Genomic DNA, 122,472 nt, shown 5'->3' on the forward strand with positions numbered 1-122,472 from the left:
AGAACCGTTTTAAGGGAGGCGGTCCTCTCGGGGCGATGATGGCTGCCCTTCGAAGGACCCCCCTGCCCCCCAGCCGCCGAGGGACCAGCCCGAAGGACCAGCTAGGATTTCTTCTCCGAGGACCAGCCCTTCGGAGCGGACGGAGCCCCTGGGAGGAACCAAAGGGCCAGCAAATAGAAGGGGGTGCAGTTGGCCCCCCCTGCACCCCCTTTTTCAGAAGGGGAAGCTGGGTTTGATAAGCCAGGAGCGCGGCCTTTAGAAGCGGCCGTTCGCAGCCCAGCCCTTGGGCTGCAACTGCGGGTCCCTTTCGGATGTCTGCGTGCTTCCCCCAGGGCCTCCCAGGAGGCTGTTCTGTGCCCCCTCCCCCCGGGGGGGCGGGGCAAGGGGGCTCCCAGTCCCGCTCGGAGTGGGGGACCCTTGGCTGGGGTTCTGGAGTCCGGGGGCCTGGGCTCCGGTCACTCCTGCCAGGCCCGGGGGCCCGCTCCGGGGGGAGGGAGCCCGGCTCGCTGAACTCGCAATGGCCGTTGCCCGTCCAAGCCGGCCAGGTGGGTGCGGGGGGGGGGAGGGGGGGGGGGGCCGTCCTCCCGGTGGGCCGGGGTCTTCTGCGGCCAAGCGCGGGCGTCTCTCCGCTGCAGCCGCGCCTCCTTCCCGCCTCCCCGGGCCCTGGTGCTGGTCAGCGCCTGCCCCCGCCGAGGGCTCCCGGCCTAGCCCAGGGCCCGGGATACAGCAGGCGCCTAATAATTGCCTTTACGGCGGCGGTCCCGTTCGGTTTGCGGCGGGAGCGCCCCGCGGCGCGCGCACACGCGGAAGCCCACGGCCTCAGGGACTTGCTCCCGGGCCTCGCTGGGACGCGAGTGGGACTTGAACTCCAGCCCTCCGGGTCCCTCGGGCCGGCCGCGGGGGAAGGAGGGGCCGGAGGGGGCGGGGCCGGCCCCGGGGCCTCGGGCAAGGGCGGGAGGAGGGGCCAGGCAGAGCGCGCGGCCGAGGGCCCCGCCCCCACGCCCACTCGTGCCTCATCCCTGCGCGGCCCCCGTGTCCGGGCAACTCCACGGCTGCGAGCGGAGGGAAGGAGGGCCAGGTAAAGGCCACGGGCTTGGTGCCGTGGCGGGGCGTGCGGGGGGGCCTGGGCCTCGGAGATCCCGCTCGGGGCCCCGGGGCAGCCAGGGACTGAACTGGGGGGTAGGTGGGGCCTGCAGCCCCCTCGGCTGGGACCCCCCAGTGGGGCCGGGCCCGGACGGGGGTGGGGGGAGGGAGGAGACACCCTTAGGAAGTCGGAGAAGTTAGTTTGTCAATCACCTCCCCTTGCTCCTCCCCTTTCTTCCTCCCCCTCCCCCTCCCCCCTCTCTTTTTCTCTCCTCCCTTAGCCCCCCTTCCTTCTCTTTCCCTCCCCTTCTTTTCCCTCCTCCCCCTTCCTCTCCTCCTCCTCCTTTCTTACCCCTCCTCCCCTTCTCTTCTCTTCCCCCTCCTCCTCTTTTCTCTTTTTCCTCCTTCCCCTCTCCCTCCCCTTTTCTCCTCTTCCCTTTTCCCTCCCCTCCTTTCTCTTCCTCCCCTCCCTCCTTCCTCTCTCCCTCCCTTCTTTGCTTCTCTCCTTCCCCCTCCTCCCCTTCCTCTTTCCCTTGTTCCCCTTCAGTATATCTGTCTCTCATCTGTCTATTTATTCCTGTCTAAAATGACTCAGTTTCCCACATGTTCCCTTCCTGCCCTGGAAGCCTGCAGTATCTGCTCTAAGGCCCCTCCCAGCTCTGAAATTTTCTGTCCTAATGTCAGTCAGCAAACCTTGATCAATATCTTCTCTGAAAAGCACAGATTAAGCACCTACTGTGTGCCAGGTGCTGTGTTTGGTACTGGGGATATCAAGAGAGTGAGAGGGAGGGAGGCTGGGGTGGGGGCAAGGAAAGGGTTAAGCAGATTGGGATCTACCTTATAAACAAGAACAAGAGTGGAGGAAGCTACAGGGGAGAGAGACTGGAGGCAGGGGGACCCCAGCAGCTATACTAGTGGTGAGGGTCCGCACCAGGCTTGGGGTGGAGTTAGGAGAGGGGGACAGGGTCGGGAGACAAGATGAAGGCAGAATCCCAAACCTTGGGCTATGAGAGAATGGGGCTGGACTTGTCTGTAACATGGACATTCAGAAAAGGGGAGGGTTTGAGGGGGAAGGATAATGAGTTCAGTTGTGGATGCATTAAGTGGAAGATGTCTGCTAGACATCCCCATCAAGATAGCCAATAGAATTGGAGTTTGAAAAGTCAAGGTCAAGGTCAAGGAGAGATGTTATCTGGAGAGAGAGAATGAGAGAATATCAAGGTGAGGTCCCCATTAAATCGTAAAATCCTCGCAGGCCAGGGCATCAAGCCCAGCACATAGGGGAGGTGCTTCATTTATTAGCTGATTGATTTGCCAAGATGATAATTAATCTGTTGGAGCTGAAGAGGACATCAAAGAAAATATGTCTTGGGACAGTCCTGGGAAAGTTAGTGGAAGTGGTTAATGGACTGGACTTGGATTAAGATCCAGGAAAGAAACCCAAGTCCTCTGCAGAAAGGAGAAGCACATAGCAGCCGACTGAAACCAGAGTGTGACTGTCAAAGGCTGAAGAGAGGTCGAGAAGAATGGGGTTGAGAAGTGGGATTTGGCCCTTAAATGATCCCGCATAAGTGTGGAGAGGCTAGTTTGGTTGAATGATGGAGGGTTAAGGAGGGTTAAGAAGAGAATGAGAGGAAGAAGTGGCAACCTTGAGTGTAGATGGTCTTCCCTAAGAATCTACCCATGAAAGGAAGAAGAGATAGAGGACAATAGCAAGATGGTTTGGGTAGAGCAAGTTAGGATTTTTTAAGGATGAGCATTGGAATTAGACTTTTATTTTCTGCAAAATGGGGAGATGAATAGGAAGTACCTACCTGGTGGAGTAGGGGCAGCTGAGTGGTACAGGTGGATGGAGTGCTGGGCCCAAAGTCAAAAAAACTCATCTTCCTTCATGAGTTCAAATATGGCTTCGGACACTAGTTAGCTGTGTGACCCTGGGAAGTCACTTCATTCTGTTTGCCTTAGTTTCCTCATCTGTAAAATGAGATAAAGAAGGAAATGACCAACACTCCAGTATCTCTGCCAAGAATGGACACAACTGAAAATGACTTCACCTGATTGAGTGGTATATGAGGATCCAGTTGGATAATATATGAATACTACTTTGTCAGCCTTAAAGGCTGTATATTATTGTCATTATTGAAGATGAGGAATCCATGGCCTGTGAAGTATTTGTCAAAAGTCAGTGGAGGCAGGACTTGAACCCAGGATCTCCTGTTCCAGAACCATGCTACCTGCGGATCCTGCTGCACAGCCTGGTTACTGTCTCTGTCCCTCCGTAACAGATTGCCAGACCCAGGCCCCTGCGGTCCACAATGCCTACCGACGTGGAGCCCTCAGTTCTGGCCAAGACCCTCCACCTCGTCTTCCTCTCGACCTTCTGGGGGATGCAGATTTGGGTCACTTTCATTTCAGGTGGGTCTTGGGAGGGCTTTTACCCGGTCATGGTGATGGACATTTATCCATCTAAGGACTAAGTGGGGGATGCAGATATTCCATTCGTCAGGTATGTTTTAGGTGCCCTTTGTGTGCCAGGCACTGAGTGGGGGCACAGAGGATGCAGACAAAAACAGCATAGTCCCTGTCCTCAAGGAGCTTCATTCTGTTGCTGAAGATACATCCTGCAGGGACTGAGTGCACATACCCACATGAATGGGACCTAGCTCAGCCCTTAGGGACCTCCAGGCTTTACCTCTCTTACTGCCTTGTCCCTCATGACAGCCCTGGGAAGTAGGTTCTTATACCCATTTTAGAGATGAGGACACAGAGGCTGGGGGCAGTTAGGTGACTTGGGCAGGGTCACACAGCCAGTAAGTGAACGAGGCAGGTTCCAGGCTCTATCCATTATTCCCTGCCTTTCCCCTTCCAGCCCCATTTTGCCATTTTCCAGTCCCTTTTCTCCTCCCTCCTCCCTTTTGTATGGGCCGCCTGGAACTCCTCAGCCATTCAAACTCCCCATGAATTGCTCCCCCGGTTGCGCCTGGGGTCTAAGGTGAATGGGGAAGGTTGGGTCCCTGTCTAGGTGCTTTGTGATGACACGGGTCACCGGGCTAGTGGTCCTTGGCAGCCTGTGTGCTTTTGTGAGTGGGGGAAATAAAGGCCGTCCCCTTCCTCAGAAAATGAGCTCTCGGCCCTCTCCTTTTCACCCTTTTCCCTCATCTGGAGATCTCCTGGCAGCCCCTGCCTCTTCCCCAAGGACTTCTGACCAACCCCTATTAAAACCTATTAAGGTTTTAATTTTTAAAACCTTAACTTTATCTGTTTAATGTAGGTTTCTGCTTCCTTTCCCCGCCCGCCCGTGTCTCCACCTTTGGCCTTCTCCGGACCCACAACCCCCCAGCCCGGCCTTTCCTCCCTCCCATGGGCTCCGGTCCCTCCCGCCTTTGGGCCACACACGTGTTTCCAAAGCTCCCGGGGGCGCTCGCGGTGTCAGTTTCTGACCCAGGGGTCCCCGGGGGGGGGGGGGGAAGGGAGGGGGCAGAACCACAGCAGATGGTGGGCACCACATGGGGGATTCTGGGAACCTCGGAAAGCCCCACAGGACTAGGCCCAGTGAGTCTTTGTAGCGCAGTTTTGCTTGGTTGTCGTGTCTTATGGGGAGGGACGCGCGCCTGGGGAACGGAAAACACGGGTATTTGTAAAACTGCAGGCGGTGTGACAGCCCGGGTGGCGGGCCAGGCGCGCTTTAGCAGATGGGCAGCTCCTCGAGGGCGGGCGGGCTTCCCCTAGCTCTGGGAGCAGCCCGGAGGGCACGTGCTGCTCCCCTTCACCCCCTCTCTCCCCCCCTCCCCCGCACGGAATCTCTGTGTCCGGCCTCCTCCCCCCTCCCTGGCTGTGTCTCGCAGGCTTCGTGATGGGCGGGAACCTCCCGCACCACACGCTGGGCTTCATCCAGAGCAGGCTTTTCCCGTATTATTTCCACATCGGCTCGGCCTGCGCCTTCTTCAACCTGATCATCTTCGCCATGTGCCACCCCCGGGAGCTGCTGAACGACGAAGAGACCACCCAGGTAGGAACCGCCCCCCTTGTGGCCAGGCCCCAGCCCCTCCCCCCCAGGGGTCTGGGCAAGCCCGCCGGGGTCACCGACAGGTGCCCGTGTGCCCAGCGCCTGGCACTCCGGAACTAGATGGCTGGTTCCCCGAGCTGTTTCTGGCGGCTGTTCTGCGGCCTGGAAGTTGTAGAAGTAGAGGGATGGGGTCCCACGCCAAGGCTGACGCAGGGCAGAGATGGGAATCAGATTCCTCGCTCTTCTCATTGTAGTCCCTCCTCCCCGAGCCTCCTTCATCCCTTCTTCAAAATAGGCAGAGCAAACAATTGCCCTTTTCAAGGTGCCTATGAGTCAACAAGCATTTATTAAGTGCTTACTGTATACCAGATCAGAAAGAAAAGGCAGAAATGTCCCCGGCTTCAAGCTTACACTCCAAAGGGGAGACAACATGGGGATGATCAGGTATGTTTAGCACCTGAGGATGAAGGCCTACAGCCATGGGGGGCAGTCACAGGAGAGCAGGGTGAGCACTGACATCAGCTTCCTGCCATGACTGTGTAACAGTCTCTTCCCTTTCTTTGTGTCCCCACTGCTTGGCACAGAGGCTGGCACACAGTAGGTGTTTAATAAATGTTGGTCGCTTTCTGGCTAGTCCACGGGCCGTGCTCACATGGCAGTCCCCCCCGGGGGGGCACCTTTGTGAAGTGGGCAGCAATGCTGCCCCGGGTCCCAGGTTGGGGGCCCTCGAGGCCTGCTGGTGGCCTCCATACGTGTTGCTCCTCCACCACAGCTCATCGTTTTCTTCGTGTGCGTCATTGTGTCCGCGCTGAACGCCCAGTGGTTCGGCCAGATGACCTCCGACATCATGACCGACATGCACCTCCTGGAGCAGAGCTACGGGCTGGGCCAGGACATCGGCCTCTTCTCCCGCAAGTCCTACACACAGCTGCGCGAGTCCAATCCCAAGTACCAGCAGCTGTCCGGCCAGCTCAACCGCTATCGCCTCCTCTCCTCCCTCTGCAACGTGGGCTGCCTGGCCTGTAACGGCTTCAGCCTCTACCATATGGCCACTCACCTCTCCACCTTGTGACAGAGGGGGCTGGGCGGGGCCGGCACCGAGGTCAGCCCTTGGGGGGGAGGGGGACCAAGGCGGGGGAACAGCAAATAGTGAGAGGGCTTGGGGTCATGGAGCAAGGGATTCAAGTCCTCCCTCTCTGACACTAGCCCTGTGTTCTAGGGCAACAGATGGATGATGAATGGATGAACAAATGGACAGATGGATGGATGAATGAACAAACAGATGGATGGATGAATAAATGGACAGATGAACGTGTAGGTGAGTTAGATGGATGGATGAATTAGTGGATAGATGATGGATAGAGGGATGAGTGGATAGTTAAAGGATGGATGGATGGATGAGTAGGTATCCATCTAATGGACAGGTTGATGGATAAATGAATGGGTGGATGAATGAGTAGCCAGATGGATAGCTGAGTAAGTGGAGAGATGATGGATAGATGGACGAGTGCATAGTTGAAGGATGGATGGATGAGTGGGTATCCATCTAATGGATTGGTAGATGAGTGTGTAGGTGGGTTGATGGATGGATAAATGGATGGATGAATGGACAGAGGAATGGGTAGGTGAATAGGGGGATGGATAGATAAGTAAAAGAATAAATGGACAGATGAGTTGCTGGATAGATAATAGATGAATGAATGGCTAGATGAGTAGATAGTCAAAGGATAGATGAGTAGCTATCCACCTAATGGATATCGGTGGAATGGATGGATTGATGGACAAACGGATGGGTGGTTGGATGGGCAAGTAGGCGGATGGATGGCTGGTTGTGTACACTGAGTGCGTAAGGAGGATGACCAGAACGAGGACCACTGGCAGCTCAGTTCCCAGTGGTTAAGGGAAGCTTTTCCTGTGGATGACACACCTTCTGGCCCTTATTCCCCACTAACGATCACACTGTGTGCAGACCTGAGAGGACGCATGGCAGGCCTGAGTCTCAGGAAGACCTGGGTCCCTTCCCCATCCAGACACCACCTGGCTGTGTGAGCCTGACCAACCATGGTCCTCTGCCCCATTTCTTCATCTGTGAGAGGAGGAGCTCGGAGCTGAGGGTACATCTAAGACTCGGCCATGTTTGCACTGCCCCGAATCACTTCCTCCCTCCAGGTCAAGGGTCATAGCGTCCCTTGGCTACGTGCCATATAGCATATAGCATATGGCTCTATGGTAGACATAGTGCCCAGTCTGTGTGATCCAGATCACCACCAGGTCCAACAGGAGCTAAAGAGTTTAGGGGTGACCTTGAAAACTTCCCGAAGGGCCTGAAATAGCTGCTGACCCGAGTCCTCCCTCCCTTTCCCGGCTGCACAACCAGCCTTTCTTCAGCCTTCCTGCCCTGCCTTAGGGAGCCCTAACTAAGCACCTACTGTGTGCCTGGCACTTTACAAGGCAGTAGTTCTTGGACCTCCTGGGCCCCTTCCCCATCCAGCCCCACAGCCAACCTGTGCCTTGTGTTGCTGAAGGGCCAGAGCCCCCTTCCCCATCTGTTAATCCATCTTCCCAATAACCTGCAATGCCTGCTGCTGTTCTCGGGCCCAACCAGGGGGACCCATAAGCATTCCTGGATGCAAAGCTGGCTCATTTCTCCTGGGGGGCTGAAAGGATCCCTTGGGAGGAGTCTCCCAACAACAGGACCCTTGGGGGCACAGTGGCTCCCAGCCAGACAGGAGGAGGGGGCGTAACACAGGATTTTGTTGCTCTGACCCTTCAGAAGCTGAAAGCTGAAGTGGTTCGGGGTTTGCAGCTGCAAGGGCAGTTTATTGTTTTGTTCTCATGGAGACAGTTATTAAATTGGTAATAAAATTATTTTAAAAATAATTATCCCGGAGTACAGTAAAGGGGAGGGATCCGGATTGCAGCAGGGGGTGGGCCCCCTTCCCTGGCTGTCGTCCACCTGCTTCTATGTGGGGGCCGGGCGGTACCCCCATCTTCCTCCTGCTCACAGCAGGTCTGGGCCAGTGTCGGGGGTGAGGCCGGGCTCTGGGCAATGCTGGGGGACAAGGCTGGTGTCCCCGTTACTTCAGCCGATGGACTTTTCTGCCCCGGAGGAAACTCTTAGAAAAAGGAGACTCTTTCACCAAGACCAGGAAGGCCGGAGTCCAAGCTTTGACCAAGTACCTGGGGGTGACAAGGGGAAGCCTCTGGCTTAGCTCCCAGCCCCCTCCCTCCTCCCCCCCCCGGGGTCTTTCCCCCAGCTTCTGAGGCCATTCTTCTGCTGGGAAGGCCCCACATGAAGATGGGAGTCCTCCCTCTGGCCTCCCCTGCAGGGGTTGGAACACCCCCGGTTCTCAATGCTCCTGTGACCTGTGCCCCATGACCCGGCCTGCAACTAAGACAGTCCTTGGCTCTCTTGGTGGTGGAGGGAGGCTCCACACAGGGAGCTTCTTGGCATCTGAGGCACTACTTTACACTCTGGTTCCTGGTTTGTACCAGGCTCTCCTCAAGTAACCTAGGTGTTCTAAGCATCCTGCACCCATTCTGCAGGTGAGAATACTGAGGCCCATTGAGGCTGGGGGCCTCCTCCAGCCAGTGAGGGAAAGTCTGGTCCCTTCGGGGCCCCCTCCAGAGCAGCCCTTGGCTTGGAGCCCTGCGCCCTCCGGCCACATCCCTGCCCTGAGTAGAAGCTGAGTATGGGCGGGGCCTCCTTTGTGTTAGGGGCTTAGTAAGTGCTTGTAAATGAATGCATTCAGCCCCCTAGGAGAGGGGACAAGCCCTTGTGTCTTGGACACTCTGGGGCACCCTCTCCCCGGGGGGCCATGACAGCAGCCTCCCCATTGTGTCCCCACCAGCCCCCAAGCTCCCCCTCCTGCCCCCAGCATTCTGAGCTCACACTGGGGGACCGACCCCCCACCCCCAGCTGGGACCTAGAGGTGGGAGGAGGGGCTGCACTTTCCTTTTCATTGTAGCCAGGAAAGGGCTAGGCCTGAGGCCGGGACCCAGGGGCGAAGACAATATCAGAGACTGTCTGCTCAAAACGGCCTGGCCCGGCCCATTGTCAGGAAGGCTCCATCAGGTGGGCACACAGAAGGCGCTTAATAAGTGCTTCCGGGCCCCCCTGGGATGTGCAATCCTGACCTGGCGGGGTGGCTGAGAGATCAGACTCTCGAGGCTCATGTGCTGAGGCCATGGGGGGCTGAGGAACGGGGCTCTCTGAGAGGACCCCAAACCTTCCCCTCACCCGCCCCGGGGCTCCCGCTCACCTGGGGTGCTGCAGGGCCTGCAGCAAGGTGCTCTCCGGGCCCAGCTGGTGCACCTCCTGCTGTGCTTCCTCCTCAAAGTAGAGCTGGGCAAAGGTGGGGGAGGTGAGGGGGGTGTCCTTGCCCCAGGTCCCTGCCCCCCCAGGCCCTGGGCTCCTCAGCCCCCCCCCCCCCCCCCCCCCCCCCCCCCCCCCCCCCCCATCCCTCCTCTCCCCAGGGCCCTGGCAGGAGAACCCGAGCAGGGTCAGGCCAAAGGTCTCACCTCCAGGTGCGCCGGGCGGTACTTGCGCTCCAGGTCCCACGGAGGCGGCTCCTCAAACATGACCATGAAGTGGTCCATGAACCTGTGGGCCCAGAGCTCTCATGGGGGGGGAGCATTGAGGGGAGAGGGGAGGCTGTCAAAGGGCAGGGAGGGGCTGTCCTAGGGAAGAGGCGAGGGGGGCTCTACAGGGGACAGAAGAGGAAGGCTCAGCCCCGCAGCACCTCCAGGGGCAGACAAGGCCCAGGCCTCCCCCTCCCCCCATTCCCTGGGCAGCAGAAGGTACCGCGAGTCCTCGTGGAAGGCCGAGATGAAGTCGGTCTGGCCGTACTCGGGGTACAGCAGCAGGGTGGGCCAGCTGAGCCGCCCGCCCTCATCCAGAGACACCTTGGCCCCTATGGCGTTCTCGGAGCCCAGACCCCCCTGGGGGGTTGTGGGCTCCTCCTCGTCTTCCTCCTCCTCCTCCTTTCTGGGGGCCCGGGGCTCCAGCCGGATGTTTCTCGCCTGGTGTCCAAACAGAGCCCTCACAGGCCGCTCCAGGGGGCCATTCGGCCCCTCCCCCCCTCGCCACCTCTCAGGATGCTGGGTTTCCTTCAGGTCCCTCTCCCCAGAGTCCCGACCCCCCCCACATGACCTCTGGCTTTGGAGGGGCCAGTGCAGGAGGGGGGGAGAAGGGGGAGGTGGGGGCGGGGCAATCACGGTCAAGTCTGCAAAGCGCTTCAGTGTCAGCCACCCCGGGAGGGAGGCGCAGTATCCCCATTGTACAGATGGGGCAACTGAGGAAGGGCGAGCAACAGTTGCCTCCCCGAGGGGGGAGAACCTCAGAGGGCCGGGAGTGTGTCCCAGGACCCAGCAGGGGCTCAATCAGTAACGACCACCCTAGTCTTTGCAGGACACAGATCTGGACCTCCTGGCGGGGAGCGGCAGCGTTTGCTGGGTCCCCCCTGCAGACCGGAGCCCCCCCGTGCCCCAGGAGCCGCCCCAAGCCACCTCCTGCCTTTTAGATCCTGCCCGGTTTGCGGTTTCACCAGCTCCGGGGGAAGACCCGCCCCTCATCAAGGGCCCTCCCTTAGCAGCCTCTGGCCTCGCAGAGGGCGCTGGGACCCTGCGCAGTCAGGGCAGCCCCAGATGGCACCGGAGCGCGGGCCCTCAGGGAGGGCCGGTCCCCAACCTGTCTGAGGCCAGGCCCCACCCCGGGGCGCTGGGGCCGGAGCTGCTGACTCCCCCCCCCTCCCCCCGCCATCGGGAGCCCGCACCTGGATGGCGCGCAGCAGCGCCTCCTTCTGGGCTTCCGCCTTCCTCTGGCTCATCTTCGCCTTCCGGATGTCCCGCTGCTCAGCCCGCTGAAAGTGAGAGCGCACATCAGTCCCGCCCCCAGTCTCAGGTGGACCCTGGCCCGCCTGCCTGGGGGCGTCAGGGATGAGGGCTGCCATCCTGCGGCATCATCCACATCCTCCACCTGCCCCGGGGTCTGCAGCGGGACATTCCCCTAAACGCTGAGCCAAAGTGAGGTTGCACGGCCGGCAGTCTCCGTCCTGCCCCCCTCCCCGGCAGCCTCCGTTCTGCACCCCTCGGCCCAAAATGCAGCCATGATACAGGGGACGAGCATCTTGCTTCTCCTCACATTCCCTCTGTGAACGTTTCAAGTGCTCAGAGGCTTCTCGGAGCCCCAGATTCAGAGCCGAAGATGTGGTTTAAGTCCCCGCAAATACTGAGCAGGGCCCAAGGTCTGCAGTGCTTTGGGGGGCGCCCCTTTGGTCCCCCGGGGGGACTCTGGGAGGTCAGCCCTGTTGCGTGCGGAGGATTAATAACAACAGATAACACCGACATGCCCCGCTCTGGGCCAGACGCTCTGCCGAGTGCTTTCTAATTATTCCATCATTGGGCTGCCCCTGGGAGGCCGAGGCTGCTGCTATTCTCACCATTTTCCAGGTGGTAAACTGAGCATTTTGCAGAAGTACATTTATAAATGTACTTCTTATAAACGTGCTTCACGCCAAGTACAAACAAAATACAGAGAGGTGGGCGGAGATAACATAACAGAGAGAAGGTGCCAGTATTAAAGGGGACTGGGGCCTGGTGTCAGGAGGGGGGACTCGTGCGCCCCTCACAGCTCTCGACCTGGGTTCCTAAGATCGTTTTTGGTTGATTTTTTTCCTTTTTTGGCAGATCGCCTCCATCTCTGCCCGCGGCCTGAGGCTGCCCAGGGCACTCAAAGGGGCAGGCCCATCAGTCTGGGTCAGGGGCTGGGACAGGCAGTCGGCTCGTTCCGTCCCCTCGGTCCCCTTGTCTCAGGTCGGGGCAGGCTCTCCCTACCCGTGTGACTACTGACCTTCAGCTTGTCCGCCTTGGCTCTCGTGTCCAGAAGCTTCTTCTCCTTGGAGTCCAGCCTCAGGCCCTCGTCACACCAGCTCATGGCCTCTGAGAAGTTCTTCAGTTCTAGGTGACAGATCGCGCCTGGGGGGACCCCGGGGCTTTAGAACCCATGACCGAGCTACCCAGAAAGAGCTTGTCCCTTTGGAGCGAGAGCCCTAAACCAGGGGCCCTAATGCGGGAAGAAGGACGAGACAAGGCCGCAGCCCCAGCACACCCCTGCCCCCACAGACAGCTGAGACTGAACATGAGGCTCAGGTCACAGAAAGCTTTTAATAAATGTGTTTTTATTTGTTCATTTGGGAATCTGTCCATTCATCCATCCATTCATTCATTCATCTCAGCTAAATAAATGTCTACAGACTTTAACTGTGTTTGCTGAAAGCAGAACAAGATCAGGGACAGAACTGGCCACAGACTCAGAAGAACTGGGCTAAAATAATTCCCGATACTCATAAACCTAACCCTGTGGGCTTTGGCTTTCTCATCTGTAAAGTCCCAGTTGCCAAGGGTACAAGACCCTCTGGATCCTCAGCCTCTCTGGTCTGTGCCCAGGTCCCCCAACCCCTACAAGGACACAAGAGAGCATGGTGGTGACATGGCAAGAGCCCTCATCCTGGAGGCCCTGGGTGCTAATCCCACCATGTCGTTGCTAGTGTCTGAGCCCAGTAAATGAGGGGCTTGGACTCCAAGGCCCAGACTCCTCCTAAGTCTAGGAGCTTCGCGATGACAATCACCCCCCAAAACCAAGGCCCCCCTTTGGTGCCCAAGCTCCCCAACAGCTTCTGGACTCTGTGTGTGTGTGTCTGTTTGCATGTGTGGTATGTATCCAAGCACGTGTGAGTACACATGTACAGTGTGTGTGTGTGTGTGCACCATGTGGTGCATGTGTGTGCATGTGTGTCTGTATATGTGGTGCATTTACGTGTGCAGCATATGCATGCATGTATTGCATGCTATGTGGTGGGTGCATGCACATGTGTGTCTGTATATGTGGCATGCACACACATTTACAGTGTATGCATGTGTGTGTGGTGTTCCATGTATGTACAATGTGCAGTGCATGCATCTTATAGACATATGTGTGGTGTGCACATGTGTGTCTGCATGTGACACATGCACACAGTGTGAAGCATGTGTGTGCACATGTGCGGTACGTGTGTGCGCACACGCGTGTGCAGGCGGGCCTACATGCTGCTGCACAGCGGGAGACCCACCTCTGATGATGGCCTTGAGATGGTCCGGTTTGAGCTTGCGGGCGGCCGTGACGTCATTCAGAGCAGAGCGCAGGTTGCCTAACAAACGAGGAGAAGAGGGCCTGTCAGTCCCAAATGAGGCAGAAGGCAGCAAGCCGGCCTAGGGGAGGACAGAGCAGGTGCTCTCTGGTAAGAGCCAGGGCCTAGTGATGGATCCCTGGGAGAGGAGGGCCGCCTCGAGCCCTGGCCTCTGGGACAAGCCGTGCCATAAGTGGGCCCCTGGAGCCTTCGTGTGTCCCAGCCTCAGCCCTGGGCCCCCAGACTCCTGGGAAACAAGCAACGGGTGAAGGAGCAGCCCTGGGGCTGGGGAGGGCGGGCCGGCCCAGAGTGGATGCTCTGTGGCACCTCGCGCCCCTCTGTGCCCACCCCACGGAGCTGAGGGCGGCTTACCCAGGTGAAAGTGGGCCGCCGCGCGGTTGGTGAGCAGCACGGCGTTGAGGCCGGGCTCGGAGCACTTCTTCTTCAGCCCCTCTGTGTAGGAAGCCACGGCCCGCTTATAATCTTTGTCTTTGAAGTAATCGTTGCCCTCGTCCTTGTAGGTCCTGGCTTGCTCTGTGGAAGCACAAAGGTCTGTCCCACCATCCCTCCCAAAAGCTCCCTGGGCCTGGCAGCAAGCGGACCCTCGAAGGCTGGGCCGCTTTAGTGCCAGCTCCGGCAGGTCTCTCTCATTTTTCATTTCCAAACACCTACTGTGCGCCAAAGACAAAGACAGTGGTCTCTATTTTAAAATAAATTCTAGATACCTCAACCAATCCATAAACATTAATTAAGCTCTTACTGTATGTCAGCATGGTGCTAGGCTGAAGATACAAAACAAATGGTCCCAATTAGGGAACAGCTGATATTCTGGATGGGGGCGTGGTGGGGAGATGTATCATATCATCAATCAGCCAATAATTACAAGTATCACGTACTGCTGTTCCTAGTATCATCAGGACCAAAGCTTCTTAAACTTTGGGTTGTGATTCCCCCCCACCCCCCGGGGGTCCTGTAACTGAAAGGGGGGGGGGGTCACGAAAAACTTGGCAACAGTAAAAAGCATCAAACATTCCACCAAGATTTACTTCTTTATGTAAAAATAAACAGACACATCCATCTCTTCAATATGCAAATTTGCTTTTGTCATGAATAGATGATAAAATTACATGTATCCCAGAGAATTCTTTTAAAATACATTTTTGTGTCTGATTCATCATCAGTAAATGTTTGGTTTGTACACCTGGTTTCTATTCCTATGGACTTAGGGACGTGTAAAATCTTGGGCTAAAAGAGGTCACAAGTGGAAAAAGTTTATGAAGCCCCAGATCACTCCTGGGGAGCCATGATTTCCTGCAATCGAGCCAAGTGATGATTCTCTAGTAACAGGGACACGTGATACCCATGATTTCTCATTTTCCTGAAATACTTTCTCGTAAGAAAGTGTTTTGACTTAGATTCCAGAATTATAGATTTCGAGCCGGGAGGCACGTTGCCCAATCATTCACTGGACAGCTGAGGAAACTGAGGTGCAGAGAGAGGAATCGGGTAGAGGGGAGACAGAACCCAGGTCCTCCATGTCCCCATCCATCACCCCACAGTGTGTGGAGAGCTCCCAAACGGCCTGCTGACACAAATTGTACCAAGCCTATGGCTTTTAACAGATCAGAAACAAGGGCACAAAAGTGCGGACCCATCCGGGCCCCTCGGCCTTGCTCCCCTGCCAGCCGCCCCATTTCCGGCACCTTCGGGAGGTCTCTCGTCGTCGAAAATGAGGGACTGCAGACAAGCCAACTCGGGATTCTCTTGGGGGTTGATTTCTGACGGGGCCTTTTTCATGAACATCGGGATCTTATCCAACTCCTGGAAGAGATCAAGGAAGGGAAGTCAGTTTTGAAATTCAAAGTCCTCCTCTCAGAGCTTTGTTCCAACCAAAAATAACCCTGTTTTCAGAGGCTTCCTCTATGTGGCGGCCAGTCTGACCACAAGCGCGGGCCCAGTGCCGGACGCACACGGGTGGGCCGAGACCTCTGGGGGGACCAAAGAAGGCTCCTGGCAGACTCGTAGTCAGTGGGCAGATGTTCAGGGTCCCTCCTGCCTCTGGGACGCCGTGGCAAGTGTCAACGAGAGTCTGGCCAGCGCCAAAGAGAACCACCAGAACTTCTGACCCGATTGGACTGAAAATCAGAAATCTACAACCCATCCATGCAGGCCCCAGAGCAAGAGGCCAAGACTCGGCGTTTCCCAGAGCGGGGGCTGCTGGAGGACGCTGGGAGCGGCTCCAGCGGGATGTTTATCCCTGGGAATTCTGCAGCCGCTACAAAGCAGGGCTTCGTTTATTGTTTCGTTATTGGTCTAAACTCGAGAAAGGGATGGAGAAAATCTCCATAGTGCAGGTTAAACTTGAAATGTGAGGGGTTTGGGAGAGCGGGTTGTTAAACATGGGGTTTGGGAGAGCGGGTTGTTAAACATGGGGTTTGGGAGAGCAAGTTGTTAAACATGGGGTTTGGGAGGGCAGGTTGTTAAACAAACATGGGGTTTGGGAGAGCGGGTTGTTAAACATGGGGTTTGGGAGAGCAAGTTGTTAAACATGGGGTTTGGGAGAGCGGGTTGTTAAACATGGGGTTTGGGAGAGCGGGTTGTTAAACATGGGGTTTGGGAGAGCAAGTTGTTAAACATGGGGTTTGGGAGAGCGGGTTGTTAAACATGGGGTTTGGGAGAGCGGGTTGTTAAACATGGGGTTTGGGAGAGCAAGTTGTTAAACATGGGGTTTGGGAGGGCAGGTTGTTAAACAAACATGGGGTTTGGGAGAGCAGGTTGTTAAACATGGACCCCCAGCTGCGCCAGGGGCAGAGGGAGCGTGGTGGGGGCTCGGGGCCCTCGCGCCCACACGCTGTCTCCACAACCGGCCTGAGCCGCCGTTCCAGGCAGTCCGGGGCGCCTCGGAGGGGCCTGGGCTGGGTCCTGGGTCCCCGGCGGCTCAGCAAACACAAGGCGGGCTTCTTGGGGACCAGGAGAAACGGGCGCTAATAGCGATGTTTACGAGGGGCCGAGCGCCAAGTGCTTACACGCGTTCCCTCCTCCGAGCCTCACCGCCCTGTGCAGGAGGAGCCGTCATTATCTGGGGAAACCGAGGCAGGCCCAGCTATCAGTGAGTGCCCGGGCAGGATTCGCACTACGCTCTTCCGGCCCAGCCGCAGCGGCCGCTAGGGGGCGGGGCGAGCCCTGCGGAGCGCTTCGTTCCCATAAGGACAAAGGGCTCGGGACGGCGCAGGGTCGCAGGAAAACCTGGGGCCTGGCATCTATCTTCTGGGGGTCCCGGACGGGGGCTCGGACCCGCTCCGTCACCTGGCGCTGTCTCAGCTTCCTCTTCCAAATGGGGGCCCGGCAGCCCCTCCCCCTCCCCGGGGAATCGCCTGCCTCGGCTTCCCCGTCCCACAGATGGGCGGGAGGAGCCAGGCCCGGACATGCGCAGTGAGGAGCTCGGGGGTAAACTGAGGCCGGGGCCGCACCTGCTCCCACGTGTCCTCGTGCAGGCGGCCGCGGTACGGCTGGCTGCGGAACTTGTCCAGGAAGGCGTCCATGGCGTCCTCCTCTTCCTGCTGCTGCTGCTGCGCCTGCTCTCGGGGCCCGGGCTCGCCCCGGTCCGGGGTCTGTGGCGGCGCCTCCATCGGCTCCCGCTCCGCTGCCCACGCCGGCCTGCCCGACTTCCGCCCTCACTCGGCCGGTCCGTCTCGACTTCCGTCCCCACTTCCGGCGGTGAGCGGCGCCGTGGCCCCGCCCTCGAGTTCCGCCCACAGTGAGGTAAGCGTGGGCCGGAGGCGGCTGCCAGAGTCCGGACTAAGACCCGGAATGGAGAGTGGGCGACTGCAAAGCGCGGGGAGCCCTGACCCGGCCCTGCGTCAGATCCGGCCTCTTCCACTTAGCCCTGTGGCCCTGGGCAAGCGCTTCGTTTGCCTGAGCCTCAGTTTCCCCTTCTGTGACACGAGAACCTGGGTGTAGATCGGGGCTTCCCAAACTTTTCCCACTCCTGACCCTTTCGGCCAGAGAAAGTCTTACTTGCTCCCGGGCATGTGGTGTGTAAAATGGGTAAATCAAACATTCTCGGAGAATAAATCATTCCGGGATTCCCCTTTGGTTAGGAGACCCCGAGTGGGAGCACAAAGCACAGAGTAAGGAGGGGGAGCCAGCTGGCTCCTTCCAGCCCCAGAACACTCGGAACCCCCAGGCCAGCTAGTCCGAGCCTCTCATCTTCCAGAGGGGGAAACTGAGGCACAGGGAGCACTCACAGCCCTGTGGCGTCGGGCTTGCCTGGGACCTCTATGCTCCCGTGCACGCCATCGCTCCCCCGGAGTGTCCCCGCTTTTCCCAAAGGCACCGATTTACTTCAAGGCCCGATGCCTTTCCTGATGCAGCCCCCAGCCCCCCGCTGTTAGGGACCCCTCCTCCAAATTACTTTGTGCTTACTTCGCGTCGTTTTAACGTTTCCTTTTATGAATCCATCCATCCTTCCCCCGGAGAATGTACGCTCGGGTCTATGGCCCCGGGGACCCAAGAAACCACAAGAACACGCCGACACAAAGTAACCACTCTAGCCGGGGCCCCAAGAAACCGCACAAGGACACGCCGACACAAAGTAACCACTCTAGCCGGGGCCCCAAGAAACCGCGCAAGGACACGCCGACACAAAGTAACCAATCTAGCATTTATAGGCCAGTAGGCAGGCTGGGCAGCTGCGGGTTGCTACTTTAAAGTCTTCTTCCAGACCCTCAGCGACTCCAAGATCCAGGATCTGCGGTGGTGGGAAACGGGGAGGTTCTCTTTGCTGGAGTTCCATCGGTGGTTGGAGGCCGGGTCACAGACCCAAGAGTCCCCTCGAGGAAGGGGCCAGGAGTTCCGCCAGCAGCTGGCTAAAATGTGATCCTGGGCTTGGGCCGCGAAGATGCACACTGAAGCTTCTGGGTCGTGTCTCAGGGCCTCCAGGGCTGTCAGGAAGGGGGAAGGGAAGTCGGAGGAAAAAGAGGTAGGGGGTTATCCCAGGGCTCGGAGCCACCCTGAGGGAGCTTCCCCGACTCCTTCCCACACTTTCTGGTCTGTAAGTCGACAGGGGCTCCCCATTAAATTCAAGGTCTCTCCCTGGCCTGGCATTGAAAGCCCTGACCCTTGACCCATCGGTCTCTTCTTGTCTCATACTACTTCCCTGAACATAGTTTTAATATGTTCATCATTACTGTCGTTTCAAATTCTCATATATTTACTTATCAGTATACACATCACCCCATTAAAAAGAAGAAAAAGTGAGGGTACAGTGTGTGCTTACTCTGAGATCTGCACGGAGGTTACAGGATTTTTGAGTTGGACAGGACCTCAGATGCGGTCTAGTCCAACCCGAATTTAAAAAAGAATCCCCATCACGATGCATACAAGTGGTCACAGCCTTCTTTTGAAGACTTCAGGAAGAGCCCGGACCTTCGGAGGCTCCCTATGTCACTACTGGACAGTTTTCCTTGTTGGAAGCTTTTTCCTAACACCTAACCCACACCGGCCTCTCCAGGACATCTTCCCATCACTTCCACCAAACTAACCAACCCCGGCGCTCTCCCACACGAGCGCCCTCCAAGTCTGGAAAACAGATCTTATTAAATGAGTTTTCTCTTCTCCAGCTGAAATATCCTTAGTTCCTGCAACCTTGGATAAAGTGAGAGAAACTGAAGATGGAGGAAACCTCAGGAGAAAAGTGATGGTCATTGAGAGGGTGAAGGAGGAGATCTCTCAAGGTTGTGCTTTCAGCTTGTAAGAGCACGTCCACTTTGCTGAAGAAGCTGGTAGACCAGATGGCCCGGCTATTGAGCCAGAAGAGGTAGTAAAACAAAAGTTGTGGAGAAAGATAGCGAGAGGAGAAAAGAGAGAGGGAAACAGGCAAGGGAGAGAGAAGGAGAGCATGAGAGAGGAGAAGAGAAAACAAGAGAGAAAGAAAATGAAAGAGAAGGGAATGAAAGAGGTAGGGGAAAGAAAGAATATTAGAAAAAAAAGAATGAGAGAGGAGAAAGAATAAGAAAGAGAAAGAAAATGAGAGGAGGAGAGAATGAAAGAGGTAGAAGAGAAAATGATAGGGAAAAAAAGAAGAGAGGAGAAAGAGAATAAGAAAGAGAAAATGAAAGAAAATGGGAGAAACAGAAAGACATTGAGAGGAAAGAGAAAAATAATTGTAAAAAGGAGAAATAATGAGAGAGGAGAAAGAATAAAAGGTACAGAAAGAAAATGAATGAGAGGAGAGAATGAAAGAGAGGTAGAATGATAGGGAAAAGAGGAGAAAGTGAAAGGGGAAAGAGAATAAGAGATAGAGAGAAAATATGAAAGAAGGGAATGGGAGGAAAGAATGAAAGATAGAAGAGACAGAAAAAGATTAAGAGGAAAAAGAAAGAATGATAGAAAAAAGGGAGAAAGAATGAGGAGAAAGAATAGGAGATAAAGAGAAAGAATATGAAAGAAGGGAATGAGAGAAAAGAATGAAAGATAAGAGGAAAAGAGAGACAGAGAGAGATAGAGAGACAAACACACATAGAGAGAGAAAGACAGAGAATGATAGGAGAAAGAGAGAGGAAAAAGAGAATGAGAAGCGCAGGAGACCATTTCACTTACCCGTCTTTACTTCATTTAGCAGTTCCTCAGTCAGCATGCCTTCCATGCAGGGTACAAGGGACCCTTCAAGAAGAATTCCAAAAGGTAACTCAGTCAGCTTCTACATCTCTCCTCTCCCTCTCCTCCAAACAAGCCCCAAGACCTCAGCTCACAGCTCAGCCCCGCTCACCCTCACCCATTTCACCCCAATCCTCCAACCGTGGAAATATAAAAAGATGTGCAAAGGAAGGGGATCTCTGGGGGCTTAGGGATCTCTTCCTCTGTAACAACAAAGGACAAACACCTCTTGCCAATCCTCCACAAAAGGTACAAGAGAAGAGATGTAGCTAAGAGCAAAGAAGCCCCTGACTTGGACTTTAGGAGAGCTGGATGAGTCCCAACTTCCTTGACAACTTCAATTTCCTCTTCTGTAAAATGGGATAATAACCCATTGCTCTGCTTTTATCCCACTGGGGAGTGTGAGGATCAGCAAGAGGAGAAATCTAAATGAAAACTCTTTGTAACCCTTGTGTAAGGGTAAAGGATTTGGGTCTGGGGTTTCCCTGGTATGAGGGGGAACTCCACCCCCAGAGGTCTGCAATGAAGAGTTTCGAAGAGCTTCCCAGAGCAACAAATGACACTGTGACTTGTGCAGTCACACAGCCAGCGTGGGTCAGAGGACATACATCATCCAGGTCTTCCTGGCTCCCAGGCCAGCTCTCTATTGAATATATTATGCTGGGCTCAAGATTGTTTTCTGGCCTCTCCAAGGAATTGGTCTATTGTAGGAGAGATGTTGTAATGTCTCTTGCCCTTCTAGGGATTGTGGAAATCAAGTTTGAAGGGAATCGGAGGAAACTGAGACCCAGGGAGACTGATCGAGGTACAAGTTAGTATAGTAAGTGTCTGAAGTGAGGTATTTCCCAGCATCCTATGGGGAAGCTAAGGGAGGAGAAGGAAAGTATCTACTTCTAGACCAGTTGTAGGTTACCCGGGAAATCAGGAAGTGAAGTAATGTTGATGGAACACAGGGTCCTCACCCTCAGCCTCCTGGGTAGGCCCCATTCAATCCCACTGGAACCCAGCTCCACCCCAGCCCCAGACACCCAGGGATCAGCTTTACCTATAAAAGTGACTGCACTCCTCCGGAGGGCAGCCCGAGGGCTTTTGGTATATTCCAAGCTCTGGGTCAGGAACACTAGGGCACTGTCTCGGTGGGTGTTCACCTAGGCCAAAAGCCCCCAGTGTAAGGTGGGAAATGGCCCCGTGCAATCCTTTGCAAACCCCACCCAGATTTTTAAACAGTTACTACCCACTGCCCTAACATCTGGAAGAAAGCTGACTCTATATTATCCTCTGTGATGTCCTATAAAGTAATAGCAACAGAGCTACCGCTTAGCCAAGCCTCGGTCTTCCGCTTCCCAGAATAGGGACAAACTTATTCTAGATCACTTATTCTAACAGTCACCCATGCTTTACAGCACCCAGTGAGAAAGTGTGAGGTGTTATTATGGGAAGGCCCAGAAACAAAGCCTGCTCAGAACTGAACTGGTGGCAGATCTGGAGCTCTGATGCTGGGAAGTGGGGCATCCAATCAGCAGCGGGCCAGACACAGAGCCTTGGAAGGAAGCAGGCTAAAATTTGGGATGTCTGAGTGGGGGCATCCTTGGCTAATGGAATATCTAGCATTTACCCAGCATAGGAAGGTCTACAAAGGGCTCTATGTGTTATCTCACTGGATCCTTCTGACCCCCACGGAGGTAGGTGCTGCGGTTAATCATTATTTTTGGCAGAGATCGGCTCGCTTAGGGTCATACAGCTATTGTCCGAGATCAAATTTGAACTTGGGTTTCCCTGACTCAATGCTCTCCATCCACTTGTGCATCAGAAGAGAGAATGTCAGAGGTAAAAGGAACCTTTCAAATAGAATTATCACAACTAGGATGAACCACAGTTTTCATCTAATTCTCCTTAGCTGAAAGAAAATATGGTGAAGTTGGATTTAGATCTGTCACTGAAAACAACAGAATTTTCCAGCTGATTGATAGAGGCAGAGACCAGCAGCATCTACTGTTACTCCAACCTAGAGGTGGGGGACTTGCAGATCAGACTGCCTCGATCACACCATCTTGGGAGCTCTGAAAGCTTACAGTTCCCCAGCCTGAGCTGTCTCTGCCATGCTGGAACAATACAACACACAATACCACAAGAAAGTAGCAGCAGGACTAGTCCAGACACAAAGCTCTGCACCAAAATAAAATCTGTAGTCATAAAGTAGAGTAAGCAAGCAAATAAATAACCCCATCATAAAAAGCAAAACTATTATAGTAACAGATATATTCAATATACAGGCCTAGATGAAGAGAATGACTCCAGAGCATTTATGAGCAAAGCCTCAAATTAAAACACAGCTTGGGCTTGTGCCCAAATAGAATTCCTGAAGAAATGAAGCAAGGATTTTAAAAAAGAATTTTTTTCAGTTTATACATTAAGAGCATGAGAGGAAAATTAGAAAATAAATGAGAACTATGGAAGAAAGGGAATTAAGAACTTGTACAGCAGGGACAAAATATTGTCCAGGAAATAAACTCCCTGAATATTAGAATGGACTAAATAGAAGTCAATGATTCCATGAGAAAATATGAAATATTAAAATAAAATCAAAAGACTGACGAAAAGAAAAACATATAAAGTAACTCACTGCTAAAAACAAAAAGACTGGAAATAGATCAAAGAGAAAAAAATATAAGAAAAGAAAGCTATAACAGCCCTCCCCAAAAAAAAGCCGAGATTACCCATCCTATTTCAAGAAACTATAAAAGAAAACCACCCAGATCTCTTAGAACCAGCAAGCAAAGTGGAAATCGAAAAAATCCATCCATCACCTCCTGAAAGAAACTTCCAAATGAAAACTCCAAGGAACATCATAGCCAAATCTGGAGTTCTTAGGTCAAATAAAAAATTCTGCAAGCTGGCAGAAAGAAAGACTTCAAGTACTGAGGAGCCACACACAGTCAAGATTACACACAATTTAACAACCACCTCATAAAAGAATGAAGAGCTTGGAATATGGTATTTCAAAAGGCAAAGGCTGTAACAAAAATAATTCATCCAGCAAAATTGGGCCTATCCTACAAGAGGAAAAATGAACTTTTAATGAAATAAGAGGCCTTGCAAGCATTCCTGACAAAAATGTTAGAATTATGTAGCTCCAAAACATAAAAGTCAAATGGAAACATAAAAAAGTAGAAATAAATGAATAATCATAAGAGGCTAAATAAGAATAAGTTGTTTATATTCAAATATGAGGAGATTAAGCATGTCTCCCCTTTGAACAATATCATCATCAGAAGTGACAAAGAATTTAATTAGACAGTAAGTCCAGGAGTGGTTCTGTTAGGTATTGGAGATCCTGAATAGAATGGATAGATAGGGAAAGAGGAATAGGCTAATGAGGAAGGGAGAGGAAAGTCAAAATTATATAACAAAGTACGTATACATATACATATGCATGTCTACATATATGTGTATGCATATGAACATGTATATATGTTTGGATATGGCCAACATGGAAATCTGGTTTGCTTGACTATACATATTTATGACAGAAGTTTGTCTTTTCTTTTATTCTCAATAGAGGAATGGGAGATGGAGGACTGGGGGCAGGGGTGGCAAATTTTTGCTGATTGAAAAAATTAAGATTTAGTTACTTAACTAAAATAAGATTTAAGAAATAAATTATGCAATTGTATTAAATGCTTTCCAAGGTCTCTTCTAGGTAGTTCTTACATTGTAGTATTTTCAGTCTCTTTTCTTATCAGGGCTTCAGTTTCCTGTTCTAGAAAATGAGACAGCTAAACTAGGTCCTTTTTGATCCCTGCCAGTAGGCAGTGACCCTTTCCCTCTCTGCCCTCGGGTAGCACATTTGCCCTTCTCCAATGCACTTACCATATAATATTGTATGTTACAGTGCCATTTAAAGCTTTTACAAGTATAAAGTGCATCAAGACTTTTGGGACACCCTGCATTTATATTAATATTTTATTGGAGTTGTTTCATGACTACGATTTATGGAACATCATAATCTCTGAAGAATTAAAAGGGAGGATCCCTCAAAGGATCAAATGAGATAATATCTGTAAAGCACTTAGCTCAGTGCTTGATACATGATGGGCACTTAAAAATGCTTATTCTCTTCTTTTTCCCTCTTCCCAGAGGGCAATGGGGAGGTTCATGATGTGCAGCTGCAACACTTAATAAGAAAAGAATTTGGACATCAAGGCGTCATTGGGGATTTCATTCTATAAATGTGTGGCTGTCCCTTTCTGGTTTTATTTCCTATTATTTCCCTGTATGAACTCTCCCTTGCAATCATACTCACCTACCTAAGATTCCTGCACATCTAGAACTGGGAGGGGCATTTGAGGTCCTATTGTCCAGCCTCTTCATTTATAGGTGAGACTCAAAAGAGAAGAGGTGACTTCCCTTTGAAGCCTGAAGTCCCATTTCCCACCCCTGTCTCTTTATACAGATGTTCTATCATGTCTAGGGAATTTCCTTCTCTCCTTTGCCTCATGTAATCCTTGCCTTCTCACAAGGCACAGTGCAAATTCCTGGTGTTGGACCTCATTAATACTCTCTCCCTGTTGAAATTACTTTGCATAATTTTGTATCTGTTATTTAATTTTCTGTGTCTGGGTTATTTCCACTCCTTGAAAGCAGGGACTTTTACCTTTGTATTCCAGCACCCAACCTAGAGCTTGGAGATATAAGAGATGATTAATTAGGCTTTACTGGGTTCCAGTGCATTTGTTCCCCAGATCATAGGACTCACCAAGTACTTGCAAATCTTAGTCACGGTCTGCTGACTGATGTCCCATGGCTTTTTGCTGTACATCATTTTTGGCAGGCCCCAAGCCATGTGGTAGCAGCAATAGGTCAAGGTCTTCTTACATTTCTGCAGGTGGTTTGGAAGGGAGTGGGACCAAGAGAAAAATGGCCTGTATTTTTATAGGGCACTTTATTAAAGCAACCCTATGAGGCAGGAGGGAAGAGCATATATCTTTATCCTCTGCTTTAAAAATGAGGAAACAGAGGTAAAGAGAAAGGAGATGGCTTCCCCAAAGGCATTCACTAGTAAGTGGCAAGGACAGGTGCTTGGACTCCATGCTCCTGCTGTAGCCAAACTGAGAGCAGACCTAAGGGGACATGGACAGGAAGGTAATTTTTTCCCTCCCAGCAGCACTCTTTCATGGATAGGTTTTCCTCCAGCTGGCATCGGGAGGGCCACTTGGTGAAGAAACTCCCTTGGAACTTAAGAGATTTCTGTGCTAGAGCAGATTTGTAAAAGGGAGGTACAACTTCATCTCCCGCCGCCCTCCCCTTACACCTTTCTGGGGCGCCGCTCCAACCGAACAATGATTGGACTCGCCTTCCCCACGATGGGGTTCCCCTCCTGAAGCTGCAGGATCAGAGGGACCAGGCAGTTGACCAGCTGCTGCTCCGTGAGAGGCATGCAGGGGCTCCGCAGCAGCCGGACCACCTTCCCGAAAAGGGTGATGGCCGCCGAACGCACTTCTTCCCTGTTCTGAAGTAGGAACCATCAGGTCATGGGGTGTTTGGGTTGGGGGGGGTGGGATGGGGTGGCTGGCAACCTTAGAACAGATAATGCCCAAGCTCAAAAGAACTTTAGAAATCATCAAGTCCCATCTGTTCATTTTACAAATAAGGAACCTGAAGCCCACAAACAGAATATCACCCAGAGAGCTAGAAGCTAGGTCCTGGTCCCCATCCCAAGGTTCTTTCTCCCTCTCCCCCGCTTTCTTCCTTACAAATGTGGCTTCCCTGCCATCACCAAGTATCTCACTTAGTGTATCTCACTAAATCTTTCCCAGAGGCTTGTGGCCCTGTCTAACCAGACAAGATTATTAGAAAACTAAACTCAAGGAACTGTGTTTGGAGATCTCTACTGAAGGGTCCCAGGGACTCAGTCCTTTGTCCACAAGGTTTACAGAGGCAGATTTTAACCTGACATGGAGACAGATTTCTTAGAAATAGCAGCTGTCCCCCAATGGAATGGGCTGTATTGGGAGGTCATGTTCCCTCAATACTGGGAGGCTTTAAGAGAAGGTTGGAGTACTTGTCAGACATATCTTAGAGGGTTTTTGTTTAGATTTGTCCTATATCACCCTCTGAGGTTACCTCCAAGTTGTAAGATTTTTGTAGTAGTAGCCCCTGGGAAATTACCCCCAAATACCCGCTAACCCTGGCTCGAGTTCCTATGGATCACGTCCACTCAAATAAGGGTTCCCAGGTTCCCACTGATATGTTGATTTTTTCTCTAGTCAATGGGGACACAATTGATGCAAAGCAGAATTAGTTATGTAATGAATAACATAGAAAGTGAAATGGAGATGCTGTCCATAAACCCAAGGCATTTCGAGGTATCTTGGGACAGTTAGGGGCCTCACGATGCACAGAGGCCTAGGAAAGCCTGAATTCAAATCTAGCCTCAGATATTTACTGGCTGTGTTAGCACTTAAAGTCTGTCTGCCTCAGTTTCCTGAACTGTAAAATGGGGATAATAATAAGATCTACTTCCAACAGTCATACTGAGGATTCAATGAGATCTCTGCCAGTCATTCAGCTCAGTGTCTGACACAAATGGGAGCTTAATAAAGGCTTTTTCTCTTCTTAAGGCTCCAGAAACCTGCACATAGATTCTCTCATTTGATTTTCACCAACTCAACAAGAGCAGGGACGACTACATGTACATCTAAGTCAACTGAGGCTTGGAGTCATTAAGAGACTCCTTCAGAGATTGGGGTACCTAAAGGCCTCCCCTGACTCCTGGTTTCCCTTTGCATAGGCTGTAGTCCCTTGGATCTACCATGTTCTCCCTCCTTACTTTTGCTTTCCAAAATTCTTGACTTTCTTCAAGGTTCATTTCAGATGTAACTTACTATGGGAAATCTTTGCTGTTCCCCCCAGTCTCCTAAAGCCTTTTCCCTCTCTCCAAATTATCCTGTTTACCCTAAAGTACTTCCCATTGTATCTCCTACCCCAGGGAAGAATGGAAGCTCTTTGTGGGCAGGGACTGTTTTTTATCTTGTCACTGCTTAATTAAGCCCTTGGATTGTTATGTTGGGTTGGGTTGTGAGGGAAGAGAAGACTAAGTCACTTTCAGGTCCCGCCACAGCGCCCTAGGTAGACACGACACTCAGAAGAAGTCTATTGACCTGCTCAACCAAAGGTTCTCTGTCTGTAGCCTCTTGGCCAGTTCCACGGGCCAGGGTCTCCCCCCCAAATCCATCCATCCCCCCCCTTGCCCTTACATCATTGAAGTGGGGCTGGAGAACCTGCAGGATTTCCAGATAAATGGTAATGTCCCCTGACTTCTTATCCTGGCACTTCAGAATGGTCTTGACATTGCTGACTGCCTCCACCGCCAGCAAGCCATCCACCCACTGCAGGCCCTTCATCATGGAGGGCAGAAGGGCCTGGATTTTGGCACTCTGTGGGGAAGAAGGGAGAGACGTGAGCCTTCGCCTGGACGTCCGAGCACCTGGGCCGGAATGCCCCTTCTCCCTCTGCACGTTGCTAATTCCTACCCTTCTCTACGGTCCTTTCTCCAGCCCTCAGTTTCCCCATTTGTAAACTGAAAGGGAATCAGACCAGACGGTCTCTGAGGTTGCCTCCAGATCTAAGTCTAGCCCCGGCTTTCCTGGCCACTTGAACCACGCCAGCCCTTGCCCTCCTAAATTTCCGTGGCACATACACTATGGAGGGCTAGCCCACCCCTGGCATAGTCTTGTATTGACTTCCTATCTCTCTCAATCCCCAACCAGACTCTAAGCCCCTTGAAGGGCAGAGACCACCTCCGACACCTCCCGCATCCCACAACCAAGCCCAGAGTCTCACACATAATTGGTCCGTGTTTTGTCTTGAAGATGTTGATGAGGAAGAAAATTTAATCTCTTTCCTCACCTGGAAAAGAGATATGAAAGTCCTTGCCTGGCCCGCCGCCCAGGGCCTCCCTACCAGTGTAAGGCACTTTGTATTGCCAGCTAGGCCAGGAGCCATTGAGGGAAGAGTTCCCAGGGGCCATGGGCTACCCATTTTACATGGAAGTTCCAAACAGGGAAAGGGACCGGGCTCAAGGTCACGGGAAGGAATGGGGACCGCAGCAAAAAGAACCGGAACCCTTCACCCAGGACCCTGAATCCTGAAGTTACCCCGCCCTTTGGCTCTCCCTTTTTGACCTAGGGCCGGATGACCAGGCCCCGATACAGGCTTTTCATGATGGGGTTCTTGGTCCCTCAATCCACCAGGGAGTATTCGGAATCCTCCCACCGCCATCCGAGGGGCTGGGAGAACTGGACAAACTGAAGGGCTGGGGGAGGAAGGGGAGGAAGAAAGGAAGAGGAGGGAGGGAAGGGAAGGAGAAAGAAAGAAAGGGAGAGAAGAGGGTGAGGGAAGGAGAAAAAAAGAGGGACAAGAGAAGAGGGGGTAGGAGAGGGAAAGAGGTGGGAACAGGAAGCCCCCTGCCCACTCATTAGCACCACTGACATCACCAAAAAGTTGCATGATGATGAAGAAGATGAAGAAGATGAAAACTATGGTAGTATAAGGTTTACAATGGCTTCTCCTTACAACATATCAGTGAGATAAGAAATGCAAGTAGTTTTATTCCTATTTTACAGATGAAAAGTCTGAGGCTCCAAAAGTAAAATGACTCCTTCAGGTTCACCCACCGGTCAGAACTGGATCCCCGCCCCTCACTCAGGCTCCCCAAGGGCTCAGGGCCCTTCCTGCTACATGAGTGCTTTGGGTCTGAACAACTGAACCTGTAGCCCTGAGCATGCCCGAGTCCCCAATGCAGTCACTTCCTGTTAGGGTCTTTTTTCCTTTGGGAGACCTTGAAAGAGCCAGGTCGCAGTTTTCCTGCAGAGCCAATAATTAAACATGTATTATTTATTAACAGAGCGTCAGCTACTTGCCAGGCCCTGGGTAAGCAGCCCAGGGCCGTGGAGCCCTTGTTGGGTCCCGCCCAGTGTGTCCACTAGAGACACAAGTACTACAGCAAAGGGATCTACTTGTCCGATGGCCGTGGAGCATGTGGAGGGGAACTCAGGACAGACAGACAGACACTCTGTAAAAGACAGGACAGACAGACACTCTGCAGAAACTGCTCTGAGTTTGGGCCCTCTCTTGCCCAGGACCAAAATGGCATCGGGGAGAATGCGCTCCCTTGTGGGGGGCAGGCCGAATGTTTTTCCTCGGTACCTTTCTGGCAAGCATCCCTTTCTAAAATGGAATTAATGACAACTGGTTAAATCGATACTGAGGTGTTAATCATAGAGTTAATCAATGACACAGGAGAAATGCTAACCATAACGGGTGTTTGATATTGGGGGCCCAAGCCAATGGCAGCCTCAGAGGCCCGAGAAACAGATGTAATCAGCCGCACTCTGGAGCCTATATTATTATTGTTATCATTATCATTATCATTATTATTACATATATATTACTATATGTGTGTGTGGATCCAGAGCTAATAGAGGCTGCGGGTTTTCTGAGGTCCCATCTCTTTCCGATTTTCAACATTCTAATAACTGTGGATCATGGATATTTTGGCTGCCCCAGGCCATCTTCACCAATTTCCTCATTTCCAGCCATGTGACTCAGAAGTTAAATTTCTGAATAAGTGACTTAAATACTTATTCATGCCACGGCTTAATTCCTACTGGCAACTGGTTTAAAATGAGGCCATTAGTGGGTTCCCTAAATCTAAATGGATCGACTTACTTTACCCACCATTTCTGATGGAACCCCTGCCTGATCCTTCCATCCCAGCTGAACATCCTTAGCCCTTCTGCCTTTCTGGCTGAACTCTATCTTTCCTCTCCCTCTCTTCCAGCCCCTTCATTCCACCCAAACTTCTCTGACCAAAGTTTCCAAGGAGCTCTCAGGTGTCTGATTTTCTCCAGCTTCCTCCCCGACCTCTCGGCAGCCTGTGGCCCTCCTCCCGGATACTCTTCTCTCTCGATTTTGGCCTTCTACCCTTAGACTATCCTCAGCCAGGTCATGTCCTCCAGGAGCTACCCACAGAGCTCTTCCCTGGACCTTGTCTTCTCCCTTCGTGACCTCACCAGCTCCATCATTCAGTTATCATTCCCTATCCCCCTCAGCTGTTAAGTTCTTGCCCAAGGTCGGAGAGCTGGCTAGTAAGTATCAAGATCAAATTCTCACTCCTGATTCTAGGTCTCATTTTTGAAAGAGGGAAAATGAGGCTGAAATAGGAAAGCTACTTCACCAAGGTCACCTCAATTTAGAAATAGATTCCAAACAAGAATCCAGGTCTCAGGAAGCTAGACTGTTTAGTGGCTAAAATGCTACAGGACCTGAGTTCAAACAAGACCTCTGATAGTTGTGAGCTGTGTGACTTTGGAGCTAGCAACTGTCTGCCTCCCTTTCCCCAGATCAAAAGCAACTATCATTGTTATGAAGATAAAATGAGATATTTGTAAAGTGCTAAGCACAGTGTCTGACATGTAGTAGATATTTAACAAATGTTCTCTCTTCCTTTTAAAAAGGAAGAAAGGAAAGAACAAAGAGAACAGAAATGAATAAGGATGCAAGAAAATAAGGAAGAAAGGAGGAGAGAGGAAAGGAAGGAGGAAGGAATTTAGGCAAGTCTTTTCTAAGTCCTTTTCCTCTCTAAAATGGATTAGATAATCTAGATAGTCCTTTTATAATCTGCACTTAATAAGCCTTAAAGTACTGTAGATACTCAATGATTAAATCCTATTATTTCTCTGAGCCTCAATCTCTTCATTCATTCATTCATTCAAACATTTATTAAGTACCTACTGTGTACTTAACACAAAGTTTAGATAAGATGCAGTCCCTGCCTTCATGGAATTTATAGCCTAATAAGAGGAAAGGATGCAAACACAAATTAGGATATTACCAGACACTGTCTCAATTTAAAGTGTCCCCAAACAAACAAACAAAAATCCCCATTTTCCAAGTATGAAAGGCGTGGTTTGGAAGGGTCTGAGAATCATGAGACTGGAAATTTTTTCATCTGGACATATAGGGAGCTCCCAGGTAAGGAAACTCCCTCTGTCAAAGTCAACACCTTTTATCACTTGGGGTCTTACAGCTTTGTAGGTGTCGGTGGAAGATTGGATCTCTGTCCACTAAGCCATGCTGACTCTCACATAGATGTGTGTATAAGTAGTAAGTAGAAAGGTAGGTGTATGGGTAGATGGATGGAAGAAGGAGGAAAGGGAAGACAAATGGATGGAGAGAGAGGGATGTATGGATGGATAGCTAGATGGATGGATGGGGGGATGATTAGTTGGATGGATGGATGGGTAGATGGATGGATGGATGCATGGATGGATAGATATAGATAAAGGGATGTGTCAATAATAGATGGAGAGATGTATTATGGATAGATCAATGAGCAGGTAAATGGATGTATCAATGATAGATGAATGATAGATGGAGGGATATAGAAAAAGGTAACTGGATGAATTGGTGGATGATGGGTAAATAGATATATACATACATAGGGTGAGAGGTAGATGGATAAATGGTAGCTGGATGGATAAATGGATAAGAGAGATTGAGATAGAAATAGATCTAGAGATACACATCTCAGCGTTCTGGCTAATGGGCACACTGTGGGGATACAGCTCCACTGGCAGGTTCTCTGTTTCATGTGTAAAACTCGTGTGACTATATATAGATGAAGAATCACATTTATAATTATATAAATTCTACATGACACATATGTGTGTGTGTGAGGGAGCATAGCATTTGTAAAACTCATCTATATTTGTAACTACCAATCTCTCTCTCTCTCTGTCTCTGTCTCTGTTTTTGTCTCTCTCTCTCTCTCTGTCTCTATTTCTCTGTCTGTCTCTGTCTCTCTCTCTGTCTCTCTCTCTCTCTCTCTCTCTCTCTCACACACACACACACACACACACACACACACACACGAGACAATGTAGATTAACAGATCTCTAACCAGCTTGATCTTGGGGCCAGGAGGGCCAGGGGACCACCTTGCTCTATACTGGCTGTTTGAGCCTGGACAAGTCACTTATATGAAGAATTCTAGGAAGTTTTCCAAGAGCCTGTATTCAGAAAAGGGGTTCACCTGCACTTGGGAAGGCACTTTCTCACTGAAGAATTCCCTCCCCCCATGAAATTGGAGGTTCTTGTTTCTCTATAATTACTGGAAGCATTATGCAAGGACGGGATTGGGCTATTGCTGTTCCTCAGAGTCCAGCCTCCCCCTGGTGCTGTCAGCCCCGTGAGTCATTACACTGAGTCCTTGAGCACAGGGCCGCTGTCGCCTTTCTTTGCATGTCCAGCCCCTAGGTCGGTGCCCTGGCACACAGTAGGTGCTGATAAATAGCTTCTGTCTCTTAGAGCCCAGGCCCAGGTTTACCTCCACAAAGAAGGCAGTGGCGGTGATCTTGTGTTTCTCATCCCCTCTTTCCAGGAGTGGAATCAGCAGATAGAGCACCCGGCAGAGTTCTTGGCAGGAATAATGCACCATGGCCCTGGGGAGTGAAAGTGGGGGACACAGTGGGGGGGCTGCCTCAGTTGGTGGGAGGGGGTGAAGCTAGGCCAGGGCCCTCCTCATTAAGTGGTGATTTCTCCATCTGTAAAATGGAGGACTCTTTCTAAGTCTGATGCTTCCATGACCTTATAACCCTGTGGTTTTCCAGCCCCCATCTTTCGCTAAATAAGATCTGGGAACAACTCAAACACCATCTCCTCCAGGAAGCCCTCAGTGGTTTCTGATTCTCTAAAATCTGGCTGTCCATCACCTGCCATTTATCATGTGCCCTCAGTTGAGATTCTCTAATTATCACCAAGAATCTCCAAGCTGGAATGGACTCTGAGGTCCCACGGGACCCTTTCTTCTGCTACGAGAATGGGAAAAGAGTCAGAGGGCCTGGGTTCAGATCCTGGCTTGGCCATTTACTATTTTTGTGACTTGACATCTACAGGCTCATCTGTAAAGTGAGTGAGGGGTTCCCAGATCCCTGGAGCATGGAAACTCGCAATTCTACCTTAATGTCCTTAACAGAAGGCATCAGACATTAGCTTGGGGGGCTCCCAAGAGCACTGACTCATTCACGAAGCTCTAATTGTTAAGAAGTGTTCATGGAATTGAGCTGAAATCCGCTTCTCTACCCTCCTCTTCCCCACAAATCGTTTCTGATTCTGCCCTCAGGGGCCCAACACAATGGGAGAGAGAAGAGACATGACTGGTCTGTTCAAGGATCTGAAGGACTGTTGGGTCTGAAAGGGACCAGCCTTCTCCTGCTTGGCACAAAAAGCACAAATGGGGGGAAGCTGCAGAAATGCAGATCGAGTCAATCAATCAATAAGCATTTATTAAGGTCCTACTATGCACCAAGAGTCAAAGAATGAAACCATCTTTCCACTCAATTAGTAGAATAAGACTTCTAGGTAACGAACACTGTCCAAAGTGGACCAGGCTGCTTCCAGAACTCTAGTGAGCTCTCCAACAAGAGTCTTTAAGGGAAGGGGAGAATGATTGGGTGATACTCTTGTTCCTCTTCTGGGAGCCTCCTTTGAATTCTTGGTGTAGGGAGTGGGGGAGATTCTAGCATTCTGTCGGCCTCAACCACGGCCCTTCCTCCCAGCCTGGGCTCTATCTACTGAACCACAGTGAAGCTTGCCCTCTTAATGGCCACAGCCATAGTCCAGGGCGCACAGGATGCACAGAAAGGTGATGTCCACCTCATGGAATAAGCCCGCAGGCCCAGGGAAGAGCTCTCATTGTTCTAAGATTTTTTTTCTTTCCATCCAACCCAAAGTTGACTCTTTGAAGGTCATCCACTGCCTAGGAATAGAGCCAAGCAGAAGAAATCTAATCCTGTTTTCATATAAAAATCCTTCAAACGGTCGAGTCCATCAATCAGCACGGATTGATTAGCCTTCTACTCCATGACCAGGGACAGAGGGAGCGACGGACAAGAAAGACAAAGCAAACAATGTCCTCCTAGAACTTATATTCAATGCTAAAAATAGGTTTCCTGTTTCCCCCACTCTCCTTTCTCCAGACTAAATACTCCTCAATTCTTTCAACTGATTCTCCAGTGGCTCCATCCTCGGTCCCCTCCTGCCCTGCGGCAGCCAGCTTCAGAGAGACCCACAACCCCTGGCAATGACCTGTAGCTTGGATAGTGGGGAGGGCTCTGGTCTAGAACTCAGGAGACCCATGACATGACACCTCCCCAAGACCCAGTTTCCTCCTTTGGAAACAAGGAATAAGAACATGTATGAAAATACAAGAGCTGTTGAGAAGAGAGTGCTGCTGTATGCTGGAAAGTGCCAAAGTACAGTAGGCTTCAGAGCCAAGTCTGGCTTCCCCCTCCCCAGCCTTCCGTCCCAGACACCGGGAGCCTGGACCCGGAGCAGCTGGGGGCTTACCTGGCCAGTAGAGACACGCCCCGGTGGTGATGTTCAGCCTGGCCCATGAGCTCCCAGCCTCCTTGACTCTCCAGGAGGGCAGCTTCGTAAGAACAACCCATTTTTAACAATAGGGTCTTGACCACCTTCACCACCCACCTGGTGGAACAGCAGAAAGCCAGTGTCAAAACCTGTTCTCACCCTACTCTGAGGCTGCTTATTCCCCCAGAATAACCCCCCTCCCCCCAGCTCACCTTGGCCATGGCTCTGGGATCCAGAATGCCAATGGAGGGGAACCCCTTCCCCTCTCTTACCTACAACCCATTACTCATGCTGTATTAGGCACTGAAGTCTCCATTAGGGGGTGTTAGTGCATTAAAAATAAGCTTTTGAAAAAGATTTGCCTTGGAAACTCAAGAATAAACAGAAGCAAAATCAGTTATTCTTTTGAGACCTTCTTTTGTCTGACCATCTAAATTTATGGGATAAGATATTAAGACGTAGCTTAAATCTTTGATTAGATTTCCCATTTGGCTCATGTTTGAACCCCTTCTGCTTATTATTAGCCATGTGACCTAGAACCAGTCCCTTCCTTTTTTTCTGAGAATAGTTCCTTGTCTGCAAAATAAGAAGTGTACCACTGGGACTCATGAGCTATATGCTGATGGGACCACAGACCCACAGGGCTATCCCAAGAACCCAAGTTAGCAGTCATCAGGACCTCATCAGCGGGAGTACTAAGAGGACGCTACACTTATATCACGTACTTACCAGGGCTGTTGTGGGAAAATATTTTGTAAATCTGACAGGCGTTTATGAAAACATGAATAAGTTGAAGAACTCAGAGTCAAATGAATATATACAGTTGCCGAGCTAGATGCAAACTCATCAGATCTCAAAACTGGAAGGGACTTTGTAGGATAGTTAGTCCTATCACCCATCATTGAAGGAGCCCTCCTTCCCTTGCCGGTTCCCTACAGGTGCTTTAGCCAAGATGGACAGGACCAGAAATCCCAGGAAATGACCTTGAGTTAGTCACTGTACTTGACTCTCATACAACTCTCTCCTAATATCAAGCCCATACAAACTGTTAAAAAAAAAAAAAAGTGTTGACTTATTCTTATTTAAGGGTGAAAGATAGCTAGGTAAATGGGAATAATCATTAAGAATTGACATTTAAGTAATGCCTCAGTGTTTGCAAGATACAGGTCTCATAGGCTCAATTCTCTGATATTTGGGTTCTCCGACTTCAGAGATGGTTCTCTATTCACTGTATATCTAGCTGCCTCCAATTCTCTGTTACTTATTATCTGTGCAAAGTTGAGTTAAGAACTTTCTCCTTGGGCTATGGCTTTCTTATCTATATAGTAATCTTAGATGGTCTCTAAGATCTTCCCCAATCTAAATCTTGCGATCAATTTTTCCCCTCTACTTCCCCCTCCAATAATTTGGCCTTAATTTAATCAATATATGTTTTATAAATGTATGTTCCCAGGAAGGAGGTGAAGAATCGGCAAATCCGCCAACTGTGCTTCTGTTTACCTTGCTGTGGCCAAGTTTAATGGATGGTTTGTTGGAACTCAGGTCTGGGAACGGGAATAGAGATTACCGGACAGGGATAAAGATGGAACTTGGGCCATTCCTGAAGCCACAGTTGTTGCCAGGCAAATTCAGACCGATGTGGTAATGGACCTGGACCAACAGGGCGAGGAGCAACTGCGGGTAGATGCGCCTTACTCGGCCCACGCAGCTGTTGACAGAGAGGAGCTCACACAGGCCACTGGCTGCCTAGAGTAGGGGCGGGGAAGAGAGGATGAGGGAAAGAATATAAAGTCCAGTTATTTTTCATAGTTTACTAGAGATAAACCACTCTTCCCTAGCATGGCAGGTAGCTCCCCCTTCCCTATTCCCCAGGTTACTGAACAAAAATATTAATGGCACCAGCCTTTCTCATCTAGGTTAAAATGTGGAACCCTGTGGAACTTACCCAGAATATCTCTCTGAGAGCCTGGAGAAAAAGACAGGCCACACAATGTTCTGAATTTTCTGCTCTTTCTCTTAAGATTCAGTACATTAAGCTGAATATGGATGGAAGCAAACCTGGTTGGTTGATACCAGTCTAACTAGCAGGCCAAAGGATGTTGGGTAAGTCAGATGAAGTAAAAGAAGGAAGAATATGCACGCACACAGTTGGGCACAGAAATATATTTCATTCAATTAGTAGAATGGGAGGAAAAGAGAAGGAGGGGAAGGAGAATTAAGAGGAGGGTAGTATAAGAGAAATTATGCCAAACAAAACAATTTAACTAATGATGTACAAAAATATTTATAAGTTCTTTGGGAGTCAGAAAGAATTGGAAACTGCAGGGGGTTCCCATAAGCTAGAAAATGGATGAATATCCGTATAAATGTGATAGAATATTAGTATGTTGTAAAAAATGAGGAGGAGGAGGGATGGTTTTGGAGAAACCTGGGAAGACTTGCATGAACTGATGCATAATGAAGCATGGAGAACCAGAAGAACAATTTATACAATGATGGCATTATGATCAATGCAAACAACTTTGAAAGAATTAGAAATTCTTATCACTACAATAACTGACCAAGATGTCACAGGACTAATGATGATAGTGAGGGGAAGAACTCATAGTATAGAATGAGACAAATACTATAGACAATATTTGGATAGACAAATACTGCAGACAATGTTTGGATATTGACAAATATCCAATGTGGATATTTATTTTTCTTGACTACATATTTTTGGAATGAAGTTTGTTTTTCTTTAGTTCTCAAGTTAGAAGCATGGGAGATGGTGAGAAGACAGATTTTTCCTGATTGAAAAAAATTTAAATATAATTTAAAAAAAATTGAACAAGTTATAAATGAACTCCCAAAGAAACAAACCCCAGGACCAGATGGATTTCCAAGCAAATTTTATCAAACATTTAAAGAATTAATTCCAATACTACACAAAATAATGTTGTCGGAAGAAATATCAACAATCTGAGATATGCAGATGATATCACGCTAATGGCAGAAAGTGAAAAGAAATTAAGTCTCTCAAAGAAGGTGAAAGAGGAGAGTGTCAAAGCTGGCTTAAAGTTTGACATTTACAAACTAAGATCTTGGCAACTAGTTGTATCACTTCCTGGCAAATAAAAGGAAAAGAAATGGAAGCAGTGTCACATTTTATATTTTTGGGCTCAAAGATCAGTGCAGACGGTGACTACAGCTATGAAAGTAAAAGACACTTTCTCCTAGGAAGAAAGCTGTGGTAAATCTGGACAGCAGACTAAAAAGCAGAGACATCACCTTGCCAGCAAACGTCTGTATGAGCAAAGCTGGGTTTTTTGGTATCAATGTATGACTATGAGGAAAGCTGAGTGTCACAGAATTGATGCTTTTGAATTGCGGTGCTGAGAAGACTTTTGAGAGTCCCTTGGACAACAAGGAGATCAAATCAATGAATACTTAAATAAATGAATTCAGGCTAGTCACTGGAAGGTCAAATCCTGAAGGAAGCTTAAATACTATGGCCACATAATGAGAAAATCAGGAAAGACTGAAGGCAAAAGGAAAAGGGGATTGCAGGGGATAAGAGGGATAAACAGTGTCATGGAAGTGATGAGCATGAACTTGAACAAACCTTGAGAGATGGTAGAAGATACAAGTGTCTGATGTGCTATGTTTCATGAGGTCATGGACAGTTAGGTACAACTGAACAACAAAAAGTACATAAATTGAAAAAAATAGGACAATAAGGAATTCTATCAAAGTTTTCTATGACACAAATGTGCTTATGAACAATGGGCTAATATCCCTAATAAATATTGATGAAAATATTTACATAAAATATTCAAAGGAGACTACAACAACATATAACATGCTATAACTAAGCTAGATTTATACTAGGAATGCAGGATCACTTCAATATTGGGGAAATTATGAACATAATTGGCCACATCAATAGCAAAAACGATGAAAATTGTATTACATCTATAGTTGCAGAACATGCTTTTAACAAGAAACAATATCTGTTTTGATTAAAAACAATAGAAAGCATAGGATCTTTCCTTAAAATGATAGATAAATAGTATCTGTCTAAAATCAAGAATCAACATTTTCTGTTATGGAGATAAGCCTTTCCAATAAGATCAAGACAAAGCAAGGATGTCAATTATCACTGTTACTATTCAATACAGTCCTATAAATGCTATCTTTAGCAATAAAAAAATTAATTTGAAGAAAAAAATCATGGGCAAAGAGGAAGCAAAATTATCACATTTTTGCAGATGATAAGATGGTTTACTTGGAGAACCCTAGAGGATCATTTAAAAAACTAAATGAAACAATGAGCAACTTCAGCAAAATTTCAGGATATAAAGTAAACCTCCACTCATCATCAGCATTCCTGTATATTACCAAGAAAATATAGCATGAAGAGATAGAAAGAGAAATTCAATTTAAAATAGCTACAAATAATATAAAATATTTGGAAATCAACCTGCTAAGACACACACAAAAACTATGGTAACATTATTACAAAATACTTTTCATACAAATAATAGATCTAAATAAAATATTAATTAACCATGAGTAGGTCAAGTCAAAATAACAAAAATGACAACATGAATTTATTTATTTATTTAGGGCTATGCCAATCAAATTATTTAAGGTTTATATTACAGAACAAGGCAAAAATAACAATGAAAAAATAGAAAGGAAGGGGACCTAGCAATATCTAGCGAAATATACAACAAATTGTAACTGTCAAAACAAACATAAGAAATGCATAAAAATACATAAGAAATAAAGAGATCAGGGAAATAGATTAGGTTCATGATATACAGAATTACATAAATAAGCACAGTAACCTTGTGTTTGATAAGCCCAAAGATACTAGCTATCAGGACAAGAACTCACAATTCAATAAAAACCATTCGGAAAAACTGGAAAGCAGCAATCTGGCAGAAACTAGGTATAGACCAACACTTCATCTTATATACCAAGACACACTATAAAGATAAACATGATTTAGACATAAAGACTGACAGGATTAGAGGATTATGGAAGAAATTATCAGTCAGTTCTACAGACAGAGAAAGAGTTCATGATTAAACAAAAGACAGAGTAGTCCCAGGAATATAAAAAGGGATAATTTTGTAACATAAAATATAATTGATTTGTTTTCCCTTCACAAACAAAATCAATGCATCTAAAGTCCAAAAAGAAGCAGGAGGATGTGGGTGGGAATCTTTCTAGTAAGTTTCTTTGCTGTACAGTGTTACTACTGGGATTATATCCCAAAGAGATTATAAAGAAGGGAAAGGGACCTGTATGTGCACGAATGTTTGTGGCAGCCCTTTTTGTAGTGGCTAGAAACTGGAAACTGAATGGATGTCCATCAGTTGGAGAATGGCTGAATAAACTGTGGTATATGAAAATTATGGAATATTACTGTTCTGTAAGAAATGATCAACAGGATGATTTCAGGAAGGCCTGGAGAGACTTACACGAACTGATGCTGAGCGAAATGAGCAGGACCAGGAGATCATTATATACTTCAACAACAATACTATATGATGACCAGTTCTGATGGACCTGGCCATCCTCAGCAACGAGATCAACCAAATCATTTCTAATGGAGCAGTAATGAACTGAACTAGCTATACCCAGAAAAAGAACTCTGGGAGATGACTAAAAACCATTACATTGAATTCCCAATCCCTATATTTATGCACACATGCATTTTTGATTTCCTTCACAAGCTAATTGTACAATAATTCAGAGTCTGATTCTTTTTGTACAGCAAAATAATGTTTTGGTCATGTATACTTATTGTGTATCTAAGTTAAATTTTAATATATTTAACATCTACTGGTCATCCTGCCATCTAGGGGAGGGGGTGGGGGGGGTAAGAGGTGAAAAATTGGAACAAGAGGTTTGGCAATTGTTAATGCTGTAAAGTTACCCATGTATATATCCTGTAAATAAAAGGCTATTAAATAAAAAAAAAAATGAAAATAAAAAGCTTTAATTAAAATAGAGAATTAAAGCCAAACAACAATCTCAACTCTAAAAAAAAAAAAAAAAAAAAAAGTTTCTTTGCTGTAGATCTCATTTTAAATATATGTACATGTATGTGTGTATGTAACTGACCATAAATTCATATGATCTTAGCACTTGAAGAGGCCTTAGAATGGAGAAGTTCAGATCCTAGAACAAAGAATGTTAGAAATTGTTTGTTGCAGGGGCCAAGGTGACTTGTTCAAACTCATGCAGTGTTAATGAGAGTTTGGAGTAGAACACAAGTCTTCCGATTTCAAGTAAATGTAAGAAGAGATGAAGTGATTGAGGAATGAGTATACAGGGCTCTTACCGCCAGGGGTACGATGGAGGCCCGGCCCTTCTTGGTGATGGGCTTCTCTTTCAGACTGGTCAGGAGCAGTTCCAGAAGGTCCCGAATGTCACAGCTGGGTTTCCGAAGAATTAGCTGCCTCCACATCTCTGCCCCATTGCTACGAGAGTGCAAAATCAAATTATGGAAGTGGTGTGAACCCACCCACTTGCCAATGGTCTCTAGATGGATGGGAATGAAATGAGGCAAAATGGGGAGTGGGTAGAGATAGTTCAATATAAATAGGAATGGGCTCCTTTGCAAAATAGCTAGTGAGCACCCCATCACTGCAGGTCTTTGAGCAGCATCTGGGTGACCATTTCTCAGAGAAAGGAGGATATATACATAAAACAGGGAGTTTGATCAAGTGAACTTTCAAGTCTCTTCAATATCTAAAATTCCAAAAGTGGATTCCTACTTGGTCTGTGATCTTCTCGAAGGATTGGAAGTGAGATTGTTTAAAAACGGTCTCCTCTAATTTTAATCCAATTCCATTCCTGGCTGGCCTCTCCTATCACTAGGGATTCAGTGGGAAAGGCAGGAGGGGAAAGCAGGCATCATAATATTATGAATATTCTCTGAGTTATTATCAAGGATAATAAGTACAGTGGGCCATAATAACTCATCTAGATGGTACTATTTAGCTGGAGTTAGAAGGACATGTTCTAACCACTATCTCTGCCACCTAAACCTGCATGAATTACTCAGAACAAGTCATTCAGGTCCTTCTGGGCTTCAACTTTCTTGTCAAAGGAGCAGGTTTGATTAAAGCTCCTAAAGTCTCCACCCATCAGATGCAAATTCTCTGGTCAGATGGACTTCTCATGACAACAGTTTTGAAGTAGAGCTTTTTAACAATTGAGGCAACTGAGGCTGGGGAGGGAGAAAACCTAATTCTTTCAGATAAAAGTTGTGGAGTCATCTCAGGCAGAGGGCCTGCCCTAACCCCTTTGATTCGTACCTGTCCAATGGGAGAGGACACATGAGCAGAGCGACGACCACTTCAGTCATGAAGGAACTGGCCAGGAGGGAGATGGGCAAGAGGGCAACTTCCCGGGCTCGTGGTTCATGAATGGCACTTAAATGCACATAGATGCCATTCATGATGTCTGGTATCTGGAGGAAAATGAGAGCCAGAAGTAGAGGAGTGGGAGCAGGCAGAAGAGAAAAGAGACAGAGAAGGACACAGATGAAGAGAGGGGAGGGAAAGAAGGAGAAGGAAAACAAGGAAAGGGAAAGAAAGAAAAGCAAAAAAGAAAAGGAAAGGAAGAGAAAGAAAAGCACAAAAGGAAAGGAAAAAAGTATAAAAGAAAACGGAAAACAGAAGAGGGGACAAGAGAGGAAAAATTAGAGTGGAAGGAAATGGCAGAAAGAAGAGGAAAAGAGAAGAAGGATTAAGAGAAAGGAGCAGAGGGGAAGAGAGGAAAAATAGAAGAGGGGTGAAGGAAAGGGGATAGACAAGGATAGGATAGACAAGGGTCAGAAGAAAGATGGGGAGCAGGGAGAAAGAGAGGGAGGTGGAGAAGGAGGAAGAGAAACCAAGTGGAAGAAAGGGAAAAAAGGAATGGAAAGGGACAAAAAGGAAGAGAGAAGGGGGAAGAAAGGAAAGAAGAGAGAAGAGGGAAAAAGAGGAACAGAAGGGAAGAGAGGGCAAAGGAAGACAAGAGAGACAAAAGAGAAAAGGATGGAGCAGAAAAGAAGAAAGGAGGATAAGGATGAAAAGAAATGAGTAGAGAGGGATAGAATGAACATATGGAAGTTTGTAAGGAGGCAAGAAGAGAACCAGAGAAAGAGGGGAAAAGATATATGATGAAAGCCAAGTTGAGAAGAAAAAGAAAGAAGAAAAAGGGGACAAATAAGGTAAGAAGAAGAGGAAAAAGAGTGATGATGGGGAAAAGCAGAAAAGATAAATGAAAGAAACATGGTAAAGGGAGAATAATTGGTAAGGGCAGAAGAGAAGAGGAGGAAAGCAAAGAGAAAAGAGGTGAGAAAGAAGGAAAGCAGAGGGGAAAAGAAGGTGAGGTTACTACAGAGACTTCTCCAAGAAGCAGAATCTGAGTCTCAGCCTCAGAGATGGCTCCTCTCATGGACAGTTCCTCCATTGTCCACCCCAGGCTGGATATTGCTGTGGACATTGCCCAAGGCAAGAGAGGGAAGGGAGAAGAGGGCACCCTTGGGGCTTCTTCCCATCACTCTGACACCCCCATTCCTGACCCTTTGGGGATCCAAGAAAGATGAGGAAGGTTGGAATTCCCCGCCCTGGGGACCTTCTCCCTGCCTCTAGTACTTTCTCTAGCAGCTTCCTTACCACCTCCAATACCCTGTGTCTATACCACTCCAGAACGGAGCTCAGGGTGACTTCTGAAGCCAACTGCATCATCTCGGCTGTATCTTTGGCAGGGGTCTCCTGATCATCCCTCAGGCCTTCCAAGGCAGCCAGGAGCAGATCTTTCACCTGCTGGGGTCCAAGAAAGTCTCCAAATTCCTGAAATGTACAGATCCATATGCAAGCAGTTAGTTTTATGTCACTTGGCTCCTGTGGGAAGAATTACACCCAAGAATGTATTTTGCAAAGAGGCAGATTTCCCCCTTCCCGGGTCTTTTTCATATCTTAGGTATCAAAGAGAAATAAAAGTTTACTTGGAAGGATTAAAAACCAGAGCATTAGCTTTATTTGAGTGCACACACTCCTGTGTGTGACACAAAAAGAAAGAACCAAAGAAAACCAGATAGGTGCCTGAGGACAAGATGGGGAGAGACAACTGGGAATTCATGGAATTTGGAGTGTGATTAAATGGTTTGTTTCCCTTCCCTTTTCCCTATAACTTCAATGCTCAATAACACTCTTCTCCCACTGGCCTTTGGGAACATTTGTACCCAGGGTGACAGACAGGGGCAGAATGCAGAAAACAGAGTGACTAGCTGAACACCTGGTTCTATCAAGAGTGGCTACATGTTCTGGCACTGAGAGCTTCCTCTCCTACTTTGCATTCATTTTTATGCATTTTTACAGTAACTGCATTTACCCTCACTGGTGAGGTTCTTAATTCTTTCTGGCTAAGTGGAGAAGAGAACTAAGACTGGCACATCTAAGTGAGTGGCTGCAAAAGCCAAGAGAGTTACCGGTTATTATATTTTTCAATGAATCCTCTTTTCTCCCCAATGAAAAAGAGAAAAAAGCCAAACCCTTGCAACAAATCAGCATAATTTTAAAAAATTAAAAAGTAAAAAAAATTAGCAGAGTTATGAGTATTTTCAAGACTTGACCTATTTTTCTGGACTTTAAATAAAAGGCTCCAGGAGCATTAGGGAAGCTCAAGGACTCTGGGTTCAATTAGTAATAAGCCAGTTGCTATTGGGTTGGGAGACAGGAAGGTGAGTTTGCACATTCCCAGATGCAGGAAGTGGGACAGATTGAGCTTCTAGTAGGTTACACTCCAAAGAGCTGCTTTAAGGCTCAGAGCTAACAACATTCTCTCAACGGGACCCAGAATGCTTCAAGTATTGCTTAAGAAAACCTTTTCTCGCTCTTAGAGACAATTTAAAAGGAGAATTTCCTATCACAGGGAATGGCCCAGTAAAGCATGGATAGTTACTCCCAACCTGGCCCAGTCCATGTCTCCAGGGCTACTTCTTTTTTATTTTATTGTTATAGCTTTTTATTTACAAAACATACGCATGGGTAATTTTTTTTCAACATTAACCTTTGCAAAACTTTCTTCCTCTCCTTCCCCCCACCCCCTCCCCTAGCTGGCAGGCAGTCCCATACATGTTAAATATATTAAAGTATATATTAAATACAATATATGTATACATATTTATACAGTTATTTTGCTGCACAAGAAAAATCGGATCTAGAAAGAAAGAAAAAAACCTGAGAAGGAAAATAAAAATGCAAGCAAACAACAACAGAAATAAAAACAATAAACAGAAATAAAACAGTAACAGAAAGAGTGGAAGTGCTATGGTGTGGTCCACACTCATGTCTCTGGGGCTACTTCTTGACCATCTCACCTATCTCCACTTTTCAACTCCTTTTTATTTCCCCATGAGAATGTAAGCTCCTTGAGGGCAGGGACTGTCATTCTATATTTCCAGAGTATCTATATCTTCTATAGTTTCTATCTATTTTTTCAGAGTTTATAATAGTTTAGCATATATAGTAGCTGCTTAATAAATGCTCTACTTGCTAGGAATGTTGGAGAGGGAGTTCTTGCTTTAGGTGGCTTCCCCATCGTTACAAGAAGTTCTCACTGAGTGCCTTGCCCCTTTGTTGCAGAAGGTGGAAGTTGAGCTGAGTCTTGAGGGGAGCCAGGAGAAGCCAAAAGGGAAAGGTGGGAAGAGAGGGTAATCCCCATATGGGCAGGGAATCTTCCATTTTGTTTTGTAATCTACTCTGGGTGTAACCAGCTTCCCCTTTGTTCTATCAGCATAGCTGACTCCTCAGCCCCTCAATATTGTGGAGGGGGGATCTTTGTGTGTTTGTGTGCAGGGAGAGTGTCTATGTCCAGAGAATATTCTTATGGAGGGATATGTGGTGGGGAGGAAGTTCAGACACATGTGTCCCAAATGTCATCCCCCTGGAGGGGAAGCCCTGGTCACTAATACTAAGGCTCTGGATCAATAGAATGTAAGCCCCTTGAGGACAGGTGCTGTTCCATCAGCCGCCCACAGCAGGCACTTAATAAGTGTTGATCAACTAGTGAACAACCAACCATCTCCCCTCCCTCTTGCCAGTAGTTACCGCAATCACTCTCAGAATGTTCTGGCAAGGGCTGACGGGGTTGTAGGGGCCTAGAAACCTCTTGTTGCTCTCGTACAGCTCAAGCTTGTTGGTCTCTTCATTGTCTATGTTCCCTGGAAGAAGAGGGAGAGACGGGGCTTTGCTCCCAGATGGCACCTCCGTTTCCCCCCAGCTCGACCCCGGACCATCACCTTCCTCATAGAAACCCAGCCACACTAACTTCCTCTAGGGACTGGGGGCCCATGAGCCTGGGGATCATCCCCGCTGCCATCTTTTCTGGGAGCTTCAAGATGCTGCCCAGGAGGTCCCAGCTGAGAAAGGGCCTTACACATTGTCTCCTTGGTTCAGAACCCTCATCTTACAGGCTAGGAAACTGAGTCAGGGAGTGGCAGGATGGGACTACTTTTTAGTGGAAGCATTTGGCCACAGCCTTTGAGGCCCTTGTCCACTTCTAGCTCTGATAGTCCATTTTCTTAATTCTGTCCTAAGCTCCCCTGGGATCCTAAAGCTCTAGGTTCTCTTCCTTCCACCTTGGACCCCGGGTGCACTAACATTCTAAGTGCCAGTGTCCATAGGGATCAAGGAGATCCTATTCCTCAGGAGTGCTAAGGAACTAATGCTATCTGGGGCCCCCGGGTGGAAGTGGATCCTTGCGTTCTCTCTGTTGGCCTCCGATCCATCACTTACTCTTCTGGAGCTCCAGGATCGTGTAAAGAATGATGATGCCATCCAGGGCGTCGCGGCCAATCTCTTCATCTGGGTCGCAGACGCGGAGAATGAGCCGGCCAAGCAGGAGACCGAACATGGGGAAGCCAAACATCGTCTGTCGGAAGGATCACAGAGCAGAGTCAGGGCTCAGAAACCACCAGGTTTCATCCACCCATTTTACAGACGCAAAAACTAAGAAGAGAGTTTCAGAGACATACCCAGAGTTACCCAGCTCCCAAGGGTCAGAAGCAGGACTTGAAACCCGGGCTTTTGCCCACCACACTGTCTCAATTAATTAACAGATGTTTATTAATATCGATCTTGTGGCAAAGTCTGTGGCGGGTGGAGGAACAGGACATCAGGGAAACCGGCAGTGTGGGCCTGGCTAACACCTTCCCTGCCTCTTGAGGAAGGCGCTAGCCCTTGTTTCCTAAGGAATCTCCCCTTCCCATCCCTCCTTCCCACGTCTGGCAAACACAGCTTTTCTCGGCCTAGGTCTGGCTGCCTTGCTCTTCTCCTCAAAATCCTGCAAAGGCTCCCGGTGCCCATGGAATAAAGTTTAAACTTTCTGACATTCAAGCCCTGTCTCTATCTGTTATCACTGTGACCTTGCTGGCATTCTGTACTAGGACAGCCACAAGGTGGCTGGGTGGGCAGAGGGCTGAGGCTGGATTTGAGTCAGGAGGATCTGAATTCAAACCCAGCCCCAGCTGGGTTTGCCCATACAGCTAGTGGGCAAATCACTTAACCTCTGTTTCAGTTTCCTCATTTGTAAAATGGGAAGAATAATAGTTGTTTCAGAAAATATTTGCAAAGTATATAGTAGGTGCTTAATAAATTCAGGGGCAACTAGGTGGCGCAGATACTTGCTAGCTGTGTGACCCTGAGCAAGGGTCACCCTTCACCCCGTTTGCCTCAGTTTCCTCATCTGCAAAAAGAGCTGGAGAAGGAAACCACTCTCATATCTTTGTCAAGGAAACCCCAAATGGGCTTGCAAAGAGTTGGACATGCCTGAACAACTACAAAATAAATCCTTATTCCATTTGTCTATCCATATTTCCAGTCAAACTGATCCCTGTTTTAGGAAGACACCAGAAGCTTTCTTTTTTTCCTTTTCTTGTCTTTTTCTTTCTTTCTTTCTTTTTTTGCTGAGGCAATTGGGGTTAAGTAACTTGCCCAGGATCACACAGCTAGGAAGTGTCTGAGTGTCTGAGGTCAAATTTGAACTCAGGTCCTCCTGACTTCAGGGCTGGTGCTCTATCCACTGCACCACCTAGCTGCCTGGACACGGGAAGTTTTCTCAGCTCCAAGCCTTTGTTCATTCCCTAGGATGGAAATCTCTCTTCCTTTTGTTTATATATCCTTTAAAGCCCCACTGAGGTACCAGTTCTTCCTGGAAGCTGCCTCTCATTGCCCCTTGGAGTAGATAATGACCTTTTCCTCCAACTCACCTAAGGCTCTTTATTTCTCTCCTGCACTAACTAGGTGTTGCATGTATGTGTGTGTATATGTGCATCTTCTCTCCCTCTGCCGGGCTGTATGCTTGGAGGGTAGAGATAATAGCTCAGTACACAATCAGCCCGTTCTAAACAAATGGCTGTTGAACTGATTGGAATTGATCCAGATTATAGATACAAAAACCGATGTAGGTCTCTGTACAGGTGTCTATACCTGGAGACCATGTGAGACCTCAGACAGTCTCAGTTCTATTTCTGCTCAATTTCCCAGTGAGCCTCAGTTTTCTCCTCAGTAAAGTAGTTCTCTCCACAACCTGAATTGTCGGGATTAGACTAGATAATCTCACCAGGTTCCTCTAGGTCAAACATCCCAATACACACACACACTCTCAGTCACACACCCAAACACACTCACACACACACAGAGTCTCTCTCTCTCTCTCTCTCTCTCTCTCTCTCTCTCTCACACACACACACACACACACACACACACACACACACACTTCAGAAACAAGCAGACATGTACGGATGCTAACAGATACACACAGACCCTCCTGAAAGGCAGGTACCCACAAAATAGTTTCCTCGGCTGTGCTCGAAGTTCATCTTTCCCTTAGGCTCCAGAGGGAAGCTCAAGAATTGTTCTACGAAGTTGGTAAAGAAAGGCTGAGTCTGGAGCGCGCAGTTTAGCAGGAAGACACTTTCCTTCACTGCTCTGGCTCTCTCGTGGGATTTTGCAGATGTCATCCAGGGTCCCAGGGGCTGTGGAGACAAGAAGCAGCTGAGACAGGCGGATCAAGAGAGCCAGCTTTGGATCCCAGCTCGGCCCCTGACACGGTGTATGACCTCAGACCCATTTCCTCTCTCTGAGCCACATGTCCTTCTTTCTCAGGTGAGGCCATCAGGTGGATGACCCTGAATGTCCTCCCTAGCACAGAGGGGCTGCAAGTCTCTTTCTGTGGCTGCTGCTCAACATGAGTCCTCTCAGCTAGTGGCCAACTTAAAATGTAGAATGTTAGTGCAGGAAGAAGTCCTCTAATGCAGAGTGTTAAGGCACAGAACACTTTAAAAAAAAATCTTAGAATGTAGAATGCATAAAATGTACATTAGAACAGAGAATGTTAGAGCCAGATGAAATCTTGGGACCCAGCATGGGAGAGTTAGAAAGAACCTTAGAACACAGAATGTAGAAAATTCACATTAGAATGGAAATATCAAAGTTGGAGGGAAACTTAGAACATAGAAGATCAGAACTGGGAAAGACCTAGAACATTGAATGTTAGAGCTGAGAGGGAATTAGAGTACACATTGTCAAGGCTTGGAGGAAAGCTAAAACATAAAATGTCAGGGTGGAGAGGGAACTTAGAATATAGAAAATCGAATTGAAAGGGAACCCAGAATGCAGAATGTCAGAACTGAGAGGGAACCTAGAACACAGGATGTCACAGCTAAGAGGGAACTTAGAACACAGGATGTCAGAGATGAGAGGGAACTCAGAACAGAGATTTTTAAAACTAGGAAGGACCTAGAATACAGAATGTGAGACCTTATAGGGGCTTAAGATCATGGAATGTCAAACTTAGAGAGATCTTAAAACATGGAATATTGGAACTAGATTAGAACATAGACTGTTAGTGCTAGAAAAGACTTTAGAACAAATTAATTCTATATGAAATTATACTAGAACACAGAGCACAGGATGTTAGAGCTAAAAGGATTTTAGAATGTAAAATCTTGGGGTGAGAAAAATCTTAGGATACAATGTCTGATCTGGAAAGAGACGTGAATAGGGATAGAGCAAGGAGGAAGTGATTAGGAAGAGGCAGTGAGGTGGGAGAGGACAAAGGGATGACAGAGCCTCCTATGGTAGTAGCAGAGATTGAAGCAATGGAGAAGATGGGGAGAAAAAAGGGAATAACTCGAGAATGAAAGAGAAAGGGGATTGGGACATGAAGACAGAGGAAAAACAGCAAATATGATTTAATAGGAACATGACCTGTCCCACTCCCTAGGAGCAAAGTGTGACGTTGGCAAACATCTTGCATTCTATAAACTTTAGCTGTCCCATCTGTAAAATTATCCTTAATGTGTCCATTTCACCAGGCTATTATGGAGAATAACATAGTTGTTTCAGAAGCCTTTATAAGTTATGAAGCCCATCTTGCCAGGGGATGAGGAGCTGGACCCAGACTTGAAGGGGAGGAGAACTGGACTGATCACAAGATCTCTCCTTGGTGGATTGCTTCCTAGGACTCCATTTTGGGGATGGGCCTACTCTATTCACGAACCATTTGCCTCTGGGCTGTGCTTCTGACTCTACTGACATCACCACCAGAGGGGTCTTCCCCCATCAGAATGTAAGCCTCCTGAGTGCAGGGACCATCTTTCTTTTTGCTTCAATTTGTACTCTAAATCCTTAGCACAGGGCCTGGCAAAAAGCAAGTGCTTAATAAATACTTAGTGCCTTTCTTGCCTGACTAGAGCTAGAAAAAGGGTCAGAGGCCATCTAATTCCTCCTGCTCATTTTACAGATGCAGAAACGTAATGATAGAGAGGTTGAGTAGTTTGTCCAAGTTATACAAGTTGTGAGTGGACGAATCCAGTTTCTGATTTCAAATCCAGCACCCTTTCCACTTCTCACTCCATACTATTCCTTCATTAGGTCCCAAGCTATTCCCTGACATCACAGTCCATCTTTGGAGTATCAATATTCCCTCAATGGTGCCGTGTGGTATAAATTATGAAACACCGCCATCTTAGAAGAACTATAGGAAAAGAGATATTGGAGGTCAAAGGGTCCAACATTATTATTTGACTATCTCAAAGTCCTATACATGGTGAGTAGAAGAGTATTGAAATTGTGTGACGTTGGTCATTGGACATGTGACATTGGTATTGGAATGTGGGACTCTCTGACTCCAAATCTATGGCTTTCTCACAGTGGGACTGGGTGAAAGGGAATATGATGGTATAGGGATGGGGATGGGATGGAATTGGGGAAACATAGATAGGTAAGAAGGAAGGAAAAATGGAACAGAAGAAAGAAGGTAAAAGAAAGGGATGAAAAAGGGTTGGGAAGAGGTGGAGGGGCAGGAGGAAGAAAGGGTCATTTCTGTTGGCATTAAGGCTCTGTGTTGTTGTCCATTTTTCCAATCCCACAATTACCTCCCAAACCACATGCCCAGAACCCCCTCCATAAGCACTTCTCTCTATGACTTGTATAACCTCTTACTTGTCCTATGTTAGCTCCAGAACCTCCTTGAACCCTTCTGCTCACCTCCAAAAGGCTAGTTAGGCCAGCTGGGGTAGGATCTTCTAAGAAGAGAGAGTTTAATAATGTCTGAAGGCCATCCAGTGTCTGAGAATACAGTATCTGAGGGAGGAAAGAAGAAAAAGAGGCAATTATGAGTTCTGGAGAGTGATGAGGGGACCTCCCACAAACAATGGGCCATCTTTGGGGTGAAGGATCAAGGAGTTGATAACCCTTTTAGCCTTTTCTGTGAATCAAGAGAAATATAGAACCACATTGGTGGAATGCTCTCTGAGGTCAATCAACAAATATTTATTAATCGCCTACTGTGTTAAATCAATAGGTAATTATTAAGCACCCCTGTGTTAAACACTAAGGCTAAGAAAGATAAACAAGAAAAACCTAATCCCTGCCCTCAAGGACCTCACAATATAATGGGGAGAAAACATGGAAACAACCATGTAAAAACAAATCAATTGCAGGACAAATTACAGAGAAAGCATTAGCATTAGGGGGGATTAGGGAAGACTTCTTATAGAAGGTAGGACTTTAGTTTAACTTAAAAGAAGCCAGCAGAAAGAGATGAAGAAGGAAGTGTAGAATCCCATAGAAGCCACTAAATACAACTTTCAAGAGAGTCACTTCCTTTTTCCTGTAGTCCCCAAAATCTTTCACCTGGAGAAGAGACCATGAGGAGCAAACCAGTCACAAGAGAAACCAATACATCCTGGATTCAAGTCTTTTCTCTAACACATTCAGGCTATGTGAACCTGGGCAAGTTATTTAAATGCTCACTGACCCAGGTGTCTCTCTAGGACTGTTCTTTGCAGTGAAGATGATGAGCTTCCTTAATTAAGAGAGTTTCTTACTTACCAAAGAAATCACAGATCTGCCCAGATTAATGAAACAGAATAGGGAAGGTTTAAATGATTCTATCTTAGAAAAAGAAATTGAACAAAGCCATAAAGCAACTCCCAAAGCAGGAGAAAACTCACTGAACCAGTTGGATTTACAAGTGTAGTCTATTAAACATTTAAAGAATAGTTAGTTACAATTCTACAGAAACTGTTGGCAAAAAAAAAAAAAAAAAAGTAATGATAATCATTCTACAGTACAAGTACTTAATGATTTTAATACCTAAATCAGAAAGAGTCAATATCCTAGTGAATATTAATGCAAAAAATGAAAATATTAAGAGGGAGACCACAGAACAACTGTGACTAGATTGGATTTATACCAGGAATTCCAGGCTGACTCTACATTAAGAAAACTATAAAAATGCTTGACCACGTTAACAACAAAAACATCAAAAAACCATATGGTTCCATCAAGAAATGAAGATAAAACTTCTGATAAGATGTAACACCTGTTCCTGTTTTTTAAAAATTAGAACATATACAAATAGATGATGCTTTTAAAAAATGATCATGTAGCTTTCTAAAATTATGATCTATAATGAGGATAAGCTAGAGGCCTTCCTTATAAAATCAGTAGCAAAGCAAGGATGTTCATTATCAATATTACTAGTCAATAGAATTATAGGAAATGTTAATTATAGCTATCAGACAAGAAAATATAAATTGAAGGAATATGCATAGACAAAGAAGAAACAAAATGAACTCTTGCATATTATATGATAGCTTACTTAAAGTGCTTTAGAGATTCAATTAAAGAGCTAATTAAATAATTAATTACTTTTGGAAAGTTACATGATATAATATAAAATCAGATAAATTGTTAACTTTTCTTTGTTATCAATAAAATCCAGTAGGAAAACACAGAAAGACAAATAATATTTAAACAGTACAATAGACAGTATAAGACATTGGGATCAGCTAGATGGTACCAATGGATAAAGTACTGGGTCTGGAGAGAAGAAGAGCTGAGTTCAAATCCAGCCTCAAATGCTCACCACATGTTTGATCCTGGGCTAATCACTTAACACCGTTGGCCTCAGTTTTCTTGTCTACAAATTGGGCTGGAAAAAGAAATGGCACTCCAGCATCTTTGCCAAGAAAACCCCAAATGGGGTTCACAAAGAGTTGGATGTGACTAAAAAGACTGAACAAAATAACATTTGGGAATCTACCTGCCAAAATAGTATGGGTAAAATTGTCAGTGCTGGAACAAACCAAAATCAAAACCAAAACCAAAAATTTAGGGACCAACAATGACTTAGTGAGTTTTCCAACAAGGGAGTTCCACCTGCACTAAAGGAAACTCTCCAAAGAAACAAAAGAACAAAGTTGATATAGATTTAGAGTTAGGCAGGAGGTGAATTGGGTCTGGGGTTTTTGTAAGATTGGATAGAATTGTTGCTGAGACACTACTAGTAGGAAAAGCTCCTCTTTAAATTTGCTAACTCCTGTAACCCTCACCCCAATAGATAGAACTGTCCTTGCTCTTTTAGCAGTTAGGAAGGTCACAGATACCATAAGTGTTGCAATACAAACAGGGCCAAGGACATGATAGAGGAACAGAAGACAAAAAGGAGTTGTTTATCTTTATTGGCTACCCACAATCCCCCCTTTTGAGACAATTGATAGTCTCACAAAATTTTTTTAAGAATTCCCAGTTCAGTATCAATTCAAGCAGATACAATAAGGAGCTTATAGAAGAGATAACAGGTCTATGACACATGCAGAATTAATAAAACAAGTAAAGCAACAATAGAGTGAATAATAAAATCTAATATAGCTGTAGCTTTAAAGATGTTGAGTGCTTTGGCAGTGTCCATAATATTCAGGTGTCTGGTAAGCACCTCTTGTGCATCTTTCAAGCAACTATAAATGGACCAGAGCATATTTGTGGAGATATTTCCTTGACCATCTCCAAGTTTCTGGTAATTTGCAGAGATTCTGTAGGTAATGCTGCTAAAGCCTGCTAGTGATAGGGATAAGATTTAGTATAATTTAGTAAAACCCAACAAACATAATCAGACTTTCCTTCCAGTAATTGGTTTATGTGGTTAAAAATCACGAAGATAATTGTATAACTAACAGAACTATAGGAAGAACATTAAAGGAGATTACACAATAAGGTACCTTATAATTACATCCTATTAGAGTAATTCAGAGGTCATGGGGTATTATAACAAGATTCAGTATGTGTGTATGTATACACGTATGTATGCATGTGCATACATACATATGTGCACACACATGCATATATGGGTATATATGTATCATGTATATAAATTCGTTTTACCTACTATGATTAAAGAGATTTGCTATGAATGAAAAAAGGAGGGATATGATTGTAATACCAAGATTGTTCCTCCAGGCTTAAGCCTAAGGGCTCAAAATGATTTAACCTAAATATAACAAGATACAGCATTCTTAATTCTGTTTAGTTTCAGGTAAGAGTTATGGTTATCATTTTGGAGAGTAGTTTGGAACTATGCTCAAAAAGTTATCAAACTGTGCATACCCTTTGATCCAGCAGTGTTACTACTGGGATTATATCCCAAAGAGATTATAAAGAAGGAAAAGGGACCTGTATGTGCACGAATGTTTGTGGCAGCCCTTTTTGTAGTGGCTAGAAACTGGAAACTGAATGGATGTCCATCAGTTGGAGAATGGCTGAATAAATTGTGGTATATGAAAATTATGGAATATTACTGTTCTGTAAGAAATGACCAACAGGATGATTTCAGAAAGGCCTGGAGAGACTTACACGAACTGATGCTGAGCGAAATGAGCAGGACCAGGAGATCATTATATACTTCAACAACAATACTATATGATGACCAGTTCTGATGGACCAGGCCATCCTCAGCAACGAGATCAACCAAATCATTTCCAATGGAGCAGTAATGAACTGAACCAGCTACGCCCAGAAAAAGAACTCTGGGAGATGACTAAAAACTATTACATTGAATTCCCAATCCCTATATTTATGCCCACCGGCATTTTTGATTTCCTTCACAAGCTAGTTGTACAATATTTCAGAGTCTGATTCTTTTTGTACAGCAAAATAACGTTTTGGTCATGTATACTTATTGTGTATCTAATTTATATTTTAATATATTTAACATCTACTGGTCATCCTGCCATCTAGGGGAGGGGGTGGAGGGGTAAGAGGTAAAAAATTGGAACAAGAGGTTTGGCAATTGTTAATGCTGTAAAGTTACCCATGCATATATCCTGTAAATAAAAGGCTATTAAATTAAAAAAAAAAAAAAAAAGAGAGTTATGGTTATCTTTTTGGAACAGTCAATCATATAGAAAAGTTCTGCATTATTCACAAGGTGTAGCCAGTTTCAGGATAAGCTAGGTAGAAGCATTACTGTCCAAATAGAAATAACACAATAGAGAAACTGAGTCTTTGCCTTCACCAATGCAAGGTAACTTTCCCAGACACAGACATCCACCTGGAATAGTACTTGGATCACAGTCTGTTTAAGCAGCTCAACGAAGGCATTTTCCCCCAAATGATGGGTTACTGACTTGATGATCATTTGGACAATTATAAACGAATTCAACACTCAGAATAATGTCAAATTACAATCCAAGAGATTTTACCTAAAATAACAAGTTTCATTAACCACAACTTAGGGCTAGACATCGTTATTATTTTTCTCATATTGCAATTACAGTTAAGAATAAAAAGTTTACCAGGCCTTTCAAAAAAAAAAAAAAAAAAAAAGGTCCAACATCCTTTTCTTTATTTTTTCTTCCTCTTCTCAAGTTTAAACACATCCTGGTGTAAAAATAAATCATTAGAAAACAAAATAATTACATTCTGGAATTCCACATATATAGTGAATATGTGATAGTTCACTCAAAAAACCAGGAAAAGGAAAAGTTAGGTGGTTTAGTAGCTAGAGCAACAGCCCCGAAATCAGGAGGACCTGAGTTCAAATCTGATCTGGTACTTAACATTTCCTAGCTAAGTGACCCTGGGCAAGTCACTTAACCCCAATTGCCTCAGCCAAAAAAAAAAAAAAAGAAAGAAAAAGAAAAACTCAGGAAAAATACTGACTGACTACTGTAAATCTCCAAGCCAACAGATATCCATTTCTTAAGGTATTGTATATTGTTAATTCTTTAAGACAAAAATAAATCTTTAACATTGGAGTCTGTTCAGACTGTTAGCTCAAGATGTAACTTCAAAATATAATATTCTAAGTACAATTCCATAATTTTCATGATCACAGATCATCACATAAATCACTTTTATATTATAAATGAACTTGTAATTCCTACTCCTTTGGCAAGGAGTATTTGTGTTGGAAGCGGAGGCCCCATTTTTTCAGTAAACCAATTCATTATTTTAGAATTTCACAACATTTTGCAAGTTTTTTCTCCTTGCCTGAGCAGATGGTTCCAAGAAACTTAGCAAGTTTACAGATAAGGAGATTTTACAAGGTCCTTTTTTTTCTCTTCTCACAAAATAAGTAATTATTTTTTCTTCCTTTAAAAAATATATCCAATAAAACATTTGATAGGTTTTATCATTATGACAATAACCTCTAATAACAATAATTTTATATCATTCAGAGCAAAATTTGCCAATAATACAGTTGCACCATTCTCTTAACAACATTTCTTTAGGCATTCTATGCTGATAGCATTCAAGACCAATATAGAATAATTTTTATCCAATTATGTTTTTAACAAAACTTAAATTTTCAATTTCTAAACATATTGCCAAATATTAAGTGTCTTTTCTATCAAGTCCTGATTTACTTTAAAGGGTCAGATATCACAATTATCCCAACAAGAGAACACATCTCACTTAAAATTAGACTAGAATTCTCTGTATATGTACAAATGGTATCAAATAGAATCTTAATTTTGCCAGTGTCATTTACGAATAGCCTTTTACATTATGAGACTTGTTATTTTCAGTTAGTCTGCTGCTAAAGATTTTAAATAGCAGTTTGCATTCTCCATTCCCAATATTCTCATAATAGAACTTCAAAAACAGAATTTTAGTATAATCTGTATTAGATGAAAACTGTATTTGCAACATAGAATATTTGAAGATCAAGATCAAAAATCTTCCTCAAGCCTCTTTCCAAATTTTTACTTTCAAACCCTCCATTAAAACTCAGTAGAAAGAGATTCTGACTTTCTTTAAATTTCTATCCATTCTCCTCTTATTCCCACTTGCTTAAACATTCTCTTTTTCTTCCCCCCCCCCATTACTTTGATTAAAGCCCTTCAAAACTAAACCTTTCTTGTTTGCCTTTCCTATTATGATTTGACACTTCTACTTTCTTAATTCCCTTAGTCTTTATTTCCTCAATCATATCCCAGACTATCTATAGAATTTATTTTCAATTCATTGAATTCCTCATTTACAATTTGGCAAAAGTTTTTATTACATAATATCAATTAGCTGAAATATTGTTATCTTTTTTCATTTTTAAGAATTTACCCACACATGCTCTCTTCTATAATCTTAGGTGACACTGCTTCTAGTTTACCTGAGCAATTACATCCCGTAAGATAATTTGTAAAAGAAAACACAATGATAACATAAAACATTCTTACAAATTAAATTTTATTTACTTTTCAAGCTACTCTCAGAATTAAACAAGCTTCTATTTTTCACAATTAAGGGGAAAAAATAATAATTGGCCATTCTTAAGCATTAACTAAATTTAAATTGCAGACTACAAACTTTTTTTTTCACTTTGGAACTTAATTGATAATACTTTAAAATTTACTTCAGTTCCTTTTTATTTTCAGTTAATGAAATAACCTTTCTCCTTTGGACTAAAACAACAGATCTGCCACTTTCCAAGAAAAGAGTGATAAGTCTTAGGTGCTATTTCCATGTAATTTCCACAAAAATTTATCCTTTTCTTTTGAGATGTTAAAACAAGAGTATATTTATTAGTACTTTGCAAAATATGATGTATATATATATACAACCACATATATATATTCTAGCTACCATATTTTTTAATTAAAGCTTTTTATTTTCAAAATATATACATATATAATAATAATTTTCAAATTCACCTTACAAGACCCTGTGTTTTAATTTTTCCCTTTCTTTCCCCTCCCCCCTCCCCCAGTCAGCAAGTGATCTAATATATGTTAAACATATGTAATTACCCTATACATATTTCCACAAATATCATGCTGTACAAGAAAAATCAGATCAAAAAAGAGGAAAATTGAGAAAGAAAACAAAATGCGAGCAAATAACAACAAAAAGAGTGAAAATACTATGTTGTGGTTCACATTCAGTTCCCACAGTCCTTTTTCTGGGTGCAGATGGCTTTCTTTATCACAAGATCATTGGAACTGGTGTGAATCACCTCATTGTTGACTAGAGCCATGTCCATCAGAATTGATCATCATATAATCTTGCTGTTGCCATATACAATCATCTCTTGGTTCATTTCATTTAATATTAGTTCATGTAAATCCAACAAAAATGTATTCTTATTTTCCCTTAAATTCTACAAATTGGTAACCCAAACTCACTTAGATATTTTTAGAATTTATAAAAATATTCAAACCACAATTTGGAAATTCACAATAGAAAACTTAGATTTCAGTCACAAATCTGCTGGTATTAAAACAAATTACAATCAGAACCAAAAATCATATACCACAATTTACCCAACCAAAAGTCAAATGAGGGTTTATTGGGTTTTCCAGCAAGGAAATCCCATCTCCATAAGTGGAGACTCCCCAAAGGAACAAAAGACCAAAATTTATATAGTTTCAATTTAGGCAGGAGATGAATTGATATGGAATAACGTAGGATTAGATAAGGCCCGTTGCTAAGGAAAGGAATAGGGAATGTGGTATCCCTTGATTGGACAGAGCCTGTTTTGTAGGCTTGTAATAGGAAAGGCCCTTTGTCAGATTAGCTATTTCCTATAACTCCACATTAATAGATAAGATTGTCTTTGCTATTTCAGCAATAAGGAAGGTCACAGATATGGTGAGAGTTGTCATACAAAAGATTAGGGGAAAGACAGAAGAACCATAAACAAAATAAGATTGCTTTAGCATCTATAGGAACCATATGAACAGAATTACTATACACTTTTTATGCAAATAAATACATACAAGCATTAATTGCTCACGTGAAGGCTAAACTAACAATAAAAATGACAATACTATTTAAATTAATTTATTTACTTAGTACAATAGCAATCATATTAACAAAGGATTATTTTACAAAGCTAGATAAATAATAACAAAACTTATCAGGAAGAAAAAAAGATCAAGGATTTCAAGAGAATTAATAAAAGAAATTGAAGGAAGACAGTGTAGCCATACTAGATCTTATCATACTAAAAAAACATCATATTCATCAAAACAATTTGGTTCTAGGCAAGAAATAGAAAGGTTGATCAATGGGATAGATTAGGTAAACATATAAACAGAAACAGATCAGCACAGTAATATAGTGTTTGATAAGTCCAAAGATACCAGCTATTAGAGCAAGAACTCACTACTTGACAAAAACTATTGGGAAAACCAGAAAATACAAGTCAGTCAAAAACTAAGTATAGGCCAGCACCTCATATCATATACCAAGACTGACTTTAAATGGGTACTTACTTAACTTAGACATAAAGACTAACAATACAAACAAATTAAAGGAGAAAAGAATCTATGGGAAAAAAGGAAACAAACAAAATGGAGAGATTCATAGGAAGTCAAATGAACAATTTTGATAACATAAAATTAAAAAGGTTTTGTACAAACAAAACCAATGTAGCTAAAATTAGAAGAGAACCAGACAATTAGGAAAAAACAACTTTGCAAGTAAGTTTTTCTCATTTCAAAGATATATATATGGTACTGATTCAAATTTGTAAGAATAAAAGCCATTCCCCAAATGATAAATGGTCAAAGCATTCAAATAGGCATTTTTCAGAGAAAGAAATCCAAGATATCCAAAGTCATATGATTAAAATGCCCTGAATCATTAATAGAGAAATAAATTTAAAATAATTCTGAGGCACCATTTCACACTTATTAGACTTATCAGATCTTGGATATCTTCAGATTTTAACTCCAAATCTTTCAGGAGAGATCTAGCAGAGATATCTCCTTTCTTATCAGACTATGATGGGATTTCTCAGACTGATTTTTCCATCATGTCCCTGCCTCCCCTCTCTCCATCCCTATCTTTTCAGCTTCTTTTGTTCGTTGTCTTCCTTCATTAGCTCTTGATAGCAGGGATTATTTTCTTTTTTTCTTATTTGTATCTCCTGCACTTAACCCCACAGCTGACACATAGTAAGTACTTAGTAAATGCTTATTGATTGGTTAATTGATTATCTATACTGCTGAACCTGAAAATGAAGGCCTGATTTCCCTGAATGCTCAAGATCTAGTTATCTAGGAGTAATCCTGGTACATGAAAGGACTAATTTCAATGATCTTAATTTAGGTCCAAAGAAAGAAAAAACGTCTTACCAATTAGGACTGAACTTAATAGCTTCCTTACCATGTAGGTAATTACTGAAGGTTTTCAAACAAATGCTGGATGTCATCCTCTACAACCCAGCTTCTGAAACTGTGATTTGCAATCTCATATGGGTCTTGTAACTGAATGTAGGCATCATGAAATTATAATTTGTTATCAATAAACCTTTGGTTTATATACCTATTTTATATACTGATACCCAGGATCACATAAAAATTTATTGGGTGAAAAGGGATCACAAGTGTAAAAAGTTTAAGAAGCCCTGATATAGGATATGGCAGACATTCTCCACATAGTCTAATGCCTGATTCCCCCAATTATCTTGTGTCCATTATAAACATATATGTACATATGGTCTTTCCTGAGAGAATGCCAGATTGTTGAGGGCAAGAACTGATTTTTGTCTGAACTGATATTCAAGCTTCGTACAATGCCTGGCATACCGAAGGTAATTAATAAATGTTTATTGCTTCATTGCTATGGACCCAGCATTCTCTCCATTGGATCCTTGCCCTTCCTGGGAGGTTGGACTACATGAGATATTCTCTTATGAAGAATAATAGGTTTAAGAACTGAAAAAGGTCCAGTTGAATTTCTAGAATCTACATTTTTAGGATTCTCAGATTCATGAAGCCAATGTTTTTATTATTCTTAGGTTCTCTTATTCTAGAATCCTAGATTCTAAGAATCTAAGGTTCTATAGTTCTAGCATTCTAAGCTTCAGAAACTATTGTTCAAGAGTTCTATGATTAGATTGTTCTAGGAGTTCAATGGTTCTAAGATTCTGTTGTTCTAGAGTACAAGGATTCGATTTCCCAAGATTATAGGAGTTTATCAATCTAAGATTCTCTTGTTCTATGATTCTAGAATCTAATGTTTCTTGGATTTTATCCATCAGATTTTATAGTTCTAGGCTTCTAAGATTCTATTATCTTGGTCCTATGGTTCCATCAATCCAACAATCTAGTCCTTTAAAGTTTCCCTTTTCTTAAGGTTCTGGAATCCAATTGTTCTAGAGTTTCATGTGACCAAGGTTCTGTGGTTCTAAAGTTCTAAGACTTTGAGATTCTACATTTCCTCATTCTAAGAACCTCTTGGAGACTTAAGGGGACTCATGTTTAGAATATAAACTCTTTCTGTTCACATGACTGTCACACTGTTATCGTGGTAAACATTATCTCACTCTGGATCAAAAAGGATTTTATTTGGGATCGCATTTCTATGCAGCTACTGTGGATGGGGAGAAAACGTGGCCAGCAAAGAGAATGGGTGAAGATGAAAAAAATTTGGTTATGTCCCTTCTCCCAAGTTCACAGATGCAGACCCTTGCCCCAACATGGCTTCACCTTCTGAAGTCTCGGAAAGTCACATGCTCCAAATCACACACACACATATACATATATGTATATATAGGTATATAGGTATATATATGGAATATATATGGTACTTGGGAGTGGTGCTGGTCACATGACCTGTTGGTCCTGAGTTTAACACTTGGAGTAACTAACCAGCCCTGAAATTCTGGATCTCTTCCTAATTAAGTTAGCAGTTTTGCGAAGGATCGCCTTTCTCAGGAGATGGTCATTCCTAGAGCACTGCCAGTCCCTCAAGAGTAGCTTCAAGAATATCTTGGATTGTTTTGCAAAGGTGAATGGTGAAAACTATCTTTATGTATTTGGAAAAATTAAAAAAAAATTTAAAATAACAACAACAATAAAAAGAGCATCTTGGGTAAAGCATGGTGTTCTCGAGCATTTTGGGAGGTAAAACAAAAAACAAACCCACTCTCTTCGGAGAGTCAGAAGACAGAAAGCGGCTGGAGTAGCCGGGGAGTCGAGCCTCACCTGGACAAAGTCAGAGTTGTTTGTGTCCTGCTCCTCCATGGTCTGTACTGAGGGCAAGGAGAACACGCTCTTCACACAGATGGTCACCAGCTCCTTCTTCCCCTTTACTCCCAGGTATGGTTGGAGGGGGCTATGGGGGAATAAAACAGAGGAAGGGGCTATGGCAGCAGCCTCCTCATTGAACTAGAGGTGTTCTCTTCCAATCCAGCCTCCATTTAACTGTCAATGGGATTATCCTAAAACATGGATCTGATTATACCTCTTCCCTTAACTGCCTATAACTCCCTATTACCTCTAAGGTCAAACAAGACATTAAAAACTCTTTACAACTTGTTGACCTTTCTAGGTCTATTATGCATTAGCAACCCCCCAACCCAAACACGTTCCAGCAAACTGACACTTTGTTCCTCATGCACAACTCTCTCCCTTCTGTGTTCATCTCTGTGATCCTTCTTTTTGTCTTTGCATCCCAATCCTAGCACTGCACGTAGCACATAGTAAGTGTTTAACACGTTATTTGCTGATCGATACGAGCTGCAGGTCTACTCTCCATGTGAACCAAATTGTTTTACAGTATTTTTGGCTAATTGTTTCAGCTTTGTCTGGCTCTGGGATCCCATTTGGGATTTTCTTGGCAGAGATACTGGAACAGTTTTTTACCATTTCCTTCTGCAGCTCATTTTACAGATGAGGAAACTGAGGCAGACAAGGTGAAGTTTCTTGCTTAGGATCACACAGCTATGAAGCATCTGAACTCAGGAAGATGAGTCTTCTTGACTCTGGGCCCAGCACTCTGTATCCTATGGCACCCCATAGCTATCCCTTAGCACATAGTAGGTGTTTATTATACAGTTACTGATTGCTCTCAGCTATAGACTCTCTCCAGGTGAGCCAGATTGTCTTGCAATGTAGGCTGTGCCAAAGACTCTTCCCAAACTCTAGCCCTGATGTTCTTAGATGAATCCCAACTCTTTCAAAATCACTTTCAACAAACATTATTAAGGTGCAGTGTTACTCCTTAGAATAAAAGCTCCTTGAGGACAGGGTCTCTTTGAGGCCTTTCCTTGTATCCCACGCTTAGCCCAGCACCTGGTGAACCTGATAAATGTTTACTGACAAATTCATTAGGCACCTGCTCTAGGCAAAGCTCCAAGCTTTGGGCTGGGTTTGGGATGACTTGCCTTCAAGCAGCTTCTAAAATAATGGAAGCAGCAGGGAGAAGGGTCCAACAGAGTAAGGAAAAGGTGAGCCACAGTGGGATTAGGGTAAAGGAAATACCCAAAGAAAATTGGAAAAGAGAGATCATTTTTGTAAAGTATTTAGTACAGTGCTTGTCATGCAGTAGATGCTGAATAAAGGCTTGTTCCTTGTAGACAGTAGGTGCTAAATAGTTATTTTTACCTTCCCCTCAGTTTCCTCATCCATAAAATGAAGAGGTTAAAAATGGTGACTTTTTTCCTTTTTCAGCAATAATAATAATAATTCCACAGTTGTATTCCAACCCGCTGAGTTTTTTATGATGATGAGGACCCAGAGAGCAGCGTCCCCGCCAGCTGCCGCACAAGTAGTAAGATCATCCGCTCTCCAGATCCAAAGCTCTTCCCATGCTATCAGCTGCTGAGCCTTCTTGGCACTAATCCCCCTTCTGCTTTGGCAGCTTACTAGAGACACAACCGGAGTGCTCTCTGAGGAAAAAGAGCGGGCCTTGGCTAAACTTTTTATCTTCCCCAGGGTCTGCCATGGAGATGAGCATCAATGAATTAGTAACCAGTTATTAAGCACCTACTATGTGCCAAGCACTGACTAAGCTCTTAGATACAGAAAGAGCCAAAAGATAGTCCCTTCCTCAAGAAGCTTACAGTCTAATGCAGGAGACGACAGTCAAACAAATGTGCAAATAAGCTATCTATAGGATAGAGAGGAAATAATTAATAGGGAAGGCAGTGGAATTGAGAGGAGATGGGAAGACTTCCTGTAGCGTGCTCTCTGGTCCTCCGGGTTAGCTCCTTCCTTTAGAGCTGTACCTCATACAGCCCTCAATCACAAACCCTTAGCCAACTCCCCATCCTCTATACAGCCCCCACATTGTCCTGCATTTGGGGCTTTGTTTCCCATCTCCCAACACCTCCCTGAATGGGGTAGTTTGGGAGCAGAACACCTGGCTCCTCACCCTTCTGCGGCACAAAAGAATGGCTTAACCAAGTTAGAAAGTGTACGTCTCCACAAGGTTCTTGGGAACGCTGCTGATGGTGGGATGTGGGGCAGAGGAGACTTCTGATTCTCAGGGTAGAATTAACCCTTCCTTCCTCACATTGGAGGATTGATGGAGGACCAAGGCTTACAGAGGACAGGAGGGGGATCTATCAGGCAGGGACAGGAGCAGTTCTGCTGTTAGCAGCAGCAAAATTGGGTCAGGAAAGGAGGAGAGCACAGGCTGAGATCCGGTTGGAACTAAGTAATGGGTTCGGAACAGGGGGAGCAGGGAGAAGCAGGAGGGGAGGTCTGTATACCTCAGTTGGGCGAGGGTTAGCATTGCCTGCTGCTGGTTGGAATTGGAGAGCGTATCCGTGGGTTCCTCCTGGATCTGCTTCTGGAGGAGGGAAGAATGGAGCAAATGAGACGTCTTTCCCTCCAGAACCCCCATCTCACCCATCCAGGGCTCACGTGGAACTGCAGAGACTTAGCTAGAAAAGACACTGGAGCCAGGAGGAATCCCCTCTATGATAGAAGAAGCCATCCAGCCTCTGCTGGAATACGTTCAGGGACAGACAAATCACTACCTAAGGAGACGCCCCGTTCCAGTGTTGGACAGTGGGAAGGCCTCTGAGCGCTCCCACAAGGCCTGATCTCTGGGTGACGGGCACAGGACAGGATAAAGCTGATACATTTAACTATATTGAGACTTTAATGGGGGAGGGAAGGTTGTGAAGAACAGAACTCCAATCTGAGGAGGCAGGAGATAACAGAATCTTAGATTCAGACATGGGAGGCTCCTCGGAGGCCATAGAGTCCAACCTTTCCCTTTTTAAGAAGGGGACAATGACAGCGTTTCTTAATGATAACATAACCCCAGCTCTGTTCAAGAATCATCAATGGCTCCCTATTACTTGTTGTAAGATAGGTGTAGAGCTTGAAACCTGTGATCTCATTGGTCTCCCTATACTGGTCAGATCAGCACCTTCCCTGAAATTTAGGGCAATTTATGGCCAGAATTTTGTGGCTGCTGGGGCCTGAAGGCTGAAGGGACCCAAGGGCTCGCCTTGGGTCACAAAAACATGTTGGCAGAGTAGGATTGGAATCCAGGTTTTTCTGATTTCAGAGCTAGCTCTCTACTCATTAGGCAACACTGCCTCACATTAACTACCATGTCAAGCTAAATTCAGACAGGCAGTCAGGGCTCCCTGTAATCTGAGGTCATCCCATCTATCCCCCTGGAAAGGGCGAGAGTCTCTACCCACAATTAGCTGCTCAGCTGAAGGAATTTGGGGTTTGAGAAGGAACAGTCAGGAGGGCAAGGGAGATGTCATTGGGTGTCTGAAAGATTATGGCAAGATGGCAGGATTAGCTTCGCTCTGTTTGGCTCCAGAGGAAAGAAACAGAAGCACTTGGTAGGAGAACAAAATTTTTACCAAAGTGAGATGTGGGCTACCCAGAGAGTGGTGAGCTCCCCATCCATGGAGGTCTTCAAGCAGAGGCCAAGGCAGGGGGAGGATGACCATTTGTTTGGTCCCAATCTAGTGGGCATTGTAGACAATGAGGAACTGGACTGGGTGGCCACTGCTGCTAGCCCTTCCTACTCTAAATTCCCTCTTTTTACATCCTCTCTAGTCTCCAGCCTCAAAAACAAGCCAAAAATGATTGCCACATGCAAAACCCTAAAAGCTTAAAAAGTGCTTCACCTCCATTATCTCATTTAATCCTCACAGTGACTCCTAACTAAGTAGGGGTGATTACTATCCCCATTTCACAGATGAAGAAACCGAGTCCCTTCATTGGCCCCTCACTGGCTTTTCCCATTTTGTCTTCCTTCCTTAAAATGCAAACTGTAGAGCAGGGACTGTTTTCTCTTTGCTTGGGTATCTGTCTTCCTGGCACTTAACCCAGTGCCCAGTACAAGGTAGGAGCCCTTCCTCTTCCCCCTAATTCTAGACTTCATTGTTGACAATTTCCCATTTTCCTCAATATAACTTGACTATATGTACTCATTTCCTTCATTACACCCTGAACTCCCTGAGAACTGGGGGTTTGGGGGCTATTTTTTGTATCTCTAGCATTTATAACAGTGCCTGATATAGTAGGTGCTTAATTAATGCTTATTGACCAATCAACGGCCCAGTAAGCACTTAATCAAGTACTTCTTGGCTAGGTTTAACGTGACTCTTGAGCAAGTCACTCAACTTTTCCTGGCTTCGATTTTCCCATTTGTAAAATGAGGGGATGAGACTTGGCGGCCTCCGAGGTCCCGTTTAACCCTAAATCCAGCACATGGGACTTCCCGATGCCTCCTGAGCCTTGAATGCCCTCCTTGATCCCGACTATCTCCATAGATGGATCCACTTATCTATCTGCCTCTCATGTCCCCAGATCTCGTGCAGGAGAAGCCCTCCCCCATCTCACAATGGGGGCCTGGGGCCCAGAGGTACCAAATGACTAAGCATCAAAGGGCAGATTCAAAGCCAGCTCTTCTGTAACTCCCAGATCAGTGACCTTCCCCTGTTGCTTTGAGGCTTCAAAATCCAATATGGTAGAACCTTTCAATGGCAAATCCAGTCAGAACCTTTAGAGATCATCTCACTGCAACCCCCTCACTTTTCAGAGGAGGAAACTAAGATCTATCGTACCATCTGAGTCTGGGAACCTTGCAAGGCTGGATCCTGGAGAACTGGCATGCCCTAGCTGCACCTCCTGGGGCAAGGCATTTCCACTCTGAACCCCAGTTTCCTGAACTTATAGAAGGAGACAATGGGGGCATCCCCACCTTAAGGGGCGATAGTGAAGAAGTCACTTTGTAAATCCAAAAGCTCTACATAGATGTCACTTGTCACTAGTACAGTACAGATAAGGAGAATGAGAAGAGCCAAATGGCCAAAGTTCCAGGACCGGCAAATTACTGGTCTTCTGAATTCTGGAGCATCCTGGGAAAGTTCCCTGGCTATCTGACAGGTCACATCTACTACCTCCTTAGGGGAAAAGGAAATTCATTTCATTTCTAATATTCTACAATTACAAACTCAGACAGGATCCCTTCTGTCCCCTAATCATTGTTGGAATTCTAGGTTCCAAAATAATTTTTATCTCTGAAAATCTGTATTCTTAGGACTTTTCTGGTTCTGACATTCTAAATTCGAAGATTCTTCTAAGCTCTGACATTTCCTGTTCTAGGGATCCTCCCAGTTACATGCTGTTCTAAGGCTTCTCCCAACTTTGACATCCCCCTTCTAAGATCCCTCCCAGCTCTGACATCCCCTGTTCTAAGGCCCTCTCCCAGTTCTGACATCCCCTGTTCTAAGCCCCCTGCCAGCTCTGACATCCCCTGCTTTAAGGCCCCTCCCAGCTCTGCCATCTCTTCTTCTCAGGCCCCTCCCAGAATGTTCCCAGTCTCCATGACTTTGCCCCACAAAGACAGGCCAGACAGGTGAGTGAGCTTCTCAGTGCCGTCCCCTCCCATCCCCAGGCCCCACAGACCAGCACAAGGCTCTCGCACCATCATCTTCCTTATCAGCTCTTTCTTGTCTTCATCCAGCTCCAGGTGCTCTTGGCTTTTCTCAGAGACGGTCTTATTCTCTTCCTCCCAGAGGGCAAAAGGAAAAGGCCACAGGGTGAGCCCAGCTACGCGTGGGAACAGGGATCTGGCAAATACATGACAAAATAGAGCCCCCCACCCCCTCCCCAGCTAACCAAGGTTTGGACTTGAGGGCAGCTGGCCCAAGGGAGGGACTCCCGGCCCGAGAGTTTGAAAGGACCAGAGGATCTAATGAATCCAAACTTCCCTCCCCCCCCGCCCCAAACAGGGGATTTGCTCAAGGTCACTCAAGCAAAAGAAGAGTTGGAGTCAGCTCAGGAACCAGCCCCAAACAGGAAGGCTCAGTCTCCAAGCAAGGATGTTTGGAGAGGGACCGGTGTTCACTCTCACTACTAGACAGTGAAGGAAGGAGGGGGTATTTCCCAGGATCAGACCGGGCCCCCATCCCAAGGGGCCAAAATCATCAGTGCTCAGACATGGTGGGGGGGGGGGGAAGGGGGAAGGGGAGAAGGGGAGGGCAGCAGGGGAAAAGCCGAAAAGCTGGGGCTTATACACAACAGGCCCCAAGCCTGGAAAAGAAAGAAAAGGCCTGGTTCCACCTGCCTTTCCTTTCTGGTTAGATTTCTAAAGTCGGAGGGATTCCTTAGAAATTGGGGGAGACAGAAAAGAGACCGTAGCTGGAGAGAAAGGGGAAAGAAAGGGATGAAGGACTGACCCTATACCCAGAGGCCAGTGCTCCTTTCTCCCTTCAAGATACAGCTCCTTTTTAAGCCCCTGCTGAGAACCTTTTGGAGACCCGGCATTCTAAGTGGACTGAGCCACTCTGTTGCGCAGGAGCTGTTTCAATTAGTTGACACAGTAGCAGAGAAACTTTGCCTGGTTTATTCCTTCGCTCTCACTCCCACCCAAATAAAGCCTGGCCCCAGGAGAATGGGACGCAGGCTATCTCCCTCGCAGCCCTTCCAAATTCGGCCCGTCCTTCATTACCAGGGAGCTCTTCCTGCCTTTCCCACAGTGCTCCTCTCTTTAGCCTTCAGCACAGATTTTGCACAAATCCATATGGAAGGCAGTGATACAAAGACCCCTGGACTGAACACAGGGATTTCAAGGTCAGACTCAGAATAAATGATCTCCAAGGACCCTCCGAGGTCTGATGTTCTGGGCTTGCTAAGGGATGTCTTGTCTTCCCATCCCGAACATCAGCTTCTTGAAGCCTTGGCTAAAGGGCTTTCCCAGTCTGGGCCCTAGTATCTTCCTCTTTAAACTGAGGGATAGGAGTGGATGTTCTGTATTCTCAGGTCCTTTCCCAGCTCTAATGTTCTATGTCCTAAGGCCCCTTTCAGCTCTGACTTTCTGTGTTTAATATTCTAAGGCCCTTTCCAATTCGATATTCTATGTTTTAAGGTCCTTTCTAGTTCTAACAATCTCTGTTCTAACATCCTGTGTTCTGTGTTCTAAGATCCTTTCCAATTGTGAGGTCCCTTCTAGCTCTAACAATCTTTGTTCTAGCATCCGGTGTTCTATATTCTCAGGTCCTTTCCCAGCTCTAATATTCTATGTTCTAAGGTCTAACATTCCATATTCTAGGCTTCCCCTCATTCTATCATTCAAAGATTATTTGATAAAGGAGCACAGCAAAGGTATGAGTGAACAAAGGAAAGCAGGGATGAATCACTTCTGGGAAAGGCAGGTGCAGTGGGATACTGCTCCAAATCCCAGAGTCTTTCTGGGAGGCTAGATCCGATTACAGACCCTGTGAAAGACCCCCTCCAAGAATGGGTGGATAGGGCCCCGTCGGGATCACTGAGCAGGGAGGATTCCCGTTCCCAGAAGGGTACAGACAGATGGAGCAGGGAGCCAGGGTCCTGAGGCTCTCAGTGGCCAGACCCAAAGAGGAGCCATTTATAGATCAAAAGCAGTCTGGAGGCCGGTCTCTAGAGGGATCTGTCCTTGGCCCTGCTGCTCAACATCTTTATCAGGGACTGGCTGAAAGCCCATGCTTATCATACTTGCGCTGCATATCTGCGGTTCTTTCTGGACTCCTTCTCCTTCTCAGGGAGGCTCGAACTGATCTCATCATAGATCTCTGGACGTCACCAGTTCAAAGCATGGGAAAGAAGAAGAAGGGTTAAGTTCTTCCCATCACTTCCTAGGAGGGAAAGAAATGTGGGGGTGGAGGGGGATAAGGGGTGGGAGTGAGGGGGACACAGGCTGTTCATATAGTCGCCTGCCTCTGCCAGAGATGTCCCAGGAGACAGACGAGGAAGCAGAGTGATGACGGCAGGTTCCCAGGCTTGGGAAATCCCAAGCTGACTTATCAATGGAGCTTCATTTGAATCTCTGCATGAGTGTTGTGAAGTCGGAGTATCATAGAATTTCAGGCTATCAGATCTGGGAGGGAACTTAGAACAAGGAATGTCAGAGCTGGGAGGGAGCTTAAAACAGGGAATGTCAGAGCTGGAAGGGAGCTTAGAACAGGGAATGTCAGAGCTGGGAGGGAGCTTAGAACAGGGAATGTCAGAGCTGGGAGGGAGCTTAGAACAAAAAAAAAATTAGAATGCTAGGCCTGCTGGGAAGGATCTTTAACATAGAATGTCAAAGATAGAAAGCACCTTAGAACATTAAATGTCAGCTGAAAGGGACTTTTGAATATTGAATGTTGTAGAATGCTGGAAGATGAAATACAAAATATTAGAGCTAAAAGCCTAACTTCCTTACTTTACAGGTGAAAAAAAAAGAGGTCCAGAGAAATGATTTTCCTAAACTCATACCATGGGATGATCACACAATTACCTTCTCTACATGTGACTATCTCATCCCTATTATATATTATATATGTTATATATTATATATGTATTATATGGCATGTGTGTGTGTGTGTGTGTGTGTGTGTGTATTATAAGTTTCTCCAGGACAGAGATTATGATTTCTTCCAGGTCCTTCGATTACAGAGTGACTCTAAATTTTTCCTCCAGAGAAAATATTAAGTTTTCTATTTATAAACACACATCCAAATACACAGGCCCATACATGTTTTGATGTAAGGTTGGGTTTGTCCACTTTGGAAGACAACTACCAACTTAACCACTTAAGAAGAAAAAAACCAAGGGAAGTGGTATCCACTGAAATTTCAAACTCAGCTGGGCTAGAGTTTATTGCTGGGAGTGGGGGAATTATTCTCTTCTCGGAGATAGAGTGGAAAATGACTCAGATTGGAGGAAGGAAAAGGCTTGTGGTTTTGTGGCAACATGATTACATGATTTGCCATTGCTGGTTTTTTCCAGATGGGAAATCTAAGAGTTGTAATGTAATGCGTCAAGCCCTGGACTTAGGTGTAAAGTGTGGGCTGGCTCCCTGGAGGGCCTCAGAGTCAGCCAGAGTCAGGATCAATCAAAGTCCTTGGTCTTTAGAGGGAGAAGTGAAGGAGGCAGCCAAGCTGCATTCTGGATTCTGGAGTCCAGAGTTTCCAGCCTCTCTCCTCCTTGTCCTGCCGCCAAGTGCCTCTCATTTCTCCCCCAATCCTTGCCTACGATTATCTTACTACCAAACATTCAGCAAGCACCAATGATGAGGAGAGCCACCCTCCAGATACATGCCAATAGAGCCATGGTCTCCCTTCCAATAGGTAGCCTTGAGTGCTCTCTTGTCTGATTCAGAGTTTCAGCCCTCTACACTTAGGGGCTCTACTCTGTGTTAAGTTCCACGCTGTTCTACACTGAGCAAGTCACTACCGCGCTTCTTATCAGAGAAGCTTCCTCCTTCCTCAGTTTCCTCCTTAGCTTCTACTCTCTGCTTCCCAGGACTGACAAGAACCAGGTATTTTTGTAAATCTTAAAGCTCTGTAGAAATACAGTTATTTCTTTTTATCCTTGTGAGCTCTCCCTCTGGTCTAGCTAAACGAGGGAGCTAAGCCAAGCAGACGTTCTTCAGTTGCGAAGGGAATAAAGAAACATGCCAGGTACAAAGGAATGAGTTGCTTAGTGCAAATCCAAGCAGAGAAAGTCCAGGTTCCAATTATAATGATGTGAATGAACCTGGTGTGGAACAGTCTTACGACTCGCTGCCAGGGTAAAACCTAATGTCTTGATGGGGCGAGCCTCGGGCCTCCTGCTGTGATCTCCACACTCAAGGTCTGAAGCCTAGAACCTGCTCGTATGGCCCCGAGAAAATCATTCTCCCTCACTGGCCTTTAAAAACAAAGATGAGAACACCAAAAGAAGGCATACAACTATGAAGCCAAATTAATCCCCATATATCATCAGAAATCATTCACCAGGGGGCAGCTAGATGGCCCAGTGGACAGAGAACTGGCCCTGAAGTCAGGACCCCAGCCTCAGACACTGAATAATTACTAGCTAGGTGACCCGGGGCAAGTCACTTAACCCCAATTGCCTCAGCAAAAAAAAAAAAAAAAAAAAGTTCACTATTCCTTTGGGATGTAAGGAAGGTTCAGGATGTGCTCTGGGTGCTAATGAGGGGAGGTTTGGAGGAAGCAAAACTTGGCCTGTAGAGGGGCATATGAAACCATCGGTCGATGGGTGGATGTTGGGACCAAATTGCCTAAGAAAAAAAAAAAAAAAAAAAAGTTCACTATTCCTTTGGGATGTAAGGAAGGTTCAGGATGTGCTCTGGGTGCTAATGAGGGGAGGTTTGGAGGAAGCAAAACTTGGCCTGTAGAGGTGCATATGAAACCATCGGTCGATGGGTGGATGTTGGGGGGGGGGGAGGGGAAGGAGAGTATGTATAGTGCTGATCTTTTAAAACACTCTCAAAACCACATACGTCTCTGGCTCTCAGTGTTCTTCCATGGAGGGAGGTGAGCATTTGGGGGACCAACAATCTCTGGATTGGGGACCTCGATGACAAACGGCAGCATTTGTAGATATCTGATTGTTATAGTTTTTGAGCCCCCAGTGGTCTCAGCACAAGGAAAAAAGAATATTAAGAAATAAAGCAACAGGCCCAGAGTTGGGAGTGAGCGTAATTTGTGGCTGGGGGAAATGTTGAGTGCCCGTGATGTTGGGGGAAGGAGGATTGATTTGGGACAATTACAAACCCTCCAACCCAGTTATTGCCAAGTCCGCTATCTTCCCAACTCTATCAGCAAGGAGCCTGTTTCAGTCTATTTGTCCACAACGACAGCAGGACTGTCCTGTGCTTTGTCCAAGGTCAAGAAAGTCTGCTCTGCCCAGGGGACCCTGCCCTTATCTGCCAGTGCAGTAACTGTCAGAACAGAAAGGGAGAGGAGCCTAACTTGTTTTCCCCGACTCTGTGCTGGCTCCCCAAGAACACTGCTCCTTTTTTAAATGCTCACAAGAGGCTCCTTTTCATGAGCTATCCTGGACTTGTGGCAATGAGACTATTCAAGTTGCTCTGTCTCTGTTTCTATATTTCTCTGTCTCTCTATCATTCTCTTTGTCTCTGTCTTTATCTCTTTGTCTCTGTTTCTCCGGGTCTGTTTCTCTCCTCTCCCTTCTTCCCTCCTCTGTCTCTCCTCCTTTCCCCTGTTTTCCTCCCTCTCTTCCTCCTCTCCTTTTCTTCCCTTTTCACTATACAGGGCTGTCTTATCCATGAGTGTGTTCCTCATTCCCCTATGTTTTGCCAATCAAGGCAAAGATTTCAGATCAGCAGGGTAGCGGGACTGGGAAGGCTTGGGTAGGATAGTGTGGAGCCTGTGTTTTGGGTACCATTTCACAGGGGAGGAAATTGAGGCCTTAAGAGGGAGATGTGACTTGTCCATGGCCTCAATGAGATTTGATGGGAGAGCCTAGACTTGAACCCAGGTTCCCTGGTTCTCAGGTCAGGGCTGCTCCCCATGGGTTCAGGGGAAAGAATGTTGAATTCAGAGTCAGAGGAGCTAACTTTGACACTAACTTACTCCATGATGTGGGTTAATTCCCTTCATTTCTCTGGGCCTCAGTTTACCCACATGTAAAATCAGAGAGTAGGACCAGGTGGCCCCGGAGGTCCTTCCAGTGGGGTTAGAGCCTAGTACCGAGACCCAGTGCCAAGGCATACCGTCAGATATGGTGTGATAGATGGAGTTGTCATCCGAGCTGGCCTTCCGCAGGGTTTGGAACGTCCTGGATGGGCTGGTTTCCATCTTCCTCTTGAATTCTGCTGTCCTGCTGTCACAGCCCGTGGGCATTCTGAAGTCCTCCAGGTCGTCTTGGCTGCTTGTCAGAGTCACGCAGGAAGCATCCGTCAGGATGCAGCCGGCGTCGGCCCTCTTGTCCGGTCGGGTGTCGACCACCAGGGACATGCAGGTGATGGGCGCGAGGGCCATGAGCGAGTTGGGTCTGTCGACATTGGAGTCTGAAAGGGTTTTGTCGTCTGTGGCAAAATTCAGGGTCCCGTTGGAGTTGCCCATTTCCATGTTCCTGGTCTTCCCGGAGCTCGGACTTGAGGCCGGGGACAGGGCTGCGCTGGAACTGGACCTGGAGGTGGTGTCTGCCCCCATCCCCAGGGACCTCTGGGAGCCGGGACTGGGGATGGTGTTGGAGAAGGACCAGAGAACCAAGTTGGAGTTTGGCCTGGGGGAATTTTCCAAGCCCAGGTTCCTTGGGATCGTGGGATTCATGGTTAACTCGGGGCTCATTAGGTGAGCATCAGGAGAGCCAATCAGGGAGCTAGCGTCAAAATTCATACTCAAGGCTTGTCCAGAGTTCAGGCTCGGGCTTGGGCTCAGCTTGGCTGTCTGGACCCGGGCTGAGCCAGACTTGAAGGTGCTATTGGAATTTAGGTCCAAGGTTCTGTGGGTGCTGGGACTTTTATTCACAAGGTGGGCGGCAGAGAGGGTTGGCGCAAGAGACATGGTGGAGCTGGGACTGGGTTTTTTGGCCTCTTCGCCTAGGAGAAGGTTGGGGCTGGGGGTTGGGGCAATGGGGATGCCAGAAGGCTGATCGGACCCAGGAGCGCTCAGGTCATTTAAACCTGACACAAGGGCCACGCGGGGGGCCGGGGTTGGGGCCGGGATGATACTGGAGCCATAACCGCTTGACTCCACGCTGCCAGCCTTGCTGGAGGGGGCGGTCTGGAACGTGGTGGAGGCCGGCTCTGAGCTGAGGCGAGAGCTGTTCTCTGAGGTCGGCTTCTCGGAGTCGCTCCCCACCGGAGCTGGAGCCAGAGCCAGGACAATGGCCGGATCCAGGGCCACACTCAGGGCCAGCCTGGACCCCTCGTCCTCATTGGGAGTCAGGCTCTCCATGCCGAGACTCAGGGCTGTTACGCCCAGGGTTGGGGAAAGGCCCATGTTGGGCCCGGGGGTCATGTCAGCACTCTTACTGAGGTCTGGGTTGCTGGCTGGATTCAGGTCCATGCCTGATCCCTGGGGGTCTAAAAGCTCCTGTCCCCTTCTTCCCTCCAAGAGCCGACTGTCCAGCACTCTGCAGCTCCCCTGGAAGAAGAGAAAGGTTAAGACTATGGGCACCCTGCCCTTCTGGGCCAAAGAGGGGCTGGAGGAGGGGCCCTGAGGACACAGAGCCACAGAACATTTCACCTGCTGTGCCCGACGGGCACTCGTGTCCGACAAAACTTCTCTGTGGCAAAGGAGGGTTCTCGTGGGGAGACGGGCAGTGGGTGTTGAAGAGTTGTTCGGAAGTGACAACAGTGGGGGGAAAAGAGCATCAATACAACGTTCGTTTTTTTCCAAAACGATTGGGTGGGGACCTCACAAAGTGCCGTATTTCCAACCAGCTCAGAGACGAGGCAGGAAAAGCAGAAGAGGGAACAGGGAGTTGTGGGTGAATCAGCCCTTCTCCATAGCCCTAAGGTGAGCACCAAGCCTGGGGGGGGGTCTCCCCAAGCCCATGTGCTTCCTCAGATTGACATGATTCTAACCGCTGAGCAACTCGGAAGTTTTGGAGGCTATGGGAGCACAGAAAGAGAGTCTGAGCTCCAAGCCAGAGAAATGCTCCAGCAAGCACTCTGTGAGTTTCGACTTCGTCTTTTCCACGTGACCCTCAACTCTATGTCTACATGTGGCGGGAAAATCTGGGGCCGACCCAAGACCGCTCCAATCAGATCAGACACCCCTCCTCCATCCCAGGTGCCTCCTTCCCAGAGGGGCTGCTGTGGGCCAGCTTACCTGCACACATGGTGTCCTCAAACTGGAGCAGCCCCTGAGGACAAGTGAGAAGAGAGCATCAGGAGGAGAAATCCCTGGACTCATCATGGCGAGTGGACAAGGAGCCTTTTGTACCAATAGGGTAGGCCATTCTCAGACCCCCTCTTTGTCATTGGCCAAAGGCAAGATTTGACACTGTTAATTTCAAACCTGTTGACCAATCCTAATACACTTTCCCCTCTCAGCTTTTACCCATCTATTCCACCAGGGTAACGTTATTCATTCCAACTCACTTCTCCCAAATATTCCAGACAGCCTATAGAGTCAAGCATTTCCCACTCTTAAACAACTTTGCCTATATCTAACCATTTCCTAAAGCCTTCCTTCCTCCCCTCTTCCCTTCCTTTTTTCCTTTCTTTCTTTCTTTTCCATTCTTTACTCTTTATTTTTTCTTTCCCATCCTTCTTTATTCTTTATTTTTTCTTTCCCATCCTTCCTTCCTTCTTCCTCTCTCTCCCTTCCTTCCTCTTTTTTTCCTCTTTTTTCTTTTCCTTCCTTTCTTCATTTCCTCTCCTATCTTTCTTCCTTTTCTCAGCCAAATTCCTAGGCACAAAGCTTTCCACCCCTGTTGACTTCCCTTCTGGACATCAAGTTTAAAGTGGATTCTTCATTAACTTTCCCCATTATTCCTGGTTCCACTCTCTCAGGCTGTAAAAAACAAATTGATTCCCTCCTCCATATTACAGCCAGTACTTAAAAGCCAGCTCTCATGTTGCCCTTATTCTCTTCTTTTAATCAAATCTCATATGACATGAACTTAAACTACTTTGCCCCAATCCCAACTGCCCTACTCTGGTCACCCTCCAGCTTGTCTCAGAACAGGACACAGTCCTCCCAATATGCACTGGGCAGAGCAGAGGACAATAGAGCCATCACCTCCCTGGGAAGCCCTGTCTCTGAAAGCAACCCTAGGTCTCCCAAGCTTGTCTAGTTGCCATATCATTGATCTTGGGATCCCCTAAAATCCTCACATCTTTTTCAGAACAACAATTGTCTAACTATACTTCATCTTGAACTCACAAAGCTGAATTTGTTGTTCCTTATTGAATTTCATCTTCAATACAGACTATGCTATGGCCTAAATTTCTTCAGATTGGACTCTATCATCCAGTATGTTTGTGACACCTTCCAGCTTTAGATCATTGAGAATGTAATGAGCATACCATCTCTAGCTTTATTCAAGTCACTGAGAGAAATCTTAAAACAGCACAAAGCAAGCATAGACCCTTGTGGTTCTCCCTCAAAAATTTTGTGTCCCACTGACATGAAACCATGAATAATAGCTCTTTTGAGTTCAACCATCCAGACAAGTCTATATCAATCTCATACTATTCTTGTCTCTCCATATCTCTCCATATTTTCCCAAAGCTTTCAAAACTTTAGATAAATTCAAGATAAACACCATTTTCCTCACCTACAGTTTTCATAATTCTGCCAAAAGACTTGCTTTCATGATGAAAACAGGCTGGCCCTTAGGACTTAGCCCTTCACTGTCTAGATTTTTGCCAACCATCTCTTGAATGATGAATTTCCTCAGAAATCGAAGATCACTTCCCTTTTTTGAGAATCTGGGCATTTGTCCTTCTCCAGTCTTGGGGCCCTATTCCTGTCTTCCAGGATTTTTCAAATACTGTGGACATCCCAGCACTCAGGTCTTTTCAAAGCTTTCAGAAGATGTAGTTCACCTGGCCTGGGTGATGAGTGTTCATCAAGGGTAATTAGGCCGCCCCATGCTGCCTCAGACATTCACTGACGTGTGAGCTCCGAAAAATCACAACTTTTGCTAAGCCTCAGTTTCTTGAAAAATGGAGGTAAAACTAGCACCTACTTCACTCACCTTTTGTGAGGATCAAATGAGATGATAAAAATAAAAAGCCCTGAAAATCTTAAAGTGCTATCGTAATGAAAGCAATTATTATTGAGCATCTCTCACCCATCCTGGGCTAGCTTTCCCTGAAGCGTTTTAGTCCATGAGATCCTTATCTTCCCTCTTCATGGCCACTTTGGAATACTTGTCGCTACATTCAGGTTTCCTTTTTTCTTTCTCTGACTCTAGGATGTAAGTAAGGACTTACTTACCCCACCCCACCCAGAGCCCCTCCACCACACGCCTAGCTCCTCCCCGCTGGGAAGAACCAAGGCCAGACTAGAATTCACCTTTGAGTGAATAGAATTTTTACCAAGACAGTTCAGGAACCCTAGAATCACAGCTGCTTAGTTGGGGGCAATTTGCCCCAGGAGCCACCTGTGTAAGACAGCATTTCCCATCTCTGTGCCTAAGCTCCAGGCCCTTCCCTCCACTTCTTCACCCCCCAAGCTCTTTCGTTTCCTTGAAGCTTTTCTCGTGTCATATTTTTACTATAATTACTCCATCAGCCCATATGTGAGTTATTCCTTCTCTACTCTTTATGAGTATCTGTTATTAATCTAGTTTGTACCCATTTTTATATATCCTTGCTGTTGTCATTGATGGAATGGAAGTGCCTTGAGGCCAGAAATATTTCACTTTTAGTTTTTGCATCTCTAACACCTAGCACAGTGCTTGACACACAGTAGGCACTTTATAAATGCTTGGTGATGGGTTGGTAGGTGCTTAAAATGCTTTTTATTGGTTGATTGACTCATTGAGTAACAGAGGGTAGAAAGGGAGAAGAGGGAGAATCAATGAGAGAAGGAGAAGAGGAGGGAAATAAGAGGAGCAGAAATATTGAGTGGTTGGTCAGGCTCCACTTGTCTTCCAGACATCATGAGGCTTGGGTTAAATTATTTCCTTTTGCTCATCTATAAAATGGGGCTAATAAAACTTATTTTTCCAGCATGACTTCATGAATTAAATTAGAGAAGGGGTAGGAAACTGTTCCTCCTTCCTGAATCAATGTCTTATTATGGCAGAGAAGCTCCCATAGCTCAACGAAACTATGAGCCATATGGTGCAGGGTTACCCAACATGGACAGGTCATAGTGGAGAGTTCTGACAAAGGCGATTCACTGGACCGGGAAATGGCAAACCACGCCGGGATCTTTGCCAAGAAAACCCCATGGATAGTAGTAAAATGATGAAAGAGATAACAGATGATCCCTTGATGTCGGAAGGGATACAGTACACTGCAGGGGAAGAGCAGAAGACATGGCAAGTAGCTTCAGTACTAAGGAGGCTGCTGGGCCAAGGCCAAAAGAAAGCTCAGGTGAAGATGCTTATGGTAACCAAGGCAATGTCCAGTTCTCAATGTGAACCTGGAATATAGTAAGATGTATAAGAAAAGCAAGCTGGATGCGGTCAAACAGGAGATGGAAAGATGCAACATCAACATCTGGGTATCAGGGAAGGAAAATGGATGGGAATAGGTGAGTTTCATTCAGATGATCACTACATAGACTTATTGTGTGCAGGAATGGAACAGCCCTCGTAATCAATAAAAGGGTAAGAAAAGCAGTACTGGAATATAATCCCCCAAATGACAGAATGATATCTATTCAAAATCAAAGTAGACCTTTCAACACCACAGTAATATTAGTTATACTCCAACCATTAAAACTGAAGAGACCAAAATTGATCAGTTTTATGATCATTTAGAAATCACACCAAAAGAAATGTCACATTCATCAGTAGAGAATTGGGATATTAAAGTAGGAAATCAAAAGATAATTGGAATAGAAGGCAACTTTAACTTTGGAGCACAAAATGAAGCAAGGCAGAGACTAAGAGAGTTTTGTCATCATAACCCACTGGTCATAAAAACACTCTTTTTCAATAACCCAAAGAGAGACTCTACACATGGACTCCACCAGATGGTCAATATCAAAATCAGAATGATTATATGCTTTGTAGTCAAAGGTGGGGAAGTTCTATATAGTTAAAATAAGATCTGGATCTGCCTATGCTCAGATCATAAGTTTCTTATCGCAAAATTTGTGCTTAAATTGAAGAAAATAGGGAAAACCATCAAACTAACATTAAAAAAAACTAAGATCTTGGCAACTGGTCCCATCACTTCTTGGCAAACAGAAAGAGAAAAAATGGAAGCAATGTCATGTTTTATATTCTTGGGCCCAAAGATCACTGCAGATGGTGACCGCATTCATGAAATTAAAGACATTTAGTCTTTGGAAGGAAAGTTCTGGCAAATCTGGACGGTGTACTAAAAAACAGACATCACCTTGCTGATAAAAGTCCAAATAGTCAAAGCTATCTAGTTTTTCTAGTAGTACTATATGGCTGGGGGGAGGGAAAAGTAACATATGGCTGTGAGAGTTGGATTACAGGGAAAGCCAAGCACTGCAGAATCAACATTTTTGAATTGTGGTGCTAGAGAAGACTTTTGAGAGTCCCTTGGACAATCATCATCATTGATCATCAATGAAATTAATTCACTCCATTCATTGGAAGCTTAAATACTTTGGCCACATAATGAGAAGACAGGATTCATTGGAAAAGACCCTGATGGCATGAAAGATTGAAGGAAAAAGGAGAAAGGGATGGCAGAGGATGAAATGGATAAATCAATGAATATGCCCTTAGATGAACTTTGATAACCAGTGGAGTATAGAAGGGCCTGGTGCTATGGTCCATAGGGTCAATGTAGAGCTGGATGTGAGTGAATTATAGCAAAAATAATAGAAAGGCACTTAGTAAAATCTCTAGGGACTTTGTCACATGGGTGAACAGGGCAACAAACTTAAACTCAGAGGGTCTGGCTTGGAACTCATGCTCCAAACACTTTCTGTCCTTGTGCTCCACAGAAATTCCACCTGTCTGAGCTTCCATTTTCTCCCCTGTAAAATGGAAATCTTAATTCTTTTTCTATTCACTTCACCAAGTTGTTTTCCTCAAGATACCATCAAAGATACCCTCCCCCAGCCATATATTATTCTTAACTTTTAAGCTCTACTTTTTCTGGGGGTTTGAGGGGTGATAGTCAGACTTCTGATCCAGGAGCAGGGGCCCCATTGCTGGTTTAGCATCAAGGGGCAGTGCTGGTCTGTAGGGAACTGGTGTGGTACCATGGAAAGTATACTGCACCTGAGTTCAAATACTTCCTTTAGTATCTGAATGAGAATAATAACGGCTAGCAATTATAAAACACTTGACAAATATTATCTCATTTGATCCTTTACAACATCCCTGGGAAGAAGGTGCGATGAACACTTCCATTTTATAGACATGGACATAGAGGTAGGCAGAGGTTAAGTGACACAGTTGGTTATGGGTCTGAGGCTGATTTTGAAGTCAGATCTTCCTAGTTCCAGCTGGGCTCAGGGTTCTAGACCTTGCATCACCTACCACTTCCCTTCTAAGTTTTAGTTTTTCCTTCACAAAATGAACAAGTTGGACTAGATCTCTGTAGGCCCTGGGGGCAAGGCCCTTTTCCTGTCTGGACTTCAGTTTCCTTCTCCATTAAAAGAGGAATTTGGACTTCTCTTGGCTAAGATTCACATGCCATGATGTGTTTGTACCCTCCGAGAGCTATCTCCACCTGCTTTGGCCCAGATGCTATCCAAGAAACTCAAAGATTGGGCAATCAAGTAAATTGTGCTGTTCCAGGCCTGGGGTGGAGAGCAGTTCATGGAGCATTAAGATGATTGTGTAAAACCAACACAACTAAAATTATACGGAAAGCAGAAAACAGGGCGGGGTGTGAAATTTGCAACAAGTATCTCTGATAAAGGCCTCATTTTTCAGATATATAGAGAACAGAGTCGAATTTATAAAAATTACAATTATTCCCCTATTGATAAATGGTTAAAGGATACGAGTAGGGAATTTTCAGACAAAGAAATCAAAACTATCTATTGTCATATGAAAAAACTCTCTAAATCACTCTTAGAGAAATGCAAATTGAAATGACTCTGAGGTACCACCTCACACTTAGCAGATTGGTTAATATGATAAAGAAGGAAAATGTTGGTTATTGGAGGGGATGTGAAAAAAGTGGGACACAAATGCATTATTGGTGGAATTGAGAACTCATCCAACCATCCTTGAGAGCAATCTGGAACTATATCCAAAGGCCATATAAAACTAAGCATGTCCTTTGATCCAACAAATATCACTACTAGGTCTATACCCCAATGGCAAAGGACCTATTTATAGGAAAAAAATATTTATAGCAACTCTTTTCATGGTGGCTAAGAATTGGAAATCAAGGGAATACCCATCAATTAGAGAATGACTAAACAAGTTGTGGTATATGAATGCAACGGAATATTACAAGAAATGATAAGCAGGATGACTTCAGAAATACCTGGAGAATTCAGGTCCAATCAATCAATAATGAACAGAACCAGCTACACCCAGAGAAGGAACACTGAGAAATGAATGTGGACTACTTGCATTTGTGTTTTTCTTCCCAGGTTATTTTTACCTTCTGAATCTGATTTTTCTGGTACAACAAGAGAACTGTACAAATATGTACACATGTGTTGTATTTAAGATATACTTTAACATGTAGGAGACTGCCCGCCATTTAGGGGAGGGGGATGGAGGGAAGGAAGGGAAAAATTGGAACAGAAGTGAGCACAAGGGACAATGTTGAAAAATTACCCATGTATATGTTCTGTCGATAAAAAACTATAATAAAAAAAAGAAATACCTGGAAAGATGAACTCATTTTATGAACTGATGCATAGTGAAGTGAGCAGAACCAGGAGAACATTGTACACAGTAGCAGCAAGATTGTTCCATGAATAATTGTGAATGACTCAGTTATTCTCAGCAATACAATGATTCCAGACAGCCCTAAAGGACTAATGGTGAAGTATACTATCTGTCCCCAGAGAAAGAACTGAGATTAACTGAATACAGGTACTGAAGCATGCTAGTTTTCACTTTCTTTCACTTTTTCTTTTATTCAGATCTTCTTGAGCAAAAAGACTAATATGGAAATGTTTTACATAATTGCCCATGTATAACCCATATCTGCTTTCAATCTCAAAGAGGAGGAAGGGGAGGAAGAGACAGCATTTGGAACTCAAACTTTTAAATAAATGCTGAAAATTTGAAAAAACATTTTAAAGATGATTGTGGCTCACCTAGGCTTACAGAAGGCAATTCCAGGGCTACTGGGGGTCTGACAGTGCATATATTCTCTGCCTTGACCCCGGTTCTAGAGGCCTTTCTACAATTTCCCTGACAGGGGATCATCCACCTTCTGCTTGCACACTTCTATGGATGGGGAGCTCACAACTGGTAGGACCATGGCTTTAAAGCTGGAAGGGGCCTTTGAGGTCTTAAGATCTAGCTCATTTTATAGAGCACGAAAGGAAGAAAGGCAAATGAACACTACCCAGGTAGTGACAGGCAGAGGCAGGATTTATTACTGCATTATCCTGACATTTCATGGTGGCCAAGCTCTGTCAGCAAACTCTTCCTCCCACCCAACTAAAATAGGTCTCCCTGGAACTTCTAGCGCTTTGGGCCCAGTCCTCCCTTCCGAAGTTGGCCGATTTTGTTGGTTTCTCTAAAATGGGGAAATGATTCTGGCCCTTCCCACTTCCCAGGTGTGGAAAGGGGAATAAACTTTAAAATGCTGCAAGAGAGGGAAGCTAGGTGATCACCTAGCCCTAGAAGTGGGAGGGCCTTGGACATTTACTAGCTATGTGATCCTGGGTAAGTCAACTTAACCCTAATTACCTCAGAAATAAAAATACAATAAAATGCTGCAAGAGGTATTTTGCAGTAGGGAGGAGAGAAGTTCTTAGAGTTGGGAAGACTTCAGCCTGAGTGTCACCTGTTTCACCTATAACTCTTCCATCCTCATGTCCATCCTCATCCCCATCCTCATGCTCATTCTCCCTACTTCCCAGGGTTGCTGTGAGCAAAACAGTAGAGAAAAGTCGGTTACCATTACCCATGTTTGGGGAAACCTGAGCTTAAACCACATCCAAGCTTTATTCAGGAGACTTCCTTGGAATAAGATTCTAGGGTCGGAGCAAAAGCCAAAAAGATATAAGGAGTCCAAGATTTACCCCCAAGTTGACAAGCCTGGAGTCTACAATGGGGGAGGATAGAGTGACAGTTATAATTTTTACTCTCTCTCTGACTGGTCCCATCATGGAGACAGGGAAATGGCAGAGCGACAAATACTCCTCGCTGCCTTCCTTGGGCAGGTATTGATTGGAAGGTTTTTGAGAGCAATGATTAAGAAGGGGAGGGAAAGTATGAGACTAAGAATATGTCCAGCCCTCTCTTTTTCCATGGCCCCTCTTCCAGCCATGATATTATCTTCTTTAAAACCATTAGTAACAACAACTAGGTGGCACTATAGGGGATAGACCCCTGGTCATGGAGTCAGAAGGACCTGAGTTCAAATCCAATCTCAGACATTTATTGTGTGACTCTGGGCAAAGTGCTTAATCCTGATTGTTTCCTACTTCCTACTACTAAATGTTGTCTCATACAGCACACACTCTCCTCCCCTTCCTCCCCTCCCCCTATCTCTGCTTGGTAGAAATTCTCCAATAAATCCATTACCACTGAGAGCCAATGACCAAGAGCTTAATCTTTGGAATAGAAAGGCTTGGGTTCAAATCTGAACTCTGCTATTTCCTATCCATGTGACTTTGGGCAAGTCACTTCCTCTTCTGGTTTGGATGGATTTGGACTACACGACCTCTGATCTTAAAATTATGAGCCAAAGATATGAATTTTTAGTGGGATAAATTCAGAAAATTGAAGGTTTAACTTTTTTTCCCTTTGCGGGTGACAGTAGGAAGGTGTTAGGGGTCTAGACATCACCCCTCTTTGGGACCAGATCTGAGATGGTCTAGGGGTGCCAGCAGAGTGTGGGGAGATCCTCAGGAGACCATGAAGGCTCATCTAGGGTGGCAACTCTCAACCTCCAGACCATCCCCAAGCCCATCCCCTCCACAGAGACTCACCTAAGACTCCCTCCAGCCAGAGACTGGATCAGTTGAAGGTCTTTGTGATGTCACCAGAAGCTGACATCCATGGGGGCAGCCAGCCAATGGGATCCCATTCCTCCCTGGCCAAGGTGCATGTCGGGGGTGGGGAGGACAGGGAAGGGAATACTGTGAAGAATCTGGGGCCTCTCTAGTTCTCCATGCTCTCTTGTTAGAAGTTCCCTCCTCTGTAAAGAAGGAGGGCTGATCTCTAAGGTCCCTCCCAGGTCTGATTCCATATTCTCCTTGGGTTGATGTACTCATCTCTTTGGACATTCACTGGTTCTCTCCAATGAACTTATTATTTTTGATTGGTGATTTCACTGGTCTAAGGAATTCCCAGAAAGAAAAATCCTTCCATCAATTGATACCACAATAGATATTCCTGGCTTCATGGAGCACAAAGAGAGGCCAAAAAGGATAAAAGAGCCATTTTTTTGTAATTGACTGAAAAGATTCAGAAGTCTGTAGGCTCACAGAATGCTTCCAATAGCAGACAAGAAAATGAGGGTGATAGGTACTTTCTCTACTTCCAAATGGCTTGGATTTCCTCAGCCAGGTGATAGATTTTGAGAGGGTTTTGTTTCAAGTATTTGGTATCCTAGTGGTGACATGGTGTCGAGGGGGTGAAGAATCAGATTTTTCCTGAAAGTTTCTTACTACTCATTCGAAGGTAGACTGCTAGATGGCACAGTGGACTGTTTTGGACCTGGAGTTGGAAAGAACTGATTCCAAATCCTACCCCAGATGTTTACTAGCTGTGTGACCTTAGGCCAGTCCTTTATCTCCTCGTAGTCTCAGTTCCTCATCTGTGAAATGGGAAGACTAATATCCCTACCTCACAGGACTGTTGTGAAGCTTAAGTGACATGTATGAATCACTTTGAAAAACTTAAAGCAGTATGTAAACATTATTATTATAACTGTTCTTAAGTTTTTATGAATTGCAGAACATAGTTTGTTCTATAATAATGGTGTGCTTTTAATGGCTTTCTGGTTAAGTTCTTCAAGAAATGTGGAGATCCGTATTTGTGGTTCTCTGTCAGTCCTTGATGAGTAAATAGAGTCTCTGGGTCAGGTCAGGTTTTGCTAAATATTCAGTAGTGCTACATTCTCACAACTGGCAGCATCATTGTTACCATACACCACCATTTCCTTGCATAATCAACACTGATCACTAAGTCCATCATTTCAGGATAACCCTGCTCCAATTTGTGGTGTTCTTCATTGCCAGAATAAACCTCTCCTTTTTTCCCCAAACAAAATGAGTAAGCCGTTTTGTTTGTGGTGCCATTGTAAGCATCTGTGTCAACAAATTGTTCTCTGAGTTCATGCGGATGTCACCCACCGAGGGCCTTTTGATCCCCACTTCAGATTCTAGTAGTTTCACAGGCTCAATTCAGAGGGCCCATTTTCAGTGACACTGGACAAACCAATTGTGTGAAGCTGTCAGCAGCCTCTATTAGTGCCTGGTGAAGTGCTGCCTTATTCTTCCAAGGTATTTCTGTCAGCTTTTTCTTAATTGGCATGTTTGATAAGAATGTCTAACATTTTCTTCCTCCTTTGGATGCAAAAAGTATTAATTTTTTTTTATCATTGCTTTATTTGTGGTGACAAATGAAAATTAAGGTGGTACTTATCCATTGAGAAATGGCTGAATAAATTATGCCACTTAAGGAATCTTTCTGTACCACCAAAAAATGAAGGGAACTATTTCAGAGAACCCTGAGAAGATTGTTTGAGTTGGTAAAAAAGGGAAGGGAACAATGAAGATGGCAATTTATGCTTTTACAACAATGCGATAAAAAGCAAAGACACAAGATCTTTGACCAACTCCATGCCCAATCTTGATTCCAAAGGGCTGAGGATAAAGGCTATCATCCACCTCCTGACTCAGAATTTGGGATTAAACCTGCATTTTGGAATTTGACCGATCTCGTGCTTTCTGCTTGACGATACATGTTTGTAATAAAGTTTTGCTTTTCCTTTAGGGTGGCAGAAGTGGGAGGGAGAGAAAGCAAATGGTTGATAATTAAGCAAATAAGATTTAATGGAAAAAGAAAACATTTCTGGAACTGCCTTAGGTTAACAAGCTCTATGTTTTAGGAATTCTTTTAGGACAGTGCTGCAATCATTATTGAATGCTGGATTCTGATTCTGATTGATTTTGATCTAATACCTATAGGGGGCTTTAAGGTTTGTAAAAAGCTTTACCCCCAAACAATCCAGTGAGATAGGACCTACCTAGCATTACTAGTATCTTCATTTATAGCAAAAGAAACTGGTCTTAGGGAAAGTGATTTGCTCAGCATAACACAGAACCCAGCCCCAGTTTCACTGCTTTCCAGTATAGCACAGCTGCTTCCCACATGGAAATTTTGTCTCCTCACCCAGCAAGTTTATGAAGGCAGGGACCGCTAGGTTTTCTTATTCTTCTTGTAACATCATAATGGATAAGTGCCTTCTTCAATACCCATTTAGCCCTATTGGTTGTCTTTAGTCTCTCCCTTTTTCATTCTTTCCTCCATGGGGAGCTTGGATAGACTTCAAAAGAGCCTGGAGTGTTATGGTCCAAGACCCTACCAATAGCAACACATCTTTTAGCAATTACCAAGACATGACTGATGATAGATTCTCCCTGGCCACATTTCCCAGGACTGGCTTTATATTGTCATTCCTCTTAGCTCACTGGTCAGTGTGGGGGACTTAGGATATTCCCTGCTCCCTGTGGCCATTTCCAGGTCTCTTCTCCTACCTTCATCATTTAGGAATCTCTATTGCTTTGAGGTCTACCCTCCAATCAAAATCTTTATAGCTGTTGTTTACAGACCTCCAAATCTTCCTCAATGAGTTTGACACTTGCCTCACATTTTTTTCTTCTACTCATACGAGGAGACCTTAATAAATATATCGACTCCCTCAAACTAACCACTTAATTCCTCTACCTACTCATCTCCTGTGATCTCCTTTTTCAGTCCATCTCAGCCACGCATGAGGATGGCCATACTCTTAGTCTTGCCATCACCTACCTACAAATACACCACCTCCATGTGCCAGAAGCTTGAAATCCCATTATCTGACCATAATCTCTGGGTTTTTTCATCTCTCCCTCTGGCTTCCCTTACCAAGCTCTATTCTTCATTCACACCATGACTCTCAATCCCTTGATCCCTCAGTTCTCTCCCAGGCCAACTCCCCTGAGCTAGCCACTCTCTCCTCCCTTATCCATATGGATCCCTTGGTGAATCATTTCAATCTTACACCATCCTCTGGTCCCCTTATTGTGTCACTGATCTCACCCTTCCAAGCTTGACTTTGGTCCACTCCTACCTTCTGTAGCCTCTTTGCTCCTACACATGAGCAGCTAAACAAAGGTGGGTAAAATCCCACAATCATTCTGACAGGGCCCATCATAAATTTACATTGAACAGCCTCAACCAGGCCCTCACTGCGGCTTGGCAAGTTTTCTATACTTCATGTCTACTCAATGACCCTTACTCCCCAGGGCTCTTCCAAATCTCGCATCCCTCCTCAAGCCTCCCACACTCTCCCCTCTTGGTCTCAGCTCAGAACCTTGGAATTGAATTGAAGCCATTCCCCATGAGCTCCCTCTTCTACCCTTCTTATCTCATATCATTCGTACGACTTCCACCCCTGTCTCCTCTTTCATCTATGTCTCACATGAAGAGGCAGCCCTACTCCTTCCAAGGCCAAATGATCCCATTTCATCATGTCTCCTCCAATAACATATTCCCTTTATCTCCCTCAATTTCACCTATCTTCAATCTCTGCCTGTCTCCAAACATGCCCATGGCTCCCCCATCCTGAAAAACCCTCACTTGATTGTCCCACCCCTACTAATTATCATAATCCTATATTTTCTCTGCTTTTTGTCCCTTGATCCCCTAGAAAATGTCATTTCCAGGGCCTCTGTTTTCTCTTCCCCCACTTGCTTCCTCATAGTCTGTCTTCTGACTTTATCATCCCACCAAAGCATTTCTCTCGAAGGTTATGTCATCTCTTAATGGTCAGATCCAATGTTCTTTTCTCCATCCTCGATCTCCTTGCCATCTCTGCAGTCTCTGATGCTGTCAATCAATTTCTTCTCCTTGATAATCTCTTCTTAAGGTTTTGGGACACGCCCCCTCCTCCTGGTTCTCCCCCTACCTCCCTGACAACTCTTCCTCTGCCGCCTTCACTGGATTCTTCTCCAGATCATATCCTCTAAATGTAAGGGTCTCACAGGGTTCTGTCCTGGGTCCCCTTCTCTTCTCCTTCTGTTCTACTCCACTTGGTGATGCTGAGACAGCTATTAGCACAGTGGTTAGAGCAATGAACCTGGAATCAGGAATATGTGAATTCAAATCCTTCCTCACATACTTATTAGCTGTGTGACACTGGCCAAATCACTTAACCTCTGTTTGCCTCAGCTTTCTCTCTGTAAAATGTTGAGGTTCAAAGGAGACCCCTAAAAGTTGGGGTTTCAGACCAGGGCTTTGAGCGTCTCAAAAGAATTTGCAGGCTTAAGCCCATCTCCAAGTCAAGGACAAAGTTTCTTTTAATGGTAATAGAAATTGAAGCAAGCTAAGTTCCAAAAGGATTTAGCAAAAAGCCAGGAGCAAGAAGAAAAATGTATACGAAAAAGAGAGATCGGATGCTTCATGTCACTTCTATGCTAATTTTAGAACTGGAGAAAAGAAAGGGACCCCCGGAAGAGAAGAGGTTCTTCTCCAGGAAGTAGAAAAGGCACAACTCTGTACTAGACAGGAAGAAAAGAAAATTAAAAGCAGTTTGTGCTTATGTAAGTGTGAGTATGTTTGGTCTTTTATATTTCTCTCAGTCAGATGAATTACAAGGTAAATTTTTACATTTTAGGATGTAAAAGAGCTTGGTTGTTACCTCTGTATTGTCTCTGTTTAGCTGTCAGGATCCTGATGCAAACTAACCTGAAATTTTCTTAAGCTTTCAAGTTTCTTTCCCTAAAGAGGACTGGAAATGGCCAGGAGTGATGGATGTGGACTTGTGCTCCCCCAAAAATCTCCACCTTATGCTCTAAGGCAGCCTCAGTTTCTCTCTAGATGGGAACCTACATCCCCCAACTCCCCAGAATCCCATAATTCTTCTCAGGGGATTCGAAATTCTGTTAAAGGGGGAAAGTAGATTTAGGGAAACCCACTTTATATGTTAAAATCTTTTTCCCTTCCCAATACAGCAGTCCACATGGGAAAGAGAACAAAATTTAGGAGGGAGATAAGAGCCCTTGCCATTTTGCACCCAGGGCCTGTGTCTCCATCTCAGAGCTTAAATAGTTTACTGCCATTTCAAATTCTTCTGGCAATCTAAAAGAGTAGAATTTTTGAGGGGGAAGAAGAGTTTTCTCCCCAAAATGTGACCTAAATAACTATGTGTTTAAATGTAAAAAGAATGATAGAATTACTTTCAGTTGAGGCTTTTGGGGATATGATTTTAGAAATATGTGTGCATTAAGACTGAAGTATTGCTAGTAGAAACTTAAATCTGTATTTGATTTGATTTGAAGTTTTTAAAAATGGGTATTAAAACAGTTCTCTGGAAACTTACCTAAAGAGGTCACATATTAGTATCTCCTAACTAGATAAATTATATTTAAGGTACTATGTTGTGTTCTAAATTGTATACTGGGTAATTTGTAAAAATTTATATGCATTATGTTTTAAAATGTTGTCAGTTTTGCTGGACCTAAGGTATAAATTTTGTGAAATTTGGTCCAAAGTTATTTAGGTATTATTTATATTGTGACTTTCTTTCTTCCATTAACAAAGGAATATATGTAAAGAGTAGAGTTTATAAAATTTTACAGAAAGTTTTAAAAAAGATGATTTAAAAATATAAAGATTGATTGTAAAAGCAATTAGAAGTCTGTATTGACATTAAAAAGTGAGGTGTAGGGGCCTGTGCTGGTGACAATCTTGAGGTGGAAAAACAACACTTGACCTTTTTCTGGCTTATATGAATTTGCAAACAAATAAGAGGTAATTTAATTTGATTGGAACATGCAATTAGAATCACACAAGCTAAAGTACTGATTTTTAAAATATTTTTTCAATTGCTGTATTTATTAAAATTGGAAACTTGACTGTAAATTATATGAGAATCCCATTCATTTTTGCAATAGATTCTGTTCTATATTATATAAGTACACACACACACACACACACACACATATATATATATATATATATATATATAAATTGTAAAAAATTGTCTTGTTTATTCCCTAAAATAAAAGGGAAACTTGTTTAAGGGAGGCCACAACCCTACCTGAGAATTCCAAAGCTGCAACAGCTTGGGGACAGTTGAGAACAACTGAACAACTGAAAGAAGGAGCAAAGTTTATTTATTTCATCAGCCTTGCTAACCCTGTTTTATAAATGTTTTGTAAATGTAAGCTAGGGAATTGGGTAAAATTTGCTAGAAAATTACAGCTAAAATAATTTGGCCAATACTTATGAAAATTCTAAGATTGTAAACCAAGTTATTTTTTTTTTGAGCCATTAGCCATCTATTTAATTATAAAGTAGCCTGTCAGTCAATAAACATTGTTCTTTTTTTTGAATTTAATAGCCTTTTATTTACAGGTTATATGTATGAGTAACTTTACAGCACTAACAATTGCCAAACCTCTTGTTCCAATTTTTCACCTCTTACCCCCTACCCCCTCCCCCAGATGGCAGGATGACCGGTAGATGTTAAATACATTAAAATATAAATTAGATACACAATAAGTATACATGACCAAACCGTTATTTTGCTGTACAAAAAGAATCAGACTCTGAAATATTGTACAATTAGCTTGTGAAGGAAATCAAAAATGCAGGTGGGCATAAATATAGGGATTGGGAATTCAGTGTAATTGTTTTTAGTCATCTCCCAGAGTTCTTTCTCTGGGCGTAGCTGGTTCAGTTCATTACTGCTCCATTGGAAATGATTTGGTTGATCTCATTGCTGAGGATGGCCAGGTCCATCAGAACTGGTCATCATATAGTATTGTTGTTGAAGTATATAATGATCTCCTGGTCCTGCTCATTTCACTCAGCATCAGTTCGTGTAAGTCTCTCCAGGCCTTTCTGAAATCATCCTGTTGGTCATTTCTTACAGAACAGTAATATTCCATAATATTCATATACCACAATTTATTCAGCCATTCTCCAACTGATGGACATCCACTTAGTTTCCAGTTTCTAGCCACTACAAAGAGGGCTGCCACAAACATTCGTGCACATACAGGTCCCTTTCCCTTCTTTATGATCTCTGGGATATAAGCCCAGTAGTAACACTGCTGGATCAAAGGGTATGCACAGTTTGATAACTTTTTGAGCATAGTTCCAAATTGCTCTCCAGAATGGTTGTATTCATTCACAACTCCACCAACAATGCATCAATGTCCCAGTTTTCCCGCATCCCCTCCAACAATCGTCATTATTTTTTCCTGTCATCTTAGCCAATCTGACAGGTGTGTAGTGGTATCTTAGAGTTGTCTTTATTTGCATTTCTCTGATTAATAATGACTGTAAACCAAGTTATTTGGAGTTATTGTCATCCTGCTAAACCTAAAATTGGTAATTACTATGTGTGGGAAGAGAGGGATGAGATTGAAAACCTTAGCAGTCCTCCTTCAAGTGTGAGGGTGTGCCATACCCTTTTTGTCCCTTCACAGAGTGGGGGGGAGGTATTAAACAGCACAGCCCATGGGAGCCAATAGTTGGGGTGGGCAACAGCAAGCTCAGCCCCTTCTTTAGAGTCTTTGTCAGCTCCCCTTAATTTATAAACTTGCCAATTTTCTTTTTTTCTTCCAAAGATTTATTTTTTAATGTTTTGGTCATGTATACTTATTATGTATCTAAGTTATATTTTAATATATTTAACATCTACTGGTCATCCTGCCATTTAGGGGAGGGGGTGGGGGGGTAAGAGGTGAAAAATTGGAACAAGAGGTTTGGCAATTGTTAATGCTGTAAAGTTACCTATGTATATATCCTGTAAATAAAAGGCTATTAAATTAAAAAAATAAAAAAATATATATAAAAAAAAAAAACAAAAAAAAAAAACCAAAGATTTATTTTTGCAAATACCTGATATTGCATGACAGGTATAAACTTAAATGATAGTTTAAGATAGATAAATGGATAGTCAGACAGGCTGATGGATAAATAGTGATATATATCCACACAGACACACACATACATATATGGAATATACATATATATGTGCATACATATACACACATACATGTATTCATATACATACTTACATATAGACACATACCTATATCTCATGTAGACACCTTCATTCTAGTCCCTCTACTTAGCTACCTTATTTTATGAGTCAGAGTCTTCTACTAGACATAACTCATGAGTCACCACTAATAAGTTTTATTATTTTTTTAACCAGTTAGCCAGATGACTTTCTACTTATTTGTGACAAAGGAGCTCTTCTATTGTTATATCAGATATTTTAATTGAAGAGCAAAATAAAATGATATATAACATTATAGAGTGATTACATCCCATCCATTAACCTTAAACTCACTCCAAAATACTTAATACTCAAAGGGAAAAAAATATATCTTCAAAAGAAATGCACGTTTGCCCATTTTCTTTAAAGCGTCAGTGTAAGCAAGTCATCAACCCTGAGAAATGAGCTTGTTTGGGATGGATAGTTCCCAAACAAGAAATATGTTTACTAAGAATCTATAAGCTCATTTAATATGTAGAAATGTTTTCTAATGATTAGTCTTTGCCCCAGGATGAGTTTAAACTCAAGAAGAAGAAAAGAAAAACATGTTAAAGATATTAAACAAAATCTCCAACGTGTGTGACTCCTGGTAAACTTTGATTGCTTATTGCAACTTCATGAGAGTAGAAATAATGTATCTAGCCCTAAACTATGATTAGTAGAATCTGCTATTAGTGATAAAATCTCTTGAGACTGTAACTGATATTCTTTGAGCTTTGAATTTGGGTATGATTGCCTGATGGGTCACTAAGTCATTAACCTCTCATTTGAGAGAAATGCCGTAAGTTACTCAGAGGAGTGCCATCCTGAACTGTCACAGGCGAACATTTATCTGGGCAAGAGCTGAGAGGACAACCTTGGTCTTTGTTCAAAATCGAATCCTTCTGACTCGGTTTTCCAATTCTGTTTCTTTGTTTCCCACCTGATTATCCCCGAGTCTGGCTACGAGATGGAATTGTTACTGCATAATTGGTTATGAACTGTGGACAGAACTAAGGATGCTTTATCCTGTCATGCATTTATTCTCAGGCTGAAACCTGAAAGACCTGTTTTTATGCTATTTTAGTCAAGTCCTTGCTTTTTTCCTCTTGTAGCAAATTTCTCTACTCAGAGAAAGTGGTCAGTAGAAACCATGAGCACAATACAAATATGAAAGATCTTGCTGTTGTCAATTGGAAAATATATGGTTATTACATCCTAAACAATTGGATAAATGAATATTTGGCCTAGTCACCTGTTACTAGATATATAGTTGTATGAAATTAGGTCTCTAAATTGCTACACAGTCTATGCGACCTGTTATTTTATTGATTATTGAAACTAAAGCTGAAACATCGTTAGTGTGGTTTAGAGAAGATTTTAGTGTATTCAAGTTTTCTTAGAGGGATGTAACTAGTGGAATATTGTTACATCAATGAGAAAGTCAATTTTATTTAAGTTTGTTACTAATGCGGGAATAACATTTGTGTATACCATGTATCCTGTGGCACAAACATATTTTCTTTTGAATAATTTATATGAAAAGCTGCTAGCCAATCTTTATCGATCTCTCCCAGTCCATTTTAGAAGAGATCCTAGCAAAAGAGAGGGAATATCTTCTCCTGCTCTGAATTGTTTGTTTTTTTTTTTTTAAACTGGTAGAGAGGTAGAAGCTTGGATTAATCTCTCTATCTCAATATCCTGCTTTGGACAGGTGAATGAGATCTATTAAGGAAGGGTTTTCTGAACACCTCTCTTATTCTGATGGGATTCCCCCTTTCTGAAAATTGTGTTTAGGTTATAATGTAGTCTCTATTAAAAGAAATGATGCTTAACTAGCTATTTACAGAATCTCCAAGGAAAGTATAAGCACAACTCTCAAGAACCAGGCTTTTGCTCTTAGTGTTTTCTCATCCTTTCTCTCTAGTTCTCTTAGGTTTGTTTTCCTCTATATTCTGGGCAATTCATCATCAAATGACCAGCACTGTATTGACCAGCTTCAGGGTCTGATTCAACCCACTGGATCTTCAAAGAGCTCAAGCCCCTCCAAATGGGACTCTATAGGATGACCCAGCTCAATGCCCGTTTTCAGGAGGAAGTAGTTTCAGAAGATGAGGTAATTGCCCCATATTCCAAAAGACTTTGGGCCCCATTTGTTTGGGAAGGAACTGGAATTGGATGGTAAATGGACCTCAAACTATCCAGTGTCTCATTGAATTCCCTGTAAGGAGTCCATAGATCCTGTGAATGGGGGAAGTTATATAGAATTAATGCTACTCCCCTGCTACAATAGTATTTGGGATTCAAGATGGGGGACATTGGGTTGAGATTTGGGTCAATATTACCGAAAAAGATACCCCACAAACAATTCAGTTTGAACTTGTCGAATTATAGAATTGTAGAAGTTTGACTAGTTGTAGTTGTCCTAATAAGAAATAATAAGAAAGAGGATCTTAGGGACTGACTGTCCAATTTGGAATGTTTGGTTTGCTATATGGGCTGGACATTTAGAAAATGCAGGTCAAAGAGAAAGTTGGGAAAAGATGTAATAAGTATAGATCTCTTAGGAAGATTTGGAATCACGTCAAGGACTTAAGGCAAATGCTAAGTATCAATGCCTGGCTAGAATTAATCAAGTACCCTGTAAAAGTTTGAACAAAAAGCAATTTCTATGTTTGCGCTATGGGTTGCCCCGGGCCCAGATGGCACCATTCCCTTTGGGTATGGGAAAATAGGAGAGTGAATTCCTCCTGTTCCCAAAATAATATTTCTGGGGAGAATTGTGATGCTTTGTTCTATCTTTCCCTTCAGTGAAGGAATAAACCAGGTTATACTAGTTCCTTAGCTCTGGAGATCAATCAGTGACAGGATGAAAGATTCCCAAATCTAGGGATTGTAGAGGCCGGCACCTGAGCCTGGAGTGTAACTGGAGGGAGCTCTGGCAGTTTCTCAGGGATGAGCATACACCATACGCAAACCTTGATGGTATTGTAGAGGCGGTATTCTCCAATCTGCTTTGCCCGGGAATGGAGTGGGTACTTGTGCACTGATCCAATGGGTATTCCTTTTACCTTGGGCATTTGATGAAGAAAGCAAGATTGAATCAGGAAGAATTAAGTCAAGAATAGGTATTGATGAATTCAAGGCTAGAAATCTAGTTAGTTCTGGATTTGAGTCATTTCCACTCTGGTGGGTAAATATTATTGAATAAGTTACATCAGAGAGACAGTGAAGGGAAGAGCAGAGTAGCTAGATGTCACTAGCCGAAAGGCACGAGAAAATAGAATGACTCTAGAAAGGTTACCGGCAAAAAGAAAGAAACATATATTAGTTGGAGGTAGTTTACCTCTAGTACAGCCCTGTCAGAAGAATTAGTAGAGAATTCAAGGGTTAATTATCCATCCTGTGTAAGGAGACCTGTACAGGGATCGATGGATTTTTATGAAGTAGGATGTAAAAGGTATTAGCCAAATCTGAGAGGTTAGAAAAGGATGTGGGAACCAAATTATTAAGAAGGAAACAAAAGGGGAAATTGTGAGAAATGGATGGGAATTTGGTGTCCACAGTTGTGAAAATTAAGTTGGAGAAATGAAACTTAAATTGGAAAATTGACACCCACAAAGACATTAAGGAATAATCAAAGTGGAGGTTGGCTGTCTTCCCCCAAATGAATAAGTTCCTTGGGCGTAGGAAATGACTTTTGTAATGGGGGGGGGCGAGGGGGGGGGAGGGTGTGACCTGAGATTTGAAAAGAATCTTTTGTTCTCTGTCCTTATCCTTCCTCTGTTACTTTCCCCCTTTTAGAATGGAAGCTCCTTGGGGACAAGGACTGGCTATGAAATGTGGAGATTCTTTTGAGTAACTTCTGTAACATCCAATTAATGGGGAATCAGGGAGGGACTTGGTCTTCAGGATGGAAAATAAAATGCTGCCTTTGGAGTTTCAAAGGTGGGTCCACTTGTTGTGCCACAGTTCTCTTTTGTCCTGAACCAGTTTCCCTAATTGTCCTATTTAGTTACTCTGCCTCAGGTTATAACCATTCCCTCTCAATGTTTGATGAGATAAAGGTTTTATATCTTTAGACTATAATCATTCCTTCTTAATGTTTGACAGGATAAAGGTCTTTATCCATTTTAGACATCATTAGAATGTCAAGAGCCTCTCCAGTACCTCCCTCCATTATCCTAGGGGCTTCATCCCATTAGGTTATCCCCAGCCAGGTATCTCCCCCATTATGTAATCATTTTTTTTTTCATGCTGAGGCAATTTGGATTAAGTGACTTGCCCAGGGTCACACAGCCAGGAAGTGTTAAGTGCCTGAGGCCAGATTTGAACTCGGGTCCTCCGGACTTCAGGGCTGGTGCTTTATCCACAGCACCACCTAGCTGCCCCATAATCATTCTTGTTACCCTGTAAAAGAATCTTGCTATCTGATATATGGATTATTTGGTCCCAGTAAATTTCTCCCATTTAATAAATTATTAAATTGTTCTCTAATCTGTCTTGCTCAGTTTCTCTGGCATTACATACTCACCTAAGTCCCCATTCTTGCAAGAATGTAAAATAAATCTTTCCTGCATTTAGTAGGGAGTTAGTGGAGTTTTTGGTAAAATATTTTGTTTCTTACAAAGGAATATAATAGAGACCAGGAACAGTAAATAGGAAATAGAATTGGGAGACCCGATGAAAGACGAGTTCCTCAGAGGAACTCACAATTACCCAGTAGAAAGGGAGCATCCCATGAGATTGGGGCATGTCCTTAGCTGGCAGCTACATCCTGAAAGGGACTTAGCACCTTAATTAGCCATAAGGAGGAGAAGTGGGGTTGGAAAGCATAGTGGAGTTAGAGATACCACATGGCACAGGGAAGTAGGGGGTGAAGGAGAAAGATGCCATGAGGCAGAGTGTCATGGTGGACTGACACAAAGGAAGGCAGCAGCCATGGTATTGAACGAGATGAGGTGAGATCTTTCAAGACAGTTGAGAAAATCAAATAAGGCTCCATCTACTTCAGAGTTTGAGTAGGCTTGAAGGACTTTGAAGATTGAATCAAGGGCATACTTAAGTCCCCTTCCTGTTATCCTCCCAGGACATCATTTTCTCCCCTTTTCAGTCAAATATGTGTAACTATGTACTTATTGGTCAAGTTCACTTTCTTGGGAAGTTCCCGCATTAGAATGTAAGATCCTCAGCCAATAGGGATGAGTGTCAGTGGTGGGAGGGTATTTCTGTTAGGGCTTAAAAGTGTGCTTCCTCCTTTAGATTATCTGCTCCACAGGTGGGACAGCCTTCTCCTGACAATTTATAATAATCTTTGCTTTGCTTCTAGGTGGCCGCTCACCATTTCTGAGGCACAGTTTTGGAGACTGGTCCAGAGCACATTGGTGAGTAGGTGAACTCTTGGGTGCTGGTGGGGTGGCGCCCTGCCCTGATTTAGGCAGCCCACCAGCATCCAGGGGCTTCTCCTTGCTTGGGCCCGAAGTGGAGAAACTCCCCAGTAAAATTCTGACCGGTTCGGTGGAGGACATATCAATCGAGGTAAGCCCTCCCTTGAAGACTGAGTGAGCCAAAAACTAAATTTGTACCTGAATGGGGGGGAGAGGATTTCATTTCATCAGCCCCTCCAGGGGCCCTCAGGGCCCCAGAGGATTTAATTAAATTAACGGGACCCAGACCCCCCTGCAAAGGGTCATTTGTTTCTCTAAAAGATCCCACCGGGCTAGCAGGCTAGTCTGAATTATTCCTGGGCCCTAATCTTTTTACTTGGGGAGAACTATTTTTTTGAATTCTCTCTTCTTACAAGAGGAGAGGGGACTAATTAGAGGTAGCTATGAAGGAGTGGGACAGGACTTTGCTTTGCTTCTAAAAGATCTCTCCAGCATTTTATTAAATGGTGACCCCTCACCATTTCTGAACCACACAGTATTAAAGTTTAAAAGGTGTTGTGGAGTGTCTCAAAAGAATCTTCAGGCTTGAACCCATCTCCAAGTCGAGGGTAAAGTTTGTAATTGTAACACTAATTGAAGTAGACTAAATTCCAAAAGGATTAGCAAAGAACTAGGAGGAAGAAGATAAATTTATAGGACAAAGTTAGAGAGACCAGAGTTTTATGTTACTTGTTTGCTAATATTGTGGCTTACCCATAGGTTGAGGGGTGGTCTATTCACTATTGTCTCAAGAATTTGGTCATCATTGCCTAGAAGAGTCATCAATATTTGTAGGACTATCTAAGGCCAGAAGACTTTTGAATTATTGACAGATGATTGTTAGAATAACAGCACTCCAGGGTCAAGAGTTGTGCCACAGAATGTCCTGACCCAGTTTCTTTAGGCCATAATCATTCCTTCTTAATGTTTGACAGGATAAAGGTCTTTATCCATTTTATACAGGAACCTCTCCAGTACCTCCCTTCATTATGTCATCCTAGGTGCCTCTCCCCATTAGGTTACCCCCATCCAGGTACCTCCCCTATTATGTCATTGTTCTTGTTATCGTATAAAAAGCTTGCTGTCTGATACTTAGTGCTGGATTCTTTGAGATAGTAGTCCAGCCCTGGGACCAAGTGACACCAGTCACAGATTCCAGACTTTTAGGATTCCACTTCCCAACCTCAACAACATACATAACTTGGATTTCAGACTGGACAACCTCCCCAGAGGATGGGACTGGGAAGCTAACCTGATCTCTATCAGCTTTCTGCCTGCTTGCCTCAGGGATCAATTCTTCCAAAACACCATTCAGGACCTCTCTGTACTTCTCAATTCTATCTGTCCTGCACTGACCTCTCTGCCGACCTCATCTGACATCTTTAATGTCTTCGTGTATTTAGAACTATTAAGGACTGGACATCGAGTAGATATCTTCAGCTTAATATATTCAAAGCTGATCTTATTATCTTTTACCCTAAACCCTCCTTTTTATAAAATAGTATTTTCCCCAATTATATGTAAAGACAATTTTTAGCATTTTTGCAAAATTTGAAGTTCCAGATTTTTCTGCCTTCCTCCTCTTCCCAAAATGGTAAGCAATTTGATCTAGGTTATATATGTGCAATTATATAAAACTTATTTCCATATTAGTTACAGTTGTGAAAGAAACGGGCCAAAAGGGGGAAAAAACGTGAGGAAAAAAAGTAGCATGATGCATCTGCAGTGAAGGTTCCTCAGCTATTTCTCTGGATGTGGATGGCATTTTCCATCACGAGTCCATTGGATTGTCGCTGATAAGCATGTACAGTGTTGTCCTGTAAATCCACCTCTTTCAAATTACTGTAAGGGACAGTACCATCCAGGGCCTTTTAGTAAAATCCCTCCTCCAGGAAGCCTTCCAAGCTCTTCTTAATCCAATCTGACAGCCTTTCTTCTATTAATGATCTCCTTTTGAGCATGTATGGAGCTCCTTTGTACAGCTTTGTTTGCTTGTAGTTTCCTCATTAGATTGCATACTCTCTGAGGACAAGGGATTGTCTTTGGTCTTTTTGCATCTCTAGCACATAGTATTTAATAGACTGTCTACTGCCTATAAATGTAGACTGTAAGCTCCAGGGAGGAAAGGAGACTTTTGCTATTGTCTCTGCATCTCCCGTGGTACGGTACCTAACATAATAGGCACTTGGTGATGGGTTTTCTTTCGGGACAGATCCTACTCTTTCTAGGAATGGCCATTCTGCCCAGACTTTTGTCTGCCAGTTTGGACCCAGTACTCCTGGAGCCATATTGCCTCTTGCAGACTCAGATATGTTTCTCTTCTGGGGAATCTAATCCTCAGAAGGATCCAAGTAAGGGAGAAGTACAAAAGAGGGAGTCCATGGAATGTAGGGGGAGAGAGATTACCCTGTTGTCAACCTTGGGTTCAGTTCCTTTCTGAGGGGAAGTTCATGGAGTGCACATTGTATGGAGAACTTTTTTGTGTCAAGGAGAGACTTGGTCTTTGAAAATGATTTGGAGACCAAAATGATGGGGGTGCTATAGACACCAGGTGATGGTAAACACCAAAAGTTGACCGTTTTCTTTGGCAAAAAGTAGATTCAGGGGAAGAGGTTACAGACAAAATGGAAGGGACACAATAGACACTGGGAATGATAAATATGAAAGACTGGGAGAGCCTAGAAAGGGGTTTTAATAATGATTATTAATGATTGCCTGGAGAAAGGAAACGTGCCATGAGGTTGGGGTGTGCCCTTGGCTTGCAGGCTCAAATCCTGAAAAGGACATAGCTCCCCCAAAGAGTGAGCTAGCTATGAGAAGTGGGGTTGGGAAGCTAGGAGTTAGGGGAAATGCCATGTAGCATGGGGGAAGAGGAAGGGCAGTAGTCATGGGATGGTCCATTAATAGATGTTAGAGGGAAAATTCAACCTCGGGGGCCATGACTGGGATTTCGGAGAGGACCTGCAAGGGGAGATGAAGCCCCCTAGAGAGGGTGGTCTCAGGGGTCTGACATAACTTGGATTTCGGGCATGGGTGGGACCCAGAGCTAAACTGATCTCTCTTTGGCCTGCCTGCCTCGGGGATCTTCCATTTCTGTGTCCAATGTATCATTCGGGACCTCTTCAAAAGGACTGGCTAACTTCCCGAGAATCAGCCAGCCCTCTCTCTTCCTCCTTCTGTATCGAGTCTAGTTTATTGCTCCTCTGCAGGTCCTGCACCAGATAGAGGTGCTAAGGGGCTGGCACACCACGGGTCAAAGGACAGTCCTGGGGAGGGAAGGGCAGGGGGTGGGGAGTCTGGATTTTCTGTTTGACCTGAAAGGGCTGGGAAGAAGGAGGGCCCTCCCCAGGCAGTCATCCAGCCTGACACAGGGAGTGCTCTCCTACTGAAACCAGAAGCCGCCCCAGTCCCTGGATTCCTGTCCATTCATTCCACAGCCAGAGGGGACGCTATCTGCGAGAGGAGCCCAAAGATGGCGAGGTGTACCATGGATTCAAAGAATGCCGGCACAGTCATAGGATGCATGTTGGCAGTTGTGGTGATCATCGTTATGCTTTGTGTCATCATCGGCCAAGGCCCGAGCTTGCCTTCGGGTAGGTGCAGATGGGCGCTTCCCCCCAAAGTGTTCTGATTGGTTCAGATCCTTTTCTTGCCCTTCACCCCCCTAGAGAAGAACTGTTTGGCTCGGGTCCTTCCTTTCCATGATGTTCCTAGGCTTTAAGCGTGAGGGCCCAAGAGGTGCCTCAGGGTGCCAAATAAAGAGAAAACAAAAGAACTGGCTGTTCTGGGGTTGGGGAGCCACGGGCAGCTCGGCCCACGGCCCTCCCTTCCAGCCCATGCCCACTGCAGCCACTCCCCCCGCAGAGCCCTCAGCCAGCCGAGGGCATCTTTAACGCGTTTGGCCCAAGTGTCTGGCCCAACTTTGACACAAGTTTGTGTCACTTGTGGCTCTCCCAGCCAGTTCTGCAACCTCCCAAGTTAAAATCGGTCCAGCTCCATTAGCTGCCCGCCTTCCTTGTCCAGGATTCTGTCCAAGAGGCACTGACCATCTTGGCTGTGCTGCTTCCCCATTCTCGGTTCTCGCCACTCTAGATCTATGCTGAGCCTTCCCTCTTACAGGATCTGGGCCTTTTCCTTCCCTTTCCCGAGCTTTTTCTCCCATGAGCCTCAGAATCTGAGTTGGGATACCAGGTGCCCTGACCCCAATCCATAGATGACCTGGAAGAGCTCCCCGTGCTGGGTCCTTGACAAGGGGTCATCAGCTTCTGCTTGCAGGCCTATGGTGAGGGGGAGTCCTTCCCCCTTGAAAACCTGCAGAGATGGGGAACTCGCTCCTTACACTTAACTCACTTCCGGGGGTCCCCTTTTTAAAAAAGGGCCAGTTCCCTGTGGGAGGTCCGGACTATAGCAAAAACTTTGATTTGTGGGCCTTTAAAGAAACTTCATAGCCGGGGGTGAGGGGGATGATTGTCCTCAGCTGCCGCATCTGGCCCGGGCTGTAGTTTGAGGACCCCTGCTCTTCCCTTTCCCAAGTTATTCTGGCAAGAGTTTGATTCTTCATTTCCTTCTTCCCAGTAAAATAACCACAGGTCCCTCTCCCCGAGATTGTTCATTCCCAGCCCAAAGTAAGAGCGACTTAATGGCAAAGCTAAACTTGAACTCGGGGTCCTCAATGCCCAGCTCCCTTCTTTGGGGTCACCAGAACGGGTTCCACGCCATCCCCCTGATTAAGAAGGGGCGATTCCCCATTCCCAGGTTGTCAGAGCTGTAACCCCGGCAGTGACATGATGGACTACCTACTGGACACCGGGCACATCAAACACAGGGACGGCCTGCTGGTCACATGGTACCATGGCGCCAACAACCGGAGCGAGATGGAGAAAGCCCTGAGCAGTGAGTCCCGCAGCCCTTGGAGGGCAGAAGGCGTGGGGTGGGGAGGGGTGCTTCCTTCTGTCAATCCCAGGACAGAGTTAAGGGGCTCTTGGGAAAGGCTCTGAGCTCATTCAGGATCCTGTGTACTAGAGTGTCAGCTCTGGGAGGCAGCTTAGAACAGGGGATGACAGGGCTGGGAGGGGCCTTAAAATGGGATGGCAGAGCTGGAGGGGGAGAACAGGGAAAGAACAGGGAAGCTGGAAGGGACTATATTGTCAGCAATATACCTTACCCCTGGGATATTTTGGGTCAGAGCTAGAAGGAAATTTTAGGGGTGAGGAAGGGGATGGGTCTTGGAACAGGGAAGGTTTGAACCCATGGAATATGGTTTAGAACACAGAAGACCTGGGCAGGCAGCCTGACAGAGACTGAGAATCTCCCCACATAAAGGGAGGGACGGCCCCACCCTAGATGATAAGGAGGAAGGTAGTTTCTCCCTGAAGGCCTAAGGCCCCTTTGATCCTGAACTCTGGCTTGCCTGAAAGGCCTTATTTTGTGATAAGGAGATGCTGAGGAAGGTCACACTTACTCAATTTCCCCAAGAAATTCGCGCTTGTACCAGGCAGAACAGGCAAATCCAGGGCCCAGAGAAGGTGCAGGTACTCTGGGGGCCACCCTAGCCTGAGAGTCGGGCCTGGAGTCTCCTGTCCTTGGTCCTCGGTTTCCTCCAAGGGGAAAAACTAGGATTTGGACTCTGGGTCTAATAACATGGGATATCTTATCATTGTCTCCAAGGAAGGTAATAGAGATAAGAAGGGAGGGGGCAGGGAAAAAGACAAAGACAGAGGTACACAGAAAGATGGGGGAGAGACAGAAAGACAGAGATAGAGATGGACAGAGAGAGAGCTGGGGAGATTTTCCCAGAAGGACTAAACCAAAGGTAGAAGGGCCCCTAGGGGCCAGTTAGGGGATGCTTGGTCTCCTGACCAGTGTTAGCTGACAAAAGGTTGTCCACCCTTCTTGACCCCCTTCAGGGAGGAGGAGCCCCTGCCATGTTCCTATGGCTCCAGCTGGTGAGCCTTTTCCTGACATCTCCCTGACAGTTGCCTGTCTGCCCTTGCACCTTTGCTCCTTGCCCTGTCCTCTGGCTAAGCTGATGAAATCAGAATTTCTCTTCCCCTTCCTGACTTTGAAGTTACCCCGCTACCACCCCCGCCCCAGGCTGAGCCTGTGCTGCACAGGGGAGCTCCAGGACGGCCTCAGCGCGTCCCCCCCCCCCCCCCCCTCCGCTGGCCAGCTGTGAGACGCCTCTGTCTGCTGGCAGCTTCTGAAAGCTCCACAGTAGAACCATCTCCTCCTTATGGTCTGTAGGCAGGATAGCTACATAGTACAGGCCCCATCCAGGGGCAGGAAAGCCCAACCTGGCTTCAGGTACTTCCTGACTACCTGGGCGTCACCTCACCTGCCTGCCTCAGTTTCCTCATTTGTGAAGTGAGAAGGAAATGGCATCTCCACCAAGAAATCCCCCAGTGGGAACAGTCAGAAGGAGACAAACCCTTTTATATTCTGCACTTCCACTCCCCCAAGACGCTTAGAACTGAGAAAAGCGGCCCGCATTGCCCGGCCCTGGCCCGCCGGGGAAAGCGCCTGTCTCCCTTCCTTTCCTGAACCCTGAAGGCTCCGATTCTGTAGCACAGATGAGACCGACGCTGGTCCTCTGTGGCGGAGGTGCCAGCGTCAGCGGGCACAGAGCAGGGGCTTCCCCTCTTCATGGCTAATGGCCTCAGGTTCATGTTCTCCAGCCTGAACGTCCTGTTGCCGGGATTGGATCTCTGGGCACTTCGATCCAACCCAGTCCTTTGTTTTTGGCACACAAGATTTGAGAGGGTCCTGGGCAGAATGTGTGGCTGCCCATCGTCGGCTTTAAGTTCTATCGTTCCTACAAATACCTGCTTGGGTCCATTCATTCTTTCACTTTTTTGGCTAAGGCAATTGGGGTTAAGTGACTTGCCCAGGATCACACAGCCAAGAAGTGTTCAAGACCAGATTTGAACTCAGATCCTCCTGACATCAGGGCTGGTGCTCTATCCACAGCATCACCCAGCTGCCCCTGTCCATTCACTCCTAACCTGAGGTCTAAAATTCGCGGCCATCATTTCATAAGAAGGGGAATTCAGGAGTGGGGGCAAGAATGGGGATGGGGCTTCTCCACATTACCCTTTCACTATTCTTCTCCCGTGGACCCTAGGTGATGTCATGGTCTTGGAAGCAGATATCAGTGTGGAAGGGCTGAACACAGTCAACGAGACGGGGGTCCCTATCATGGCCCACCCTCCTCTCATCTATAGTGACAACACCTTTGAAGAGTGGCTGGAAGCTGCTCTGAACAGATCCACCAAAGGTAACATCTTTGACTTCTTGACACAGTGTCTGGTGTATAAGAGGTGCTCAATACCTATTGGTATTGGCCAATTGGTGATTGACTGATTGCCCCTCCTCCGGAACTTTGAGTGCTCATATATCAACCCCATGTGGTTCGCTGGCTGAGAGGCTAGAATCCCAGGTACTTCATAAAGAATTGGAAGGGGCCTCCAAAACCATGGACGCCAATCTTCCCATTCTGCAGATGAGGAAAATCGGGGTCCAGTGGTATTATGGGACACAAAGAGAAAATGGAAGCTGCAGCTTTTCTGCACTAGAGCATCTTGTTCCTGGTTCCCTCCTTAACTTTCTATTCCTTTATCTTTAAATTGGGTTTAGCACCCCATGGGGATAACAGTACAAATAAGCGATCTGGTGAAAGTTACTTGTAAGCCATAAAGCAGTCCCGGTCCAGGAGATTCTTGGCAGCCTATGAATCATGTTTCCTTAAGCCTTCCTCTCAGGTCTCCTCTGTCAGGTTTCAGAGGGTTCTTGGCTCAGAATGGCACAACTGGGAATGTCAGGCAGGGGCCCAGGAACAGAGAACCAAGTTTGTCAGATCCTTATTAACTTATATAGTCACCCACTTTATAAATGAGAAGACTGAGGCTCACAGTAACTTGCCCGTGTTCTTACATGGTATCAGAGAAGGGATTTGAACTCTGGTCCTCCTGGCTTCCCAGTCCGGTTTTCTCTCAGCCCCCAGTCTGGGGCATTTAAAGCATCTCCTGTCCCCTCCCTCCTTACCCACCTCCAGCCCTCAGACCTCCCTGCATCCTTTGCCAGGCCTCAAGCTGGATTTCAAGAGCATCAAAGCGGTCGGTCCTTGTCTGGATATGCTGAGGAAGCAGACGGAGAAGGGCAGAGTCCAGAGGCCCGTGTGGATCAATGCCGACATCGTAAATGGCCCCAACGTGCCCATCCCAATTGCTGTCAATGCCTCCCAGTGAGTACTCATTGGTTCCTCTCCTTCGATTACTCCGGAGTCTGGATGGGATCTCTCTTCTCCCTTTCCCTCCCCTCCTCTCCCCATCACCCTGCTGGCCCAGATACTTGGAGAAGGCTCAGGAGGCTGGATGGGAGCAGAGTATTCAGGTGAAGGCTCCATCCTCCTTGGTGAGTAACCTTCCCCAGCTGCCTTTTATGTTGTGTCTTCTCTCCTTAAAATGTACTCTGGAGATGGGGGCTATATTTTTATTGAGCTTACTTAATTGGGGTTAAGTGACTTGCCCAGGATCACCCACAGCTAGGAAGTATTGATTGTCTGAGGCTAGATTTGAACTCGGGTCCTCCTGACTTCAGGGTTGGTGCTGTAGCCACTGAGCCACCTTAGTTAATCAGTATTGTTTAGTTTAGACGATTTCTATTTTTGTCTTTGTTTGTACGTCTAGTGCTTTGTACAGTCCCTGACATGTAGTAAGTGCTCAGAAAATGTTCTGTCTATATCTATTCATCTATCCATCGGTGAAACCCTATGTCTCTATACGTCTGTCAGTCTTTCTATCCATCTCCATCTTCCATTTATTCATCCATTCATGCATCAGAGGCACAGAGTTTGAAGCAGACTCGATAAGTATTTACTAAGTACCTACTGTGTGCAAGGTACAATGGATAAAAAACGGTGGAATCGGTCCCTCTCTTCAAAGAGCTTCTGTTCTTTGTGAGAAGGGATGGGGAATGAGAAGTGAGAGAAGGCCATAACTAAGGAAATGCTAGTAATGCAAGGAGAAAGAAGGCTAGGAAAAAAACTGGGTCAGTGCTGAGGTTCGAAGGGGGGGGTCAGTGCTTCCCAGAGGCAAAGACCAGGAAGGAGCACGGATCAGGAATGGGACATGAAGGAGGGACGTCCTTGCCCACTTCCCAAGGCCATATATGGAGAAGGACCCATAGGCTGGGACAGCTGCATTACAGAAGGCACAGAGAACATTACATGGTGAAGGGCTTGAAATGTAGGCAGAGCTTTGTACCTGATCCCAGAGGCAGCAGGGAATCGATGGGGCTACAGCTTTCAATGGGGAGGTGACTTTAGTAGCAGAGACAAGGGCATGGATGAAAATTATGTTGTGAAGATGAGATGAACAAGACAAGTGACTGGATATGGAAATGCTTTCTAGCACAGTGCCTGGCACATAGTAGGTGCTTAATAAATGCTTTTTAACTTCTGACTTTTTTTCCCCACATGGTAGCTCATGTGATCCTCCCTACACCTCTCTGAGGTTCTATTATCCAATTTTACACATGGGAAAACTGATTCTGAATAGCTTAGTGACTTTTTCAAGATCCCATAACCTGTAAGTATCCAAAGTATGATTTGAACTTCCTGACCCTGTGTCCAATCCTGAGAAGCTCCAGGCCTGATTGGGATTGCCTAATCCTGGGATCGCCGGGAGCTTCTCTAGAGGACGGTCTGGAAGATGTCCACACACAGGGAATATAAGGCTGCTGCCATGAAGCATCAAGAGAGTTATTATAACAAGAAGGCCCAAGGCTCAGAGAAAGCTCAAGTCTTGTCCAAGTTCCAAGTGTTATCTGCTTCTCTTTCTAGGTTCCTGGGCTTGGTCCAAGAAAAGTACCCCAATGTCACCCTGTCGGTGGGCTGGACCACTCGCTACAATGCCAACAGAACCTATACCCAACACATGATTGAGACCATGCACAAGCTGGTGAAGGACCTGCCCCAGAAGGTGACCTTCCCGGTGCGGGCCGTCATGGCAAGAGCTGCCTGGCCTCATTTCAGCTGGCTCCTGCGTCAGTCCGAGAGGTGAGGGATGCCCTATACAGCACCAAGATCAACCAGTTAGTTAATGAGCATCATTCAAGTGCCTACTGTGTACCAAGCACTGGGCCAAACACTGGGAACAGAACTCTTGGTGGCTAGCATGGTCGGCTCTGTGGCCAGCTCGGGTAGCAAAGCAGCCCACAGCCCATTGCCCATCGCCACTGACCATGTTTCAATAGGCATTCAAGGTTGTCACAGGTGTATGGGAGCTTCCTGGCATCTCCAGATGGTTTGTAAAGTGAGAGGATCCAGGTAAGCCTAAGAGAATGTGGTCACATCCTCGGAACTCCCCAGAAAACTACCTTGACAGAAAGAGCTTCTCTGAATCTCTCCTCTGATTCCCGTTGATGATGGTCCGTTCTCTTGGGCATCTGGGAAGCCTCTCTAACAAGGTACCCGGCTGACAAGTTGCACAGCTGGGATTTTGTGCCAGGATGGGGTAGTGGACTGGTATAAACCTGGGTTCAAGTCTTGATTCGGAATGATCTTGAGTCGTGGTGGTGGTGGTGGTGGTGGTGGTGGTGGTGGTGATGGTAAGAATGAGGATGATTATGGTGGTAAGCATTATGATGTGGTGCTGGGTGAGGAAGGTGGTAGTGATGGTGGTCAGGATAATGATGGTGATGACTTGGCTCCAATGTTTCACCTCCACTATATTATCAACTTGTGAAAGGCTTTAAGCAGTCAGTGAACTAGCATTTATCAAGCGCCTGTACACTGGGCACTGTACTAAGGTAGAGATGGCAAAAAAAGCAATGAGCTCACAGTTAAAAAGCAATTATATTTGAGATTATATTTGATAACTGGAGGCAATAGGAAGACATTGAGATTTCTCAAACAAAGGAGCAATATGGTCACTTGTGCTGCTGTGGCTAGCATTTATCTAGTGCCTGGTTTATCTAGTCCCTGGTTGATATGAATCTCTCTCGGCTCCAGGTACAGCCTGACCCTGTGGCAAAGTACCTCCGATCCCTTGACTGTGGATGACCTTCTTTACATACGGAAACACAGTGCCCCACACCAAATCTACTATGACCTTTTTGATCCCCTCCTGTCGGATTTCAAGCAGCTTGCCCAAAAGCATAAGTCTTGTTTATCCAGGGGCTGATCTATCATGAACAAAGATCTAAAGCCTGGAGAACAATGTGTCCTGGGACTCCAGAATCGCTTGTCAACCCATCACAAAGCAGGAGAGTTTCTCTACCATCTCAAGAAAATCAGGAGAGATCACTGAACTTCAGAAATAGAAGAGAGACCTCAGTGGGCATCAAGTCTGAGCCATCCCAGAATAAGAATCACTACGCCAGAGACCCTGCTTAACAGTTATCTATTCATTCCATCTTTTTTCTATACATTTTGTTTATTTAGGGATGAACTTCTTCTCCAGTAAAGTGTAAGCTCCTTAAGGGCAGGAATTATTTTTGCTTTTCTTTGTATCCACAGTATTTGGCACAATGTCTGCCACATCATAAGAACTTAATAAATTTTTTTGAATGATTTATTGACTTTTGTTGCCATTCATTATTAAAAAATTGTTCCTTTTAGAAATCCTAACAGCCTCTGGCACAGTATTTTTCTTTTTTTTTTAATATTTAATAGCCTTTTATTTACAGGATTTATACATGGGTAACTTTACAGCATTAACAATTGCCAAACCTCTTGTTCCAATTTTTCACCTCTTACCCCCACCCCCCCACCCCCTCCCCTAAATGGCAGGATGACCAGTAGATGTTAAATATATTAAAATATAACTTAGATACACAATAAGTATACATGACCAAAACATTATTTTGCTGTACAAAAAGAATCAGACTCTGAATTATTGTACAATTAGCTTGTGAAGGAAATCAAAAATGCATGTGTGGCACAGTATTTTTCTCACACACACACACACACACACCATCTCTTTCTCCCAGATAGAATCAGTTCTTACAAAACTCCAAATGTTTGAACACAACTATTGAAGTCTTCTTCAGACTTCAGCACAATTTCATCTCATTTATAATTTGTTCAAACATTTGCCAATTGATGGGCATCCTATGAAGTTGCCGAGTCTCAGCTATCACAAAAAAATAGTTATAAATTATGTCCTTATATAAAGGTCTTTTCCCTTTCTCTTCTGTTGACCTAGTAGCAGTATCACTGGGACAAATCTGAGTTTTATAACTTCAGAGGCATAATTCCAAAATGAATATATTAGTTCACAGGCTTCATGAATAGTACATTTAATGGACCTTTTTTCCCCATTGCCATTGTAGCATTTATCATTTTCCTTTTTTGTCCACTTTGCCAATCTGATGGATGTGAAGCAGTACCTTATTCATATAAATTTGTCATCTTTCTAGATCTTAGATCTTAGAAATAAATGAAATGTTTATGAAAGTTTCTCCCATTTTCTGTTTCTCCTCATTTTAGTTGCATTTGTTTGTGGGGGGAGAACCTTAAAATTTTATGTAATTTAAATGATCATTTTACTTTCTGTGAGCTTTTAAATTTTTTGTCATTAATTCTTTATCCATAGTTCTGATATGTAATTTGTTTTATGTCTAGAATGTATCCATTAGATCTTTTCATATTATATGCCATGCCTAGTTTTTTTACAATGAAGTATAGACAATGAAGTGGTATTGATACTAAATATATATGCACAAAATGGGACAGCATCCAAATTATTAAGTGAAGAAGTTAATTAAGTCAATTCTAGAAAGAGAAAACTACTAATGGCGAGCCTCAACCACCTCCTCTCAGAATTGGATAAATCTAACCATGAAATAGAAAGAAACTAGGGAGGCTAACAGAAAACTTAGATATGATATGATATACCTTGAAAACTAAACAGGGATGTAAAGGGATATATCTTTTTCTCAGCAGTACAAGGCACCTACACAAAAAGTGACCATGTATTAAGGCATAAAAAAACCTTACAATTAAATGCAGAAAGGCAGAAATAGTAAATGCTTCCTTTTCAGATCACAAAGCAATAAAAATCATTCAATAAAGGGCCAAGAAAAGATACTAAAAATCGATTGGAAATTAAATAATCATAAATAAACAAAAAAATCTTAGAAATGACTTCATCCAAGAGAATGACAATGAGACAATATACCAAAAACCTTTGAGATGTAGCCAAAGTAGTTATTAAGGGAAATAGACATCATTGAATTGGACATGCAGCTAAAAAAGTTAGAAAAAGAATAAATACCTCCCCCCAATTAAATACCAAATGAAAAATTCTGAAAATCAAAGGAGAGATTAAGAGAGTGGAAAATAGGAAAATTATTGAACTAATTACCTAAGAGATAGTTTATGAAAAACCCAACCAATTAATTCTGGTTAATTTGATTAGAAAAAATTTAAGAAAAAACCTAATTTAACAAATGAAAAGAGTGAACTTACCACCAATGAAGAAGAAATTAAAGCAATAATTAGAAGTTCTTTTGCCCAGCTGTATGCCAAGTCTGACAATCTATGAAATGGATGAATATTTGCAAAAATATAAATTGCCCAGATTAAAAGAGGAAATAAATTACTTAAATAATACTCCATTTTAGAAAAAGAAATTGAACAAGCCAACAATGAACTCCCTAAGGAAAAAATCTCCAGAGTCAGATGGATTTACAAGTGAATTCTATTAAATATTTAATTCCAATAGTATGCAAACTATTTGGAAAAATAGGCAAAGGAGTTCTGCCAAATTCCTTCCATGACACAAATATGTTGATACCTAAACCAAGAAAAGCCAAAAACAAAGAAAATTACAGACCCCAATTTCCTTAATGAATATTGATGCAAAATTTTTAAATGAAGTATTATCAAAGAGATTACAATGTTATGGGCCAGAACTCTAAACTTGAAACAAAGGATTCTTACAAGGTACTAAATCAGTGGAATTGATAGAGACATCAGTTATCTAATTTAGCATGGTTCAGTATGATTGATTTAATCCTACAAGGAGATGTTTTGGACCAGAACTTGAAACAAGGTGCTAAGTGGAATTGAGGAGACAATAGTTAAATCTAGTTTAAAATTGATTTAATCCTACAACAAATAATGGTTTCCTAGTGATAATGATGATTGGTATATACTCAGTGTAGAGGATGTAAGCAAGCTCTTGGGGCCAAAAGAGACAAGAGCACTAGAAACTCTTGGAGACTGAGACAGATTCATTCCATCTTCCACCTTTGTTGTGGCTGGAGGCTGAAGCACAAACCCTTAGAATTCGGGGGATTCAGAAGTCAGAGAAGGCAGGTGGGAGTTCAAGCTCTTGGAACCAAGGAAAGAGATAGGCCTCTAAGAAAGCTAACCGGGTTCCAGGAAAAGAGACAAGACTTTGAAGGAGACAATAAAGGATTTGGACTTTAATCCCTAGTTGCACTTGTGGTGATTACTGAACTGAGACACAGGCTGCCTCCAGAGACACCAAGAAAACCTCAGCAAAGAACTTTACGTTTTAGAAGGAACATTACATTACAACAACTTAACAGCAAGATAATACACTATGATCAAGTGGGATTTATACTAGGAATGCAGGGCTGGTTCAATATAAGGAAAACTATCGGCATAATTGACCACATCAATAATAAAACTAACAGAAATCATATGATCATCTCAATAGGTGAAAAAAAAAAACCTTTTAAAAAATACAGCATCTATTCCTATTAAAAAAACACTAGAAAGCATAGGAATAAATGGAGTTTTCCTTAAAATGATAAGCAGCATCTATCTAAAACCATCATCAAGCATTATTTATAATAAGGAGCTAGACGCATTCATAGTAAGATCAATAGGGAAACAAGGGTGCCCATTAACATCATTATTATTCAGTATTATACTAGAAGTATTGGCTTTAGCAATAAGAAAAGAAAAGGAAATTAAGGAATTAGAGTAGGCAATGAGGAGATAAAACTATCACTCTTTGTAGATGATATGATGATATACTTAGAGAATCCTAGAGAACCATAAAAAAATCTAGTTGAAACAACAGCTTTAGCAAAGTTGCAGGATTTAAAATAAACTCCCACAAATCAACAGCATTTCTATTTGCTATTAACAGTCCAACAGCAAGAGATAGAAAGAGAAATTCCATTTAAAATAACATTAGACAAAATAAAATAAAATACCACATGAACACACTTACAAAACACTTCACACAAATAAAGTCAGATCTAAACAATTGGGGAAAATATAAATTGTTCGTGGGTAGGTCAAGCTAATGTAATAGAAATGACAATTCTACCTAAATTAATCTACTTTTAATTCAGTACCATACCAATCAAACTGCCAAAAACTCATTTTATATAGCTAAAAAAAATAACAAAAAAAATTCATTTGGAAGAACAAAAAGTCAAAAATATTAAGGGAATAAATGAAAAAATTATTTAAATATCATGCCATTGGCTGCATATATGTCTATGCATACATGCATATATTTTGTGTTATTATTGCAATTAATTAACTGAAATCATTGTCTATGGTACCTCTCATCAAAATTAATCTCTCTGTTTATTTCTTATAATTAGGTCTATTTTGCTGTTCTTTAGTCTGACATCATTACTGCTACCTCCATTTTTTCACTTTAGCTAAAGTACAATAGGTTCTGCTTCAGCTTCTGCTGTTTGTATATTTTTTCTCTTTCTAGTATTGAAGATGCCTTGTTTCTAATTTCTAGGTCACTTTGCTATTCTCTTCTATTTTATAGTTGAGTACATCCCATTGACATTCAGAATTATGTTTACAAATTGTGTATTTCCATCCATCTTATTCTCTCATACTGTTCCTTCTTTTCCGTTAAGAATTTGTTTTACTTCTGACTCATCTCTTCCTCAATATACCTTCTCTCTTCTTTTCTCTCCCTTTCCCTAATTCTTTTCCTTCCTTTTTCCCCCTTTAGTCTGAATTGCTATTTTATCCACACAAGACTTTAGTATTCAGTGGAAACATTTTCACTGATGAAGATCTCTATACTTCTGGCTTGCTTCTCACATTGGAAGTGACCACCACCTCTGAGGTCTCACCTTCTGATTGCTTTATTCCTCCCAGAACCTCCATTATGAGGAGAGCTAGGTCAAAGATGTCTTTTTCCCTCTCCAGGTTACACAGGTGGCTCATTTCCATAGTACTTTCTCTATCATGTCCTCTCATCAAGTTCCTTCTTCTCTTTCCCCCACCTCAAACCCTCACCTCCACTTTTCAACTCCTTTTATATGTTATTTCCTCCCATTAAAAATTAAGCTCCTTGTGGGCAGTGACTTTTTTATGCTTATAAAAGGATTTTCAGTTTTTAGCACAGGTTTTGGTGTTGATCATTCATTCACTCCTTCCTCCTTGTGGTACAGACATATATTTGCCTAACCCATTTGTAAGAAATAATTTTCCCCACCCTTCCTCTATACCTTATGTATTCCTCTTTCTCTCTCTTTTTTTTTCTTTCTTTTTTTTAGTGAGGCAATTGGGGTTAAGTGACTTGCATAGGGTCACACAGCTAATAAATATTAAGTGTCTGAGGTCAAATTTGAACTGCTTCTCCTGACTTCAGGACGAGTTCTTTATCCACTGTGCCATCTAGCTGCTTCTTCCTCTCTCTTTCTATTCTTTTTTTTAAGATCATCAAAACATAACAGAATCAATTCCAGACCTAATTAGGTCATCATTATGACCCTCGATAATGATTGAATTATTTTTTAAAATTTCAATAGTATTTTATTTTTCCAATTACATGAAAGATAGTTTCCAACATCCATTTTTGTAAGATCCTGAGGTCTATATTTTTTCCCTCCCTTACCTTCCTCCTCCCCAAGACAGCAAGCAACACAATATAGCTCATACATGTACAATCATTTTAACCATATTCTCACATTAGTCATGTGAAAGAAAAATCAGGACAAAAAGGAAAAACCACAAGGAAAGAAAAGCAAACCAAAAAATAAAAAGATGAAAATAGTATGCTTCAATCTGCATTCAGTCTCCTTAGTTCTCTTCCTGGATATGGATGACATTTTTCCATGCAAAGTCTATTGGAATTGTCTTGGATTGCCATATTGCTTAAAAAAAAAAAATAACTAAATCTATCATAGTTGAAAATCACATAGTCTTGTTTTTGCTGTATACAATGTTCTGCTGGTTCTGCTCACTTCACTCAGCATCAGTTCATGTAAGTCTTTCCAGGCTTTTCTGAAATCATCCTGCTGCTCATTTCTTATAGAACAATAATATTCCATTACATTCATATACCACAATTTATTCAACCATTCTCCAAGTATGATAGGCACACACTCAATTTCCAATTCCTTGCTACCACAAAAAGAACTACTATAAACATTTTTGCATATGTGGGTCTTTCCACCTCTTTTTATGATCTCTTTGGAATATAGCCTATTAGTGGTGTTGCTGGATCAAAAGGTATGTGCAATTGGATAACCCTTTGGGCATAGTTCCAAATTACTCTTAAGAATGGCTGGACCAGTTCATAACTCCACTAACAATGCATTAGTGTTCCAGTTTTCCCACATTCCCTTCAACATGTATCATTATCTTTTCCTAAATGACAGAGTTCTAAGGGGATATATGTATCATCTCCCTATATAAAATGTAAATATTTTAACTCTATTTAGTCCCTTATGATTCCTCACTCATGTTTATCTTTTTATGTTTCTCTTTACTCCTGTATTTTGTACATCAGATTTTTTTATACAGCTCTTGACTTCCCATTGGGAATGCTTGAAAATCCTCTATTTCATTAAGGCTTATTTCTCCACACACATCCTCATCCATTAGAATTATACTCAGTTTGGGTGACAAATTATACTTGGCTTTAAGCCTAAATCTTTTGCCTTCTAGTATATATTTCAAAATTTCCACTGAATGGTGGTATGGTAATGAATGCTAAGTCTTGGGTGAAGCCTGATTGTATCTCCTTAGTACTTGAATTCTTTCTTTCTGACTACTTATAGTACTTTTTTTTTTTTGACCTAGGAATTCAGGGATTTGGCTACAATGTTTCTGGGAATTTCCATCTGGGGTTCTCTTTCAGATGGTGACTGGTGGATTCCTTCAATTTCTATTTCATTCTCCAATACTAAGATGTAGGCCGTTTTCTTTTGACTTCTTGAATTAGGATATTTAAGCTATTTCTCATCAATCCCATGATTCTCAAATGATCTCCCTTCAATTTGTATTCCTGCTCAGTTGTTTTTGCTTAAGATACTTTTTCTTTTTTTTCAGTCTTTTTACTTTGTTTAGATATTTCTTGATGTCTCATAGAGACATTAGCTTGTCTCAGTCAATTCTAATTTTTAGAAAGCTATTTTATCGGATAAGGTTTTCTACCTCTTTTCCAACTGTTAATATTCTTTTCATATCTTTTTTTTCCATAGCCCTCATTTCTTTTCCCATTTTTTTCTACTGCTCTCATTTAATTAAAAAAAATTAGTTCTTTAAAAAATTTTTGCTTTAATTCTCCCTGGAATTCTGGCTGGGCTTGGACCAAAGCTACATTTACATTTGAAGATGTGAGATGGTTTTTTTCTTTTTTGTTCTTGTTCTTTTTGAGAAGGTTTTTGTTCATTCTTTTGTTCTGGGTCTATATCTTTTGTCTTCCTACCACTATAATTGCTCTTCCTGATGGAATTCTTTTTTGCTTCTGCATCCTTCCAATGTACTTCTTGACTTGGAACCTTAGATTAAGGCTGGACTCTGAGTACTTTGGGAGGGGGGGGGATATCTGGGCTAAAACATTCTTTTGTCCTCTTTTGTCCTGCTTTCATGGCTCAGGTTTGGAGCTTGTTAAGCTTTTAGTATTCCCAAAGTGATGTAATCCAGGGTGAAGTCTGCTCACTGTCCTCTCTCTGTCTGAACTCTGCAAGCTTCTGACCCAGGTTTGGGTCTGTTGACTTGTTCCTGGTTGGAAGTTTCAGTGGTGAAAAGAGTAGCTGTTAATAATTCCAATATTGGCTGCTGGAATCAGCCACTTTTAGCCTGCTGGGAGGCTCTGTGGGTTCAGAGTGACTGAACTGCAGGCTTTCCCTTTGATCTGGGATTTCTACCCTCGTAATTCTATTGCAGCCCAGGCTGGAGGTCTTTCCTCTTGGAATTAGAGCCACTTACCTATTGCTTTCTTCCAAATTTGTTCCTCACCTAGTATATAGCAGTACATATATATACGGCTTCTCTCTGCCTAAATCAAGGTACCTTCTTCAGTCTGTCCTGAATCTGTGACCCAAAACTGAGTAATGGGCATCAGTTTCCAGATGATCCCCCATTCCTACATTTGAACTAGCTCAGGGATATCTTGGGATCTTACCCTGATTTGGTGCTTCTTGCCCCAGTGAACAATCTTGGTTCTTTAAGTCTCTGGATGATGAAATACTCCCCACACAATGTATTCCTGGACAGGCTTCATCCCTAGTACCCAAAGACCTCTTTGTTTCTCTCTCCAAGTCAACCTGGACTAGAAAAAATGACTCACTGTAGCTTTTTCGTGACTTTCCAGGTAAGAATATAGCCTGCCGTGTTTTCTAGAAGTTAGTGGAGGAGATTGGGGCAGTTAGACTGTACTGCCTGCTATTCCACCATTTTGACTCTGCCTCAGTCTCTCACCCCTCTTCTTTCCTTCTTTCTACTCATTCATTCATTCTGAACCAGATCTTGAATCCCAGGTAATTATAATAACAACAATAATAATCTCACATTTAGACAGTACTATATTGGTCTCAAATAAAATAATGTAGGCAAAGCATTTGGAAAACTTAAGGCACCATAGAGAGGAAATTTTAGCAATTAAATAACATTAAGAATAATCTGTTTGGACTGCACCTGTGATTCATTAATCTAGAGGACTCCCAGGAAGGAAAGTCCTTCCACTAAAGCAAATCAAGACCTCGTCCACAACTTAGTCTTAGAAAGTTGTGTGGAGATACTGAGAGAAATGAGCCATCCAAAGTCACAGAATCTTTATGTGTCAGCAGTAGGATGTAAACACAGCTCTTCCTGATCCAATGACAGCCCTCTCTTTCTTTTGCCCCACTGCTTCTTAATAACAGTGACGATAGACATTTGAAGAGTGTTCTCATTTGAGTTTCACAACAGTCTTATAAGGTGAGAACTTCCAGGATTCTTTTATATGTCAGGGAGCCAAAACTTAGAATAAGTGAAGTCACTACAGTCTCGCAGCAAGTGATTATCAGAGTCAAGAGGCAAAAACCAAGTCCTCCCGATTACTACCTACTCAGTCATGTTGGCAATGTTGTTACTAACAACCAGTTATTGTCTAACTTAAAGAGTCTATATTTTATCGGTGGATAATAGAGAACTTTTGAAGCTTCTTGAGCTGAGGAATAGAACCTGATCTTTAGCAATATTAATTTGTTAGCTATGTGAAAAATATATTAGGATGGGGAGGGATTGAATTTAGGGAATCCAATTAGAAGGACCAATGAAAGGACTCAGATGGCAAATGGTAGTTATATGAGTAGAGAGAAGGAGATGAAAGAGCAAGGTTATAGAGGAAGACTGGCAGAACTTGGCCACCAATTGGACATATGGAATGATGGAAATGGAAGAGATTGTGCACTGAAATACAGAAGAGATATTTGAGAAATGATTTTTGGACTGGATTGAATTGAATTGAATTGAATTGAAGGTCATCTAACTGGAGCAGTCCAGAAAAGGTAAATGAGGATGAAGTGGGGACTGGAAACTATCACACGAGGGTGGCTAAAGGCATTGGAGATGTTGAGCCTGGAAAAGCCTGGGATGGGGGTAAGGGATTGGAAAATGCCTTTGATATTTGAAAGGTTGTCATGGAAAAGAAGGATTAGCTGTGTTCTACTTGGCCCTAGAGGGTTAGGGAAAATGGGGAATATTACAGAAGGAATTTAGGAGCAATGTCAGGAGAAAAAAAAAACCTCTCTAATGGTGAAAGTGGTCCCGAAAGGGAGTGGGGGAGTCTCTTTCAAGAAATGGTGGGATCCAAATCAGTTCCAATTGATCAGTAATGAACAGAACCAGCTACACCCAGCAAAAGAACACTGGGGAATGAGTGCAGACCACAACATAACATTGCCACTCTTTCTGTTATTGTTTGCTTGCTTTTTGTCTTTCTTCCCAGATTATTTTTACCTTCTGTCTAAATCCGATTTTTCTTGTGCAACAGGAGAACTGTATAAATATGAACACTTATATTGTATTTAACATATACTTTAATATATTTAACATGTGTGGGACTGCCTGCCATCTAGGGGAGAGGGTGGAAGGATGGAGGGGAAAAGTTGGAACAGAAGTTTTTGCAAGGGTCAATGCTGAAAAATTACCATGCATAGGTTTTGTCAATAAAAAGTTATAATGAAAAAAAGAAAAAAAAAGAAATGGTAGAATCCCCCTCCCTGGAGATCTTCCAGATCTTGGGTCATCACTCTTCAGAGATGCTCAGAGACAGTTGCTGCTTAGATAAAGGTCAGACTAAATGCCCTCCAAAGTCATCCAGTAAGCATTTATTAAGCTCTTACTATGGACCAGGCTCTTTACTAAGTGTCAGAGATACAAAGAAAGGAAGGAACAATCTCATCCTTCAAGGAGCTCACAATATAATGGGAGAAGAAAACATGGAAACATCTATCATAAAGAAAATATCGACAAGCTGAAAATACTGGCTTGAAGGGAGATTGAGAAAGGCTTCTTGCAGGAGGTGAGAATTTAGTGGAGACCTAAAGCAGGAGACAAGGATCTCCAGAGAAGGAGAATTCCAGGCATGGGACACAGCCAGGGAAAATGTCCGGAGTCCAGAGATAGAGGGTCTATCTCGCAAAGAACGACAGCTTGGTCACTGGGTTGAAGAGGATTTGATAAAAACAGGACTGGGAAGGAGGAGGAGGAAAGGCTGTAAAGGGCATTAAAAGCCAAAGGGAGGGTTCTATTTGATCCTGGAGGACACAGGAAGCTATGGAGCTTAATGAATAGGAAGATCACGGTGAGTGGAGTGCAGAAGCATGAGAAATGGGCGCAGGAAGGTCATTGCACATCATTGCAATAGTCTGTCTGTGAGGTAAGAGTCTGAGCCTGGCAGACTTGGGCTGAGAGAGACAGAAGAGCAGAGAGATGCTATCAGGGGCTGGTGGGCTCCACTGGCTAAGCTGAAAGTGCTACCTGACGAGTCAATCCGTCAAGCCCTGGAAGAGTGACAGTCTGGGGATGAGAAGCTGATGTTTGACACATAGGACAACAGATGATCCCAAGCTAGCTAGGTAAGGACAGCTCTCAGCCCTAGGGAGAGCCCGCCTTACATTCAGGGCTTCCATCATGGAGCCCCAGAGCCATTACAGTGTGTCTGCATTCTGGGTGCACTCCTCTTGCCTCAGATGGACCAGTAAGTTAGATCTCATCCCTGTTACCAAGTTGTCTTGGACACAACACCATGCTACTCTGTGCCTCAGTTTCTTCATCTGTAAAGTAGAAGAAATATATCCTTATACTTTCTATCTTTCGCTCATGTCATTGAGAGGGAGAAGGGAAGATTGCCACAGGGACTACACATCAATCTGTCCAGAGTTGAGCCCTGAGTGAACCCAAAGGGATGTTTCCACACCAAGGTAAGATAATATGGTGTGGGGCTCTTAACTTTATGCTGTACCAAGAAGCCCTTTGGTGGACTGGCAGGGCTTACAGACCCCATCTCAAAATTATGTTTGCTGCCTATATTCATAACTGAAAGGTGTGCTAAGATTCAGTTAGAAGTTAATGAGAATAAAAAGGAAATTTTTTTCTCATCCAAGTTCATAAATACCCTGGACCTCTGGAGAAGTCTACTTGAAGCAAGGATATTTATAACAAGGTACTGTTAACTCAGTGGGATTGATGAGATGATGGTTTTCTAGATCACATATATTTAGTCCTTAGTATGGTGATGTCATGGTTCTACAGTTGGCACATGCTCAGTGTGCTGTAGTGATGTAATTGTACTAAGGTATATAAGGGCTGGGGGGGGACTTGAAATAAGCAGACTCAAGAGAGACTCAAGTGAGAATGTGTTTGAGCTCAGACTCCAGACTCCGGAGAAAGCTAGCCCGGACCTTACACCCTAAAACCTTGGGGGGGTCCATAGATCAAAAAGTAAGAGCCCTTGGGATAGTGGGAGGTGCCACTGGACCAGGAGGCAGGACATCTGGGTCTGCTTTCCAGCACGGCCACTAACATACCATGTGACCTTAGGCAAGTAGATCTCCTTCCTTTAATGTATTGCCATTCTAATGAGAAGGTAGATTTCTTGAGGGCACAGACTGCCTCGCTTTTTGCTTATATATTTATTCTTAGCAACAGACATATAGAAAGCACTAACTTAATAAATATTTGTTGATCAACAGCCTTGTTCATGACAATCTTATAAAGTAATGCTATGATTAAGTCCACTTGATAAATAAGGACATTGAGTGACAAATGTTGGAGGGGATGTGGGAAAACTGGGACACTGATGCATTGTTAGTGGACTTGTGAAATGATGCAGCCATTCTGGAGAGCAATCTGGAACTAGACCCAAAGGGCTATAGAACTGTGCATACCTTTTGACCCATCAGTGTCTCTACTGGGTCTCTATCCCAAGAAAATCATAAGGGAGGGAAAAGGCCCCACGGGGCAGAAATGTTTGTAGCAACCGTTTTTGTGTTGGCAAAGAATTGGAAAATGAGGAATTGTCCATCAGTTGGGAATGGCTGACTAGGCTGTGGTATATGAAGGTAATGGAATATTATTGGTCTGTAAGAAATGATGAACAAGCTGGTTATAGAAAGACCTGGAAAGACTGACAGGAGCTGATGCTAAGGGAAATGAGCAGAACCAGGAATACATTGTACACAGA

The 122,472-nt window shown here is 44.5% G+C and overlaps 4 protein-coding genes across 7 annotated transcripts; 2 read left to right on the forward strand and 2 right to left on the reverse strand.

Annotated features, from left to right (window-relative positions):
• The first annotated feature begins 215 nt into the window (after positions 1 to 215).
• Positions 216 to 6,412, forward strand: LOC111720351 (transmembrane protein 205-like). 2 transcript variants are annotated; one of them, XM_031969060.1, is made up of 5 exons: positions 216 to 545; positions 3,369 to 3,498; positions 4,929 to 5,092; positions 5,459 to 5,533; positions 5,862 to 6,412. In XM_031969060.1, the coding sequence occupies exons 1-5, from the start codon at positions 312 to 314 to the stop codon at positions 6,159 to 6,161; spliced, it is 903 nt and encodes a 300-aa protein (XP_031824920.1). In that variant the 5' UTR covers positions 216 to 311; the 3' UTR covers positions 6,162 to 6,412. The 2 variants fall into 2 exon arrangements, with proteins under 2 accessions (XP_031824920.1, XP_023357467.2); XM_023501699.2 differs by lacking the exon at positions 5,459 to 5,533 and having other exon boundaries at positions 219 to 545.
• A 1,438-nt stretch (positions 6,413 to 7,850) lies between these two features.
• On the reverse strand, positions 7,851 to 16,960 carry TTC4 (tetratricopeptide repeat domain 4). 2 transcript variants are annotated; one of them, XM_031969058.1, is made up of 10 exons: positions 16,725 to 16,960; positions 14,958 to 15,075; positions 13,627 to 13,788; positions 13,198 to 13,275; positions 11,940 to 12,064; positions 10,864 to 10,950; positions 9,894 to 10,111; positions 9,611 to 9,692; positions 9,352 to 9,434; positions 7,851 to 8,269 (listed from the first exon to the last, which is right to left on the reverse strand). In XM_031969058.1, the coding sequence occupies exons 1-10, from the start codon at positions 16,881 to 16,883 to the stop codon at positions 8,167 to 8,169; spliced, it is 1,215 nt and encodes a 404-aa protein (XP_031824918.1). In that variant the 5' UTR covers positions 16,884 to 16,960; the 3' UTR covers positions 7,851 to 8,166. The 2 variants fall into 2 exon arrangements, with proteins under 2 accessions (XP_031824918.1, XP_031824919.1); XM_031969059.1 differs by lacking the exon at positions 16,725 to 16,960 and adding an exon at positions 16,281 to 16,397.
• Positions 16,961 to 17,909: 949 nt separating this feature from the next.
• On the reverse strand, positions 17,910 to 84,886 carry MROH7 (maestro heat like repeat family member 7). Its single transcript, XM_031968544.1, has 24 exons — positions 84,859 to 84,886; positions 75,943 to 75,976; positions 73,875 to 75,252; positions 69,866 to 69,942; positions 67,818 to 67,901; positions 64,624 to 64,703; positions 62,114 to 62,243; positions 50,886 to 50,981; positions 48,182 to 48,370; positions 46,131 to 46,266; positions 45,444 to 45,556; positions 43,008 to 43,184; positions 41,661 to 41,815; positions 40,682 to 40,820; positions 35,909 to 36,087; positions 34,321 to 34,458; positions 32,300 to 32,414; positions 27,754 to 27,987; positions 27,168 to 27,347; positions 25,265 to 25,420; positions 24,668 to 24,790; positions 20,957 to 21,059; positions 19,855 to 19,917; positions 17,910 to 18,197 (listed from the first exon to the last, which is right to left on the reverse strand). Exons 3-24 carry the CDS (start codon positions 75,172 to 75,174, stop codon positions 17,956 to 17,958), a joined length of 4,209 nt encoding a protein of 1,402 aa, XP_031824404.1. The 5' UTR covers positions 75,175 to 75,252; positions 75,943 to 75,976; positions 84,859 to 84,886; the 3' UTR covers positions 17,910 to 17,955.
• Positions 84,887 to 98,467: 13,581 nt separating this feature from the next.
• FAM151A (family with sequence similarity 151 member A) lies at positions 98,468 to 110,130 on the forward strand. Of its 2 annotated transcripts, XM_031969062.1 has the most exons (7): positions 98,468 to 98,669; positions 101,995 to 102,150; positions 103,313 to 103,450; positions 105,678 to 105,830; positions 106,637 to 106,796; positions 108,396 to 108,611; positions 109,566 to 110,130. In XM_031969062.1, exons 2-7 carry the CDS (start codon positions 102,030 to 102,032, stop codon positions 109,735 to 109,737), a joined length of 960 nt encoding a protein of 319 aa, XP_031824922.1. In that variant the 5' UTR covers positions 98,468 to 98,669; positions 101,995 to 102,029; the 3' UTR covers positions 109,738 to 110,130. The 2 variants fall into 2 exon arrangements, with proteins under 2 accessions (XP_031824922.1, XP_031824923.1); XM_031969063.1 differs by lacking the exon at positions 98,468 to 98,669 and having other exon boundaries at positions 100,920 to 102,150.
• The last annotated feature ends 12,342 nt before the right edge of the window (positions 110,131 to 122,472 follow it).

Source organism: Sarcophilus harrisii, chromosome 4, assembly GCF_902635505.1.
Source record: "Sarcophilus harrisii chromosome 4, mSarHar1.11, whole genome shotgun sequence".
Lineage (NCBI taxonomy): Eukaryota > Metazoa > Chordata > Mammalia > Dasyuromorphia > Dasyuridae > Sarcophilus > Sarcophilus harrisii.

Excerpts from the sequence above, each read along its gene's own strand:
- FAM151A (XM_031969062.1), top strand. The coding sequence starts at position 102,030 with ATGGCGAGGTGTACCATGGATTCAAAGAATGCCGGCACAGTCATAGGA. Across the intron at positions 106,797-108,395 it reads ATTGCTGTCAATGCCTCCCA|GTTCCTGGGCTTGGTCCAAG; the intron begins GTGAGTACTCAT and ends TTCTCTTTCTAG. Across the intron at positions 108,612-109,565 it reads CTCCTGCGTCAGTCCGAGAG|GTACAGCCTGACCCTGTGGC; the intron begins GTGAGGGATGCC and ends TCTCGGCTCCAG.
- MROH7 (XM_031968544.1), bottom strand. The coding sequence starts at position 75,174 with ATGGACCTGAATCCAGCCAGCAACCCAGACCTCAGTAAGAGTGCTGAC. Across the intron at positions 46,267-48,181 it reads ACAGCCGAGGAAACTATTTT|ACGATGTTTGGCTTCCCCAT; the intron begins GTGGGTACCTGC and ends TCCTTCCGACAG. Across the intron at positions 27,348-27,753 it reads AAAACACGGACCAATTATGT|AGTGCCAAAATCCAGGCCCT; the intron begins GTGAGACTCTGG and ends TCTTCCCCACAG.
- LOC111720351 (XM_031969060.1), top strand. The coding sequence starts at position 312 with ATGTCTGCGTGCTTCCCCCAGGGCCTCCCAGGAGGCTGTTCTGTGCCC. Across the intron at positions 546-3,368 it reads TGCCCGTCCAAGCCGGCCAG|ATTGCCAGACCCAGGCCCCT; the intron begins GTGGGTGCGGGG and ends CCTCCGTAACAG. Across the intron at positions 5,534-5,861 it reads GACAACATGGGGATGATCAG|CTCATCGTTTTCTTCGTGTG; the intron begins GTATGTTTAGCA and ends CCTCCACCACAG.
- TTC4 (XM_031969058.1), bottom strand. The coding sequence starts at position 16,883 with ATGGAGGCGCCGCCACAGACCCCGGACCGGGGCGAGCCCGGGCCCCGA. Across the intron at positions 13,789-14,957 it reads CGACGAGAGACCTCCCGAAG|AGCAAGCCAGGACCTACAAG; the intron begins GTGCCGGAAATG and ends GTGCTTCCACAG. Across the intron at positions 10,951-11,939 it reads CCAAGGCGGACAAGCTGAAG|CGGGCTGAGCAGCGGGACAT; the intron begins GTCAGTAGTCAC and ends TCTCACTTTCAG.